This window comes from Xiphophorus maculatus, chromosome 9, assembly GCF_002775205.1.
Source record: "Xiphophorus maculatus strain JP 163 A chromosome 9, X_maculatus-5.0-male, whole genome shotgun sequence".
Taxonomy (NCBI): Eukaryota; Metazoa; Chordata; class Actinopteri; order Cyprinodontiformes; family Poeciliidae; genus Xiphophorus; species Xiphophorus maculatus.
The window spans coordinates 14,274,459-14,405,747 of record NC_036451.1 but is presented as its reverse complement, the minus strand read 5'-3'; the positions used below and the strand labels follow the sequence as shown (position 1 = coordinate 14,405,747).

At 37.8% G+C, this 131,289-nt stretch overlaps 2 protein-coding genes across 2 annotated transcripts; one reads left to right on the top strand and one right to left on the bottom strand.

Moving 5' to 3' along the window:
• Positions 1 to 19,409: 19,409 nt before the first annotated feature.
• LOC102226053 (fibrillin-2-like) lies at positions 19,410 to 93,185 on the top strand. Its single transcript, XM_023339729.1, has 65 exons — positions 19,410 to 19,500; positions 26,785 to 27,098; positions 32,662 to 32,744; positions 32,859 to 32,957; positions 40,402 to 40,497; positions 41,140 to 41,235; positions 50,820 to 51,017; positions 54,886 to 55,011; positions 59,136 to 59,261; positions 65,039 to 65,191; positions 66,184 to 66,429; positions 66,546 to 66,689; positions 66,864 to 66,983; positions 67,079 to 67,204; positions 67,297 to 67,419; positions 68,633 to 68,908; positions 68,995 to 69,048; positions 69,133 to 69,258; positions 70,466 to 70,591; positions 70,747 to 70,866; positions 72,072 to 72,209; positions 74,003 to 74,053; positions 74,216 to 74,341; positions 74,433 to 74,660; positions 74,766 to 74,891; positions 75,000 to 75,128; positions 75,226 to 75,351; positions 75,495 to 75,620; positions 75,750 to 75,872; positions 75,963 to 76,088; positions 76,299 to 76,424; positions 76,964 to 77,086; positions 77,244 to 77,366; positions 77,766 to 77,891; positions 77,978 to 78,100; positions 78,436 to 78,558; positions 79,272 to 79,433; positions 79,523 to 79,591; positions 79,688 to 79,813; positions 79,904 to 80,029; positions 80,121 to 80,270; positions 80,371 to 80,442; positions 80,542 to 80,667; positions 81,503 to 81,628; positions 82,432 to 82,557; positions 82,644 to 82,760; positions 83,071 to 83,199; positions 83,295 to 83,414; positions 83,968 to 84,093; positions 84,180 to 84,332; positions 84,426 to 84,491; positions 84,586 to 84,711; positions 84,968 to 85,087; positions 85,186 to 85,308; positions 85,424 to 85,555; positions 86,085 to 86,210; positions 86,434 to 86,640; positions 87,018 to 87,143; positions 87,290 to 87,412; positions 87,600 to 87,716; positions 87,827 to 87,955; positions 88,163 to 88,282; positions 88,595 to 88,826; positions 88,920 to 89,073; positions 89,694 to 93,185. The coding sequence occupies exons 2-65, from the start codon at positions 26,920 to 26,922 to the stop codon at positions 90,069 to 90,071; spliced, it is 8,667 nt and encodes a 2,888-aa protein (XP_023195497.1). The 5' UTR covers positions 19,410 to 19,500; positions 26,785 to 26,919; the 3' UTR covers positions 90,072 to 93,185.
• A 995-nt stretch (positions 93,186 to 94,180) lies between these two features.
• On the bottom strand, positions 94,181 to 112,821 carry LOC106699673 (cortexin-1). Its single transcript, XM_023339285.1, has 2 exons — positions 112,723 to 112,821; positions 94,181 to 97,155 (listed from the first exon to the last, which is right to left on the bottom strand). Exon 2 carries the CDS (start codon positions 96,229 to 96,231, stop codon positions 95,827 to 95,829), a length of 405 nt encoding a protein of 134 aa, XP_023195053.1. The 5' UTR covers positions 96,232 to 97,155; positions 112,723 to 112,821; the 3' UTR covers positions 94,181 to 95,826.
• Between the last annotated feature and the right edge of the window lie 18,468 nt (positions 112,822 to 131,289).

The following is a 131,289-nucleotide window of genomic DNA, read 5'->3' as shown; positions in this document are numbered from 1 at the left end:
TAACCATCCAAAGATCTGAACACGTCATTACCCTTTGGTAACGATGTGTTCAAATGCCTTAAAGTAAATGCCTGTTGTACAGATGTGGTGACTGAACGATCCTACGTTTTGCTGCAGTTCTCTTAAACTTCAGATTTTTATTTCTTTTCTCTTCTGAAAAAACCTGTCTTCTGTCTCATCATTGCAGTGCTTATAAAATGTTTAATTCCTGCATTGACTGTAGATGTAGGCATTCAAAATGATGTTCAATACTGGAATAGTTTTCCGTCTTTCCCATTTTGAATAGAAAATATATTTATAATTACCTTTCAAATTTGCTGCATAGTGATTTCAAGAGATGGAAAGGTGGAAAGAAATTGCATTTACTTTTGTCTGTCATATAAAACCCCCAATGACCATTAATTTGTGCAGATGTAAGTTTAAAAAATATTTTTTTCAGGGTAAAGAAAAATGTTGCACTTTCTTTTTTAGTACGTTTGGCTTGTATAATCACTACAAAAGAGTTAGTAACATTTTCCTCATGAAATATGTGACTCCGAAATGTGAAAATGTGGCTTGCTGAATTATTTTCAGTGGTTATGGCAGCATTGAGTGAACTACTATCTGGAGTTGAGTCCACAAGGTACCACACGCGGCTTATTGTTATTTAGCTTTTTTCACAGGATTTGTTGACAATAAAGTAAATATAGGATATTGCCAGCCTGAAAAACAGACTGAAAATGTAAAACTCCTCTCCAGTTAAGCAGGAGTTTTGTAATTTTACACACTTTCTCATATACATTAAACTCGCTATTTTAAAAATAGACAAAAACACACACATTTAACCTGTGTAACCGTCCAAAGATCTTCCATTTGTCCCTTTTGGTCTGTCAACAACTGACTTGGCTCCAGACTGTTTGCATAAATGTCTGAAGAAACATTTAAAAGATAACTCCCTTTGATAACCTCCTCTCCGGCCTTTTGAGTCCTTGATCTGACCATCCCCGTCCCCTTGGTTTTGCAGGTCAGGGCGTGCACATCTGTCTCTACTCTCCTTGGCTTCTCATTGTCTTCCCCTGACATCATCGAATTACACCCAGCTTCACATCTTTCATCGTCACTTTGCTAATGATTATCATTATCATACCAACAGCCTGTACAGATGCATCATATTTGGCTGACTTCCTTTCCAGCTCCTCAGCTGGAAAAGCCTACTTTCAGCAGAGGAGCGTGGAACAAAGGATGGGATGGTGTTTGGAGGAACATATTTGGAGTCTGGTGGAAAATCATTGTAATTTTTTGCAGCTAAATGTCCTGAGGAGCAACATTGGTCACCTGGGGACTATGGTCACTTATCGCACTTGACCTTCTCTGGTCACCATTTTGAAAATAAGCCTTATCTGATTACGATTATCAGACGTCTCTATTGCCACAGCACCTATCTCTGTAATGTCTCCTCACCAGATGCTGTATTCATTTCTTTTCCCGCCACCTAACAAAGAATTTTACGTTATCTCGTGTCATTAGTACTGCCTATTGCTCGGGATGGTAATTACTAACCTCTCTGTGTGAGAGGAAAGATCCCTCCAGAGCAAAACTCTTATCAAGCATCAGCAGCAACAGCCAGGAATGTGTTGAAGATTGTAGAAAATGTTTTCACAGCCTGGGGTGGGGTTGCTGTGGCAATCCATACACTACAGGTTGAATGATTTCTAATTTGAGATGCTCAAATCATTATAACATGAATTAGGCTCAGTATAGTTTGGATTTTAGGAGATAAAAACAAGAATAGTGTTTTTATTTGTATTAGCCACATACGTTTTGGATGAACTTTTTTGAGCAAATCAAGTTTTTGTATGACTGAGTGGAATGATCAGAAACTTTTGAAATTAAACTAAACGTCTAAGATTATGACCTGGCTAGCTGAGGAACAAATTGAGGTTTTTGTTAAATATTTATATTTTAACTATTTTAAAAAAAACTATACATAAAGTCACAAATTGTTTTTTCTACTTCTCTCCCATTAAACACACATCTGACAGCTTTTAAAGAAAATACTCCAGTATGGATGACTCATTGTTTGCAGGCTTTTCCCTCTCTTTTCAGTGTTAATTTCCTCTCCTAACCATAACCAATGACACATGTCTTTTATTTTTTTAAGGCTTTTCATTTGTCATGGTTTATAGAAATTACAAGTGTAATTATTTGACTCTTAAAATGCAGCTATGTTGACACTGCTTGTATTTAAAAAAATAAATCCATCTATTACTGGATAGTCAGAGTGTGAAATGGTGCGTTACAAATAAACCTCACTCGCCTTGCCCTCCGTCTCAAAACATTTTCAGGCTTGATAACATTTTTCTTAATTGGCAGCATCTTCCTGGTAACTTTGACCAGTTTCCCATCCCTGTTGGACAGAAGCATCCCTACAGCATGATACTGCCACTACCATGGGGTACTATTGCAGGCCAAACTTTCTTTTATTTATAAAGCTTATTTTTTTAACATGAATAATTTTCCTCATATTCACAATTATTTAGTACTTTGTATTGGTCGAAGGCACAACATCCTATTACAAGTTATACATTTTTCTAGCTGCAGCTCCTAAAATGTGAAAACAATCAAAGCACAAGACAAACACATGTAAATATTCACAGCTGTATGTCTACAACCCCGCAGTCATTTTCTGCATAGCTGGTTGTTCTCTTCAATCTCTGCCGATTTTTTATTAGTTTAAAACTATAAGCCCTCTTAAAACCAAAGATTTGGAGTGGATTCTGGGTCTGTAACATTTTCTAGTTCAGCAGTAGATCAATAGTAGTAGAAGTTAGTCAATTAGTGGTTAAGAAAAGAAATGCAAAAATGCATGAGCAGCAACTCACAGCGAAAGTGAAATTTTACCTTCTGTCAGCTTTAGGGTTTGAAGCTGTAAAGGATCAGGTCTTTTTCCTCATTTATTAAGTTAAACAAAAGCTAAAAAAATTACCTTCATCCTTATAGGTAAAAAAAAAAGTGACCCTGAAGGGTTTTTTATGTGTTTATATATACACACACTGCTTCTGTAATTGGGACTAGAACCTACTAATTTTATCAGGACAGTTTGGCTTCAAAAAGGCAATTAAAAAGCTGGAAATGACTGTGATAGGTGACAAAGCGAATGATATAGGATTGTTTTTTTAATGTTTAATGAGACTTACACAACAGAGAAACTAGACAGCTGTTACAGGCCCAGCCTCTCCCTAGGAGGGGTGGTAGAGAGCAATGAGTAGGAGCACGGAGAAGAAGAAGAGTGAAGCGTGTTAGGTGTTAGAGACTTGAGCGGTGGAGTGGTTGTGGTTGTCCTGTTTTGCCAAGAAGAGAAATAAAGTTCAACAAGTTCTTCATCTGCCTCCTCCTTGTTTTGCCGCCAGCAGAGCAGAGCCTATGAGCTTGTTACCAGCAAACGAGCCGAAATAGACACCAGCCTGTTCTGGACTTACCAAGGTAACACAGCAAAAACTCAACACTGTTGTTTTAGAGAAACAAAAGCAACCAAGTACAAGAACCACTGAGGTTAGAGATTGCAACCATTTCACAAGCTGCCACATAAACAGGTTGTTTACTCATATGGCAAACATGTCAGCTAACAAGTTTATTTACACATCATGCACTGTCATTTGCTCTCAGTTCATTTCAATATTTACTCTTACCATTTTAAGGTCTTGACTACAGAGACATCTGGCTTACTCAATGCTTATTTGCACAAGTGTCTTGCATTTCCTTGGTTTCTCAATATCTCTTAACAGTTAACCTTTCAATATGCAAATGTTGATTACATCTTCAAGAGGTTTGTAAAATTCTTCTATATGTTCATTAATGAATTATTAATTTTCATGAATAATTCATTAAATTAATGAAAATTAATTTTCATTAATTGATAATGTAATATCGTTGTGTCTTTCATGTTTTCCTTTTTCGTTTTCAAAGCTACGTCCTTCCAGTCTTCAATGCTCCCAACCCCTGCTGTGTCCAAAGGTTCACTGATCTCTTTCAGGAATTTGCCCTGCATTCTCAGAGTTGGGACTCCTGGCTGTAAATCACATGTTTAGCATTAAGGTATGGCCATAGTGAACACTAACAGACTGGAGGGACCATACGCAGTCTTAGTTGCATTCCTCCAGTTGTAATTTGTTCCACAAACCCATTGTTTTGCATCGCTGTACCATCCTCTTCACTCTAGTATCAATATTGCTCTTTCCAAGTAAAACTAAGCTGCAATAAGCCTTTGGATTTACCCTCAAAGAGTTTATGAAGTCCCCAGATGCTTAAGAAGATTTTATAGAAAGCCTTAAACATACTTCCTCATTGAAACCACCCACTTCCACTGTCATCTTAGCACCTCTTTTGCAACCAGTTAACATTAGTTAAACACTTAGGGATACGTTTTCTTGCTCTTAAGTATCTGTTTCAAAGGTGTGTCCAACAACTTTGAAGGAGTAAAAGATCGTCCAACCACAAAACCAAAAAACTAACAGCACAGCAGCCTTGGAGGCTCTTTTAAGTGTTCACAGAGTCTGACTGAATGACACTCACAAAGCACCAAATATTGACTCTTCAGTGGCTTAGTGTTGGGCTGAAAGACCAAACAGCTGGACTGCCACAGCTCCATTTTTCATCGTGACAGCCCCTCCCCTCCTGCCCTCCAGGCTCCGTCTGCTTGTGTGCCTACAGAACTGCTTTCTCCATGTGGGGGGCCCTCGACACATCAAAGGAGCCCAACGTTGGAGAGTTGGTGGGGTGACAAGCAGCTACGGCCCAGCTGAGCAGGACCGCACTTGTCTACGCAAGGGAAAACCATGGCAGGGACCGTCGGCGAGGAACAAATTCCTAGGTAGAAAGTCAGTGATTGATGCAAGTGAAAATAAACAGATTCTGGGTATTATCATTCCCGTGGCTAACAATGTTGGAGTTCTTTTAATATTAATGAAAAAAATATATCAAAAAATCATTTAAATAAAAATGTGTCAACTCATCTTGAAAGAAAAATGCAGCTTTTAAAGTAAGTTATAAAATAATCAAGACATGGACTTTAGAGGAATGTATCTTTTTTATAGAAGCAAATAATAAAACCTCCATTATTTTCTGGATTTCCAAATTAATGGGCACCATGGTTTTGTCGTTTCCATTTTAACTTTCCCATTCCATGTTGCGGGAATGGGAAAGTTCATAAAAGGAACAAGGAGAGTGTTAAATGTTCCCAGCAACTTCATCTAAGAGACATTAAATTTGTTTTAAATATATCAGCTATAGCTCTGGTTCCACAGGAATCATTTAGCTAGTTGAACTTCAAAATTAATTATCACAAAATTAGAAAAAGACTGGACAAATGCTTTGTTGGAAGGTGGTATAAAAGCTATTTTTCTTCTAAAAAATATCTTCCTTCCAAACCTAAGTATGAAAATTCTTCCATTCTTTCTGATTAGGCCACATTACATGAAAATCAAACACAAGAATTAGGCAAAACGCCTCATTGCAACTCTCAAGCAGAGCAGTGGAGGAATGTTGACATGCGATTGTTTTGCAGTTACAGGATTTTGGCACATTGCAATCAGTGAAAACTGATGCAATCATTCCTACAGCTGAAACTTGGACAAAATTAGGTCAAGAAACAACACAATGATACAAACCACTACCTCATCAGCAGTTCTGAATCAAACAATGACAGAATAACAGAGGCTGCAGACTTAGTGGAGCAATAGGATATTTGGACAACTGTGCAAACTGTCTTTGTTTTTAATATAAATCTACATCAATGACATTTGCTTTCATAAACAAGTTTGTCTATGTTAAAATAGGATTTAAACAGAAGTAGTTTATACTTTTGTCAGATGAAAGATAAAGTAGAGCTTTTTTGTGAGCAAACAGGATCTTTTTGCATGTGAGATAATAATCTGAAGTGAAAGAACAATATCAAATCTAATATTTAAGCATGAAAACAATGAGTTTTATTCCAAAATAAGAAAAGTTGACTTTTTTTGTATTACAGAAGTAAATGTCCATGCTTCAAAGTTCCAATAACTCATCCAGAACAGTCTGTCCGTGTCTCCAATTCTTGTTCAGAGCTAAGCTTACTAGTTCCAGAACATCTCAATTACAATCATTGCGTGTGGCAAATTTTGAGTATTTGGATAGCTCAAAGAAGAAAAAAAATGGAAGAAAATTGAAAACTGTGGAAAACTAGAAGTGACAAAACTTGGCTTGATTTTGGCACAGGATAAATGTCTAAAGGAAACGAAACAGAAAGCAGAGAACATTGCGGATCACTTGATAGTTTCAAGCCAAACTGTCTTTAGGAAGAAAGAAGATGTCTGTGGCCTCAGCTTTGCATTGAGTTTATGTATGTGCAATCAAACATATGTGATGGAGTCGGCTGTTAACTTGTGTACATAAGCAGCCCAGAGTGTGAAAACTGACTCACCAACTCCTCAGATCTTCCCACTTGTTGCTACACATGTTCAACTCTGTGTTTCTGCTCCAAACCTCTGTCTTATATTGGTCTGCGTAAAACTCCTGGGTGGTCCGTTGATATGCAGCTTTAATAAGGCTCAGAGCGCACATGCAAGTCTTATTGCGAGGGGAGTTTGACTCTAAACAAATGTAGCAGACTGGCAAAGCTTGAGTTTCTCATAATTTGGGTCTTAGCTGAATGATTTTGTTTTAAACTCAGTTTATGTTGTGTTTATACTTATAGAAGCATACATTCTCAACATTTGAAAAGATTTAATTACTTAAAATAAGCATTTCATAGGAGCCTCCTCTTGTTCTTGTAAGTTTTGGTGAACATAGGCAAACGAGATGCCTTCACACATTTTTGCTCAGAGTCTTCTAACAGGGAAAGAGGGCAGTCTGTAGTTAGACTGCTGGTTGGACATCCTGTTCTTTCATTTGCCAATTACAACTGAGATCATGGTTCACACTGCCTGAAGGAAGTACAGCTAAGTTCAGTCTTTTGGATTGGATAAAGCCGGTTTGATGCAGTCATCACTGTATGTTGTGCAGACAGTGTGCAAACACTAAAACTGAAACAGAGAATTTGTCAGCAGCAAATCATAAGCAGTCTATCATAAGCACATTAATTTGCTTGAACCCCTTACTGAATAAATATATGGCACCTTCCTAAAATAATGGCCAGTGATTTTCTGGCAAAAGTGAGTTTAGCAAAAAAAAAAAAAATCCCTTCCTCTTCGTTTTTTCAAAAATATGTTTTAGGCCTAAAAAAAAAGACTTAGGTCATTATTTTAGGAATGTAACAATATTTATAAATGTATGTGTTTTGTAGGTTTTAAATTAAGTACAAATGATTATATTATTAAATTGAGATTGTTCATTTTAATTCAGCACATTTAGGTTGTGTTAGCTACTTTTCAACTTAGCAAAATTGGTTATAGTTTGGCAAAACTCAAACAGCGGCAAAGAACTTCCAAGATCATCTTGAACATGAGTGGTCTATTTTTTAAAGTATTTATAACTCTTGAGTTTTTTTTTTTTGTTTTTACAATTGGCGATGGTACTGATAGCATCATGCTGTGTGGACGCTTCTCTTTGGCAGGCAAGGAGTGTGTCACACCTTGTGTCATTACCGTGCATTATTTTAGGTTAGTCCTCTTGTAAAACACCAACATCTGGAAAAGTGCAAAGGTTATAAATACTTATTAAAAGAAATATGCAATTCCAAAAGCATTACTGGTACTTAATTTCCATGTTGCTAAGATTAAAAAGAAGTTGCTTCAGGTGACCTCAAAATAATGAAGTCTGATTGTTTGAAAGAAAAACATAATGAAATTAGGCTTCATCGAAATTTTTGAAAAGAACCATAGAGCAGCTCAGTTCACCAAAGCTTCTATTGGCACCTTCAAATAACACAGTCCAGTGCAATAAGGCCTCATGACAAAAATCATTTTGACAGCAAGACCATGACTCACTTTTTCTCATATAAAACCTCCTTTCTTGCTAATGTTATCCCCACTCCAGGCTGTTACACAGAGAAAATATTGCCACTAACTGCAAAAGCTCAAACTGTGTTCTGTCATCAGCTTTTTCAGGAAGATGTTGAAAAGGATTATTTGAGGAAGCAAATGAGGCAAAAATTCGAAAGCTTATGGTTCAAATGAGGCAAATTAAGAGAAGCGTTGCACTCCAACTCTTAACAGAGTGCTCGGCCAGTTTTCATGAAGCAGAATGAAATATTTTATTTACATATTTTAAGTATTTTACGGGTAATCTCACTGCAAATTTTAATCTGATTAAACATCAGAAAAGGGTGAATAACAACTTCTCTTCTGTAGCCATAAGAAATTTGTTGTGCAATAACTTGCAAACATATAGAATGGAGATTAAAAAAAAGTTCAAGCATTCTCAGTAAAAAGTAACCAGCCTCCACCCTTGCTATTTTGAAATCTTAAAAACAATATAAGAGACTAAGTTTACAATTAAGCAGTTTGTTAAGCCAACTTTAGCTGAAACAATTTGAACTGATAACCTTCGATTGTATGAGCAGGTAAAGTCTTCAAGTCAGTGGGGTCAAAATGTCTTTTGCATAGCTGGGGAAGTATCCACTCAGTACATCTAGGATAGAGAAAAGAGATCTTGGGTATCTGATCAGGTCTTAAAGGGGTGGTGTTATGTGTTTTCCAGGCACATAGAGTCATTTTAAAGCAAAGTCAAGATACCATATTACCTTCATCTGCAATAAAAATGCTGTACATATCAAATATGACTTAAAGGAAACGTTACTTTGCAATTTAACATCTTTAAATTGGGTATAAAGACATTAAACCCCAATAACACAAAGCTCCAATAAGAAACTTTGTGACAATAGGTGGCACTTTCTGAGAGAAAGCGTTTAGGCACCCCTGAATGGTTGCTACGGGAGATTAAAAGATTTCTCAAATGTGAATGAAAGAATCAAAACTATACTCCAGGTACGTTTATAATGAGGAAACAATATTATAACATGATATAGAGACCAAAAAGATTGAATTTACATAACACTGCTCCTTTAACAAATAAGATGAAAATCAGACAACAGCTCCAATGTTGGTAGGAAATGAACTGAGAATTAGGTGTTTTTATCAATACTAGAGAATAAATCTGTTTCTTCCCTAGCTTTATCTTTACCAGAATCTTGTACAGATTCAAAATGAATGGATGAAGATGGTTGAGAAAATGATAGAAGTAAGATTTTAGCTGTAATTTTTTACATATAACTCTGAATCACTGGTGTAGCAAAGTTTTTTACATGGCCAAGAGGGATTATGCATGTAGAAGTAAAAGAACGGGACCAAAATAACTGCATTTCATGTCTTTATATAACATTTGTGTCATATTAAATGTCTCAAAAAAAGACACTGGATATGTATCCTTTAGGTCATTTTTAATTTTATGCACAATCTTTGACTCCTGCGTTTGCCATAGCCTATAAAAAACAGAAAAACAGTGACATTTGCATTTGTTGTTTGATATGTTTTACATTTTACATTTGTCATTGCTTCATATAGCGAGAAGACGGAGAATCTCAGGCTGGAAAGGAACAACTGTGTTTTCTAAAATGCCAGAATTTTTAGACCAATAACTACGACATTTCAGATATTTTAAGAAGTCATAGATCATCTTTGTGGTTTATACTGTAAATTTTTCCCTGGCGGACCCATGGTGCAGCATGGAGCAGCCGTATGGGAAATTTAGCTAAGAATGTGAAGAAAAGCCGCTGCTCTCCACCCTCTGCTGCTACACCTCCTCCATTGCAGTCAACTTTACAGTTGGAACAAGAAATGACCTCACCTCGTCCAAGTCTCAGCTCCCCCAAGGTTTGAACAGGAAACATTGAGAGCACAGCCCCCGCCCAGCCCCTCGCACCCGCTGCTGCAAGAGAAAACAGGAGCATTACTGAACTTTATGGCGCTCAGACACTTTAAACACAATTTTTGGGAAAACGGAACAGCCACTAGTGTGAAGACAAAACGTATAATTCGTGGTGCATCAGCTAGCATGAGTTAATCATTAGTCTGAGCTGCTGTTGTGAGTTTTCAGCCTATGAATTCCAGCCGTTGTTTGGATTCCTCTCAGAAGGAATGTTTTATGCTCCTTTGAAAATACAAAAGACTTTGCACACATCTGAAAGCCATTAGCCCCTTACACTGTTCGAAAGCAGCCTGAGGATTCTTTCCTTTTCACGTGGAATCGCTCCACATTTACATTTGCTGTCCTTTTCTTGTCATTTCTTTCTTTTGTGTGTGTGTGTGTGTGTGCGTGTGTGTGTGTGTTTGAGTGGGAGCAACCTTTGTCTTTGCTGTTACAAGGGATATGAGATTTCACAAGCATATCCAAAAATTCGACTCCACGGCCCACTGAAACCAAGCTCTTTCAAGAGCTAGCCACAAATCAAACTCAATCCACACCACTCTTCACTGTATGTTTTAACAGTCATTTAACCATTTCCAAGCAGGCTGTGCAGAGTTGCAAACGGCTGCATCACTGGGGACCAACATCACGTGTATGTCTGCCTTCTTCATCACTTGGTTTCCAAAAGAAAAAAAGAAGCTGTGGACATGTGAAGCAAATCTTTCCTCCTCATCATCATCCTCTGCAGGTTAACCTTGCAAACACACCGATGTACTCATGCTTCATGAGATCACATCTTCTCATACCCCCGTGAACACTGACATCCTTTGTTTCTGCCCTTGTTGGACCTACATTCCACTCCCGCTGCATCATTGCGTTAGCACAGCTGCACAGGGCCTGCTTTAAAGAGAAGAAAGAAAAAAAACACTGCTCAAGGAACGGTGAGGCAAGAAATAACCGGCTTGTAATCAAGGAATTAGCGCAGGGAGTGCCTATCTAAGCTATCTAATCAGTTTGTCAGGCTACAAGTGTTTTTTTTCTGTGTCTGGATATGCAGAGCTGACAACATGCTTCCATTCGTGCAGTTAAAATCATCACTGGCCCACAAGATTCCCAGATAAGATCATCCAAAGTCAGTCACACTCCACCCTGACCGTACTGGCCCACACCACAAACCATCGGAGGATGATGACATTCTTAAATCAACTTGAAAACACTGAGCTCCTTCTTACCACAACCCAATTATCTATATGCAGGCCATGCTTCAATGAGGCTAGCCTCTTTAAAACACAATACGAGCCAAAGCAACTGATAGGAAACTCATCTTTCACAATTGGAACCATAAAACTTAATGAGTCACAACCAAACTCCTTGAATTTATTGAATCCCTCCAAAGCTCCACATCCTATTATTGTCTTACTTGATGAAGGGCAAGAAAACTTCAAAAACAATTTGGTTTCCTTTACAAAGACTGAAGCACAGCTTGTTTTTCTCTTACAGAACAAATGCAAAGTCCTGCCGAGTATTTCTAGATATAGGTTGTAATGGAGAGTGTACCAATCCTTTCAATTCTAAGATATCATAGTCTCAGATGATAGCTTAGATTTCAGTCTCTCAAAAATCACACATTTGTTTGTCTGCCTTTCACAGGAAGATTCTGGAAACATTTTTTGATAGGACCAAGACACTCTGTCATTAGTCTTCACTTGTCAGACCAATGAATATTGGGTTTGCCCTTCATTGCTCTTTTTGTCACCGGGAAAGATTAAGACAATGAAAATAAAATACAGAAATATGAAAAGTATCAAAATAAATGAATGGGTGAAATCTGGACAGAGTTTTTAAGCTTAATTACAAATTCTTCATATGGTTTCAATTTGTGAAACCTGAAACAAAATAATTGACACTGAGTGGTTTCTCAAAAATAAAGTCAATGACCCTTTTGACACAAACTCATATTCACACAAGCTGTAGGAGGAGGTTCATAAAAGCAAACCACATTATACATCATAAGTCAGTAAACACTGTTTGGTTGTAGAAGAAACTAAATAAAAAGAAAAAAGAGGGCATTCTCCTTTTTTAATGTTAAAGACAAATGTCTTTATTTTTTTCTTCAAGACCTAATTTTTTGTTGTGGTATGCACAATAATATGAAAAAGTTTAATGACAGTTAAATTTTTACTAGCTCACTTGCATAATTATTCCAGTCTGTTTTTCAGAAGCTGGATTTTGCAGAAACAGTTTTTAAAGCTTCATAATGATCTACTGGTTTCTGCTGATGCTGAGAATTACTCTGTGCTTCTGCTACTTCAGTGTTTGATACTGTAAAATATACTTCCTACCTAGAAGCATTAGATTCCCCACAAGTTAAAGAAATTGTTGCTCCAGTATTGTTTGAATTTTATAAACTTTCCTTTGCAGGTATAATGCAACCTTTTAGTATCATTTCAAACAATTTTTATGCCAGCAATATTCGGATCTACGTATGTTTCTTAAACGACATTGCAAAATGAATTACTAATGAAAATTTGTACAAGGGCGTGAATTCTTTGCATTGCACCAAGACAGAAAACAACATTTTGCACATTTAACATTTTTTAACAAATGCTTAGGATCAGGCTAGAATGACACTTTTGTTCTTGTGGTTAGGGGACTTCAAGATTACATGTATCTGTGATTTTTACAAAAGCTAAAAGGCAATGAGCAATAAAAATAAATGACTTACAAATGTCTGCATATAATGATTAGTTTCAGGCAGAGACCAATGCATGTTAAATGTTACTGCAAATTTAAACAGCTCATAAAAACCAGACATATTTATTGCATTTCTGTCAACCTATATATTATGTAGACAAGTCAAACTTGTGACCCAAGCAAATCTTTATTGGATCATACTTTGGGGAACATTAACATTTGGCTCTTAAATTATGTGGAGTTTTTGTGAATGTACCCAAATAGAAAGGTACTGACTGCTGATTAAAGCTATTTAAATCTCATCTGAGTCAAAACCTAGATATGCACTGATTTATCCTTGTGGGCAGCTTTACATGACCAGTGAATCTCTCTTTGCTGGGAGGTTAGCTGGAGCACTTACAAAGAATTGACTCAAAATCTCTCCTTTTCCATTTTGAGACAAATCAGACATTAATTTAACCCATTAAATTCTCAATAACTAACAAAAAGATTGGTCCCTCTTAATTTGTCAAATGGAACGAAGGACAAATACTTAAATGAATCTTTAGACGGGAAGAATGAGTAAAAATGGTTTTGAAGAATGAAGGACGAAAGAGTGAAGGAGATCACTGGGTTGATGATGATGTCATGAAGTGTAACAGAAGATGAAATAGAAAAGTTGCTTTGAACAATTAATATTGATAAGCCTTGTGAAATTGACAATATGGGTGGAAGCTTCTCAGCTAATTTAATAGTTAAGACGATGTCTTTGTGTTTTGATGAATGTGTTTATCCAGCTTTGTAGAAAAAATTTAAAAATTGATCCATTGGCGGGCAAATTTTTTTTTTATTGAACTTTTGATGGAGCAAAATAGCCTGCAAAAGCAGACCCAGAAGTATCTTACTGATTTTAAAAAAGTTGTTAAAAGGAGCTGTGCTTGAACAAAGCAGTACTTTGACCTAAAGTGCATTTATTGTGACATGTATAAAAACTGATACTCAGCACTGACAGCTCTTACTGATGATTGATTAAGACAAATTGACAGAAAACTTCTGATTGGAGTGGCATTTTTTGAGTTTAATGCGGCTTTTGATATTGATGATCACAAACTTTTACTGAGGACGATTTTTATCATAGAGCATTTCTAAAGTATTCAAAAGAAAAGGCAGTTTGGAAAGCTGAAATACCAAGTAAAATACTACTTGACACACTGTTGGCTCATTATTGCAAAGCAGTCAATCCAGGAGCACTGTTCGTTTTCCTTAGCCTTGCTGATTCGTTGTTTCCCCAAAAACAGAGACGAGGAAGAGTGTTTATATTGGCTCCTGTGACTGTGCCAAGACAGTTTCCACTGTGTGTATTACTGCACTGATTAATAAATCATTAGAACAGGCAGTTATGCTTAAGGAGGTCTGCAACCTCCCATGAATACCAGAATTAATACCAGCCAGAATTAAGCCAGGAAGCTATTAATGGATACACAAAGGATGTGGTGATGCTACTACTCACCAGGTAACATTTGACAAAACATTAGTGGGGATCTATGTGTATGTATAAATTGTTTGCATGTAAAAAAAAGAAAGTAATAGAAAAGAAAACAACTTATTGGCTTAATTGTGAATCCAATTAATAATCAAAAGATAATTTAACTTGTAAGTTGTGTAATTCTTGCACTATCAATAGACAAAAATTGTTAAAAATCCAAAATAAAATACATCTGAGGATGAGTGTATGCAAACGTCTGTCTGGCACTGTGAGTGTGTGCTCATGTGAGGACAATTCAAACCTCATCTGGTTTCTGTTCTGCTGTGAAGTTTTTCACACCATCTGAATGAGACTCCCACATTTATGCTCCTCTTGGACAAGACAAAAAGAAACTAATGTCATTTAGGCGGTGTAAAACAAAAATCTTCATCTTGTCATCATAAGCCCATGAAATCACAATGATGTTATATGCAAGTCTCAGTAGGACTGTTTTTCATGAATAGAATGAGAGACTGATAGTAAACATGACAGTGTCTGGTTTTTAAAGTGCATGCTTGAATCTTTGTGCCATAAATTGTCTTGAACCCATTCTCATTACATCTTCTCTATAAAATTCTTGACTAAAAAAACATCTTAGGCTCCAGACACGTACTGTATGTGTTCACAAACGTATGAACAGAAAATAAGTGAGAAACAGAATACAATGAGAAAAATGTGAAGAGAGGGCTGGTAAAAGTACTTTTTGCCTAAGCTCTGAAAGTAAAATACAGTCCAGATGACTGTCTGGCAAAATGCAAGCTTTGCCAGGCAATCATCGAGCGTCAGTGAAAGCACCTCTGCCTCTAAAGCTTGATGAATGCATGGCGAAATGTGGTTCTGTTTAGAGGGAGGAGGGAGGAACTGCTTGGAAGGATATGGAAGAGAAAAAAAATGAGACACACACACACAATCCTAAAGGATTTTGGATTAAATGGGGTCTACTTCTTTCTTGTTATCCATGCATGGTATCAATGTGAGACTCCACAAGAACTCCTGCAGCTCACCACAAATCATTCTGCATGACTTTGCTTCATGTCACGGTTCCACAGCAGACTGTATGATCCCCGCTACAACAAATTCTGAAATAGGATGATAAAAGTTGCAAGTTATAGAGTGAGGTGGTATGCTCAAATCATTTCAAGGCACAAATCAGCAAAACAAAATTCAAATTTCTAAAATCATGTGAATCATGTTTCCCAAAAAACTAAAGCTTTTTCCATCAAAGAATATCTTGTGAGAATCAAGGCAGAAATTAAGGTAATTTCATCTCAGGGAAACTGAATAATGGATTGATTGGGGTACATTCAGATCAAAGATTAAAAACAAAAGCATCACACATATGGTTGCAATTTCCATCATTTAATGAAAACAAAGTACAGATTTAACAACAGAACTTCTCATTCTCTTAAAAGCTTATGAGTGCACGTCACGGGAAATAAAATAAGAGATATCTATGCAGCTTCCTTCTGATCTACCTAATGCCTGATGGTGTAAAAAAAGTATTTATTACCCTGTCTGTCAGTCCCCGTGTGAAAAGGCAGGAGACGTACCCTTGTATAATGACTCAGATCATCCTCCTCCAAAGAGATTGTGGTGACAAACATGGTCTCCTTGTCCTGAACACCGGTGTTTGTTTACAGGTTCCTTTAGGACTCAGTGAAGCTTGTCACGCATGGCAGAAAAAAAGGGAAAACAAACTCAGTGAAAAGTTCTGCATCAGAGCACTGTTTGCTTTTTACACAGTAAAAATAATTGTATTTTTTACTTATATCCCTTTCTGTAAAGAGAGAGTCATATTTCATAGTTTCTTTCCATGAAGTGCTATCTAACCATAAAATACACAAAAATTGAAACCAAACATCATGGAAAAAATACAACAAACCTTAAAGCAAAAGTAAACTGAGACTAATCTCTAGTGAAGATTTGCAGAAGGACTGCTCAGAGACATAACAATGAAATGGTGTAAGTGAACAAAAGGCATAGAGAAAACAACCACCCATGAAAACACAAAGAAATACAGCCAGCAAAAAAATCACAAACACACCCACACAGACAAACAGTAAGTATAAACACAGAAAAGGAAGACATTCAGACTCAACAAAGACAAGAGCATTCTTCAAGCAAATGCAACATATCAAAAAAGAGACTAGAAGGATAGCAAAAGAAAGCAACACAGCCTCAAGCAATGACCATGTTCTTGGCAAAAGAGACGCCAAGCTTTCCAAAAGACCACACTCAAAGTGATTTATGTTGTAGCTTTAAGAGAACAGAAAACAAACTAACAGAAAACACTCACACCAACTTTTTTCTACCCTGTCAACTCTGTTTAGGTGGCAAATTGCTGCAGGGACTTGGAACAGATGGTAGATTAATAATCCAGGAAAAAACTACATCTTAATGCTCGCCCTAAGACTGAATCAGTCATTTTATTATCTCCTAGGACTTTCCCAAATGGGTTGTTGTTTTCAGAAACACCAGGGACATTTTCTGAAAGGAATCAGAACAGACCAAAAATTTTTTTTCACACCCCCAGATTTCTAAGTGGCACGAATCATGGAGTATGGGGCAAATAAAGCCTCAACGCTGGGTTACAAGTAAAGATGGCAAAAAAAAACAAGAATGGCAAATAGCAAAGCGCAAGTGGAGTGTTATATGCGTATTGACAATTAAGTTGAGCTTCTTCTGTATTTCAGGTATAAACAAGAAGACAAACATGTAATCCACTTCTGTTGCTGTTGTGTTTGATGGGTTTATATTTTTAGGTCAGGTTAGAGGTTGGGATAAAAATGTAGTTGTTTTTACAAAAGAGTCTCTTTTTTTGTCTATATGAATAAATAAGGTTGAAATTTTCACTCTAGAACCGGTTTATTTAAAATAATAATAATAATAATAAAAATAAGAAATTGGGTCCTGAAAAATATTTTTCCTGTGTGGACATGAGGCAAAAATGCCTAATAGGGGGAAATAAACTTTCTCATGAGCCTTAATGGGACTTTTAGGTATACCAGTATTGGCAACTAAACTGAGAAAAAAAACATTACCTTCAGTCTAAACCATTTTTTCACACATTCTACATCTCACTGTGACATTAAATCAGACCAACATGACAAAATAAAGGCACCACATTCATCTCTTCCAATACTTATGCAAAAGTATAAGCAGCATGGAAATGTCTATTCATCTTACAGTTCAAGAAAGAAATGACAAATAATGAAAAACATGTTTTGAAATGCTTGTATCAACTACAAAACAAAAGCAGAAGATACTGGCTGAAGCTGGTAAGGGAGTGAAATTAAAAAGACTTAAATTTTGTAGACTCAGGTTAAATTGTTTGGATATAATTACTGTGATGTGGAGGAAAAGGATGAACATTGTAAGCCTGAGAACACCATCCAAACTGAAGCATGGCGATGAAAGCATCATGTTTTGGACTGACACATTTTCCAAAATAGATAAAAAATATGAGGAAAGAGCATGAAGTGAACATACTGAAGCAGCATCTCATGACATGCCAGAAAGTTAAAGTTTAGACAAATTAGGACATTTACCTTTAGTTACAAAGTGGCTTCAGGACAACCAAGTTAATGTCTTGGATTACATAACAAAGACCTGATCTCTGGAGAATTTGTAGATAGAGCAGGACAGGTGTGTGAGAGTAAGACTGCCCACAAACATGCCAAAGTTACACCAGTTATGGAGTTATGGAATGGGCCATAACTCCAGCAAACTATTGTAAAAAGATTGTGGAAGGAAACTGAAAATGGCTGATCCAGGTCAAAGAGTTTAAAAGGCAATTCTGTCACTGAGGAAATCCAATTTCTGATCCTGAAGAAACTAACACAAAGTAAAAACCAGACAAATCCTCTCATTTTTGTAACATTTAGAAAATATTCATATAATTTTGGTAATCCTTATGGATCTTAAACAAGCAAAGTTTATTCTGATTTAATGTAAAAAAAAACATATGCTAAATCATATTTCTTTGCTTTAAAATCAGCATAATAATCCAAGTAATTAGTGTTCACAATTTGGGTCAATGAGATGGTAAAAGCCTACTAAGATGTGTGATTACGTGTCATCCACCCACAAGAAGTTTCATAGTTATTTTAATTTAATTACAGGTCATAATCTGTTACATTATTTCATTCTGGCCCAATATGGGATCAGAACCATTGCTTACCTATGACAAAGTTTAAACATGCATTAAATCTGTAAATTTTTAGGATTCTTTCAATCATTCATGAAAATACTCAAAGCAAAGATAAGTAAACTGAGTCATTTAAAAACATGGATACTTAAATTGTTGTACAAAAGAGTGCACTCAGACTGGATGGAGAGTGTTTGTAAGCAACAAATATCTCCAAAGGTTCTCAATTGGATTCGTGTGAAAGCCGTTCACACACGCAACTATGCAAAACTATTATACATGATCCAAACCAGTCTAATGGAGCTCTGGTTGTATGTTTGGAACAATGGTTCTGCTGGAAAGCAAGTCTTGTCTCCTATTTCAACCGTTTTGCACTTTTTAGCATTTTACCTTTCTTCAGACCATCTCCATAATGCTGCTCACCTTGTGACGCTGCTACTGCCATGTTTCACTATCATGATAGGGTGTTCAAGGTTAGTTTTCTGACACCTAGCATATTGCAAAGTTTCAGCTTGTTCTAGCTATTTCACATTATTCAGCCCCTATTCTGGAAGGGAGGACACCCAGCAATGAGAGGCGAGATAATTTTTAATCTGGAACTTTCCACTCTTCTAGACTTGCAGCAGGATCTGAGATGTGCCCAGCTGTCTTCTCTCATATACCATCCAGATGGCCACTTTCTCAATGTTAGCTTCCAATCAGCTGTAGAGGCAACAAAGCACAAGGATGTGTCAGTCACACCAATCACTGCAGGGTCCAGGCAGTAAACAGGAGGAATGTTTGAACAAGAGAAAGCACATTTAACTGTGAAATTAGGATTTACACTCCTACCAACTGAACAAAATCAACCATGCTTTAAAAATGAATCTTAATTTCCATGCTTTAGTGGTAATTGATATGACCTGAAGGTTATTTACATTACCACACTGTTATCTCATCGCTCATTTCGCCTGAAGGTGAGTTTTTTTCCCCCCTTACCACCGGCTTGATGATAGTGAAGCCATGTGAGCCACAGTGGGTTTCGCTGCTTGGCCCCTTGTTATAACAACTCCAGGAGTCTTGAGGAATGTGGGTTTGTCCTGCAGTCCTTTACTACCCCCCTCCTCTGCCTCTGTCTCGCTCTGTGTCCCCTCCCCTCGCAGAAACCGGGCAATTCCTTCACTTTTTTTTTTTTTTTTTTTTTTTTTTTTGCCTTTTCCCCTCACAAGCCCCACAGTTCAATATTCCACTCTGGGGCTCATATCCCGTTTCAAATTGCCGGGCTCCTCGACGCTGAGGCACTTCGAACTGTTGCAAGGTATTTGTTTCTTTATTAATCTTACCATTTGGATGTGAAAGTGCTTTGATTGAGACCTTTGTTTCAGGAACCCCGTTGTTTTGTGGCGATTATCCGCTCACGCACGACTGCTTTCAAGATTAGGACCAAAGACCCAGATTAGGATGCGCAGAAGCTGCGGAAAGTTTAATGTTTGACGCCTGCGAGTTATACTTTTTATTGCTTGCTACGGAAAGACGTAGAAAACGCGTTCACATTTCAGCTGCTTAAATATATATATAATTTTTGTTTTTAGTGTCATGGCTATCTTTCAAGGATTTTTTCAGACATTTTCTTCTGTGTGGGAATATCTTGTGTTTTCTTGAGTTGGAGAAGATGTTGCGCTTTTCTTCATTGTCAGATTTTTTTTATTTTACAATATTTTGTCAGCTTTCTGCAGCAGAAACTTTTTCAGACTCATAGTTTTTTTTTGTGTGTGTAACAGATGATAAGCATATCTCTCCCTGATTTTTTGTTTGAGGTTGTCTGCATCTCATACATCCGAACCACTGATCCAACATTAAATGTTGGGAGATGGACAGAGAAAATAGCTTTGCTGCAACAATGCTCATAAAGGACGGATCCTTTCCCTGCCTTAATTTGACAGTAGTTCTCCTCAGTCGGGTCATTGATCATGCATTTCTTTTGTTCGGCTCTGATCCCGCCTCCATATAACGTCCTGACTGCAAGCTGAAGCATTTGTCTCAGATTTGAGGGGATTTAGAGATAACTTTCACTTGTAGAGGAAGGATTAGGAGAGGCAGCACAGACCACCTCAAAGTTTTGATTTCGACTTACATTTATTAAGTATTATTAAATTACTGCAGAAATCTGAATTATAATTATGGTCACTTCTAATTTTTTATGCTTTACTATAAAATGCCGTGCTAATCTAGTCACTGTGCTTTAGTCCAGCCACATATGTGGTATAGGCTCCTGATGGAGGGAGAAAGGGGGGGGGGGGTATGGAGTTTGGATGTGCTGAGGTTGTATATCATCAGGGGCCCACATTGTGCTGCGGGGAGAGGGGAGAAAAAAAACACTTCATGGCTTCCAGTGCAGCTGGACCAATAATGTCTTTCATTTTAATGTAAGATGTTAAAATTTAAGACATAATGCAGTTTAGTTAGGGTTGTAAAACAATACATTTACAGGCTTTAGAGGACAAATAAAAGTCTTCTCTGGCTTGTTTGGGTACAGTCCAACAATTTACTTCGCTGATTTCAACTATTTTCAGTTTGTGAAGGTTTGGATCAAAAATAATGGAACAGACTAAAGATGGCCATATGGCTTTTATAGTCAATAAAGATATGAGCCAGATGAGAACAAAGTGACACTTTTTGACACCCGTGAAAATATTGTGTGTGGTAGAAAACTAACAATCTGAACAAACACCACAATGAAACATGGCGGGGGTGGCATCATGATGTGGGGATGCTTTTATTTAGCTGGAAAAGAGAATTTGGGTTTAGTTGATGGGATGATAAACGGAACTAATATTGGAAGAAAGTCTGCAAAATCTTTGACTGTGGCAGAGGTTCACTTTCCAACATGACGATGACTCTACCTACACCCAGAGCTTCAGGGAGTGGTTTAGAGTAAAACATCTGAATACATTAGAGTGGCCCAATCAAAGTTTAAACCTAAATCCAAATGAGAATCTGTAGCCAGACTTTGAAGCATTTGATCTCAAGCCATTCTGAATGAACTTGAGGTGATTTGAAAAGAATTAGTGTGTAGATTTTCAAAGCTGATGGAAAATGCTCAGATGTTATTATGGCAAAACGTGGTCCTTCAAAGTCTTGACTGAGGGGAACTGAATACAAATGTAAGCAAAAAAGGTTAAATCCCAATCCTGGATTTTCACTCCATGTCACCATTGTTTTCTTCTCTGTGTTGGTCTGTTACATAGACTAGAAATAAATTCAGAAACTGAGGCTTTATGAAGCACATAAACTCTAAATGTAACTCAATAAATTGGTTTCTCAAATATACTTTTCATTGTTGTTGGTTATATATGAATCACCTGGGTGAAATTAATTAAGATAAATGAATTTGGTTTTATTTATATAGTGCCTGATGACAATTGATATATATTTACCCAACACAGGAGAAGCAGCTCCAGTCCATGTAAAATCCAATATGGTTCATGTTCCATTCAGATGCATCCAGTTCACTAGATTCCAGTTAAATTTATCCAAATAAAGTCATATTAATCAAATTATAATATTATACAATTGAATCAATTTAGCCATTTAATGGGTCTTGTTAAAAAGTTATCTATAAAAACTCAGGTGGTTACTTTAAAGCAAACCCTCATCCTAAACAAACGTCGGTGGACAGAAAAAATAATCTTAGTTGTTGACTTTACTGTAAATTGCTTGACATCTTTGCCCCAGTTAATCTTTCTGGCTCTGCATTTAGTTCCCTGCTTTCCATCATTTTCAGTTATATAATAATATAGTAATATTTTTTTCTAACCAAATGACTTTTTTGCTTTATGCAGCCTATTTTGCAGTTTATTTATATAGTATAAATACTTATTTATTTAAGTATAAATAACTAAATAGACTGATTATACCAAAGCTTTGAGGAGGTAATGGGAATAGCATGGCTTGCATAAATGTTTTATTGTTTTATAGATATTAGGGGCCCAAATTTTTAACCATAAAAAATAAAATTTAAGAGAGAAAAGTCTGTTGGATGGATTTAGCAACTTGGCGAATGTCCTGTAATAGATGGTGCAAACTGAACTGTGCTCAGAATCGACTATTTAGTGAGGACAAATGTTATGGCAGCCCATAAAATGTAAAAATAGAATCAAGCAAATTGCATGTAGTTTAATGGAGGTCGGAATCATGTCTTTGCAGTCCGACGTTTCTTGACAGACTAACGATGTATTATTCCAGATAGAGAGGAGATCCAACACTCTGCGGAGACTTGAGGAGACTCTCCTAAATACAAGTTCTGGACCCGTCATTATGCAATTTAAGAATCCTATGTGAAACTTATGTTGAAGTTTTCCATTTTTAGAAAGCTTTTATGCACCTCTTGAATCGTAATTCTGAGAAAAAAATCATCCATACAGAAGCAATGATGGGATGTAATTTTAAATTAAGGATGATGGCAGCTGGTGAAGAACTAGTGTAGAGAATTATTACCTGGTTTGACTGAAGGAAGTGGCTCCAGTGGTTTACTGCTAGAATGTGATACTTATTAAGACATTCCCCTGCTCCCAATCATTTCTGTCTGACCATAAATGAAGATTTGTTTCGGCCTACATTCTAGTTTAAATCCATTTATACTCTTAATATGGTTAGAATAAGGGACTCTTCATTATCTTCAGACTGTTGCAGATTTTAAAACCTTGATTTAATCAATGATCGGAAAGCAGCAGTAGTGTTTTTTGTCTGAGTTTTACACTGCCTAATATTTTTTTCTAACCAAATGACTTCTTTGTTTTTTGCAGCCTAAAGTTGTTTTATTGAAACATATTAAAACAAATTTAAAAATCTTATTGGTTTCAGGGGAAACGCAAACTGGAACACACCACAAAGTTATTTTACTTTTTTACTGTTGGTTACCGTTCTGCTCTCTTGCGCTGTATATTAAGCTCGGCTATTTGTGTTAACATTTGAAAAACAATAAAAAACTGAGGATCAACATGGTGGTGTCATGGTTAGCCCTCTAGTCTCATAGCAAGAATGCTTCGAGCTCAAATATTAGTTCCCCAGGATTTTTTATTTTTATTTTTTTTGACAGATTCTTCTGTTACAATTGTGGCTTTTCTTCTGGTTTGCTGGTTTTTCCCCACAGTCCAAAAATATGCTTGTTATTTGGGAGAACACGAATGGCTCTTTCTCAGCAAAACATCCAAGAACATCTGTTTCATGACTACTTGACCTTTGGCCAATAGTTATTTTTTATTTAATCCTAGAAAACAGGACAAGTTGACGTATATAGACTATATATTCTCCCTGAATTCAGCCCAAATCGAAACTTTTGATTGGACTGGTTTTGTTGGCCCATCGGAGAAACAATTTCCCAATTTATACTCTATGTTCCCATTTCGCCCCTTTCCTCTTCCAATGTGTTCCCTTAGACAAAAATTGTATAACTTCTATGATTATTTTAATCATTGATGTCTAGTCTGGATGAGACGCCATCCATTCATTTAGGCCACTGGAAATAGACACAGAAACAACAAAAAAAATAATGTAAGCTTATAAAATAACCTGGATTTCAGTAAGCTTTGACTGGTGTCAGAATAAACAAAACTCTGATTTTTATTAGTCTCTGAAGTGTTGACTAGTGATCAATCAAAATTCAGTAATGCAAAAAAAAAAAAAGTGGACATTTATTTATTTATTTATTAAGAAATGTTCATATATCCAGCTCTTATATTACCTTTTACTTATCTCTGGAAAAGAAAGTGATTTAAAAGTGAACATTGCTTTACTCAGTAACCAAGATATAATAAAACTGATGTCTTCTAGCTGGTGCTGATCACTTTGGCTGATATAAGATCAGTGAGATGCTTCTTATAGTCAGCTGCCACTCCCAGGATTAACCTGAGATAGACTTGCCCCACTTCCCACTTTTAGCTGTGAGATATTTGAGGGGTTTCTGCCATGGTCAGCTCAGTTCAAGTCACTCCACAACAGGAAGGAACACGTATTCAGGAATCACCCAGGTTTTCTGGCCTAAGATGAGGATTTGGACTCTCTAGGACTTCGCTCTTAGATCTAGTTTTTTCTGGTTGATGCAATTAGCAAAAAAAAGTCACATGCACACGCCAACAAATACACCCCAGTAATCAGTTGATAGAAAATAACTGATAGAAAGTAACTGTTCATTCACTCCATTAAATGAAATGTGTCTTGATGATGGAACTATGCAAAATTTAATTAGATGCCACACAGCATCAACATACAGTGCCTGCAGTCGGCACAGCTACCACATTTTATGGAGAGCATCTCTTTTCTGTCGGTCTTTCTGCCATCTTCTCTGCTTAAGACATTATTAGACTCAGGAAAAAGTTACTAACATTTTCTTATCATAGGATGTCACGTAAGGCCTAAAGTGCTTTGTGAATAGTTGATCTAACTCAGGTAAAAATTGTAGAATTTCCTTGAAATCTAAGAATTTTCCGAAAATGACTTCATAGAATCTTAAGATTCTATGAGAATACGGGCCCAGCTTTTATTCATCATGTTGGCAGCCTTTCTTCTGCTTCTTTACTAGCATATTGTTTAGATAAAGGCCAGTGTTGTCTACTTTTCCTCTTGTAAACAAGACATATGTTTTGAATGGATGTCTCCTGCTTTGATTTTTTAATGGACAATAAAAGAAAAATCAAAAAACTAATTTAATGACTGAATAAATTGCACTTCTGCTCACACTTCTGCTTGAGGTAATTTCATTCTGATAAAAGCATGTAGTTAACAATATTTTAGTCTGTGATGTTTCAAATTCCTGCTTTCATACTTTTCACTTCAGTAAAACAAACTTTATAAGCAACTTCTTAAAAAACTATCAGCTAGACTAATTCTGATAACACCCAACAATAACACTTAAATGTAAGTGCTAAAGTAAAATTAACAAATGTTTTATCAGTCTGAAGTAAATTAAGCCAGAAACAGAATTGGTTGGTAAGTCCCCTGTCAGCTTCATCTGAGAAATGAGAATAAGACTTTAAATCTTTGGTGCAATGTTTGGGCAGATAAAAGTGTCTATTGCTTTGTGTTTTTCTCTTGTTGTGTGGTTTGGCTGGCTCTCATATTATTTTTTTATGTCCCATCAACTTGGGATTACAGATGGAAACCAGCTAAATCTGACACGTATGCTTGTTTTAGGTGTGGGTCAGCTGATCTGCACTTTCCCATTTCAAATAAACTCAAACCAGTCACATAAAAAAAAAAAAAACATAAACTCAAGTTATTAAAACTCTTGGAAACTGCAGTTTCGTTGATAAAAAGAATGGATAAATCATAGGTTAAATAGCTCCACTTCATGATCTAAAAAAAATCAGAAACAGAGAGGCTTAAATACTGAGGAGTTGATTGTTGACGAGATGCAGGTGGTTGATCACTTTTAGGGTGCAGCTGGGAAAAAAGACAAACAATTAATGGCAAGATGGAAAATGATCACAGAAGTGGATTGTTCTTATTGTGGAGGAGTAGAACATGTGTTGATTTATTGTAGAAAATATATAAGAGAGAGGAAAGAAATGGAAAGGGTAAGGGGGATTTCAGTAACTGGATAATTTATTAGGGAAGCAGCAATCAAATGATGTAATTCAAGCACTTATTAAATATTTAAAAGATACAAAATCAGTTGAGAGGATTTAGTATACATGTGTGTGTGAGTGTTAAAGTATGTATATTATGTAGTTATTTTTAAAGTTAGAAGATATATAGAATAAAATGACTTTCTGAATTACATCTCCGTCCAGTTGATGGCGGTAATACATTAAGTATGTAAACTGCCAGATAACACTAAAGAGGAAGAAGAAAAAGAAGACGAAGATCAAAGAAGTGGCTGAGCGGGGACTTAAATGATCGCAAGCCAAAGGGACAAGCTTGATAAATAATCTAAGAGAGATAAAAATACAAATAAAAAACAAGAAACAGAACCCAAGCATAAACTAAAAGCAAAGGAATTATTCGATAAGGCAAGACCATTTGAACAATAATGAGTACATGAAACTCATCTGAATATGGCAAGATCTAAATAACTTTTAGTGAAAACTTCCAATCCAAACAAACCAAAACCCAAACACTCCTGGATCATGACAGTGAAAACAAAAAGGAACAAAAAGCAATGTGTGTTTGCTTTAGGTAGAAGGATTATGTTTAAGCTACTTGTCATTTAGGTATGTGTTAGCTTGGCAATTGAAAAAAGATTAAATAATTAGGTTTTCAGAAAGCAGGAATTTTACCTTTGACATAGTTAACTTTAGCCTAAGTTTTTACCAACTGAGACACTTATACACTTGATGTATCATCACATCTTTACTACCAAAATTATTCCTCAAAGCCTCATTTTACAAATAATTTGCCACCAGAGATAGGTAATGTTATATCTTATCACTTATTTACTGCTATAAACCTGTCTTCAAAAATCTGGTAGGGGATTTTATTTGACAGTGGGGATAAATCTGATCGCTTCAAAAGTTTTGTCTTTAACAAGAGTTGAACTCCTGGACCACAAAGTGTAAGTTTAACACTTCTGACATGTTTCATAATTTTTCCTCTTTCTTTCCAGCCCCTGCCCAGGAGTCAACGCCAGGCCCGTTCTGGATGTAGATTTGGTTCCTGGAGCTACATCATACAGAGAGAGAGCCTTAGCAAAGCAGGGGGCAAAGCAAAGCTCCAGCAGGGGGGATAGCCAGACCGACCAATGGGATCAGGGAAGCTGGCTCAGATGCTGCTGGGATGGGTGGCAGTGTGTCTCAGCGCCATGCAGGTGACCTGTGCTCAAACTGGAAGTGGACCTTACCAAGCTAACCGCTTCACCGGGAGCGTGGACCAGAGGGAAGCACAGCGAGTCCGGCGCCGTGGGCAGGACATCTTGAAAGGGTAAAAATTGTTGTCTTTTTCAAATCTCACATTTCCAATAGTTCACTAAACTAGCAGGAGAGATTTTTTTCCCCCTCTTGACTGTCTGACCATTTTATGGCTGTTTTTCTTCTTGGACTCAAACAGACCTCATCTTACACTCATATTCTGCTCTTGTATGCTGCAAATTACTTCTGGACTATTTTCTCATAAACAATACAACCTTAACAGGCTGCTTTACACACTGAAACCTCCACATATATTCACTGTAAATTAACATTTTCCTGGGGAAAAGGGAGAAAAAAAGAGATTCATATAGGCAGCACACCCTGATGAGTAAAACGTATTCCCCACATTCTTGTGAGTGTATGAAAAGTATTGGGTTGTTTTGGACTGCTGTTTGGAAATATTACAGGATCAGTTGTTTCACATTGATTTGAAAGGCAGACTTGGGGATACATATGAATACATATTTCAAATATTTATTATTTTATGTGTGGAAAATACTTGGTAGAAACAGGGATCACCTCTCACCACATGTGTTCTCCTCCAACCTCTCTGTTTCTTTTCACGTCCAACTCTTTCACTTTGCGCACCGGCCTTAATCAGAGTGGTAGCAGAAAACACGTCAAAGTAGCAAATAGTTCACATTTCCTTGGAAAACAAAGGATGTTTTTTGGAGCCAGTTTTCAGCGTCTCCATCAGTTATTCCAATCAGTATCCCATCTGTACCAGCTCAGGCTTCCCCCAGTGCCAAGCCACAGGAAATGAGGTATTTGTATCACCAGTGAGGGATATGAAAAGGGGCATTTGTTTCACGGCTGTAGGTGACAAAACGCCCTGAAAGTAGAAGAGAGCAGAAACTGTATGAATGAATGCAAGGCAATGGGATCTTAAAACCTAGATGAAAAATCGACACACGTCTCAAAATGTTATGTTTTTGTTCTGACTTCTTATCCTATAAAGGGACATTATTATGTATATTCCAGACACATAGAGCCATTTTATAACACAATTAAGTAACTATGTAACCTTCAGTTGCTCTAAAAATGGTGTGTATATTAAACATAACTTAAAAGAAATTGAAATCTGTCTCTTTAAGAATCCGCTACTCTTTCTGACACTCTGCTTTCAGCAAGTCATCAGGACAACATTCCTCTATTAATGGTTTGAAAACAGTTTTACCGGCGTCTCAGTGAGAAGTAGCTTGTTTAATGAGCTCTGCTCAGTTACCCCAAGTGTTTGTCTATTGCTGCTGCCACTAGTCTGAAGGAGCTGAGTGGGGGAGTTGAAGTTGAAGCGGAGTTCTAAAGTGGAAGCTTGGCTGGGGACTTTAGCTCCAAGCAGGAGGTTCTTTCAAAAGGCAGTGCTTGGTTACACTAGGGGAGATTAAATAATTCTTAATTGATTTAATCACAATTGAGAATTAAATCATTCCAGGATTGTTTCCTGGAATGATGCATGAAACAATCAAAGCAACATTCCAGGCATGTTTTCGGTGAGAAAACAATGTTATAACATGATGTAAAGCTCAAAAAACTTTACATCATGTAAAGTATAAAACTAAATTTTATATACCGCCCCTTTAAGGTGAACTAAGTTAAAGGCTTGACTTTTTGTTGACTGTGCAGGTTTTCATGGGGAATTTTTGTATGTTCACTGAAGTTAAGATGTCTCAAACTCATTTTATAAACCAAAAAGACCATCGGTCAGTATTACATGTAAAGTCTTCTTTCTGGACTTAGACATAAATCAAAAGCAAAACTATTTTTGAAGGTTTTAGGAATAAACTTTTCTATTTAGTTCTTTTTCTGTTTATAACCAAATGACAGAAGTATTACCTGTTAAACTATGCAAACCTCTAAAGAGGGACCAATTTGGTCACAAGTTCAACCTGATTTTGCAATAGCCTAGCCGAAGTCCAGGCCTAAATCTAATCGAGAATCTATAAGGAGGCTTAAAATGGCTGTTTTAGATGCTTTTTATTCAGTCTCCCTGAGCCTGGCTTTCGCTTTTTTTATTGGGAAAAATGGTTAAAAAATGTCAGTTTCTAGATATGAAAAGCTAAAATGTTCTCTTAAAAAAAGCATTTTTTTGTTACTGTGAGTACAATCAATCAGAAATACTTAAAGAGAAGCTCTAAATCTTCTATCATTTTATTATATTTGCTTAATGTTACTCAAATTAACCGGACAGAACCGCCCATGAACTGCTGCTCTGAGCCAAAGCACATAGGACTGAAGTGATAAATTTACTCTCAGTTTCTGTGTGAGTTATTGCCGGAAAATGATCAGCATTTCTTCAGAACTGAGCGAGATTAGTCATCTATACGTGAGCCTGTTTTGTCTGACCAGAAGTCCTGAGAGAGTGGGAATCTCATTTGTAATGAATAAGTGTTTTGGCTGTTTGTTCCGCTTTGTTTAATATAAGCCAAGGTTTTCTTTCCCAGGAGTTGTTGAATTTTTATGTGGCTTGTTCTCCCCAGCTAACCATAACCCCTGCAAACCCATGCTTGTACTTTCATCTGAGGATTGCACACACACGGAGGACTATCAGCAGCTCAGTATGGGTTTCTCAGGTTCTGTGTGTGGGATGTGGAGAGAGGTTGGTTTAATGATGGTCATTATTCTGACCTTGAGCTCAGCTGCAGTGTTTATTTGCTGGCTGAAAGAGCGTATTCCCTGGTGTTTCTCTGGAGCTCTGGGTCTGATACTTACTGACTCTGATTTATTGGCTCTCACAGAAGGCTGCAGGCTGGCATAAGTCCACTCTAGGGTGGTATTTGATCAGACCTCGGGCTGGCTTAATGACTTTCTGGGCTGCTTTAATCCACTAGTGATTGACTGTCTGCTTGTTAGAATGAGCGAGGAAAAGTGTGTGGCATAGGAAACTGTGTTTTTTTTCCCAACTACCTCGTTCTTGTTACTAGTTTCCTGCCAAAACAGAGAGAGAGAAAAAATCCATTGTTTGATAAGATCACTTGAATATTGAGTTAAAAATATGATAAAGTCCTGCTTTTGGTGCAGCTGCCTGTGTTTTTTTTAACTTTGCCCTTCTTGGCACTAATTTGCAAAGAACTGGCAGACAGTCAGCCCCAAAGCAGAAAATTACATTTAGTCACTGCAATCTCTTCCAGGATAATGTCACTATTCTCCTGAAGATTGGAGGAAAACCTGAGTTTACAGTAGGTCTTGTCAAATGTGATGAAGACAAAAAAAAATCCACTTTTCTTTGCTTCCCTTTTTCTGTGTGTGTATGCTTACAGTTAGATTTGGGATGGCTCTGTATGAAAGTCTTATAATCTTGGATGAAAATACTATAATTTCACAAAAATCCATAACTGGTGCAATTTAGTTTACTTAAAACATCAATGAAAAAGCAAAAGCTTTCTGCTTGATAAGCAAAAAGGAAACTCTTTTCCTCCTGCAGAGAAAATATTCTAACATATGCATTCCTATTGTTATAATAATTGTATCATATGGGATTTATTTGATTCCTGAAACCCTTAAAAGGAGAAGCAAGTATAGTTAATGAATGAATTTACTGGTTTTAACTTTGACTTTTTAAAATAGATGTAAGAAAAAATAAAGCAGCCATGAAAAATAGTTTCATTCCACAGAAACCCCTTTTTGTTTTTCTTTAGCAAAGTATAACAGGGTCATATTAATTAGTCAGGCTATGTGCTAAGGTAGTCCACCCTCAGTCTGTTTCTTTAGACATGTTGCTTGTAGCTTTTCAAATGTACTTTTAAACCAACTTTTAACAAGTGAGATGTGAAAGAAAACTTTTTTAGTATCTCTGTAAAATAATAAACTATTGAAAACTGTAACTAATAAAAACTTGAGTGTATCTTGAAACCAACCACTTTTCATTAATGCCATAAATTTCAACAAGTGTAGAAATAAAAAACGTATTTGCAATCGGCTCTGTTTTTAGTCTTTAGTATGAGCAAGTCAGAGATGGATAAAAAATGTGGAGGAATGAGTGATTTCCACTGGATTTGTCTAACGTCTTCATTTAAATGTTGGGTTCAGGTTACATCATTGTGTCGTGTTTGTATTTATTTAGATAACTAAGGGTTGTGGAATAATACTAAAGATGTTACACAAAGCAACATAAGGTTCATCCTTAAAATAAAGTTTATTCTGCTAAGAGGATATCAATGATGATATCATTGATTAGCACAATTCCCCCATACAAACAAAAAGGAAATAAACATATAAAAACAAAGATGTGTTGATTAACCATGTGACAATCAATTGTCTGTTAGGAACCTGTGAAAAAGTATTCATCTTTCATAGATTGCATCTGGGTTATGAAGTCTAAAAGATGGCACAAATTTGACATTCTTGAACATGTAGTTTAAATATTTAGTGTGACTGAAGAAAAACATCAATGATGACTTAATAATCAATCAGTAGATGTTATTACTTTGTTGAATAAAATGTTCAGCAATGTCACAACTTTCTTCAACTTTTGTACAAAAAATGTTCAAACCTGCCTGTGAAAGACAGTCTGAAAGTCATAGAGGATAAATGGGGATCCTTTTAAAAAAAGTTACACTTTAATGTTTTGTTCCACTCTAGATGTGACCAGACATTTATATGCAAAAGTCCAGTGTTAAACTATCTAAAGAAGATACAGATATAATATAATTCACTAGACATTAATTAACCTTTTTACGTTGCCCGTTTCTTTGCTAATTTAATCTCTGAAAAAGTTAAATGTTAAATATTCACAAATTTTATTCTTCCCTCGGGGACATAATTAATTACAATTCTGAGACAGAAACTGTACACACACAATATGTGATCTGACTGGCAAACTACTTTACCATAAGGACCCTAATTTACCATACAGCTGTTCTTCAGTTCTTAGTCAGCAAAGGCAAATGATGAACCACCAAATCAAATGACCACAATTCCCCTTCATTACATGGTTTTAAAGCCACTTAGTGCCACCACATAACTGGACTGCATTCGGTTTGTTAAGCTGCTCTACTAAGCTTGGGTGTTTCGCTCAAGTAACCACAATGTCAAATCCTGCTCATTAAATGTTTGAGAGTAGTACATGATGAGGTTCTTATTCTGCCTCCAAACAAACTGATATATAAATAGTTCTGTGATTATGAATAGATGGCAAAAAAAACAACAACACGATGTTGTAAAACAGCTGCAGAGCTCAAACTGTGTTTGTCAGTGTGTGTGAGCTCAGTCAGTCATCTCTAGATGTGGTTAAGCCATTTCCTCTCAGGGAAACTTTGTGGCTAACCTGCCAGGCCAGTTGAGGGCTCCATATGCTGTGATGACTCCTACATCTGTCGGACTGGTTCAGAGTTAATTACTGTTACTCGACCAGTAACAATCACAACAGTTTTGAATGGATGTGTTGGAATATTTCCAGGAAACAGGGCAGCCAGGCATGGATACTCTTTCCTAGTTTACAAATGAAACAGACTCATTTCTTTTCCTTCCTCTCACTCATTGTGATTTGGTGCTACAATGGTTTATAATAGACAAATAACTCATACTTATATAAGGATGTTCACAAAATATATCTACTCTCACCTTTTCACTCCCAATAGACCCAATGTGTGTGGCTCTCGCTTCCATTCGTACTGCTGCCCAGGCTGGAAGACGCTCTCGGGAGGCAACCAGTGTATTGTTCGTAAGTTCCCTAGAATCCACATTAAATATAATTACAGCTACATGGAAAGTAAAACAACCAGTTTAATTCACTGTCCTTCATTCTCCCTGTTTTGTTTTGTTTTTTCCTCAAAAGCAATTTGCAGGAACTCATGTGGCGATGGGTTCTGCTCCAGACCCAACATGTGCACTTGTTCCAACGGCCAGCTCTCTCCCAGCTGTGGAGGTGGAGGAGGTGAGTAATATCACAAAAACACACACAGTTACTGGAACTTAAACTTTAAACACTATCATACTAGAAAAAGCTGTTAAACTCAAGTTTCTGGTTATTCAAGCACTAATGAGGGGCACACCAGAAAAATACTGATTTATAGCTACACCTTATTGATTATCCGAAGCTACTTCCATTTATTGGTGTAATAAGTTACAGTTAGGTTTTTAAAAAGTTGGAGTGTAATATAAATGTTTAAAATGTTTTCATAAAACCATAAAGTAATGGTACTTATCTCCTGTACAACAAGTGTAGAACCTTCTGATTAAGCAGACATAACTCAAAGACAAGGGCTCTGTGCCTATAAAGCACAGAGACAGACAATTATTTTGCAGCCAACAACATGTTGCTGTAATGGGGTAATGGTGTAAAGTCAGATCTGCATCACAGCATCGAGGTCAGTGGGTTTGTCAGAACTGAAAACCTGGCTGCTTCAGCTCCGTCTTCTGGGTTTAGTTACAGACCACTAAGGACGTCAGCTTCAAGTGCAGCAAAGTATTTTTTTTTATAGAGTGTGGGAAATTGGCTTTAGCTTTATAAGATTACTGCAGTGTTTCCGTGTAAACAGTCATGTACTGGACATGGTGAAGACAATTGCTTGGGGAGCACGCAGATAGTGCGACATGAGGTGTGTTTAGTTTCAGAGCTTTATTCGTCCGATGTCAGCTCATCAGTCACGCCTGAGCCCAGCCAGACCTTTTACTCATGCTCACATTCCAGGAAGCCTGCAAACGCACATACTTTCACTTACTGGGATTTGTTCGCACGGATAGACACACACTTATACACCCAAATTCAAACTGACACTCACAGAAAATCTTTTGGCTGTGACCCCGATGTGTAAAAAAGGATTTTTTCTTTTCCAGCCGTATGGAAGGAGAGCTAGCAAGTGAAGAGCGAAGGGGGTGGGGTGGAAAAGAACTGCTGTGATTTGGCTAAAGCCATGACCTTTGGGGGCATGACTGCCTACAGAAAGTGAAGCAATGCGTTAACTATTTGGCTTCCCACTGCAAGGATTTGTCCATATTTGTTTGCAGATACCAGATAAAGTTTGTTGTTCTGTTATTATAAACTAAGTGAACGCTCATCTGGGTAATAGATGCATTGCAAAAACCTGAACACCAAACACTAACTGGGCTTGAACCTCCTATATGGGTCGGAAAGCACCATGAAAGGCAAACATTATTGTTGTTTTCAGTTTCTAAGGCGTAGTTGTTCCATTGATAGGGAGATAGTTGTTTATCTTGCTGCAACAGTGTTTGTCTACTCTATCTGGCAAAAGACTGGTTAGCAGCTGCTGTTATGTTGTTGGTCAGAAACACTTTGAGAACTGCCCTCTTAGCACAATATCCATTTATATAGTATGGTTAGCTATCATATCTGTAATCTGATCTGCTGTTTATGCATTTCCTAGTGGTTTTCCACACTACATACCTATTTTGTCCAACAGTTGTGCAGTCTTGCCATAATGTCAGCAAAAGTGAGCATGTGTATTGATGCTGATTGACTAGTAGAGATGGGTGAAAGTTTATCACGATATTTTGTGATAGCAAAATAAGTATTTGTAAATATATTGCCATTTTGTTTTTGTTTTGCAATAGGTTATGTGGCTAGGACTGGATTTTGCTGTTTCTCAGGTTTTTTTTTGTTTCTATCACCACATTTTACTATCTGCTCCATGTTCAAGTACCTCATCTGCTTTCCTTTATATATATATATACCTACTCCTAAAACGTGGATTTGTGGTTTCTGGTCCTATGTTACTTATTTTGACATTGATATTTGTTATTTTAAGCAAAAATGTTTGCTTTTTTATTCTTTACAATCAGCTAATCACTTTTATTAAACATGTTTATATTATTAGGACAAATTTGATAGGGCAACAGTGTTGACTGACTCAGATTTAGTAGAAAATGTTAGGTTTAACACCTGCTATCAGAGTAAACACCAACATGATAACAGAAATCATCTCATGTTATCAAAGTGCCAGTCTGACATTTTATTAATGTGAAACCACAGTGCGTGTACCTTTTTGTCCTAATTTATACAAATCAAAATCAAAGCAAGCTACTGAGTTTTAAGCATAGCAATCATAACATTTTGATTTGTTCATCATATAATCTTGTCTTGCAAACAGATTCTGTAATATCAGCAGCCTAATTTATTTGTGTTCTTTTCAGTAACAGTCTGATTGTCATTTAATCAAAAAGTACACTCAGTGTTTCAAGCAAGTTGTTTAATGAAACAACCTGATGATATTGGGCATCAGCAAAGCAACATACAGTGCTTTGATCTAAACATAAATCCATCATGGTTGATAACCGCAGTGGCCTTAAATTAGACGATCTGGTCCAGCTAAGAGGTGATGGTGCAGGCATATGCTGGTAAAGTTGGTGCAAAGTGAAGCTGCAGTGTTGTACTGCGATTGCTGGTACTTGCAGCAGGAGAAACAGAAAGTAGGGGTGGTAACCAAGGACTCCCAGCAGTTTGGTAGGAAAATCCCAACCTTGTGTGTTCGCACCGAAGCTTCTGATGTAGAGCACATCAGATGCCAGCGAGTTTAACGTCCTGTGATTTTTAAAGCCTGTAATTTCACCTCCACTACTTAAATTAAGCTTTGTCTTCATTCAAGTTGTTAGTCTCACTTATTGTAAAATTGTTCAAGCTATTAGAGTGAGAAAAAAGCTCATCACAGACCTGATCTCAGAGCCCTTCAATCACGACCAAAGTAGACACTTTCATTGTAGCTGTTATCCTCTAAAGAAGGTGCCAACTCCAATTTGGAGAAAGTCCCCCATTCAACATGATTAAGTGTAGTTGAAACAAATTGCAACTTTAAGTAGATTTATTTTTCCAAAGTCAAATTTTTCTGCTTTAATTACACAGTCTAATTCTGGCACCGTGGTAAGCAGGTCATTTTGAGAGCATCTTTATGTCTTGCGTCTTGCCTGTGGAATGTAGAGGTTGAAATAAATCACCAGCACATTTCTTTTTATTTTTTCTTGCTCTACATGTTGGTGAGTGTTGCTTTGTCCATAAGTCTATGATGTTTTTTTTCTTTGTTCCTGGATTCTGTGCTGCTGCCAATGAACAATGCAAAACCACTTTTCTGTGGGAGACCTGACAGACTTGAAATAGAAAAGTTCACTCTTTGCCAAGCCAAGACTGCTTTACAAGAACTTGAGTCGCAATTTACGGAAATCTGTGTCACTTCCCAGATGACGAGGGTTCACTCTACAAGTTCCCCCTCTAATAAACGCTTTCAGGACAAAGCAGCTGTGCTCAGGTTTGTGTTAGGTTGTCTTTGTAGCGTCGTCTTCCTGTAACCATAATTACAAAATCTTGACAAGGAATACTGAATGCTTAAAAACAGATGTCTTAAGAGTGACAGGCTTCCACTGGTGATTGACTGGGAGGAGCAGTGAGTCCTGGGAAAAGTAGAGGCAGAGCTTTTTAATTAGGAACCATCCATCTTTAACATAATCTGTCTTCTTGACCACAAAGTAATGCTCAGTCCTTTAGATATGTGGTCCACAAACAGCTTAAGTGAGTACATTACACTCCCATTTACCAGGAAAACTGATGATATCTGTGCAGTTAAGGAATAATACCACAAAAAGGGGGAGTTTTTTTGTTCTTGAATGGAAAAACTTAGCTTTTAAACTTAAGACAGTATCCTATAGTTTGTTCATGTCGAAATTGAGGCAGACTTGTCTCTGTTTCCTGGGATTTATGCAAATTCAGGACCAAACACAGGCTGTAAAAAGCTCCTCGGTTTTCCAGCAGGCGCACATTCTCCCTCACTAGCCGGAGCTTCCTGTGTTTCTCGGCCTGTCGTAAAAAAACAGCCAGATGTCATTAGCTCACCAACAACAACACCAGAACACAGAGGTGCATTGTGTCAAGATAGTGATGGCACAATCCACAGCACCTTGCAAGAGTTTGTATATATCCACTGAACTTTTACACAGTTTGCCATGTTAAAGACACAAATATGATTGTTTTATCAGGATATTATAAAAGACCAACACAAAGTACTTCATTACGGTGAAGTGGAAGGCAAATTTTCAAGGGTGTTTTCACACCTGATTGTCTGATTTGATTACCAACCAAATTTGCAAGATTTGTTACATTTTGAGTTTGTGTGATTTGCTTTTACACTCCACTGTGTCAGACAAACACCCTTTGACACACCTGTTCACCTTCTCTGCTCCACTGCTTTAAGAACTACTGATGAAAACAACACAAAAGCCTCTGAAGAAGACATGAGCACAAATTTCTTCTTCACAAAATGGAGGGACGTCAGATTTTAGTGGTAGGATAATTTTTTTTTACTTTGGTGAAGGACCCCATCTTTCCCAGTAGTGCTTGACTCACGCGTTTGCTTTAGTTGTTCTTACCCAGAATGCCTTGCGCAGTAGTCTGCTTCCTGCTTTTGGAGCGGTTCCCTGCTCACTTGACATTCCCACATGAATATGAGCCACACCAGAGTTCTGAACCAAGAACTAGGTTTTTTCATTTTTTGGAAAAATGAAAAACGTTTGATTGAGCATTCACAACTCCCCAAACACACCGGACTTTGTCGGTAAACGTACCATTGTTCAATTAAAATGAACTGTCTCTTGCCATCAACAGCGTGTAAATGTGCCCTTTGAGATTTCAATTTAATAATAAATAAAACTGATTATTATTAATATTGACTATGCAGGCCTGGTGAATATACCATAAAAGAAGGACAATCTGAAAAGTGTGGTGTGCATTTTTTATTCAACCTCTAGAATTGGTACTTTGTAAAACTGCCTTGCCTTTTGCTACACTTAGTCTGACTGGTTGAATAGTTACTGTGAAAGTCAAAAGCCAGATTTTCAACTGGATAAAGGTCTAGACTTTGACTGAGCCATTCCAACATGGAAATATGACTTGATGCAAAGCATTTCACTGTAGCCCTGGCTACCTATATTTGTCATGTCGACAGATTCTTCCAACTACACTGTGAATCTCTGCAGCATCTCCAGATCATGGGCCTCTTGGCTGCTTTCTCTCATTAGTGCTCTCATTTTCCCACCTGTCAGGTAATATGGAGGTCCTCGTCTTCATAGGTAACTTCTCTGCTGTGTTTCTTGGTCTTCAGGTTGATGTTAAAACCTGTAAGGCCTTCAAATAACAGCTTGATTTATACTGAGATTAAATTAAACACTAGTGGACTCTTTTAATAAATTGGTACTTTTAAAGGCAACTGGTTGCAATGAATTTTAATTTGCATATCAGAACAAAGAGGCGTGCCATCCAAGTGGTGGAAGGAAGAATGTTCTTTGTAAAATATTTAAAACCATATTCTTTTCCTTCTACGTTACTTTTATGCACTACTTGTTGATGGTCCATCATATAAATTTACGTTTGTGCTTGTAACATGTCAAAAAGTATAAAAAATCAAGTTGTATGCAGACTAAGATGCCGTCCTGTTGCTATTCACAGACAACTGTCCAGCCACTTCCTTTGCCTCTTCTATTGTCGCATATCCACCTCCACTTCTGCATTTAGAGAGTTTAGTTTGGACAGAAACAATCTTATTCACTTGGTCAAAGTATTTCTCCATACATCCATGACCTATTTAAAAGTATGATATTTTTTATGAAGGGGAGTTTGCTCAAATTGCCCTTCTGCTTTGGAGAAGTCTTAGCTGCTGCACTTTGGTGCAGTTTTCTTCATAGTTTGTTCCACAACAGGAAAGATTTGCTATCATTCAGTGTAATTATTCTTCATGTTTCACTTTCCAGTCTATATTTCTGGCTATGAGGGAGAAAAGGGAGTCCTATTGCCATTGCCCACATGTTTTATATAAAATAGAGGACGAAACGTGAAAACAAAGCATGCTAAGTCTGGCATTATAGTGGACAAGAAATAGGGTGAGAAAGACATGAGCATGCTGACCTATAAAGTTATGCTTCTCTGGAGTCCCAAAGCACTTGCATTAATTCATCATCACTCACTGCCAGACAGAAGTAGGTCCAGCCAAGTCTGTACACACAGGCTGCCAAGTTTTTCACATGAAAATGTTTCCTGGAACTTCATCTAAATGCTTTAAACTACATGGAACAAATTAAACTGTGACTATTGTTCGGTGTTACAGTTACTCCAACATGTGCAAAATGCACGCTGGATGTGTTTTGACTCATGCAAAAAAGTTGTAACAATTTGAGCTTCCAGGAAGACAGGCACAGGTCGTCAACAGCGAGAAGCGCGCTGAGAGTCTACCCACTCTTTTACTCACGGAAGTGAGTTAAATCAAGTGGCAGATTACAGCGACTGAAATACCTCCTGCTGGCAAGTGTGCAAACTCCAAATATGTTGTTGGGCAAACTCTACTACAGAGGAGGCTTTTCTCTCTGCATGCCAGAAATGTTGAAGAGGAAAAAAGATGAAAGCAGTGCGATGGTTAAAGAGCAGAAAGACGATAGAAAGAGAGGAAATTAATGTTGTTGAGAGTGGAGCATAAAAGGTGTAGAGTACATAAGCAAAAGTGGTGGAAGGAAGAAAAATAAAGGCGCCAGAATGATGAAGAACAAAATAAATCAATGTAAGGCATTGACAACAATAAATACATTTGATGGATTTATCCTAATGGTCAACTCTCTGGGTGACCAGAGTAGATATATGTTATATGAATGCTTGAATGTTAAAATGTTTCCAAAATACTTTAGGAATGATAAAGATTTAATAAAATGTGGGGCTTTAAATTGTACAGGAACAGTTACTCCTGTATGTCTATATTATCACACTAACACTAGAAAAATAATCCCCATCTCAATCAGAACAAATGTCTTTTTTTTCTCTAATTTACATGTTTTCTTTCCTTTTTAAACATTTCTATTGCTCCTAGTTTTTGTCTATTATTCCTTATGGTTTTAAAGTGGCCCAATAGTAGCCTTTTTTGGTACTCTGACAAGTAACAATATTTTAACAAGGAAAATGTAAAACAAATCAGCTGTAACCTGGAGATAAAAGGCCTAAAATGCAAAGAAGATGAGTAATTGAAGCAGATTTGACTTGGCTTAAAAACAGAAATTACTCAAAAGTCAAGTTCACTGGAGCATACTTGAACAGGATTCTTTATACTTTAAGGAGTAAGTAGTAAGTAGATTGTAGCAAGTAGATTCTTGCTTCAAAAAGTCTTAAAAACCAGCTGTGTTTCCAGCTGTTGTGCTGCTTTGAATAATTCATACATTTATATTATTTTAAATCAATCTTTTAAACTACGACTAACTCCTACAGACAACAAGGTTTTATTGTCTGAGGGATCTGCACATCATTTGAAATCCTCTGTATTGCATAAGGTAGAAAAAAAGCATCCTAACCCTCATAAGGGAGCATAAATATTTATGCTTTTGCTTGTATTTTTCTCTTACAGTTCAATCCTGTAATATCAGGTGTATGAATGGAGGCAGCTGCATGGAGGACTCCTGCTCCTGTGCAAAGGGATACACTGGGAACCACTGTGGACAGCGTGAGTATCGCTCTACACTGGCCACATACCTGCACTTATATTTATGGTTAAATTATAGTTTGGCCTGGAAGAAACATACAGATGTCATTTTAAATTCAAAAGAATCAGTTTATTATAAAGGGTTACCAACTGTTAAAATTTTTGTGAGAATCAATTTAAAGATTTAAAGATGAAATAAAAGGAATGAGAAATGAAGAAGACTGTTGCAGCTGTGCTCAAAGGTTGAATTTAAAAGAAAAATTACGTAAAGCTTCATCCAACTTTCAGCCAAAATACTTTGTTTATTCAAAGGATAAAAAACGTTAATTTAGGTGAAATTATACATTCAGATGACTTGTATGCAAAAGGCATGAAACTGGAGTAGAAGGAGCTGACAAGTCAAATGTAGTGTGCCCCACATTTAAAAGCAAATGTTTATTTTAAGTTTTTCTTTTATTTTGTAATAATTTAGGAATTCATGCTACATTTTAGGCCAGAGTGGAAATGTTATTTAAAAAGGAAGACATCTCCTTCCTTGATGCTTGTTTTAGTGTAACTTATTTGATGGGTTGTTTGTCAAAAGCTTTGTCTTTTAGATACAGAGGAAACTAAACCTGGCTGATATGAAACTAATGTTGAATATTTACCCTTCACCTCTGCTAGCTGTGTGTGACAGCGGCTGCCAGAATGGTGGACGCTGCATCGGGCCCAACAGATGTGCCTGCGTCTACGGTTTCACCGGTCCTCAGTGTGAGAGAGGTAAGATATTGTCATTTTAAGTTAGCATTTTAAAATGAGAGCTTCTGAGTAGATGTGGATTGCACCAAAAGAAGATTGAGTGACCCTTTCTTAGGACAACACAGTTCCTACTCACACACTCCTCTTCTTTAAAGAAAGATATCAGTCCAGGAAGGCGCTGATGTTTCCCTCTTCCTATCAGTCCAGAGAGGCGCCTGGTTCAGCTCTTTGACAGAAGTGTTGATGACTTCATAGAGTCTGCTCAGTCAGACAGTGGGTGTTTTTATCTCCTGTGTTTTGAACTGTGTGTGGTAAGAGGTGGTAGCTAAAAATGTTCCCACTGATGATACTGTTTAATTTCTGTTGGTCTCAGAGGAGAGAAAACATTACTGTCGAGAGTCATACCTGTCAGAGCTCGTCACTTTCTTCCCACTTTTACAGTTTTCTGCTTCCGCCTTCACCCTGCTGGTACGCACTTCAAGGACTCTCTCTTATCTCCGGTTTTGTTTTTTCATACATTTCCCATTTCCTCTGTTTATATGTGTATGCCAGTTTATCGGCATAAAAACTGCCTAAAGCCTTTTTAGTTTCACAAACAGAAACCGGCCTTTCTACACTGTCTTTTGCTTTCATCCTTATAAACTTTGCTTTAGCTACCACTTCATAAATTTCTTCTTGCTAGACATGATCACTTTCTAAACTCTTGGGTCTGATTTTCTTGGAAAATACATCATTTTAGGGTGCAAAAGCCTTAAAAATGAATAAATCCCTCCCCGTGCTACCGGCATCCCCACAGGACAGATAAAGTACAGTTTCTTTGTGGACTTGCTGAGGACATTTCCTCAAGAGAAGTGTAACAAGAGACAGAAAGAGAGTCATGAGGAAAAGGGTTAGAAAGAAAATGGATTCCCCAGCTGTGTATACAAAGCCTGAAAGTAGGAACCACAAACACTCCCCATGCTGGAGGAGCAGCGTGACCAAAAAACTGTAAGGTTGCCAAGAGGAGAATGCATAGAAATCTGTTTGTCTTTGACTGTTTCCTGTGTCGAGTATACATAGAAAGAGGGTGATTGGCAAGATTTGCCTTCACCACATCTTTATCAAACAAGCCTCAACATAACCTTATAACCTTCAATAGTGTTTGAGATCACTTTCAACATTTCTCTGGGATAACAGATAATCCATCATTAGAGCAGAAAACATTTTACTGCATCCTTTGGAGTTCTGTCTGTAAATCATTGTTCTAAAGTTTGTGTAATTGAGGCCACGAGTCATTAAATTTACTGAGTGATTCAGTGGGAAGACTTGCTGATGGGATGTGATTATGAAGGCAGTGAAAGTCGACCAGTGAGAGTGAAATGGGTGTGGGTGAATCATGGGAAGCCTTTGCATGTGTGGAAAATGTGTGATTTGTTGTTCCTGCTGACTTAGCAAGAAACATAATCTGACAAAAAGAAAATCCCACGATCTCTGTGGTCCTGATGTCAGAAATCTGACAGCAAACATCAGAAATCTGACAGCAAACATAAGGTTTGTTTTTGGTTTTGGCTAAAATCTAAACAATGTTGGATTCATTGTTGTTAATTTTAAATATACTCTATTATTTCCTTAGATTTAAGTTTTCTGTCCACTACCTTAAAAGTTATTTTTAAAGGGGACCTATTATGCAAAAATCACATTTTATAGGCTTTTGTACTTCCATTGGGGTCTCTATTGCTGATAAAAACAGCCAAGTGCAATGTTTTTTAGTGTCAGAAAAATGAGCCATTTCAAAAACCTCCTGAATGTAACACCACAATCAGCAGACACAGCCCATCACCTAACAACCTAAAATGAACTCAAGGAAATTTGGTTAGCCAAATGTCCTGGAGCCAAGTGTCCAGTGGCTGCTGGAAAAACAAGTGTGTTGTTGACTCACCGTACAGAAACCACTTACTACATCCTTGTTGGTTGTGCAGGAGGCTCTACTTTTGCTTTTCAAAGATGTACGGCTGTATAACTGCACATCTGTTTGCAGCTATTTTCATGTGTGAGTGTAAATGTTGTGTTGGGGTGTGTGGCCAGCTGCAGATTACTTTATTTAAAGTGACAGGGAAACAGCTCATTTTGAAAGAGGCTTAAAATAGGCAGATCTGACCAGATGAAAATCTTATTATCTAGGAACAATTTTATGCAAAGTGTAATAAACATGTTTTGTATAGGTCACCATTATGTTTTTCATTCTATGATTATGAGTTTTCTGTTTGTTTTTTCATCAAATATCAGTAGTAGACTGAAGTGTCATACTTGATGTAAATGCAAAGAGGATTAAAGGTAAGCAGAGTGGAGGCAAATGAAGCTTAATACTGTAATTACATGACTTACTGAGTCAAGGATGAAGTACACAAGGAACTGATCTGTGGGAAAAAACAAGGAAAAACATGGAAAAAGTAAACGGTGAACCAGTAACAAAAGAACGTGGCAAGGAGGGGAAAGAAGAGTCTTTTACCTTCTGGGAGAGTCCATGACAACTAAGTGTAACTAATCAGGGGAATGTGGAGCAGCTTAGAAAGAGGCAGGCCAGGGATGACTGAGGTAAGGTGACTGATGAAAAGCACAGATGGAGCTGTGTTAAAACATCTACTAACCAAAATAAGAGTAAGTGCAAAGACACAAAGAGCATAAATAAAGACAAAGAAACACAAAGAAATTAACCTGTAACCTGAAAAGGCATCAATGACAGCGTATCAATACTTATTAAAAATACCCCATGACACTCAAACCTTTGTGCTGGAGGCAATGATTCATGTTGTGGCTAAAAAAAATAAGAACTTTAAGTTTGGAGCTTTAAATCCTCATCCTAACTACTTCACACTCAATCTGCTCCATTCATTCTCCCATCAAACTGGACGTCTGTGTTACTTTAGTTTCCATCCAGTTGCAACATTAAATGAAAAAATTTATTACCCAACTATTATAACTAATGACCATATCATATGTTTGCACAATGCTTTCTGTGGAATTCAACTGATGTTGTTTAGTTCATTCCAGCTGAAATTAAATAACGGACATTGGGAGTATATGGAGCCGCAGCAATTAGTGTCTTCCCATGTGCTTTGAAATGGTATAAAAGTTGGAGATTGTTGTCTTTTGACTCTGGATAAAAGAGAAAAGCTGGGCAGGACTCCTACACTGTTGAATGGGTAGGAAGGACTCGAGGGCAGGGACAGGTTGTTCTGTGGAAAATATCCTCCAGTGACAATTTAGTTTGAGTCAGCCACTTTGGAGCCTTGTTAAATTTGAAGTACAATAACAGTTTTTTTCTATATTTAACAGTGAGTCCATGTGCAGACCTGTGCACCTAAACTTACAGGGCAATAAGAAAAGAGGATGAAAATTATTAGAAGATCCTTAAGTTTCCCTTTGATTTAATCCATGTTTGATCCAAAGTGTTTTTGGATCATTCATGGTCTTGTACAGTATGTCATAGATACCTCAACATGGTATACAATAATTATAAGTCTTAAATCTTTTAGTGGAGGTCTTGAAATAACTTGATATCTTGTTGATAAATGATGGTAGGATGTAACAGGAGATGGACAGATGGACTGTAGCTTCATCTGCAGTGATATGGATGCAACTCTTGTGTGTTGAACAACCCAAGCAAAGCTCTTGATTTTCCGGTTAATTTATATTCCGACATATTTAGTCATTCACATGGCCTTTCTCCAAAGTGTGGCAGGACTCTTCCCTAAATATAAGATCTGGATGGAAAAGAAAAGCCTCAAACACCTTCAGGTGGCGTACAGGATTGTCTGAGATAAGGTGGCTTTTTCAAGATGCACCAAAAGTTGAACTTGAAGGAAAAAAAGTGTATTGATCGCATTCATTAATGGGTTAATGTTGACTGCCCTCTATGGGTATGCATACATCTCTTTTGGGCAGTAAGCTGGAGCTGCTGCATGAAGTGATGTACTGGAGTTAGTCTGAGTTTCCCTCCTGCAATATTAACCCCAGCTACCTATAGGAAGCAGAAGACAATGCATGGAAAGATGAATGGAGAATTGTCTAAAAACAAGAACTTTTGAGATCTATTTAAGGAAAATCTAATGTTATTAAACCCATTCATCTCTTTTTAGATATTTTTGGTTCTGTACCTCAGAATGAGGATGATGATGTGAGCTTCCAGCTATCTTGGCTCAATAAGTTGCCCATTTTCTCTTGCTTCAGCTGAGAAAGCATAACAAAAACCTCACTCTCCTTTTGCTGGAATATGTAAAACGTCCCCTGAGCGACTGTTATTGATGGAGACTGGAGCCCATTGGCCCCCACTGCCTGGCGGAGTCTGCATCCAGTTAGGTCTGCTGTATTGTTCCACTGCTGGGGAGTGTTGGGTAAAGTTTCCCAAAACAGACTAAAATAACTGTAGATGTCAAGCTAGATTTTATAGCACAATGGATGAGGTACAGAAACAATAAGAGAGGAAGTGGAGCCTTTCAATGTGATGTAGTATCTCCAAGTAGCAACACACACAAGTTTTGTGTGTGAACCATGCAATCTGTTCGGCAGTTTGCTCAACTCTGGGGCCTTCAAATCTGCAATCTTTGCTGGATTTCTCCCACAGTTATTTCCCTCTGTAAGTGTGTGTTTATGTGTTGAGCACATTTAGTCACGTTTGACCGACTGTGTTTGCGGAGAAATAAAGAAGCGGACTCTTTTAGGAGTGATTACAGCCAAAGGAAAAGACTGATCTTAAGCCTGTTGATAATAGCACTGATAGCGCTAAGAGGGGCCGCTACGGTTGGCCAAGATGGAGATAAACATCCAGACACACATGCACACACACACCCACACATAAACAAACAAGCACACATATTTGAATGATCTATGAGCAGAGGGCTCCCAGCAAAAGGCTGCGGTTAGATTTTCTTAAAGACATGATGCCCTCAGAGTAATGAAAGAATTTCCTCACAGGTGAGTAACAGTGTGACATTCAGCCTCAGAGTAAATCCTCCAGCTGTATAAAGTCTGGGAAGGCCATCCGGCTAAAGCCACACCACACATGCACACACACCCCACCACACACACTGAGGACCTTTTACACATAGTATTTCCTCTACTTTCTTCTGACCTGTTGAACTTTGACCACAGAAGAGTATGCACAAACACAAGTAACATTGTTTTTATGTTACAATCTCATATTTAATGTCTCTTATCTTTCCAAACTCCCATCCTTTGGGAATTTATAAGTGCCCTGGCAGTTATTAATGAAAGGAAAATTATTTTTTTCCCTCCTCCTCTTGTGCTATTTCTTTTCCAGTCGTTCCCCTCCCACAGCTCAGGTCAGTGCCCAGTCTCATGAGCTGTGATCCCAAAAGCTGGACATGACTGATGGGAAAAACTTTCAGCTCTGGACAGGATTAAATATTGCCTTCTTTAGTTTTCCTCAGAGCAAAGTGTAATACACTTGTCCATGAAAACTCTGTCATACCTGAGTGAGATTCTTTGGCTCAGTTATTAAGACATGCTCATGTTTTAAAGCTGTAACCCAAAATAAACACATAAAGAGTGGGAAGACTTTCTTCAGTCTAACCACAATGTGAAGGTTAGCAATGCTGCTTATGGACTTACTGGTTGTGAATGAAAATAGAGGTATTCTTAAAAGTCACAGGCCACCACAAGCAGATTTAAGGTAAAAAGAATAATGAAGGGTCACAGGGAACAGCTCTGCAATCTGAACTCCAATTAGACCAAATTGCTTCCAGATGTTGTCAGCTGGACTAAGACAGAATGTATGGTCTCTCTCTTGTCCCAACCTGCCATAGCCTTTGCTTTCAACTGGTCCATTACTTTCACCCACATAGTCCAGGATGCTCTGCCATCTGTGCTAACGTTTTGATTAATATTGATTAATATGGATACTGGAAGATGGGTCTTGTTTAGACTTTCGATTGGGGCTCTTAAGCTTCATTTCACTTGCAGCTCAGTAATGCTCTGAAATATGATTTGTACTATGAGTCTGTAAAAAACTAGATCTATCTATCTATCTATCTATCTATCTATCTATCTATCTGTCTGTCTGTCTGTCTGTCTGTCTGTCTGTCTGTCTGTCTGTCTGTCTGTCTGTCTGTCTGTCTGTCTGTCTGTCTGTCTGTCTGTCTGTCTGTCTGTCTGTCTGTCTGTCTGTCTGTCTGTCTGTCTGTCTGTCTGTCTATCTATCTATCTATCTATCTATCTATCTATCTATCTATCTATCTATCTATCTATCTATCTATCTATCTATCTATCTATCTATCTATCTATCTATCTATCTATCTATCTATCTATCTACATACATATTTGTCTCCACATTAGGCACCAAGGATTAATGTCTGAGGAAGAATGTGAATACATATTTAATTTAGCACAGTTGCATGTACAGCTGACCTTGGATGTCATGTGAGGAATTTGTTTTGCTGTTTAGGATTATTAGAGGAAAGTCTGTTCATTCTCTTATCCCTCGCAATTTTAGCCAGACACTCAGGAGGAGCGTGGCAGTCATGATGGTCGGACAATGGGGAAATGATGAGGGCATCGCATCAACTTGTTAGTTCCCACAACCACACACAAAATAAAAAAACCTTATAAAAGTGTTCGCAGGGTCAGTACCACCCTGTTGAGAACTGCACACAGGGCAAGAAGGGAGGGTTAAAGAGAAATAAACCCTCATAAATAAAGAGCATAAGTAAATCTAACTCTAGAGAGTAAGATTTACTTATGCTCTTTATTTAAATAAATGCACATTTCTTTACACAAATACATCTCTTCTAGCTCATATTGAAAGAAAAATAATTATTCATTTATGTAATTTACTCTCCTTTGTATGAACAATTTAAATTTATTAAGGTAATAGTAAAAAGTGTGTTCCAATTCACTAAAGCATAGTTCAAAAACCCTCCTGTTTAAAATTATCAGGGCCAATAAGGGGCCCATGTTCATTAGGAACTCCTGTCTCTCTAATATTTCATGGGGATTTGTCAATAAATCTTAAATATTATGAAATCTTGTTAACATATTGTTGCTAATTACACATTTCTACTATAAAAATATACTTTAGGTATATCTGTCTTCTATGGAAACAATGAACAAAAGAGTTTCTCCATATTTCCTATAACAGTAATAAAACTATTATTAATGATCATTTTAGTTCACTAATGGTGAATACTTTCACAACTATACAGCTTTCTGCTTTCTGAGTTTTTATATTCTGACAATATGATCTAAACTATTGTTTCTTTTGCTTATAACATTTAATTTAACATAAACATTTAACATTTTTTTATTTTATCTAAGGAATTAAATGTTTAAAGCATTTAGTTAGGATTGGAAAAACAAATTTGGATCAAATGACATTATAAAAATCAAACCATAAAGTTCCATATATGGTTTATTGTAAATCAAAACAAGGGGTTGTTTCATCCTAAATAGTCATTTCAAGCTTTTAGGCTTGTATGTTTTTATTAGAAGTGATAAAAAGTTGTTGCCCATATATACTTGGGTGCATATTATAATGAAGGTATGGTTTGAATAAGTCTCCTTTCCATTGTGCCAAGCAGGTCATATGAGGCTGAAACATCAAAGAGCAGCTGACAGACAGATAAGCAGAGTCAAAATGCAGACAGGAAGACCTAAAGTGGACAGAAATGAAGACAGATGCACGGGAAGGAGAACTGGCTTGTGACTGGTTTCTGCAGGCTCGGTTTGACCTACTTTCTTCTTTAATCCCCTTTACTCTTTTTCCCTTCCTTGCTCTTTGCCCCATCCTCAATGACCTCTTTCATATCCAGAAGGAACTAATGAGGGCAATAAGTCTAGTGAACAATTCCCATCAGACACCATCGCTGACTCTTATCTTTCCATCTCACTCTGCCTATCAGAGCTAAGCAGACTTTTGCAGCTTTGGCTAGCCAACCATGCAGTTTACCTTTCATCTCCACTGTGACAATCTAACAATCCAGTTTTTTTTTTTTAAATGAAGGCTATATTAAGTTTGGCGCCACACTAGAGAATTTAATAAGGCCTTCTCCCACAAGGGGAAGCCATCATTAAGCTGGGTGTGATTTGTAAGGACGAACACCGTAGCAGCTGAAATGGTTTCAGCATGAAGTAGTTATGTCTGACTTGTGAAGTGCATTTCACAAGATTGAGACAATTTCACTCACAAGCAGCACCATTGTAAAAATGAAAGGTGATTGTGAAGTGATATACACTTTGTTCCCTTTGTGTGCTTTCATGCAGAGAAAGAAGCAAATGTGAAAGTTTCACAACATTACATGATGTCAGGACTATATTTCCATTACTGTTATACACCCCTCTGAATGTGTGTTGGATTGAAAAGTACACAAATGCACTCTGTCAAGAGATTTATCTGAAAGATGATGATCATTTCACCCCTTTGACATTTTGTACTTTTCTGGTTTTGGTCATTTCATGACTAAAAATGGCAGCTTTAAAACATGAGAAACACTAAAAGTAACTTCACTGTAATAAATGTGAAGTCATTTAATTTGGAAACAAAAATTTTACAGAGTCCACGTTCCTCTATGCCTTCAATACATATTACCAGCCAGCAGTAGGTCACTTAGACTTATTGTTAGTTTTGATGAAGTGTCATAATTTGTCATATTTTAAAAGTGAGCGAGTTCAAGCAAAATAAATGGAAACAGAAAATACTATGACTGTTTATGATTCATGAAGAAACTTGCAATGGTTCTGGTTCACACTCTTGTCAAAATGTTTGTTTTTGTGACGTATTTGATAAATAGTAACATACACTGGAACATTTCCTGGATAACTCAAATGAATAAGAAAAAAATATAAAAATACTGAATTGTAATTTGTAGCAGCACCTTCTGTCAGTACTTGGTTTCCGTCATAAGGACTGAAAAGAGCGCCCCTGTAAATGCTGACATTAATGCTGTGTTTCATTAACCTCAGAAGACTGAATTTCTTGGAATATCCTCACACATGGCGTGTTTGGTCTTGCTGTCTCTCTCCATAGCATATATGCATATCCGTCTTCCTTTTATACAGTGAATAACCGTGGAAACATGTTCACTGATTAAAATTATACAGCTCTTTGTGCGTGACTGATTTAATAGGAAACAGTCCAACAGCAGTGCAAATAATCTGTGTATTTCTGAAGCTATCAACACTGTTATAGTACATGGTGACCATATTTGATTTTGAGGCCAGAGCTGGTGAGATTCTGACTTTCTAAGTTCTTGTTTATTTTGGATTTAGTTCTTAGTTAAAATCAAACATATCCTAAGTAACAACTTACTACAGAGATATTCCAACCCTATCGTTGCATTATAATCTGATTTTCAGTTTAATCTGACCAAAGTTTATAGGGTAAGATCTGAAATCAAATTTTAGACATTCCCTGCAATGCAGTTACCAACTCTTACAACTCTTACAGTCCTTGTCAAAGAAAGAAAGAATATCCTATTTTTAACTCAATCTGGTTTTGTTTAAAGAAATACCAGATGTGAACAAGGAAATGAATCAGTGGTTTTTCATGAAATTAACTGGATGCTACCCCAACAGTTGACTAATGCTGATTTCATGTCCGTCTTTGACCACAGACTACAGGACAGGACCATGTTTCACCCAGGTGAGCAACCAGATGTGCCAGGGTCAGCTCAGTGGAATCGTCTGCACCAAAACTCTTTGCTGCGCCACAATTGGCCGAGCATGGGGCCACCCCTGTGAGCAGTGCCCCGCCCAGCCGCACCCCTGCAGACGAGGCTTCATCCCCAACATCCGCACCGGGGCCTGCCAAGGTCTGACCTTCATGATTACACGCCTGACAAATCTTTATTTTTGACTTCGTGTCAACAACATGGGGAAAAGCACAAACATGACTGCACACTGCCACAAGGATAAACAATCCAGCTATTACTTTATCCATCATCGCTTTAGCAGAAATTCCTGCTGTATAACATCCTTCAACTCGTGTCAACAATGCTGATGGGACATGTAAACAGCCAACCTGTGATTTCCTGTTTAGATCATGTAATGTACAAACTGTTAACAGGCTGCAGGAATATGTGTTCCTGAGTTACAGTACATGCCAAAAATCACTCAGCTGGATTTTTAAAGTCAGGAATTTTTCATTCATTTAGTAAATCAAATACAGTACATAATCAATAGGTGGTATATATTAACATATACTGACACATATAATCAGAAACAGAAACAGGTATTAGTCGCTCAGAGGCACCTACCTTTTTCTCACAGCTGAGATTTCTTTTTAGTAGACCACTGAAAGTCATAGTTAGACAACAAACATGGTTTTGTAAAGTAAAAGTGACGTCACCTCATTCCTTTATGTTTGTTTGGGCTTGGAGACACAAAATTTAAACAGAAAACCACAATTACAGAGTAAAGATGGCGTATAGACGACAGGACCTTTAAATATGTGGCTCCCAGAGCAGGACACTATAGACAATGTGTTTAGAGCTTGAACCTCCTGGGGGAATCTCCCTTTGATTTCACTTTTCTAACTCAGTAGACCTGCAAAACAGCTTTGTATACACATTTCTTTTGTTATGCTTTCATGATCTGAGGAATTTGGAGTTTATTATTGGTAATTTCAGCCTGTATGTGGCTTCTTATATTTCAGTGGTTTACTTGTGTTACTCTTTTCACTCAGCTTCCTATTCTCTCACATCTGTTCCTCATCTTTGCTCACCTGTGTAACATTAGGTAATCACATTCCACAGGATAAAAATCCTTTGTTTCAGTTACTTATTGTCTGATCTTCTGTCGTCCTCAACCTGAAGACTGTTCCTGTCTTCTGAATTATTGTTAAAGTCATTTAATTGCCATGCTCCTGCTGTCCCCATCTTTGTATTTCAGTACAAAACAACACCAATATTCTACCAAATACATTGACAGGAAAAACAAATCTGCAGACCAGAGACTTGGTATGTCTCTCCAATAAACCATGGCCCAGACCAAGCTAAGATATTAGATTAAATTAATATATGACACATGTGGAGGTCAAGTCTCAGGTTAAATTAACCCAGCTTGCCCTTTTGTTGCCTCCATCCAACCAAGAACCACAGGTATTTATTTCCTTTTTATTAAACAGTATTTGCTATGAATTTGTGGTATGTAAATTAAGTGAATTAAATTTAATCTTTAAGTGGGGGTAAAAACTTTAAATTATGGTAATAAGAAAAATCGAATGTGTTTTTCTGGGTTTTTTTTAGGTTTTACGTCCAGAGATTTAATGGTGGAACCCTTTTAAATTATTGTTCATAATACTTCAACAACACTTTTGCTCAAGTAAGTGTGGCTTTAGCCTTTAATTTGAAGTTACAAGAAAAAAAATATGCAAATGTCCCACTGCAAAAAGGCAAAAATATTTGAAGAGGACACTCCATGTTGACTTCTTAGATGGATATTAGAACTGCATATTTGTATAGTCTTTTAAATAAGGTCTGCCCTGATATGTTAGAATTCAACAAAATATAAATTACAGTGATTGTCAAGGCAACAAAGTCATTTGAATTGAGGAAATATTCATTTTAGAAATTTTTTAAATAAAGATACTAAACCCAGTATCTTTATTTACCTTTATTCATTAAAATACATTAAACTAAACGTTTTGTTTGTTGTTGCTGAGAAGTGGAAGGCAAGACAATGTATACAAGTGTTGTTTTCATTTTGTAAAGGCCAAATAATGCTTACTATTACAAAAGGACTGGAAAGACCGTACTGACAAGAACCTGTAAAATGTATTGGTAGGACTATAATGTTTGATTAATTAAAGGCTAATCTCTGTGTTTATTTGGCCATTTCTTAGTTTTTGGTATTTGAGTAGCAATCACTGGTGCGTCATGATTGTCATTAAACTGACAGCTGGAGGTTGTCCTAGCTTCATTTACATTGTATATACGTATCATTGGATGTAGTATTTGAGACTATTTCGGGTTTGCTCTAATCCATACTGGGTCAAAATTTTACATACAGACTCATATTTGCAAAATATTTGGCTGAATGTTCCTTAGCACTTTGCATATCAACTACAGTATGTTGTTCTTGTAGCCATCGGTTAGCATCAAATAGCATCTGGCTTAATTCTCTCTTGGCAGTGTCAATATGAATGGGTTTGCTTCCCAGCACAAACACCTCTTCAAAACGTAGTTGATAAACTTACCATGGGTTAGTTTTATTTGCGAAGCCAATTTTAGAAGCTTGCCATGCCAAGAAACATTTTAATGTGTTCTTGGTATCATTATCCTTTTGCAACACCAACCGCAGTTCCAACCAGCTGACTCATACTGTCACCCACAAATGAAAGAAAATTGATTAGGGAGTTCAGAAAAGTTCAGGAACCACCACTAACCACCTAGAAACCACCAAGGCTTTTGCTCTTAACTGGCGTCTCTCACGACAGTGAAGCAACTTTTTCATCATTGGAGGGGGTTGATCAAGAAACTCTTGCTCCAAAACCGACACCTTTAAGTTCAACTCATATTTGTCCTCATGGACAAATATGTTCTGGAGAAAAGATTTACACACAGAGGAGACAAAGGTAGAGGTACTTGGCCACAATAATGAGAAATATGTTTAGAAGAGTAAAAGTGTGAGGCTTTATAATCAGAGAACACTGACATACCAAGTGTCAAAGATGGTAGTGGTAGTATCATGTTGTATACCTTACTAGATTTCAGTAAGCTAAGTAAAATGTCCTGTCTGAATAAATCACCATAAGCCTAAATATAACAGGGAGCTGAGGCCAGACTGTGTATAAATTGTAATTTATTACATAGATCATCAAACTCTCCTTTTGTTGGTGCTGCCAGGAATCTCATATGCGACACGTATGCCAGTTCATGTGACACACCCATAACTTCAGACTTTATTTTTCACAACCTGTTCTTCTGTTTCTGAATAGAAGCGTCCTTTTTTTTTCCTTTTTTGAGCACTTCTCCTCACATGCTTCCATACACAGGCACACACTAAAGACACCTAATCACCAGAGAGCCAAGAGCAACGTCTCTCTGGCAGCAGTACAAAGCACACATGACCATGAGTCCAAATGTACGGATTCCAGTCTGGGCTCCACATCAGGATGTTAGCCAGAAGTCACTTTCTTTTTTTTTTCTTTCTTTCTCTCTCTTTTAGACTTTTTTGCACATAAAACCTCTTAAACACTAGACATTGCTTAAAACTGTTATAATTAATGGTGAATTCATGGTTTAGACAAATAGAAACAGGCTGTTGAAATTTTGTTTGCATGCGTACAAAATTCGTTCAAACAGCTTTTGATTGGATGGGTGAAAGCTCAGAAAGCTTAAATGCTGATCGTTAACTGATGCTGAGTTGTATGTTTCTTTGTGTGTTTCACCTTTGACGTAATCGGTAGTATCCACAGTTTAACAAGAACTTTCCCACTGGCAAATTCCTAATTCCTAATTCACAATAAAACTTTGGGGGAAAACACACCATTAAAATGTCATTTCCTGTTTAAACAATGGCTGAACTAAGTATTTTATGGATAGAGTCTAAAACCATACAGCTGGTGCCGTGGTAAAATCTTAATATTTTTGTTTGGTTTGAGTTATTTCAACATTCAAAGCTTTTTCTCCTATCTGCCATTGCCTTTTTTTCACCAATATTTGCCTCTGATTCTTTCAGATGTGGACGAGTGCCAGGCAGTGCCAGGTCTGTGTTCTGGAGGCAACTGTATCAACACTGTCGGATCATACGAATGTAAATGCCCCGCTGGTCACCGTCAAAGTGAAACCAGTCACAAATGTGAAGGTGAGTGTCAACCCAACGTTTATACATCACTCTCTATTGGGGTAAATGATGCACAAAGACACAGAACCAGAAGAAAATAGCACTCTGATCACTGAGCAGGAAATTTCATTTTCAGAGGGTTGGTTCACTAAAAAAAATTAATAAAAATAATATAAAAAGATTGGTGTAAATATTTTTTGATGTTTTACTAATCATCCAAGCGTTTAAATTTTACTACTTTAGTAGTAAGGTAGATCCTGATTTTCCTTGGATCAGCCTAACAAACCTCCATAGGGGCTTAAAATTTGATGATGTGTAAGGAGGTGAAGCAGTCCCGACGCGTGCACGCACAAACACAGGGAAGTGTCTGCACTCAGCACAGAGGGTTTCCACTGCAGCGTGTTGATTGACTGGAATTTGAACAATGCACAAGCTAAACAACCTGATAGTTTTCCAGGCAGGGGTCTCGTCTCTTGGACTGAGACTGATATGGTCTTGGTCTTCTGGGAGGATTACTGAGAGCTCCTAAACTGTTTCAGCCTTGTGATAGTTAGGCTGCTGGAAAAAGTGCAGGCCTGTACTGTATCCATGTATTAGTAATGACTTATTATCTCAATGAGACTTTTATTGGCATGCAGTACGGCTGTTCATGTTTGCTGTGAAATGATGTTTCCACCTTTAGATTCATGGGAAGCAATTAATGTGACACACTGAGTTGATTTATGTCTCTGGATAAAGGAGGAAATTGGGAGGATGACTTCTTTAAATTTGCCAGACTTTTGGTTTCAGTTGTGGCTTTGGTTTGGAGGACAGTTTCCAGAGACACTGAGCTTTTGCTCAGTGAGATTTGGGTTTGGATGTGGTGATAAAATAACAACCCAAGCCTAAAACTAGTTAACAACACAAAGGAGGATAAGAAACTCCCATCTTTCCTCATGAAACCAAAACATTTATGCTTCACTAGGGGATCACTAATGACTCCAAGGGTCATTAGGGCAAAGAATCAGCTGCATGGAAACAAAACAACTTCAAATGGAAATTCAGAGGCTCAGGGTCAAATGATTGCCATTACCATTTTATTCCACCCCTCTTACATTTCATACCCATAAATAAAGTCTTTGCTATCTATTAAGTCAAATTTGCATTTTTTAGTATCTTTTTCTCACCTGTTAGATATTTTTCATAAATTTTAGGGGTACTGTTGAAAGTAAATATAAAAAAATCCATGTAAAATCTATATATAATTTTTTTTTGTCAAATGAAACTTTTGATGTTTTTGATCAGTCATAATTACCTAAATTATTTATTGTTGCTATTTGCTAGAGAAGTGAAAGGGATTGTTTTTCTTAATTTCTTTAAAGTCAGAAGTTTACATGAAAACAATTAAAACAATTTGGGAAAACCCAGATGATTATGTCATGGCGTTGTATGCTTTGAGTTATTTCACAACATACAGGCTAATTGGAGGCACACCTTCGGATGTGATTTAAGGCAACACATCAACATACTGATTCCTCGTGACATCATGGAGAAATCAAAAGAAATTAATCAAGAAATCAAGAAGAGAATTGTGTGCAACTATAAACACCGCTGGAGAAGGAGACCTGTTCTTTGTGACAGGAATATATGTGTTATGGTGAGAAATTTGTGAATCACAAGTGTAAACTTTTTTTTGGAAGTGCTGAAAAACGTAATTGCAGCACTCAAGAATACCATGATTGTTATTAAAGACTGAGTTCAATCATAGGCGTCCAAGTGTTCCACTGACTGAGTAGCCAGCAAAGAACTCAAATATGACTGAAAATTGGCATAGCCTTGATTTTTACCGAACTCAGATCCTCCTGAGGAACTCTGGGGGCTTCTCAAATGTCATATTTACAGTAAAGAGAAAATAAATCAACTCTTTGAACAAAATTTGAAAGCAGTTTCTTCATGCTTTAGTGGAAGCTGATCTTGAACAAATCATAATGGGCAGACAGACTCTGGATAAAGTGCTGTTAAAAAAAAAACTCTACTATTTGTCACAATACATCTAAAAGCCTCAACATGATATGTAGTTTTCAGAAAAATATAAAACATTCAAGTTCAAAACCTGTCTGGGATCGGTGACCGGAGCATTTGTTTCTCAAAGCGTTTATTCCCGACTGTAAAAGCATTTAGATTTATTGACTTTCTGGTGGGCATTGAATCATGATGCATAAAACATCCCGTGGAAGACGGCACCATTTTGTACATGACAGTAGTCATATGAAAATTAAAATAGCAAAGGTACAAAATGGCAAAGAGGAGGAAATGACCAGCAACCACAGTGGCAGCAAGAACAGCCTTGAACAAGCAGACAGAAAACAAAAAGAAAAAGCAATCTTCAAGTTTTTTCAATTAAGTCAAATTCGTTGATTGGTTTTATTAAAAAACATAGTGATTCAGATTTTTGTACTTGATCAAAGAGTCATAATTCTGAGGATAAAATCAGCCGCAAAATAGAATAAAAACGTATATTTTCCCAACTTAAACAGCTTAGACTACAATGTAAGAATGACCCAAGTCTAGAATTATACCAAATTTCTGTTCTGTAGGGAACTAATCCAATTATTTTGATTTCAAAATGTTTTAATCTTTATTTATATTCAGAAAGCATAACTAACACAGTGATTATTTTTCTTTTGTTAATTCAACTAGTAAACATGAGAGCAGAAAGACTTCAGAGTCTTGAAAAGTTGCTAAAACAAAAGCACGGTTGTGAGATGTTTCTATGGTCGTGTTTGTGCAGGAAACCCATATTTAATGAACTTTCACTAATGATCAGACCTTCAGTCCTTTGAGGGTAAGCCTTTACAAAAATGGCTGTATTCTGCAGCCAACACACAAGGAACCTTACTTAGAGCGACTAGTGTGAAATTAGCAAGGAGTTACGATAAAGTGCGGTTAAGATGTCAATGTTGTTTGAACAACAACAGGCCACCTGTGATTTCATGGCTAAACTGCTTTTTTGCTCTGTTTGTTTCTGCTTATTCTACATTTTTCTCCAGTTTTCCATGTACACATAATGACTGAAAAGCAGCTGTTGACTAAGAAACACTTACCGCCTCAGTGAGGCCGTTACGCACACAGAGCTTCTTGTTACGTGGATACTCGCAGATTCTCAAGTACGAACTTTATACATACCAACTGATGACTTCATTTAGTTTTAAACTGTATTCATTTCAGACAGAAAAGCGAAAACAATGTAATGTTTAATAGTCTTTTAATTACTAATGTTTTCTGTGCACACACCTTTACGAGCACTTGGCCATATTTATAACTCCCATTGACATTTATGCAGCTGACACATTTCCCCATGTGCAGACTGACAGTCCCTCAGCACAACATTCGTCCAAAGTAACGTCTGGTGCACCGTTGCTGCTTTTTGACTGTGCTCTGCCTAGCTTTACGAGAAGGGCTTTACTGCACATTAAGAAGCCGATCCATACCGGCTTCACAGATAATCATGTGCCTCTTACTTTAAGTAAGAGAGACAATTAAGTGCCTTTCTCGTTTTCAAGCTAAACACACGAGGCACGCTCTCAGTCTGTATTACCTCGGCATCAGTACTATAATTGTGCTCAGAGTGGCTCAGTAGCTACACAGGACACATTGTAAAAAGCCTGGAAACTTGAAACATCACTGAGCAACGAAGACCCCCTCTCAGAATAATATAAGCCAATGCCGTCATAAAGCCCACCACAGAGATGGGGCCCCTGCCAAGCACTGTGCAAACACTCACAGACTTTCCAAATGTTAGACTGTGGTATAGTTGTTTCAATAGAACAGATGTAAAAGTATTACATATTTTTATACTTTTTGTCTGGAAATTGTTGAATCCAAATTGGTTTATTCTCCTGCAGTATGTGTGTTAATGGTTCTTTGTGACCTGAATGAAGAACATCAGTAAATGTTCTGAAATTTCTGGCTCAGAGATGTCTTGTGGTTATTTTGCAGCCAACACTCCTAACTCCTAACTGCTTTCACAATGCTTGCGATACTTACCTGTTTTTGACTTAAAAATGTTTCAATACATTTTCATTGCTGCTCTTCCTTTCAAAGTACATGAGCATTTACCCTGATGAGATGAGTGAAAGTGCTAACGATGGGACTCTGTGTTTTAGATATTGATGAGTGCAGCACCATTCCTGGAGTGTGTGATGGAGGAGAGTGCACCAACACTGCTGGTAGCTACGTCTGCACCTGTCCACGAGGCTACATCTCCAGCACAGATGGCTCCAGATGTGTGGGTGAGTCACCCGCTAAATGACGTGAGCCACACATGTGGCTGGGAACTCATCTTCACCGTTTCCTGAGAACAGTTTTGATGAGCAAACCTATGATCACCATGTGCAAACACACTTGCATTCACTGTTTGGCCTTGACTTCATTAATCTACCATTATGTTAGTGCTCTTCTGACTCACACACAGCACATACTTCACTGACATCAGCAATGAAACTCCACTAGGTGCTAATGTATTCCTGCAGTTCTCCTCCATCATGGCAGCTACACTGAAACAGAGCCGGTTATTTTACAAAGCTGCTTCAAAATGGATGCTGGATATAAAATCTCATACACATCTTGTACATTTTCATCCTGAGTTCTAAACTCAATAAGCATCTTCACCTCTATCAAGAGTTTTACCAGTGTCTCCTAAGCCTGTGGAAACAGATTCTTGCAGGCTAATTTTGTCTGCAATTTCGTTAATCTAAAAGGGGGAAAGAAAAAAAAAACCAGAATAAAATAAAACATGTTTCACTTGGTCAGATTATTGTTTACTTTTATACTTTTATAAAACAAAAATAAAAAAAAAACATGTTGTGTTTTTTGTTATGCAGTTCTACCATCTCTGTCTGTCTCAGCTGCAGGGATAGTAAGCTTTTCTGCTCCAAAAGTGTTTCTGTCTAGCACAGACTCAGCTCTGGCCCAGGTTTTGGATGTTTGGTTATTCATCACTTTGAATCACTCCCTTAAAGAAAAGTACTGAGTGACCCTGAGAACAGGTTCAAGGAGAATGGAAAAACAAACCTAAATCTCTTAGGAACTCCACACAGAAATTGGCAAATGTAGCACAGTGACCAATGCACTGTAAGAACAAAAGAAAACATTGCAACTAAATCTTCTTTAAGAGACACCAGGCTTTGTTCTGACTTGGCTGGGTAAAACCTTTTTGATGGATTTTAAGTTTTTGGTCTGAGTCTCAGAGGTCTCCTTCTTCAAAGGGTGATGTCAGAATAGAGTGGTCAACCAATCAGAGGCAGAAGAAAGGTAATACGAGAGCTATGTCATTTTAGACAGCCAATACAACAACAGATTCTACCTCAAACAATTGATTTTGGCTAAGAGGTAGAGAGCATAGAGAGCAACCTGCCACTATAAAAATATTAACTTCTGACTTTTGCTGTCTCAATACCACTATCTCAACCATTGTGTCAGAGACAATATTTTTCATTCAAGGTCTTGTGACATTAACAATCGATATTTTGAAGATATTGCAAACTGAAATTTTCAGAATTTCAGAATCTCTAAAATGAAGTAAAATGAAGTTATTTGTACCCTGAAACCTTTGTTTTTGATTTACCAGGCTCTATACAATTTGTCTCTCACTTAAGGTAAAAAAGATGAATCATGACAGAAAGGACTGAGACCCCGAAATGAACCAGTGTAATGTTAGGAGCTCCATCATCTGGGGAAAGTTCGTAGTACAGCCAATGATTCAGCTGAGTTGGTTCTGAATTTTCAGGATGCTCACTTGGAACCTCTCGTTGGGGTTGTCTGGGCAAATCCCTCTTGGACAATATATCAGTACAAACCCATGATATAGTGAGTGTACTATAGCTCTCTTCTGGCCAGAGGATGTCCAGGAGTTTCCTGGAATGGGCTGGACAGTGTTGAGATTGCTCGGTTTTTCTTCTGGACATGTTGCCACCAAGAAAGCAGAATGAAACATTTGGCATATATTCAGGCATTTAGACAAATGCTTATGAGCAAACAATTGAGGAAGTCAATTGTTGCACATATTGTGAAGATCTCATGAGGGCTTTTGCGTCAAGTAAGAGGTTATTTTGACACCTTGAAGTGATCTGAAGATCAGCAGATTTTGTCAACAGAGACATCTGATACCATATCCTTAACTATAACTAGGCATTCAGTATTTTAGTTTGAAAACTCCAGTTTCACTTGTACTTTCTCAGCGGAAATTTATCTGGGTAAAATATTTTTCCATCAAAAGCGTGCAAAAAAGCGAAGCTCTCGATTTACCGGTCGATCTACGTTCCCACCCTCATCTATGGTCATGAGCTTTGGGTCATGACCGAAAGAACGAGATCGCGGATACAAGCGGCCGAAATGGGTTTTCTCCGTAGGGTGGCTGGGCTCTCCCTTAGAGATAGGGTGAGAAGCTCAGTCATCCGGGAGGGACTCAGAGTAGAGCCGCTGCTCCTTCACATCGAGAGGAGCCAGTTGAGGTGGCTCGGGCATCTGGTCAGGATGCCTCCTGGACGCCTCCCTGGTGAGGTGTTCCGGGCACATCCCACCGGGAGGAGGCCCCGGGGAAGACCCAGGACACGCTGGAGGGACTATGTCTCTCAGCTGGCCTGGGAACGCCTCGGGATTCCCCCGGAGGAGCTAGAAGAAGTGGCTGGGGAGAGGGAAGTCTGGGCCTCCCTTCTGAAGCTGCTACCCCCGCGACCCGACCTCGGATAAGCGGAAGAAGATGGATGGATGGATGGATGGATGGAAGCGTGCATCAATAAAACTAGCTATTCTCGCCAAACAAATAAATAAAAAAAACACGTTAGCTGATTGGTTATCAACCGTTTTAATGCTGGATCTTGAACTGGTTGTGTCAACAAGTTCAAAATGTATTACAAGAAACAAGGCTTATAGCTGGCAGCTGGATTTTAGCATTTTTGGCAGTCTGATGAGAGAGTTTCCTTAACACAAGACAAAGCTCAAAATGTTTGTTAACTGAAGTTTTTTTTTCACGTGAATGTTTTATGAGAAGAGAAAAATCAGTCAACTTTGACATAAACAGTGGAGGAGTATTTGTGATATTTTTTTTAAAAAGCAGGAAGAAAAATTGTTGCACATTCACAGAACTTCCCAATGAAATGAGAGCTGAAATCAAACAAAATACAGCATCTTTTCTGTATCTGATTAAGGCCTTTCATTTCTTTTTTCTTGTTTCTTTTCTTTTCCCTTAGTGGATGTATTTCTGTCACTTTGTTTCCGTCTTACTGGTCCAATCTTTCTTATTTTTAAAGCAATAAAATATTCCCTTGGTGAACATCTCAAAAGATTTACAGTAAAGTGTTGCTGTTTTAGTGGATATGAGCCCATTTCCATCTCCTTTAAGTTCTTTGTGTTGCACTTAGTCTCCAAAACTGAGATATTCTCACACTCTCCCACTGAGTTAAAGTTTTGTGCCTGTTCTTTATGTTCTCTGCTTCCTCCTCATACTCACTCTGTCCTCCATCTTCTTTCTTTCATGGATAACTGTAAAACAACCAATAGAACACAAAAAAACTAAATGCATAAGCAAATGACACGGGTATCTTTCGTTATTTTTCTGTTCAAATTGACAAACAAGGTACAAATCTGTAAATGCAATTACAAACTAGATCTTTTCATTGTTCCAAACCAGCAACCCACAACAAGAGCTACAAACCACTGCAAAAGTTTTCCTACCCACTGAACTTAATCCTACAAATTACAAATGTTGTTATGATCGAAGTGTTGCATGATTAGTTGGAAGGAAGATTATGTATTATTTTCAAACATCTTTAACAAGAAAAAATCTATAAATTGTGTTGGTCATACCCAAAATAAGGTGCAATATACAGATGAGATCAAAATGTTTCATTTTTTGCTTGCATTTGTCGCCTAAACTTGCAAAAGACTTGAAGCTATAACTGCAGTGAAAACCTATAAAACCTTTCTTTGAAAATCATGTGTGATTTTCCTCCCACAGTTGTGCTCCAGTTTGTGTTAAAATCCCAATAGAGTGCATTGAAGTTGTTTGGCTGTAACTTGCAGACATGTAAAAAAAAAATCCTCGTCTTTCTTTTTTTTTTAAATCCTAACATAAAGAGAATAAATGAGACTGATTGATAGCTTTCTGTGTCTCTTGATCTTGAAAGAGGAAGTTTGTCCTGGCTAGGAAACCTTACTGTGTGTTTTGTGTATTCAGGGATGTTCTGCTCTCTGGTGAAGTAGGCCAGTGGGAGCCATTTCACTTTAAAGGCTGGGGAAGAGTTAGCAATGGGCACCGACAGTAATCAGAGCCTTATATCCTGTCGCATGGTAAAGGCATGAATAAAGAAGATTTGTCCAGTCAGTCAGTCTGTTTAAACACCCCATCAAACGAAAGTATATACTTCTGTGATGGAGCAACAGAAGTGAGTAAAACGTAGTCTGGATCTGATTTAAGTCATCATCATCTTCATGAGAAAACCCCACACACCACAACTTCACTCACTCTGTTCCCTCTTTCCTCTGCCTTGCCTACAGCTCCGTCATTCTGTGGTTTGTGTACAAGCTGGTGTATACATATGGGGGAATGCATACCTATACGTCAGTGTGCCTCTACATGCGTACGTGCGCTGCTCTATATAAGCTCCCAGACACAGCACAGCCCCTCATGTTCAATCTAATTGGCAGGAATTGCTCCATATGGAACTGATTAATTCCAGACTGCTGGCTCATTAGTGGGTTAATCGACTTGAGACCCTCCCTCCTGTCCTCATTCACTCCTCTTTTTATTTTTTCTTCTCCACTTTAGCATTTCTTTCAGCTTCCAAGTTAATACTCACATGTTCACTGCTACTCTCTCCTTTTATTTTATATGGTCATTATATTTATTGCCCAGCTGTACCAGATCACCCTCTCCATGTATGCAGGTTCACTCTCCTGTCCCACTGACCTTGACCTGGAAAGCCGTTACAAATGCAACCCCTTTTTCGGAGGCCCTTTAGATGTTGGCATTTAGGCGAGGCCCCAAGCAACCATTCCTGCTGTGAGCGTATAAAAAGTCTTCCTCCTTGGGGACCATCGAGAGGGCAAGCCAGTCAAAGGACTTTTATAGTTCCAGTGGGTCTTGCTTTAGGTGTTTGAATGAATGTAACTCAATGTTCACAACATCACAGTATGCTGCAACCTCATTCATACATCTTGAACTTTTCACACTTTGTCATGTTACAGCTACTTTCTACAGTGGTATCTAGAGAAACTACTTATTACCTTGCTCCACATTAACAAGAATACAGAGAAACCCCTACTAGTTTATAAATCACAGACTACTTATTCTTTAACATGGGGTTATATTTTTTAAATTTTTTCTTCTTTTGCTCTTTCCTTTGGTTTATTGTTTTGTTGTATTTCCTCCTAATTCATGTAAAGCACTTTGAATTGCCTTGTTGCTGAAAGTGCGCTATATAAATAAAATTACTTTACCTTAGTAGCTTCACTGTAGTTTATGTGATAGGCCAACAAATTAGCACGTGATAGTGGGAAATGATACATGGTTTAAACGTTTTCTCTACAGAAAAAGTGACTGTGCATCAGTATTCAGGATTGGATTTACGTCAGTACTTTGAGTGGTCCATTCTAATACATGATTCCTAAATAAAATACATCAGCCTTTTTAATGCTATAGGACAAACTGAAAAGTTTAAAGGGGTATCAATATTTTTATAACGCACATTAAATCATGCAAAAAATAAAAACATTTTTAAACACAGCTTTTGGGTTCACAGATTCTCCACCTAAAACATGTACAGTCACTGTTTATACAGTTTATTATTAGATTTTTTAAAACCTGGAAATAGACAAATACCTTAGCAGTTACAGTCAATAATCTAAATAAAACCCAAAATTGAAGCTACCTCATACACATTCAAAAAGGTTCCTTCTTTTAAATTAATGTTGTTTGTGTAGCTTTGAAATTTTTTAGATTTTCTTTGTCAAATTATGTTGTTGTCTGATTTGTAATTTTGCTGTTTAATCTTTTTCCTTTTGCTCCCAGATCAGCGTGTGGGCACCTGTTTCTCTGCTCTTGCTAATGGTCGCTGTGCTGCTGAGCTGAATGGCCAGTACACGAAAATGCAATGCTGCTGTGAAACAGGACGCTGCTGGGCTTTGGGCCAGATCCCAGAGATGTGTCCTGTCAGAGGGTCCGGTGAGTATGAACCTTTCACAGAACAGAAAACATGAATTATGCTAAGGTAATTCCAAGCAAAGGCTAGGTAACGGACAGTCCAGACTCTCTTGGACTTTCTCTATATTAGCGTTCTATGATTGGATGTTGCTACAACTGTTATCTAAAACCAAAACAGCGCTAACGTCAGCCAAATGAGAAAAGACAGTTGCAGGTTTTTTCGATCCGGAGCAAAGATTCAATCTGAAATGATGTCATGAAAGTCCAAACAAAGAAAGATGGAAAGTATTCAGTCACCCAAAATTTCATCATTTAAACAATAATTTGAAAGTATCATTGTGCATCAGTCTTTTACTCTCTGCTGATCAGTTACAGGAGTGTCTGTTTCACCCGTAAACTAAAATGTGTTTTCAATTATTTTAGATAAAAGATATCCTCAACTTATTTTACTTGTAAATGGCATAAACCTGTAGAAATAATATAGAATATATGGTTTATCTGTTAACAGATCAGACCATTTATTTTTCTCACAGGTAGAAAATCTCATGCCTGTTAACTCAGAACTGTTTCACAGACACTGGACAGCGCTTCAGCTTTATACAGCCAAATTTCCTCCACAGCAATGGTTTGTTGATTAGACATAGAAAAAACAACATTGCCATTTGTCTGAACAATTGAAAATTGTTGTTGAAGAGTGAAAGGCTAAATGATGTTCACAGATATCCACTGATGTGTAAATCAATTTAAAAGTTGGTTGGAGTCGGTGAAATGGGGTAGTCTAATGTGACGTTCAAAGGGGTTGGTTGTTTAAAGTAAATTTTGATGTGACCTATTGACTAAAAAGTCACATTGTTAAAAATGTTTTCCTAGTGATTGCCTTAAAGCAAGCTGGTTTGAATAATTGAGTACTTTGAGAATTTACATGAGCCATTTTGTTTCATGCATGAATCGAGTGAAGCAAACTGATCTCAGCAAAACTCTAAATTATTGTTTGCCATCTCTTTTTCTACAAGATGAGTTCAGGCGTCTGTGTATTGTGGGTGTCCCACAAGGACTCCCTCACACCTTCCCCAATGGATACTTCCCCAGCAACAACGGAAACTACGGATTCAAGCTCCCCAGTATACCAAACGGTAACGGGAATGGAAGGCCACATACCAATGGCGGAGGGGACAGCTTTGGAGAGAATGGAGGGACTTTTGGGGGCAATGGAGGGACATTTGGAGGGAATGGAGGAGGCCTGAATCACCTGAACATAGGTGAGTCCCTTCAGTAGATCTGAATGATTATGTTTACTGAAAGAAAACAGAGAGTGTGGTACCTACACAATCTTTTTTGAACGTTTATTCTTTTTTTGTGTCCGCTGTTTTCTAAGGCACCGTTTCTGTAAATGAAAGCCTTGACTTTTGCCAACATTTTACCCACCTGTGTTTAAATGGACGATGCATCCCAACACGTGGGAGCTATCGCTGCGAGTGTAACATGGGATACAAGCAGGATGTCCGCGGGGAGTGCATTGGTAAGAAACATGGCCATGCAGTTTGCACTGGAGCATAGAACCACATGTGATGCAGTGAAAGTTACAACTTTATTTCAGGCTCTACACTGCCATCTCCTGTAAGATTAAGGAACTTAATTATTGTCCTGGTTGATTATTTGTGATTTTTGCTCTGTTTTTATTATGTACTTGTAGATGTGGATGAGTGTTTGAATAACCCATGTATCAATGGCGATTGTGTCAACACACCTGGGGCGTACCACTGCAAATGTCACGAAGGATACCAGGGGACCCCTACCAAACAGGCCTGCATTGGTACATCTGAAAATGCCTTTAACATGCACAAATTCATCATAGCAGAGTCAAATGTTTCATAAACACAATTAACAGATAGTCTTACCTCTTTATAGATATTGATGAGTGTATCGTGAATGGAGTGATGTGTCGTAACGGCCGCTGCGTCAACACAGAGGGCAGCTTCCAGTGTATCTGCAATGCTGGCTTTGAGCTTACTCCGGATGGGAAGAACTGCATTGGTGAGAAAGAAGCAAATGCAGAAACATGGCTGAACTTCATATGGAAGAGGTCATCATCATGAAAATCATCAAACTTTTATTGGTTTTGCCAGATCACGATGAGTGCGCCACTACCAACATGTGTCTCAATGGCATGTGCATCAACGAGGACGGCAGCTTTAAATGCATCTGCAAGCCAGGCTTCACTTTAGCACCCAGTGGCCGGTATTGCATCGGTATGATTTAGCATGTGTAAATTTGGTGAAATCTTAATGATCATTTATTTTTTAAAGAGATTTTGTGTCATTTTTTTAACTTCCTCACAAGTTTCTAATTACCACTGTCCAAAAATAACTATACAGACAAGAAAATTAACAATTCTTTTAGGAATATGTTATGGAATTTTTCCAACTTGTTACCAGTTCATTGCATTTGTAACAAAACATGTATTTAAGAGCTTTGTTTATAAATGGATCCCAAGTTTCTTGACCAATAAAATAAATAACATGATATAAGTAAAACATAATAACAGGATATGATCCTACAATTACATTTTCTCTTAAGAAGTTTTCACAAGACATAAATATTCATTTTTACAATTTTTCCTTTTTCAGTGTTAAGACTCTCAACAGTTATGTTCACATTCACATCCAAAATAAAGAATTGTGTAAAAAGAAAATGAGCACAAGCTGAAAACAAATTAAAATTTGCTGAAGAACAAATGCCAATCTGGCGCATAACACAATGGCGCTGTTCAGGATTAAAAAAGGGATAGAGTCTGCAACACAACTTGATTTCACAATGTGAAGGTTTGTACTGTGATGTATTCAGAGAGGAGAAAAAAGATTGAAGGCCTAATAAACTGACACCTAATGAAGGAATTAAATGCTCTGCAATAACCTGATATATCGGTAAATAACTTTTACTTGGGAAAAAAAAAACTACAATTCTCATTGCATTTTTGTAGACGTTGCATTTCTACTGCAGTTCTAGCCACCATAGTAACTTTTATGCCAACAAGTGACAGTATTGGATTTCAAATAAGACCGGTTCACCAAAAACATTTTTCATTACACAGTATTAGGTAATTCAGCGATTGTGAATGGCATGACTTCACAGATATTTAATCTTTCACCTAACAGGTTTTATCACTTCTGGAAAGAGTCAAAAGATCCTCATGAAACAAGAGAAGATGTCCGATTGCCTTTTACTTAAGCACTTAAGATCACATACCCAGCCTGTATTTTCCTTTTGAGTTTTTAACTACACTACCAGTAGCTGCCTGCTGGCTAAGTATATTGGAAGACAATCATAATAAAATTCTGATCTAAAAGTAGGTTGGGATAAAATTGTCATGACAGGTTATGAAATTAATTTATTGGCATACATCTTTAAATACTTGGTATTTACTTCATGATGTCCTTCTGTTGCACCCTCTCTTTCCATCAGACACCGATGAGTGTCTCACACCTGGCATCTGCATGAACGGCCGCTGCATCAACAGCGAGGGCTCCTTCCGCTGCGAGTGTCCACCGGGTCTGGCCGTTGATGTTGATGGAAGAGTGTGTGTAGACACACACATGAGGACCACCTGTTACGGCACCATAAAAATGGGAACGTGCTCACGTCCGTTTCCAGGAGCAGTGACCAAGTCTGAATGCTGCTGTGCTAACCCTGAGCATGGCTTTGGAGAGCCCTGCCAACCCTGCCCATCCAGAAACTCAGGTAGTATCTTTGTGTCAAAGTTGAAAGTAAAAAAAAAAGAAAATCTGCTTATTTAAACTGTTTGCTGTTCAATGTTTCCCATTCAGCTGAGTTCCAGGCTGTATGCAGCGGTGGTATTGGTATCACAACTGATGGAAGAGGTAAGCCTTTTACATTTAGAAAAATCATTGCTTCATTCATTTTTATCCCCAACATCGTCTGAGTTACATTTGATGGTTTCTTAGACATCAATGAGTGTGCCTTGGACCCAGAAATCTGCCAGAATGGCATGTGTGAGAACCTCAGAGGAAGTTACCGCTGCATTTGCAACATTGGCTACGAGTCTGACACGAGTGGAAAGAACTGCGCCGGTGAGTCTGCGTTTGTTTTCAGAGCTTAACTTTATGGGAAGTTTATAATATTTCTTCCTGTAAAGAAAGGATTCACAGATGTTTCAGGGCTGCTGTGATCATAAGTGTGCTACAAATGCTAGTAAAAGTCAAGTAGCTGTGTCTATGACTTGTATGTTTGGACATCTGCAGTGCCAGGAAAAACTATTCAAATCCCCTGAATTGTTTCTCATTTTCTGTATTTTACTGGCATTATATCTGAGAAACCAAAAGAAAAAATGCCTAACTTTAAAGTGGAAAGAAAAATTATGCATGTTTTTCATTGTGTCAACATAAAAGCTGCAAGCAATTCTTTGAAGTCTGTAGTTATAATGTAACTAAATATGTTTACCTGTGTGTGCACTAACATAATATAAATGCAACAATTTTGCTCTCCTGCCAAAAGCATTTCAGGGGCTCCGTCCTTTTCCTTTTATGGTCTGTGGTGCACCAAAGACTAGATCCAAAACATTAAAGACTTCTACTTTGGTACAGTGTTGTAGACTGGAGAAACAGTATCATGTACCATCAATAGTGAAACTTTGACTGTCTTGTGAAACTTGTAGAAATCATGTTCTAAACAATTACTGAAATAAGTAAGTTCAATAAGTAATCATTGATTATGATTCAGCACTTTCTAGAGATGCTTAAAGGGCTTTCAAAAAAGCTTTAATTGCTTCAAAATATAAACATTTTGCTGCAACTTAAGTGAAAGAAACAGTGAACTTTGAATTTTTCTTTTAGAGCTCTTACCATCCATCTCAGAAGCTGTGAGTCCTTCCCCAACCATATTTGTCTCTATCCTTTCATTTTAGATTTTTTAATTAATTATCTCAGTTCATAAACAGACACATTCAGTAGAAAAGTTACTTCCTTAGAGCCACCTCCTGCTTAACTAGAATGTAACATTTACTAAAGTCACTTTTTTTAGCCAAAAAAATGTAAGACTTAAAAATTAAAATAAGCAATGGAAAATGCTTAAGATTTATTTTGTGGTACCTAAAAATCATGAAAAGTGTGTGAAAATATACCATGTCAACAAATATGCATTTGCTTTGCGTCTTAATACACCTTTTTACAAGGAGTGTTAACAGGTTTCTAGTGATGAGCCTGAGCGATAATGATAAGTAAACAATGCAAATAAAACGTAATGATGTTGAAAAGAGTTTTCTCTCTGACCTACTGGCAGATATCAACGAATGTCTGGTGAACCGACTGCTCTGTGACAATGGACTGTGCAGAAACACCCCGGGCTCCTACACATGCTCCTGTCCCAAAGGGTTCGTCTTCAAACCCGACTCTGAAACATGCGAGGGTGAGTTATCTCTCCGCTAAAATCATGTTTGTTTGTTTTTCTATTGTTTGTTTCTAACTATAGATATCATCTGCAGGTGGTGTTACTGCCAGATGTGCTAACTTACTGAAAGTTACTTTTCCCTGATTTCAAATGTGTGTCTTTGCCTGTCGCAGATATCAATGAGTGTGATTCCAGCCCATGCATCAACGGACTCTGTCGCAATGTGGCCGGTTCCTTTAACTGCGAGTGCGCCCATGGCAGCAAGTTGGACTCCACGAATACCATCTGCGTTGGTAAGACAGTCATTTAATGTGAATTATGGCAGCAACATGGCAAATAAGAGATTCTGGTGATTGATTTTTTTACCTTTTCTTTTGTAATTTGTTAATTTTCCATTTTAGTCTATTCCGATTTCTCCTTAAGAAATAAGCAGACCAGATTGATCTGTACAAATAAAACCCAACTTAAAAGAATGACAGTATATCAGCCTTCTCAGACTATAGCTTTCTAACATTTTCTCCTCAACATTTAGAAATTTGCCATGTTACAAGATTATACGTAAGGTTTCTGCTTTACATGACTCACAGGAAAATATAAGTTTATATGTGTCATCAAACACTTAAAATTGTGTGGGTGTTTCTACATGCCTCTGCCAAAACAGGTGTGGACACAAATTACTAGTAATTTAAATGAAAACTGGGCCAGGTGCACACACACTGTTATTTAGAAAATATACCAAAATTAGCTTTGGTTCAAAAAGAGATTATAATCATTGAGACAGATTAGAAATAATAAGGTGAAATGAAAGATTATGTAGTAAAATAAAAAAATATTTCTTTCAGTTTTCAAAGCCATATGCTTTGAACAAAAATTTTGATATCTACTACTATATTAATCACAAAGTTCACACATTGCACAGGCTGTTTCTTTCAGAGGTCTACTGATTCCTCTAGCTTTTTTGTTTCCTGCTCTATATTTCCCAGTGGGAAGAGATTAGGGAAGTAAAGCGTGCTTTTGTGTTTGGGTGGTCGTCTGGATTTGGTGGGGAAATCTTTGCTCTCTAAATTTGTAAGGAATGCAGGGGTGTGGGATTAGAAAATAACAAAAATGCACATATTTATGGTATTTACCTAGCTTAACCTTTAGCCTCAGACAGAAATGATTATTATTTAAGAGTAAAATATAGAAAGCTAAATATTATTAGAGTTCAACATGATGTTACTCAAGTTTATGTGATAATATTAATGTGCTGAGGTCATCTCTGATCAGCTTTGCTGCTTGGTTTATATTTTGTGTCCCACAAACATGAGTTTAATAGGGAAAAACTGGCTTGGCAAATGTTTTATTTGGATTAGAAATGTGCTCACCACATTTCTTAGCCTGTTGTTTAGGTTTTTTGGCTGGGAAATCCTGAGTGTTAACAGAACTGTTTGTTTCACCTAAAAACACCACAGAGTTCTTTAAATCAAGTCTTCTCTGCTCTGTTGTGGCTCCACAGACAGCATGAAGAGCACTTGCTGGCTCACGATACAAGACAACCGCTGTGAGGTGAACATCAACGGAGCCACGCTGAAGTCTGAGTGCTGCTCCACGCTGGGAGCCGCCTGGGGCAGCCCCTGCGAACCCTGCGAGATCGGTTAGTTCATTTATCCCAAAACACAACTTCATGAATGTTTGTTAGTTTGTGTGTAAAGTTGACATTCACTGGTTATTCATTAAAGCTACATAATCTGATGGAAATATTTTTATTGCGATTATGTTGCTGGAAATCTTTTGCACACTTGACTTTGTTTCAATTACACAATGTCCCACCACTCTGCATGACCTCTAGCATCTCTAACCTGTAAAGAAATGCTCTTGTGGGCATTAAGCCACACTGGAGTTCATTTAACTTGCTCGATATAATATAGTTATGAGCATAAATACATGACATAAAATATCCTACCTGACCAATTATAACAATATATAAAACAATTGTGATTCAATATATTGCAAAACTTCTTGATTGTAGTTATGAATACCTTTAATGAAATTGTTGTAAAAAATATTTTACAGCAAATAATTTCATATTCTGACTTATGCTGTGATACAAAGGCATTTTTGTTTTATTGGTTATGGCTCCCATGTTTGAAGACAGTAATCAAAGTCATTTACTGCTGATTTCTGAAGTATTAGTTTGATACTACATAGTGGTTGAAGCCTTACAAAGTGGAAAAGTTCAAGTGACTCAATGGAAATCTGAAATGGAAGATCTGTCTATTTACAAAACAGAAATATTTCTTGAAGATCTTTGTGTACAACAGGAAGCATCAACATTATAAATTCAAATAATTTAAGTCATTCAAGTTATTTATGATGAAGTATGTGTTAATTTATGGCTAAGGCAATGCCACATTTTCTGAAACTTCCAGGGATGAATGGCAATAAATCACAGCAAAATTAAACCAAACATCTAGTGAGCTTTTAGTTCCTGTTGCATATGAGAGATAATTCTGGTACCGAGGAATCAGTCTAAGCTTCACAGTGGAAGGTGAAGAACCATTAATACCTTCACCAGCAGCATGAGAGAATGCAGATGACTGGGTCTTCTGTGCAGAGTGCAGCATATTCATAGTAAATACTATACCAATGATCACTTGGTTTAAAAGCAACAAGCATATGCACAATTTTTTTTTACCAGCTGAGAGTCACATTCCATTGGAAGCTGGGCACATACCAATCTCTCTGTACAAAACACCTGATCGTAGTAGCATCGCACATATTCGAAGTTAGACTGTGGATTTTTTATTTCAGCTGCTGCTGAAATTTCAGCTGTAGCCAGAGCCGTGGTGGGATTCAAGGCACCCCACTGACATGTTGCCAAGACTAATATAACAGATTACCTGGAGTTCTACCAAGAATGGACCCTTGGCACACAGCACGTTTGTTTGTATCTTTAATTGTTTAAAACTCTGCTGTGGCAAACCAAGCAGTTAATTTTGTCTGAATGTTTTTTAAGTGAATCAGAGTCTGAGGTAACACGTTCCATTTTCTCAGAATAATGAGGGTAGCAGCACAAAAAAGTCTCTCTCAGCGTGTTTCTCCATTAGTGGTTCAGTCTTAATTCTCCAGATGCAAAAAAAGTTACCCAACCCATTAACTTATCTTTGACGCAGCAAAGAGTTTGGTAACAAACAGCAGATATTCTGGCCGCAGTGCTCGTCTGTTCCCTGCGGCATTCACAGTTTTCCAATCAATAAACTATCATTTAGTGGCCTAATGAGATCACTCAGACGTTAAAGATATGTGTATGTGCCACGAAATTCATACTTGCACTTTACATAACATTGTAAAATGTTATAAATCTACGCTGGTGTAATCATTAACAAAAGAAAACTGTATATATTATTCATTAAGAAATTAGGATTACAACTTTATTTGTTTTCTTAGACACGGCTTGCTCTCGAGGATTTGCTCGCATGAAGGGCCTCGTCTGTGAAGGTAAGTGTATTTTATATCAACGTGTGTGTGATGACTCTGTGTGGCCCCTTTAGTTGCCACTGATGATCCTGTGTTTTGTACATTGCAATTATATCTCAGCCTTATGATTTTTCTTTAATTTTTAATGTTTTTTGCCCGTGTTAAATTCTTCTCTCCCTGCAGACATCAATGAGTGTGAAGTGTTCCCTGGAGTGTGTACCAATGGGCGGTGTGTGAACACCCAGGGATCGTTCCGCTGCGAATGCGCTGCAGGCCTGACTTTGGACAGCAGTGGTCGCACATGTGTGGGTAAGAACAACTTAGATGATAAAACCCCCACATCTTCAAGTCTAAATGCAGAAATCATTTAGACTCATTTGGTTTTGTGAACTTTCTCCAGACATGCGCAGTGAGCAGTGCTATAAGAAATGGCACGAGGATGAGTGCGGTGAGCCTCTTCCGGGAAGGTACCGTGTGGACATGTGCTGCTGCTCTGTGGGTGCTGCTTGGGGGATTGATTGTGAGGAGTGTCCTAAAGAAGGAACGTCTGAGTTCAATACCATCTGTCCCAGAGGTCGCGGCTTTGCAAACAGAGGAGATATTCTCACTGGCAGGTCCTTCTATAAAGGTACTTAAGTTTGACTGCGGATGGGGAGCCAGTTTGTGGTAGAACCGCACTGAATTCACTGTGTGAGTTGGTTGTTAATCACTTTTTAAACGTGTTTCTTTACAGATGTGAATGAATGTAAGGTCTTCCAGGGTCTGTGTACTTATGGAACCTGCAGAAACACAATCGGCAGTTTCAAATGTCGGTGCAACAGCGGTTTTGCTCTCACAGCCGAGGAGAGAAACTGCACAGGTTCGAACTGGGTGACAGAGGCTCTAAATTTAAGATAATAAAACTGATAAAATGTCCCCATAAAATAAAACAAACTGTTTCCTTTTCTTCTGTGTGCATTTATTTCAGATATTGATGAGTGCCGAATCTCCCCTGACCTCTGTGGCCACGGTACGTGTGTCAACACACCCGGCAGCTTTGAGTGTGAATGCTTCGAAGGCTACGAAAGTGGCTTCATGATGATGAAAAACTGCATGGGTAAGTCTGAACTACAGAAAAATGTTGTATGAGCTCATTTTTTAACACTCGTTGAGTAACTTTTTAAATTATGTTATGGTTTTCTAATTAATGACAGACATTGATGAATGTGAGAGAAACCCCTTGCTGTGCCATGGAGGAACCTGCCTGAACACAGAGGGAAGTTTTGAGTGTGAATGTCCTGCAGGATATGTGCTCAGCAACGATGCATCTGTCTGCGAAGGTAGGGGGTTACAAACACAAAATATAAAGATGCAGTAACAACCAACAGTTGCATCTATGAAAGTCAAATGAGTTTATTGCAAAATAATCAATACATTCTTGAATTTCAGAAGGTATTATGTCATTATTTTTACCTTGGTTTAGATATGAATGAATGCCAGCTGAGTGACAACTTGTGCAGAAACGGACAGTGTGTCAACATGCCTGGGACCTACCAGTGCTCCTGTAACACCGGGTACCAGGCCACACCTGACAGACAGGGCTGCGTCGGTACGTGGAAAATTTGTTCTGATATTGAATAACGTTTTGATAGAAGTTGAAATCCATTGAACTTTAGGTTTTCTGTTTTCACTGAGACTGTGCATGTCCAATGTTTAATGATGATGACCTCTTCTCCAGATATTGACGAGTGCACCATCATGAACGGAGGTTGTGAGACTCACTGTACCAACTCTGAGGGCAGCTATGAGTGTAGCTGTAGTGAGGGCTATGCTCTGATGCCTGACCTCAGGACTTGTTCAGGTAATTAAACGCTGGATATGCTTTACTGAACACTAGGAAATTTGTGTTTGCTTTTAAAAAAAATTAAAAACTATTCCTGCTGTTTGATAGATATTGATGAGTGTGAAGAGACTCCAGAGGTCTGTGATGGAGGCCAGTGCACCAATATTCCTGGGGAATATCGTTGTCTGTGTTTTGATGGATTTATGGCTTCCATGGACATGAGGACCTGTATCGGTAAGAGGAGAATTCTTCAAAATTCATCATTTTATTTTTGGCTGACGCATTATTTATTTTCTCCCTGACCTGTGCTTAAGTTCAGACATGTTATAACTCTGTTTTGTTTTCTGTGGGACTTTCTCTGTCAGTCTCACTTTAAATCACTCTGAGCTCCGTCGAGAAAACTCTACTTGTGTAACCGGTCTCTATCCATCCCTGTCTGCCCAGATGTGAATGAATGTGATTTGAACCCAAACATCTGTCTCCACGGTGACTGTGAGAACACCAAAGGCTCGTTCATCTGCCACTGTCAGCTGGGATACTTTGTCAAGAAGGGATCCACAGGCTGCACAGGTACACGCACACAAACACACACACCAACAGGGGGAAAAAAAAACATCAGTGGTTGTCTGAGTCAAGTGTTTAAATAGGCCAACCATTTATTCAAATTTTTCAGTTCTACATTTTTATGAAATTATATTTGTAGCTCTAGAATGCAATCAAGAAATAAGTAACAGGTTGTGGTAGATGGTGAGGAAAATTTCCTTTTTAATAATGTATTGTTATCAAACGGACAGAAATAAGTTTTAAGATACCGTTCTGCTGCCAAGGTTCCTTATTGCCATAGAAAATTGTTCTATTCTCTTCATATGTGCTGCTTTTTTAAAAATGAAAATTCAAAACTGTTCAATTTATTAGAATCTAACAAAGTATATTCTCCCCTTTCCCGGTTAACGATGCACTGCATTTGTGTTGGGGTTTTTTTCTGGATGCTTTCAACAAATTCAAAACCACTTTGTACTTATGAGAGTTTGTGTGGTAGTTATTTTTTTAAGTTCACATAACATAAACAGTATAACTGTTGGGTATTTCTGCTGTTTATTTCTTTTCAGATATTGATGAGTGTGAGATTGGAGCTCACAACTGTGACATCCACTCTGCTTGCATTAATGTGCCGGGGAGCTTTAAGTGTCGCTGTAGAGATGGCTGGGTGGGAGATGGCATCAAGTGTGTGGGTGAGTCGATGCTCAGATTGTCTCTGTAAATATTGAAGTTGTGGATTATTATTTCCCAATATTTAAATCGATTTAAATTCAATATAATTACCTAATTTTGTCTAGAGCTGTATTTTATTGCCAAGATTATGATGACATGATAATCTTTTATTTCCAGATTATGATGAATGTGCCTCAGAGGACCACAGTTGCCACCTCAATGCAGATTGCGTCAACACACCAGGGTCACATAGGTGTACATGCAAAGAAGGCTTTAATGGAGACGGCTTTTCATGCTCAGGTAAGAAAACTACTCTGATGTTAGATGCTCACTTGAGAACAGGTTTGGTGAAATAGTCTGTGATTGAAATGAAAGTTTGACTTTTAATAAAGAGAATGCAAATTTTTTAGAAAAAGACCGATAAACATGGTTTAATAATGTGAATAGTACACCTACCACTTTTCAGACCTTGCTAGCGAAGAAATATTTAGGCATTTTGCAAATAAGAAAAAAAATAAAATGTCTTGAGCCAAAAATAACACTACAAATATTTTGAATGTAAGAACCAAAGGCATCAATTGTTGATGAAAAGTAAAGGTTGTCTTTTCTAAATTATTCCTTTTGTTTAAGTGTTAAACTTTATTTCATTCAAGTCTAGTTTGGCATTGTTTAATAACTCATTTATTTGCTTTATTGCAGACATGGATGAATGCGCAGACAACGTCAACCTGTGTGAGAACGGGCAGTGTCTGAACGCTCCTGGAGGCTACCGCTGCGAGTGCGAGATGGGCTTCACGCCCACTGAGGACAGCAAGGCCTGTAAAGGTGCAGCACTAATTCTGGCAGTCTGCATTATTTTTCCATTCAAGTAGGGTAGCATAATAACCTTGTCTTTGGTATGTTCCCTGCAGATATTGATGAGTGTAATTTCCAGAACATCTGTGTGTTTGGAACCTGTGAGAACCTTCCAGGCATGTTCCGCTGTGTTTGTGACGATGGCTACGAACTGGACCGCAGTGGAGGAAACTGCACTGGTAACTGTCACACTAAAGTTTAAATAAATAAAACAAGGCTTTATGTTCTATTTTTTTTTCAAATTGACCTCATGGTGTTTAACCGAGTCCAATAAAATAAGTGATAAACAATAAAGAAACAAGCTACCATCTTACTTAGTAAACTTGATAAGTTGCTGATTTCATTATTACAAAGTGCTGTGAAGAACAAAATTCTCTTTTATCCTGAATTATTAGTTTGTGTGGCAAGATTTTTTATAAAGACAATTGCCAAAAATATAAAAGTGTTATACTTCCCGTGCATACAATTAAGTTGGCATTTGTTCAAAAATGAGTGTTCTTTGTGTGTCTTCCAGATATCAACGAATGTGCTGTCCATGTGAACTGTCTCAACGGACTCTGTGTGAACATACCAGGGAGCTACATGTGTAACTGTCCACCTGATTTTACACTCAACCCCACTGGCGTGGGCTGCGTGGGTGAGTCACATTCAGAAGATTTCAAGACAGTTCTCCAACTGTAATCTTGGATATTATGAAATAGGTGAATGAACTTCATACCAGCACAGAAATTGTGCCAAATTCATCAAAAGCTCCAAATTATGTTTACTCAAAAAAAAGTGTTTTAATAAATAAGAACAATTTAAGTAGCACTCCAATATTTAAATTAATTAACCAACTAAAGGTTTTTCACATTGCACACATCATCAAATCAGGTGTGGTCACAGGCAAACCTGATGCAACAAGTTAATAGATTTATTAGTTGCTTAATATCGGACACATTTAAATACCTAAACTGTTGATGGTGACATTTCATTGCATATTGAGATTTTCTTGCATGTAACAAGTTTAAAGCATGCCACCTAGTGGCAGAAAGAGCAAGCTCTCAGCAGCTGCCATGAAATGACAACAATTATTTCCATGTCTTTAATTTTTCTAAAGGGAGCAGTTGTAGATTTTAGTTAAAATCAGTGGTGCAAAAACATAATATTTCCTTACTTTTAAATCTGGGGGAGGAGTCTGCTACTTGCTCCATAGTCTAAGTGAAAATATTGCTTTCCACTGCACGCACAAAATACCCTGTCTCATAACTACATATGATAAAACCTGAAGAAATTCAGAAACTGTACTGCTTGCTGTTTAAATATTTCTATGATTTATTTAGACTTAACATCGCTGTTTACTCCTGTCAGATACCCGTGTTGGTAACTGTTTCTTGGACATCCTTCCTCGGGGTGACGGAGGAATCTCCTGCAGTGTGGAGATCGGTGTGGGTGTTACACGAGCTTCCTGCTGCTGCTCCGATGGAAGAGCTTGGGGAAACCCTTGTGAACTTTGCCCAACATCCAACTCCTGTATGCACCTCAGAACCAAAATCCACTCATTTACCCTGTAATATTTTGTTTTAAATCACAGTGGTTCACTGTTTTTTTTTTCCCTGTAGCCGAATACAAGACTCTCTGTCCAGGAGGGGAGGGCTTCAGACCGAATCCCATTACTGTTCTTCTGGAAGGTAGAACACACCGCTTTCTCCTTTTTGGGTGATAAATATTAACAGAAAAGAAATAATGTGACAAACACTCATTTCTCTATTTGCTTAATCTTTAAGACATTGATGAGTGCATGGAGTTACCGGGTCTCTGCCAGGGTGGGAACTGCATTAACACATTTGGTAGCTTCCAGTGTGAGTGTCCGCCAGGCTACTACCTGAATGAAGAGACTCGCATCTGTGAAGGTATGTGCTCTTCCTTTAACGGTGAAGACATTGCAAAATGAATCCAGTTGAATGAATTTAATTTATTTAGATTTTTTTTTATTGTTCCAGATATTGATGAATGCACTGCTCATATTGGGATCTGTGGGCCTGGAACTTGCTACAATACACTGGGCAACTACACTTGTGTGTGCCCTCCTGAATACATGCAGGTCAATGGAGGAAACAACTGCATGGGTGAGTGGTAGAGGTTCCCTCAAATAAACAGATTTACTGCAAACAGCTTTGTAGTATATTGGAAAGTTCTCATTTGTGCCTTGTAATGCAGACATGAGGAAAAGTGTTTGCTACCGCAACTTCAATGACACGTGTGAGAATGAGCTGTCGTTCAACATGACCAAGAAGATGTGCTGCTGCGCCTACAATGTGGGCAAAGCCTGGAACAAGCCGTGCGAGCCGTGTCCTACTCCTGCTACCAGTGAGCCACTACAAAACCCAGAACAATGCATTAAATAGACTGATTGAACACAACATGTTTCATTACTGTCACTGAGTCTCCTCTGTGCTGATTCGTCCAGATGCGTACCGGGCACTATGCGGTAACCTGGCTCCTGGCTTCATCATTGACATCCACACCGGCAAACCAGTTGGTAGGTCATGGTGAATCCAGCAGCGGTTGTTAATCAGTTTCAAATTATCACTTTCAAAGCTTGTCGATGCTATCTTCTAATTGTGCTTTATTGTCGCAGATATTGATGAGTGCAGAGAAATCCCGGGTATTTGTGCTAACGGAGTGTGCATCAACCAGATTGGAAGCTTCCGCTGTGAATGTCCAATGGGCTTCAGCTACAACAACATACTCCTGATTTGTGAAGGTTAGTCTCAGCTCAAATATTCTTTGTTCTTCTATCTGCTGCATTATGAATTTTCCTGGGGATGACATGCAAGTAACCATACAATTCCTTTACAAGCATTCTAAAACTAAAAGTTTCATCCCTTTAGAAGCTTTTGTAATGGAAACTATGGTTAGTGTAACTTGTCATTTTTGGCTAAGTCCTTTTAAAAAGGAAACCAAAACATACCATTTAATGTTAAAGTGATGTTCATTAATAAAAAATGAACTCAGAATGAATTCAGAATAATTAATTTGCTTTAATAATTCCATTCACTAAGTGATGCATATTATATTGATTAGTTGCACACAGACAGCCCAAAAAACAGTTTTCATTTTATATCAAAGATGATTGTTTTGCAAATTGCTGTCAAAACTATATTGGCCTTGCATGCATTCTCACACCACCCATACCGTTTTTCCAATTTTGACAGAACAGACACATGCTGCATGCACCAATTCATTTCGTATCACAAAGAACTTACGACTAGAAGTGCTGGTTAAATAAATCAATAACAAATGAAGTCGTACCAGGACATGCATGCTCAGTTAAAGCATGCACATCTCTTACTCACTGGCAGTGAGATATGTTTACAAGCCTCCCAGTTAATTTCTGCTTCATTTATCTTGAATTATGTTCTTGTAAGGGCAGCTGTGTCCAGCAAAGCCACCAATCAGAACCTGGGAGTAGCTTCCTGAACTCTACAACTCCATAATGACTTTTTTGTCCTGTTGTACACAGTCTCAGAGCCAAATATGATGAGTTACAGAGCTGGTGATCGATGTCTAAAGCTTGTTATTTTCTCTCCCCATCACAGATATTGATGAGTGCAACAGTGGTGACAACCTGTGCCAGCGCAACGCAAACTGCATCAACATCCCAGGCAGCTACCGCTGCGAGTGCTCCCAGGGCTTCAAACTGTCCCCCAGCGGGGCCTGTCTGGGTGAGCTCATGTTTACCTTCACAGATTACCTGCAGGGACTAGCTGTTATTAAATTTGCTTTGTATGATAACCTAGCTGTAAAAACACTGTATTTACTCAAAAAAAATTTTACTAAATAAATTACATGATGTAACTGTTTTTATTTTTAAAAGCAACAAATTTGTACAAATACTTCTAAATTTAGTATTTTCAAAATGTAAAATATTCTTTTTTCACAGAAACATGTTCTTATTTTATTTTGTGGACCATTATGAATATAACTGGATATACTCCTTTAGTTCTTGGATGTGTTTTTTTTACCTCTTTCTGACCAAGATAAAAAGTAACATGTTTTTAGCCACCTGACATGCAATGCAGAGTGACAAGCTAGGGTGGAGTAGTGCTACATCACCCCAAAAACCTGGAAAAAATCTAGACCACTTAAACATTTAAAGACCAGATGTTAAAGAAATGTCTGAGGTTTCTGCTACATCACTGAATATGTAAGAACCTCCTCAGGAATGTGGATGCACAGTTTCAGATTACATGATTATGCAAAAACATTAGATATTTTATTATGACGTCAAGAGAAGGCTGGCAGGTAATTCAGACCAATAATGAATCAACACATAAGGTAATTATAATGGTATAATACATATGACTGCAAGTTAATATTAAATGCTTCTCTTTTCTCAATGTATTTCATTAGTTTTTGTGCTTGAGTTCATTTTGACAATAATATTTTTTAAATTAAAACTTTCAGCCCTAGATGGTAAGTTCATGATTGAATATGGATAACAAAAATCAAATATATTTATTTGCAGATCGCAATGAGTGCCAGGAGATTCCTAACGCGTGCAGCCATGGACAGTGTATCGACACACAGGGCAGTTATCGCTGCCTCTGCCACAATGGCTTCAAGGCCACTGCTGATCAAACCATGTGCATGGGTAAGAGTACAATCTCAAACTTTCTGATACATAAAAATGCTGTATGTTAGCTTCTCACAAATAAAATCATGTTTTTTTATTTTCAGACATTGATGAATGTGAAAGGCAGCCGTGCGGCAATGGTACCTGTAAAAACACGGTGGGATCGTACAACTGCCTCTGCTTTCCTGGATTTGAGCTCACACATAACAATGACTGCATGGGTAGGAACTGTTCACTGTTCTGCTTCAAAAATGCCAACAGCAAGCTGTGTACTTTAAAAGTCAAAGTGTTTCAGGGATTCAGCTACTGTTATATTGATTACATTTATATGTCTATATTTTAATAAAATAAACTGCGTCAGCATAACATTTAGCCACACATAAAGTTATACTTGAATATGCAGCTTTCTTTCTATTTTTTGTGTGTGTGGTATAGCCACGAGAAAACTAATTTAGCTTAGCTTAGTCATTCAATTATTCTTGTCAAGATTTTTCACCGTTTTTCCTAATCACTGTAACATTTTCTTTACAGACGTAGATGAGTGCTTTGCTCTGCAGGGCCAAGTGTGCAGGAATGGACAATGCATCAATGGGCTTGGTTCCTTTCAATGTCTATGCTATGAGGGTTACGAAAACAGCCCTGATGGAAAGAATTGCATTGGTAAGTCACAAGTTCTAATAGATGTGTGAGATAAATGTAAACCATTAAAAGTCACACTGAATGTAAAATTATGCTTTTAAAATTATTTCCCACAGATATCAATGAGTGTACTAGTCTGCCTGGAACATGCTCTCCGGGAACCTGCCAGAACCTGGATGGATCTTTCAGATGTATTTGCGCTGCAGGTTACCAGGTGCAAAATGACCAGTGTTTAGGTAACAGGAAAAATCTTCAATACATCATGATTGTTGACACACACCGTGATATATTCAGTAAAAACAAACTGAGGTATCTGCAGGTTTCACTTTTTAACAACGCAATCAGTGTATGTTTTACTTATGTGGATATACAAAACTGTGTTACAGCAGTGAAGATGTCAAAAGTTTATTCTGGGGATTATGTCTGTCCCACTACTCTGCAGTTCTGCTTTTACACAACAGTGTCTTTTTGGTGTAACCACCAACCCACCTCACATTTATTTATAAAATTTCTAATAGTAAGATCTTTTTTGGCAACCTCGCCCTCCTCACCCCAAAAAACTATCAGTTTCTGTAAGAAAAAAAATAACACTTACAGTTTATTGATACGTCAGCCATATCTGGTAGTCCATTTGTGCATTTGAAAATTCCTGTGGCCGAGACACTGCATGGTTTCTTTTTGTCAGTAAAGTGCAGCTTTAAATTATGTGCTATTATGTCATTACTTAAATGGCTGAAATCTTGACTAATATCTTTTTCTATTTTTTTCTTTTGCACACCATCTTACTAGATATTAATGAATGTGAAGTAGAGCCCAACCTCTGCCAGTTCGGCACCTGCACCAACACCCCAGGCAGCTTCCAGTGCTCTTGCCAGCCGGGCTTCGTACTCTCTGACAACAAACGGCGTTGCTACGGTAAGAGTTATCACAATCCTGAAGATCAAATTGTAGCAATATTTACCGTTGTGCTTCCTGTTGAAACCACTTATGTTTTATGGTAGACACCAGAGAGAGCTTCTGTTTCACCAAGTTTGAGGCGGGCAAATGCTCAGTCCCTAAAGCATTCAACACCACTAAGGCCAAGTGCTGCTGCAGCAAGATGCCTGGAGAGGGCTGGGGAATTCCCTGTGAGCTGTGCCCACGAGAAACTGATGGTGTGTAACACACACACATACTCACCCCTTCACACATACATCTGTACATAATGTCAACCATAAAACATCGGCATTTTGTTGACACTTCAACAGCTGCTTTCAACACTCTGTGCCCCTACGGCCTTGGAGCTCTGCCTGGACTGGGTGACACTCGAGAGGGTGAGTGCTGCAACTGTGATCTGATGTCCTGAATATAAAGAAAGAAAAATGACAGATTTGTTGAAATGAGCTAGCTTTTTCTGACTGTGTGCAGATATGAACGAGTGTCTGGATAATCCTGGAATTTGCCAGAATGGAATATGCATCAACACAGATGGCTCTTTCCGATGCGAATGCCCCTTTGGATACAACCTGGATTACACTGGAGTCAACTGTGTTGGTGAGATGACTTCTAGATAGATGTTCAGTTTACAGAACAAGACAAAGACAGAGTTATGGTGTTAAAGGTTTCTAGCTAACAAATTTAATCTCTAAAATCACTATTATCACTGAATTTTGCTTGATTTAGACTGTGGATTTACCTGCATGTAGGGGTGATCGATGTAGGGTTTTGGGGTGCTTTTTACTGGTCATAAAATCAACTTTTTTAAATGTATTTATCTTGTGTGTTTGCTCCTGTGATTCGGTTTCTTCAGACACGGATGAATGCTCCATTGGGAACCCTTGTGGAAATGGAACCTGCACCAATGTAGTGGGAGGCTTTGAGTGTTCGTGCCAGGAGGGCTTTGAACCGGGACCCATGATGACTTGTGAAGGTTAGTGGATCACTTCCAAGAAATTGGAATTCCAAGAATACTTATTATATGGACATTACCCCTTAGTAATGACTCTCTGTCCCTTTTCTTGGCTCAAGACATTAACGAGTGCTCCCAGAATCCCCTTCTTTGTGCTTTCCGTTGTGTCAACACATTTGGGTCCTACGAGTGCATGTGTCCTGCCGGCTATGTGCTGCGAGATGACCAGCGCATGTGCAGAGGTGAGATGGTAGATCAGAAATAACACTCTCACTTTTCCTTCTTCTTCTCTGTTCTGGTTTTTGTATAAATATGAGTAATAGTAACACCAGTTGCCATTTTTTTAACCCTAAACAGATCAGGATGAGTGTTCAGAGGGACTAGATGACTGCGACTCTAAAGGCATGACCTGCAAGAACCTGATTGGAACCTTCATGTGTATCTGCCCTCCTGGCATGCAGCGGCGACCAGATGGAGAGGGATGCATGGGTCAGTAGAAATGTGCCAGGTTATAGTTTACAGGATTCCTGCAGTCTGGAAAATTATGAGACTTTATTTAAGTATTTTCGAAATCAGGATCGGGATGGAAAATGAGAATATTTAATTTACTAAAAGTAAGTAGCTCCTATTTAGGCTCTTTTTATGTAAGTATAAAAAATACTCACAGCTTGTTTCTGCTTGTCTACATGAAGACTTGAGGTCATTAGTTAGCCTTTTCAGGCAACATTTTTGTTAATCACTGACTGAAAAACAAAATATATATGCATACTCTATAGGTGTTCTCAATTAAATATGACTCAGATGAACAGATATCTATCGTCATTTATGTCCATCTGGCTACTTTTCCATCTATCCATGCCTCTGTCCATCCACCCAGCCATTCATCCATCTGTTTTCATCCCTCCATATTCTGCATGTTATAATTTATTCATCCTGCCATACTGCAGCAACTTTGTTGCAACAGAATTCTCCCTTTTCTTCAGACTTTTCATTCCTTCACCTGTTTGTTCTGCTGCAGACTTGAACGAGTGTCGTGCCAAACCTGGAATCTGCAAGAACGGTCGCTGCATCAACACGGTGGGAAGCTACCGCTGCGAGTGTAACGACGGATTTGAGCCGAGCTCAACTGGAACTGAATGCATTGGTAAGACCTATGCTGCCGGCTGGCCCGCGATTGACACTAATTAGTCTTTCTTTGCGTATTTTATGATATTTATGTCAACGTAGCCTCCTTTTTGAGTCAGTTTTTAATAAAATAAAATTTTTGTTTTTTCTATATGACCTCAATAATGTTTCAAACTACCCCACAGTTTCCTAAATCCAAGAATGCATTCACAAATAAAAACACTTCTTTTCTTTTCCATTAGACAACAGAAAGGGCTTCTGTTTCACAGAGGTCCTGCAGACTATGTGCCAGCAATCGTCAACCAACAGGAACACTGTGACTAAGTCTGAGTGCTGCTGCAATGCGGGTCGAGGCTGGGGGTCACAGTGCGAGTTGTGCCCTCTACCTGGCACTGTGCAATACAAGAAGATGTGCCCTCTTGGACCTGGATACACCACAGATGGTAGAGGTGAGTAACAAACTATAATCTGCACCCGCAGTGTGTTACTTTGAAACAGGAAAATTAAAACAAAGATTGTAATAATATTTTAATTTTCATCTGATTTGTGAATGTATTCACACAGCAATTAACTTCAAAGTATTTTATGTGTTCTATGTGAATTTTATAAGACAGTTCCAGACAGTTTGGGAGTGGAAGGAATATTGCACATCTTTTTAAAAATTTTTCAAACTAAACATTTGAAAAGTGTTGTGTGTATTTGTACATTGGAGAACCAACTGGATCTGGACTTGAGAGTTGACTTTGACTTAAAAAACTGACTTGTGAAAATCTGTTGCAATAGCAGTCTGTGCAGATTAATATAAAGTAGAACTTTATTGTTACAGATATCAATGAATGCCAGGTGTTGCCAGATCTGTGCAAGAACGGTCAGTGCATCAACTCTATAGGATCCTTCCGCTGCCACTGTAATGTAGGATACAAAGCTGACTTCACCAGCACTTCCTGTGTCGGTAAGGCTGATCTTTGCTTTATTTCCATCCAATTTTTTCTCACTTTGAAAACATTAAAATCTTTCACTGGTTTTGACTGTGAAGATTTGTGTTGGCATCCTGACTCACCTTTCTTCTACTTCATGTAACTTTGCTGCATATTGCAGATGTGGATGAATGCTCCTTGTCTCCAAAACCCTGTAACTTCCTGTGTAAAAACACTGAAGGCAGCTACCTGTGCTCCTGCCCCAGAGGATACAGCCTACAACCAGATGGAAAGACCTGCAAAGGTGACAGAACTCTGTAGTTGTGCTTAAGCCAGCGTAGCCTTTGCAGATACATGATGATTAATATTTACTTTTGGACTAATATGTAATTTGCAAATATATTCACACAGCAACTAGCTTCAAAGTTACGTATTACTTGTTTATGTTTTAAGCTAAATTAGTTTGCATGCCTTGCTTTTTTTGCATTAAGATCTGGATGAGTGCTCAACAAAGCAGCACAACTGCCAGTTCCTCTGTGTTAATACCATCGGAGGCTTCAACTGCAAGTGTCCAAATGGCTTCACTCAGCATCAGACCGCCTGCATTGGTGAGTTCAGTTTCAAGTAGTCGAACCTCAGGCTCTGTGGCTCATTTGCTAATTATTTGCCACTGAAGCAAATAAAAATCATGTGGTTTTTTTTGTTTGTTTCTTTGCAGACAACAATGAGTGCACAGGCCAAAACAGCGTCTGTGGTTCTCGAGCTTCCTGTGTAAACACTCCTGGTAGCTTCAACTGTGAATGCTCTAAAGGTTTCTCCCTGGATAGCACTGGCATAGAGTGTGAAGGTGAGCAAGCAGGATATGTTCACATATTCAGGTCCTGTTGGGTTCCATATATTATTTCTTTGGGTTAAGCTTTTTAAAATTTAAGGATTTGTAATGAATCGTTCCTACAGTCTTCCGTCCATCTTTGATAGCTGTCCTTATGTTGACATTACTGCTGATATTTGTAAAGTAAGTTATCAAAAGAAATGTATTTTCCCCTTTCCTTAGATGTGGATGAGTGTAACAATAACCATCGCTGTCAGCATGGCTGTCAGAACATGCTGGGAGGTTACCGCTGTGGCTGTCCTCAGGGATACGTGCAGCACTACCAGTGGAACCAGTGTGTGGGTGAGTCAGTGTGTCTTCAGATCTGTCTGTTCATTTGGCCTGATTGAGAGTCATCACCCACTAGGACCATTTCAGAAGGGAGACATTTTTTGAAATACTTCAGAAATCTCTTGCAATCCACTGATAATCGTATGATAACTGGAAGCCATTATGAAATCTTAGGGATTTTATTAAACTGCTGTCATGTTTAGCTTGGTGGAGAAGTTCCGAAAAATGTATTACTTAAAGTACAAAGACATTTTTGATGTCTGGGATCACTGCATGTGTTGTATGTGCATCATCATCAGAATGAATAGGTTTCTCTTTCTGCAGATGAAAACGAGTGTCAGAGCGGGACTGTTTGTGGCTCCGCTTCCTGCTACAACACCCTGGGCAGCTTCAAGTGCGTCTGTCCTTCTGGTTTTGACTTTGAGCAGAATGCTGGTGGCTGCCAGGATGTGAATGAATGTAGCACAGGCACAAGCCCCTGCATCTACGGCTGCTCCAACACTGATGGAGGCTACTTGTGTGGCTGTCCTGGAGGTTTCTTCAGAGCTGGACAGGGGTGAGGAATTACATCATCATCAAATAAGTGAACCATGTTTGGTATTTGATGTAATGATTATTAAAATGATTTTCTCTTTTTGTCTCCTCACAGTCACTGTGTTTCAGGCTCAGGCTTCCCAGGCCAACTCGTGGATGGTGATGAGGATGACAGTCTGTCTCCTGAAGCTTGCTATGAGTGCAAGATCAATGGAGGAGGAAAGAATGGACGACACAGGCGCAGTACCGATGAAAATGAACTGAATCAGGTACGCACAGTGACACAAAGATTTCTAAGGATCTTTTCACTCTTGATAGTTACATTTTCAGCTGGTGCAGTTCACTTCGACACTGCACCATGTCAAACAATTCAAACCCTTTGAGAAGCCTCTTCACCCCCTTGCCTGTGGTGGCGCTGCAGCACAAATAACAGCGGGGAACGACACAAAAACCGCAGAGGAAGATGAACGCAAATTCTTTCTTCACAGAACGAAAAATGGAGTAGCGTCTTAGCAGTTCTATGAATTCATTTTTGTCTGTAAAAGACCATGAGACATTTTTCTTAATAGCATTAGACTCTTGTGTTTGTTTTGATTGTATTTACCCAGAATGTCCTATGGTATAGTCGGCTTCCTGCATTTCATCAGCTTGGCTTTCACATATGCAATTAATTGAACCACACCAGTGTTCACTTCAACCAAATCGAGACTTCGATTTGTATTCAGACCAGAGTTCACTTTTTTGGCCAACATCATATAATGTGTATACAGTACATTACAGAAGCATTTATGTACCTGAACGATATTACATTTTGTTGTTCTGCAACAAAAAACTTCAATTAGTTTTATTTAGATTTTGCGTCATCATTTTCTTCTTTTCCTTTCTGTAGGAACCAGTTGTGAGCATGGCCAGTGTGGACACGCAGGCCTCCATCCCCATGAACCTCTCACTGACCTCACTGCTCAATAAGGAGCCTCTGCTTGAGCTCCTCCCCGCCCTGGAGCCACTGGAGCATCATGTACGTTACATCATAACCCATGGCAACACTGACGAACACTTCCGCCTTGTGGAGCGCCGGGACGGAAAGAGCGTGCTCCGGCTTGGGAAGAGACCGCCTCAGCCTGGGTCCTACCGGCTGGAGATCACCAGCCTGCCTCTGTTTGGACCCCGCAGACTACATCAGCTGGAGGAGCAGCACGATTATGACTACCTACAGGGGGAGATAGGGGATGCTCTGCGGATCAAGCTCCACATTCACCTGCACTGAGCTCAGTGTATGTGTGTGCAATCCTTCTCTGGACTTATTTGTTAACCATCGAATTACTCCCCCGCCTGAAAGGACCATCAGACTAACAGAGGGAGAATTACGGGCTATGAAAAACTGAGTCAATAAGCCCACCTCTACCACCACTTTGTTACTCTGCAAGTTATATGTTGATGTTTTTTCCTTTATTTGTTCCATAACTATAATTCTACCTGACCCAGCACTCATTTCTCTGCTGAGAGGCAGCGGAGAAGAAGGCAAAGAGATGCTTTTGTGCTTGGGCCTCTCCAACTCCATCCAGAAAACTTAGCAGGTCTGTTTAGGCTAGACGGGGGTTTTATTCAGTGTCTCAATGTTCCAAGGGCTGAGCTAAAATGTTTTGGGGGTTTTCTTAGTCGTGTGAAAGTACCTGATCTCGGGATTCTTTCCCAACACTTGAGGATAAAGGTTTGCCACATTTTGTCCCTCTCAGTATTCAAGTGTGCCATTTAATGTATTTGTGCTTTTTGAAAGATTATCACCACGAAGGACTGCAACATTTACACAGCATTTCAGGTTCTTACGTCCAAAGCACTCTGTTCTTTGCAGCTCGGCAATGACCGGTCCTCAGATCCAGACACGAAGAAGCTGCGTTCTGCTCTAATGCGACTGATTGTTGCTCGTGCCCGCAGGCGGAGAGCTAAGCAGGGATTGGCGTGTTTGCGTGCGTGTGTGCTGTCATGTTTGCTTACCTCAGTATGTCTTGCATAGTGTGGACGCCATGCTGTGATGCTGACTTTGAAACAAAAGAGGGTGCTAGCGTCCCTCAGCATCCATCACAAGCAGGGAAACACCATTTAGGAGCTTCTAGGCTTTTAAAGAAGATAGATCATGTTGAATTTGTTTTTATCTTCACTTCAGGTGTACTGATTCTCATCCTGAGAGCCAGCTTTGTCGTTGAGCAGGAAGTCTTCTGAAATGCTTCAGGAACTGTAGCTGAAATTAAGCTTACTTTATCTGACTTCTTTGACAACTGAAGGCTGAGCCTAGTTTACAACGTAACAGGAGCCATCTCAAAGGTACATGACAGCTATAACATTTATTGCTGTGGAAACGTTTTTGTCCCCTTACAAAATGTATTCTGCTTTTGTCAGTTAAATGATTCAGATGATCAAGTTGATATTTTTTTCTGAGCCATTTAGAGGGAAAATTTATGGTTCCATCATTTACAGCAACTCCTTCTGGTCCTGAAGCAATAAAACTGTTCCAGGCCATCACTAATGGTGTGATTTATTTTTCTGAAATCTAATTCTAAATTCACATCATGATACTATGATGCACTCAAAAATGTCTTTATGACTTTAGTCCTGTCAGTCCATATATTATTTTTCTCACCTTCTCTAAAATATTAAAGGGGACCTATTATACAGAATTAAAATTTTTGACATTTGGGCTTCCATTTGGGTCTCAACTGTTTCTAAATATTGTCTTTAAGAAAATACCCAGCAGTTTTTTGGCAATAAGTTGGTGTGTTTTTTTGGTGTCTGGAAAAGGAGCCTTTTCAAAAACCTCCCAATGTTGAGTCACATTCAATGGACACTGCATCATTACCTAGCAACCCCAGCTGAGCTCCACCATGTTTGGTCAGCTGGTTTTACCACTATATGCACTGTACAACAGCTGGTAAGTGTTTTGTTGTTGACTTATTATTCAGAAACTACTTTCTGTATTCTTGTTGATTGCGCAGGAGGCTCCACTTTTGCTTTTCAAAGATGCATGGTTGTATAATTGTGTTCTGTCAGCACCAATTTTCACATGCAAATTTGAAGTGACAAAACACTATAAAACAGCTCGTTCTGAAAGGAGCTCAAAATAGGCAGAACTGAACAGACTAAAATCTCATTATGATTTTGTTCCAAAATTTGTATCTAGTGTCTTTCTTGTGGTTAAATCATGACAGCTGACCTTTTATGAAGAAAAGATGGATGAGTCATTAACGTGCTCTTGGAATAAATTTGATCCATGTTTTCTCCAGCTTGTCTTTGATTATCTGAATCATTTAAGTGTCACAAAAAAGCAAAAACAAGAAATCTGCAAGAGGGGAAAAACATTTTCACGACACTGTAAATTAGTGACAGAAAGGAGGGAGGGCACACACGGCGAACACAAAACCTCACAAAAAATATCTGTCAGGTCATACTTATTTTGTCTCTGAAAGAGAAAAAGGTGCTACATTACGCCATCTATGTTGCTGTACAAAGTAAGCGCAGTCTTGAATCTGCTAACTTTTTTTCCCTACGTTTTGTTGTAGTGTATGTCTGCCTTTTGAAATGTCTGACAAACATCAAACATGCTTGTTGAAATTAAATTGTATATTTCAAATGAAAAGTTTTTTTTTTTTTGTTTTTTTTTGTTACTGTCAAGTCAACAATATAAACAAAACAGGAAGATTGAAGTGAGTGTGACATTCTGTATCAGGACAGCCCAAGAAAAAAAAGCAAGGTAAAAATATATATCTGTCGATCACTGCTCATATCAGTGATCAACAAAAAGGTAATAAAACTATATGCTTATCTGTAATCTCACACACAGGGAAACATACACTGTCTGTAGGATGCCAAAGATGATGAGGCATATTTGCAAACAATGCTGGGATCTACTTGGTGCTACAATAATCCTTCTCTTTGAACATTCAGGGTTACTGCACTTCTCCACAGCTAACAGTAGACCAATGTTTATAGCACATAACCATTTTCTAATCTGAAAAAGTTTGTATACTTTGTATCTTTTACTGTCAATCTGTAATTTTTTTCTCTTTGCTAAAAAGGCTGTAACCCACCTTCAGCGTCAAACTTGAATACTGCCTTTGTTATCCTTTTTGCAGGTTTTTAGTAAAGAAATTGAGTAGCAGGAAGGGGAGAGGGGGCGCGGAGGGTTTAACTCAAAGCTGATGACAATCACTCTGTTGCACCTACAACAACTTTCATTCCTGTTGGAGGATTTTTAGTATCCTAAATGATTGTGTGAAGATGGAAACCAAAGATTTTTACAGCCAGTGTGGAAAAATGTAAATGACTCGCATTGTACAATTTTGTCCGGTGACGATTATGGCAATAAAATGTTGTTGTTGTATTTTTACTTACTTATTTATTTTTTTAGGTTTTATGATGGCACATCAAACCAAAAACCTCAGCAGAATGATTTGAGTTTATTTAAAGGTTTGGTGCACGTCTCAAATCATCCCTGACATTTGCAAAAGAGTACAGAAAATGCATTTCTCAAAACTATTTTGTACAAACAGCATGGATTACCAGCAAGAGCTCAAATTCCTTAGTTCATCTCTCAAAGATAAATATCTGTATCAGTGTTGTGTGCAGGTAAAACATTTAGTAGTGTATTCTGGAGGGATGTTCTGATGCAAACTATGACTAAAGTTTTGATGACAAATGTTGTAGGAGATCAATGGCAAGAGACTTTACAAGATTCCTAAGATTAAAAAAAATCCAGTCAATCTATGGCAAGATTTGAAAACTGACAGATGTACATCAAATCTATTTGAGTTTGAGCTATTTTGCACAGAGAAATCTAGAAAAATGTCATTATCCCCAGGTAGCACTGTTGCCTTGCAGCAAGAAGGTCCTGGGTTTAATTCCCGGCCCGGGGTCTTTCTACATGGAGTTTGCATGTTCTCCCTGTGCATAAGCGGGTTCTCTCTGGGTATGTCGGCTAGGGACGAGGGTGTACAGAAAATGGATGGATAGATGTCATCCACATACACAAAAGATAAGAAGCATCATAAAATCTTGCAGCTGTAAGCACAGACAGGCAAACAGAATTTGACTCTGAGGGTCTGAATACAAAGCTAATCTACTCTTGGAGGTTTTTTGTGGGTTTGTCACATAAAATCCCATTGCAACACATTTAATAGTTGGAAGATAGTGTGAAACATTTGAAAAGACAATCTACATTTGTTATATGCTGTAAATCATTTAAGTAAAAATTTTGCTTTTTCTTTTAAATTTATATTTATTAAATACACTATGCATTAAAAGTATGGGAGCACCACTGCGAAATAGGAACAAAAGAAAAAGCAGCACAAAGAACTTGAATGTATTAAGTAGAATTTATTTTTATTTAATTTCCCACACGGATTGTGAACTTACTACCTCAGATAAGCACATATGAATTCTGCAAGAAATAGTTCTTATCTCACCGATTTAACCCAGCACTAAAAAAGAAAGCCAGCTGTCAGAAAACACACTCACAAAAAGCAAAGCTGTTTGTTTTGCCTCCTGTTAAAACAAGGCTGCATGATGGCCTTGAAAGTTTCTGTCTAAAAGTTGGTATGTTAGGTTAGGAGGAAGAGACAAAAAGATAGAAAAAAGGAGACTCCAAAACTTGAGTCGAGATTAGAAAAATAATTTTTGTCCTAAATGATGCATTTTGCTTCATTGCCAAAAACAGGAACATAACCCTTCAACATAACCCTCTGCATGCAGTAACAAACTAGTTTTTTGTGTGTTGTTTTTAATATGGCTTCTCAGTGTGGACACAACACATTAAGCATAGACTGTCAGGGTTTTATGGAAACTATTTGCATGGATTTTTGAAAACATGTGAAGCCACAACAATGTTCAAAAATTCAGAATCAGCGAGTAAAATGAGCTCCTGGATTAGAAGTGAAAACTTAGACACTCTACCGGATCTAGTTAAAGGGGCATCTGCTTAAGAATAACTTTTTTCTGAGTCCATCCAACACCTGAGTTCTTTTAACTGTCTGCATTAAGCACAGAGTGAATTAAAAAAGCAGCATGAGTTTGTGAAGTAAAGTAATATTGTTTACAACCAAGAATCTCTGAGCTTAGATAAAAATAGTGATGCTGTGGTTGGATGGTGAAAGACTGTTACAGTAGGTCAGGTTAAGGCAGTTGTTGTCTGTCTTTTAAAGGTCCAGTTTCTACAGTACTGTGGGGGAAAAACCCTTACAGATTTGTTTTTGTTTTTGCTTCTTCACTGTCACAATAAAATAATGTTTTAATTTTTTATTTAATTTTTTTAAAGGTGAACTCATTTTCAGTCACCTCAGAATCGTGATTCCTCTCAGACCTGTTGAATCAATAAATCACCAAATAATTCAACATGAAGTAGGATAAAATATCTCTAAAAACGTCACATCAGGCCCTAATCTAAAGACATTCAAGATCAGATCAGAGAGGTTTTCAAGTTGATCAATTTGAAAAAGGCTACAAGGCTTTTCCTAATGCTTGGGTATTTTACACTACAAACTATCCATGCTTAAAAACTGTACAGTATGGCTGAATGAAAATAATTCTGCAACAAAGAAAGATACATCATCTGTTATTGCAAATGCTCACCTAGACATATTGCTGCCAAAGCTATTTAGATTTAAGAGGTTTTTTTCTCTAAACAAATTAAATCTTTTGTAAGTTTTTTCAAGTTATCTAGGTTTGATATTAAATGTTTTAAATTATGAAACTGATTTTAAAATGTGACAAGAAAACAAAAAGCAAAAACAGGATAAATCTGCAAGTGGGTACATACTTTTTCACAGCACTGGGGGGGTTTGCCTGTCAAGGTGAATCCTGTGTTGAACAACACTTGATGTAAATAAATAGTCCTGCAGCATTAATTTATACCAGCAAAAAGTCTACCCATCTGCTAGTGCATTTACAACAATACAGCATGTATCATCACTTTCTGAGGAAAACTAAAAAAAAATAGTAATAATCTGTGTGCAAACAAACGTGTAATCTGTAGCCTACACCAGTGCATAATCAAACTGACCCCTCTCTAGGCCCTCCTTGTGGTCAGTCCAGGATGATGCAGGCATGCGACTGTATGGGTCCAGCAGGATCCTGAAGCATCTGACGAGCAGGAAGACCAAGAAAAGCAGGAGGAGGCCTACGAAGGCCAAGGCGGTACGCTGCTCTGTGTCCACCGCAACCAAGGCGAGGGGAGGGCTGCTGCCGCCATTGCCTGGACTGCTGGGCAGCGAGGAGCTGGCCGGGGACATCAGCGACTCGTAGTCCAGGGTGGGTACATCGTTCATTCTCCACGGGGCCCGGAGACAGGGCTTACACACCGACTGGATGGTGGGTGTGTTGGGTTGAAGTGTGGAGAAGAAGGGGAAGGCGTTCATGAGAGGTGATGAAGAAGTCAGCATGCAACTTTTATATTTGACAGACAGGCAGACTGATGTGATGTATTCGTCTAAGATGTTGGTATTTTTGCTGTGTCACACATTTTTTTCTGGTGGCCACTTGATGCTGTCAAAGCTAAGTAAGTCAAAGTGACATGACCTACAAAAGGTCTGGCTTTAATTTGCTCTGACAACGCGTCAGACAGACGCACGTGTGCACTTCACAATTAGCACAAGCTATGTTTGTGTGTCACTTATTTAAGGATGCAACTCTAAAAGTCTGATGATGATCAGCCACCTTCTTATTTGAGCATCCGTGCCTCTGGCAGTAATTCTTCCTCCCTGCTTATCAGGTGTCTTTGACACTCTCAATCATAGCGCACAGGGCGTGACACCATCTTCCGCTAATGCAAACAAACACAAACAAACATCTCTATTCTCCGCCAAGGTCAGTGTTGTCCGAGAGAGACGATACAATGCAGGAGGACATCTAACACCTGACTTGGTTTGGCGGTTTCAGAGCTTGTCTGCGTCCTGTTACAAACAGACTACCTCAGCAGCCAGATGCAACTGTTTGTGTACGTGTGTGGCAGCTAATTAGAACTGGAGGTCGCTTGATTAATGGCCCTGCATGTTAAACGGCCCATAACCTTCTCTGATGCCGCCTGCTAAATGCAAAGTTTCCTCTTCACCCAGCTAGCTGGAGCATGAAAAGTGGGTCAGTACAGTCATATATTGAATACGTTTCTTTTGCCGTCTTCCCCTCTGGATGGTTTCCTCAGAAAAAAAAAAGCCTTTCTTTTTAAGTTGAGAAGCAACAAAAAGCACAAAATATTTGGAGAAACAGAATCCACTTAAATGCTTGTTCCAGGTGTCCTCAGCAGTTCTCAGCAGAGCGTTATCGGACTTATCAGATGTTCCAGGTGAAGCTGAGCCAGGTTTCTACACCTAAAAACAATAGAAGCTCCTGGTTACAATCTGTGCAAAACCGCACAAATAAAACATTACAATTACACACAAAAAAACACTACTCTTAACGCCAAATGTTGGTTAACACCAATTTGAAAGAGGTTGTGTAGTTTTGACCAAGCATTGGGTCAAAACATGCTACCTATAGGTCTGAATTAGAGAAGATAAAACAGTCTAAACACTGGACATTCAAGAAAATCAGGACTATTTAAACTCAGTCCTTGTCTTTATTTAGCACAGAGAAAATACAGTGATGTGAAAAAATTACCTTTACAAATAATTTCAAAATCATATTTGGTGACGCGTCCTACATTTTAAAGGAGAACCAAACAAATTTATTAAAGGAAAATAATGTGTATTTATGGCCTGACTATTATTGAAATGCTTTTTGAAGAACCTTTAAAAGATTACATTTTAGTATTCAGTCGTCTTGGCCTTACTTGTGCCATAGTTACAGTAAATCTGATTAAACTGAAAAGTTTTGCTGTCTGAGGACTCCATCCTTCAGGCAAAGCCATAGTTTACATAGCAAGATTTATAAGAATCTAACTTTACAAATGTATCTCAGGAGAAGCCAACAAAAAGCTTCACAGCTTAGCCCAAGAGTAAGAAAAATTATACATTATTTCTTTCTTGCAGTAGGGCTTTCTCTCAATGTACTTGGCTTGTAATGATGGAAAATATGCTCATTCCCATTTAAATTTTGACAAATTTGTAAGGAAAATGCAGTAGGGTTTGATTTGTGGCCTAAATCTCCATGTAAAACTCTCCAAATTTCCAAGCCAATGCCAAACAGCTTTTGTAGGACGAAAACATATTTGAAACATTGAAAATAAAAAGCTCTTAAATCAGGAGACTTATTTAGAAGAGTATTATTTCCCTGTCTATCGTGATGCATCTCTTGCATTAAAACCTGGTTCTGATTGGTCGATCACCTCCTTGTGAAGTCTCCTGCCCTGGGGCTACAATTCAGAAGACAGAAAACGAACCAGGACCAGGCGGATTCTGGAGTAATCTAGATTAAATTAATTAGTATTGACTGATACTGAAAAAGTCATAATCCGAGAAATATGCAGGCACCTGCCATCTCCTCAGAACCTATTAAAAATCTTTTGATAGTTTGTGAGAGTGATTTTGTTTACAAGCATTGATATACAGTATTTTACTCTAGCTTATCAATACTACAGATTTTAAAGATCAGAATTACTCCTTTTTATTACAGATAATGGGATATCTCTTCAACTCACTCTGTGGAGACCTTAATGTTGAAATATTAGTCACTTTAACTCCTTTTTGAATTGAAAAATAATCCTAGTATTCTTTGTGAACCCAAGGCTTGATCCCCCACCCCGAGTTGTGTTCGGCCCAGCAGTTTTTAAAATGTACAGTTAGCCCAATGAAAATTCACAATTAAATCAGCTTCATACATCTGTCTGATTGGATTTAATGAGATCCATAAGCAGAAGATGAAGTCTTTCCTCCATTATTTCATCATACTGTGGGGTTATGGTGATTCTTTGCTATTTAAGTAACAGTGACATTAACCATCTGCATGGAGAGCACAGCATCAGCACTCCCCATAATGACACTCAATTAGGAAGCTGATTATGGAGTCATTACGGCCACATTAGCGGTAATGAAAGCATGGTTATAAACAAAGCTGCATTACCTCACTCTCATTTGTCATTGCATTGTTAAAAAGGAGCACTGGGTCCTTAACTGACCCTCTTTTTGTAAATTTGGCAACATTATGGATGGAAAGACAAAGTGTTGTGGAGGGTTATAAATAATGTATAATCACATCACCTGCAGCGGACCAGGTTTCGAATCATTGAAGGAATGTGATACGCAAACCATTTACACCTGCTCACCGGTCCGAACAGAATGACAGAGCCATTTGTTCAGACAAATGTAATGCAACACAGGTAGCGCTCTGTGTGTGTGTGTGTGTGTGTGTGTGTGTGTGTGTGTGTGTGTGTGTGTGTGTGTGTGTGTGTGTGTGAGGGGGGGGGGGGTTATGCAAAATGCATTTTATGACGTACAAAGAACCTGCAGAAGGAAAGTGGAGGAGGATGGATGTTAAAAGATTGGCAGACGAGCTAAAGATGCATGAGGAGAAGCTCCTGTGGAGAATGGGCAGCAGTTCAGAGGAAAGAGGAAAAGTTCACTGGCACAGTCTGGACTGACTCTCCTCTGTGTGACCATGGCAAAATGCCCTCTCCACAAACTCCCTGCCTCTGTGTCGTGTTCAGTTCAAAGGTTTCCTGTCTGCTACTTCATCAGCTGGAGTCTCCAGGGTCCGCTCTGCACCAGGCTGGCTGGCAGCAGGATGACACACCTGGGAGCAGACACTCACCGTGTGAATGAATGTGCACCTTTGCATTTGAGCAAAAAATAGATCTGCTGCGTTTGTGCAGCCAGTTCCAGATTTACGCTGACTTTTAGCCCTGCGAGATAAATTCTTTATAATAGAAATGACAAAGAATTAAACTATGGGAAAATACCTGCAGCTGTGCATGCAGAAGACTCAGTTATTGAAAGAATAAACCTTGAACTCAATTTTCAGATTTAGAGGCAATATTTCTGCATAGTGACAGTCAGAAATGTGCTGATTTTTGTCATTTTTCCACCTGCCAAAGTTGAAACTTAAAACAAATAGCCCTGCAGTCCTAGTGTCAAATATGCATCACTACAAAAAAAACATATACTGGTACAAAATTCAATTTCTGATTCACTTCACAACCTCTTGAATTTGTGGACGGTTGGTAAAAAATGTACATTTGTGCTGCACAAAATTGCAATACTACTGAAAATTGCATTGAAAATATCCATTTGGAGTAACACCCCATTTACAATCTCTCCAATATATTATCAAAATCCAGTAAGTGAAAGCCTGACAATTGAAGTCATAATCTTACCAAATATTACATTTAAGAAGTTCTTTGCAATTGCAATATACTTAGCAAAAACATTGAAAGAAAAGGAAATATTAGGAAAAAAATGCTAAGGTGTTTTTGTTCCCCAAGATACTGATGTTACAGCGTTCAGTCTGTTTAGGGAAAGAAAGAAGCAATGTCAGCCATGTGGCCACTTTGATCATGTGTTGAAAAGCGACGGGGAAGTTTCTATATATCAAATCAAACCCATCTATCTAGAGAGAGAGAGCGATTTACTTATTCATAGCTTTGAGAGTAGAAACCTATTTTTATAACACGAAAAATGCAATTTCACAATTGCATTTTTTCTGCCTTGCAACAAGCCCACACACAGTTAGTGACCCAGTAGTTATGATATGTGTGTCGGCATATGAAATTGGGTAGTGGAAGGAGGGGAAACATAGATTGCTCAGCTTATTTTCCTCCTCGTTAAGCCATACCTATACCATCTCACTCTGTCAGTCCTAACACCCATGCAGCCACGCACACACACACGCACGCACATCCACCTTATTGTGCATTAGTTTGCACCCATTGCATCTCTCCTCCATGACACTTCCTCAGAGCACCAATGAGACCCTTGTAATGAAGAGCAGTGAAGCAGACACTTGTCAGTCTTCATTGAAAGGTCCTCAAATTGACATCTATTTCACACATGCATACACACCCACGCCAGCAGGCAAATACAGGATCAGGCTGAGCACGGGGACTCAGCCTGATCCAACAGCTCATGTCCTTCATGGACAAAATTGTTTTGTTCCTACAAGGTAAGATGTCTTTAACAATTACTCCTGTTTTTTTGGCTCTCATAGAAAGTACTCCTGGTTAACCTGTTGTCCAATTCCACAGAAAGTATTCCTGGCTCAGTGCTTCTGTGTTTTGCAAAGTTTTTCTTTTCCCCTGGATAAAGCCAGTAGTGCAACTATTGCTACTAATTACGCTCTGTACTTCCCATAAAATACTTCTGGACCGGTGCCTGTGTGTTTTTCTTGCCTGATTCTGGTGTTGGTTTCTTCCTGTTAAATTACAGTTCTTCCCCTCCACTGTGACCATACTTGCTCAGGTTGAGTGATTACTACAAAGTCAAAACCTTTATTCAATCAGCTAAGATAGATACCTTTCCTGATATATAAATAACTATAAGGTATTACTACGATTGAACTGGAAAGTTATATGACCTGAATCTGAATGATTAAATCCATTATATAAAAATTAAATGGATTGGATTTACACATAAACCTGTTTGTCTAATGCACGATTTTGGTGGCAATTATTGTGAATTGCTTCTAGTGAAATTAATCGTTGATGCATTTTACTTTATTCCTCAAAGGTAAGATAAATATTTGTTACCTTGAAGGAACACCAAGTGCAAGAAGAAAAAGTGGAGACCTATCACGACACAATAAGCAAGGTGGAGGTGTTTGACTTGAATGTGAATGTGGCCTTTTCACTTAAATCCAGAAACAAAAATACTTTACTAAGAATCAAACAGATCTGACATGTGAGCCCAGCAGTATCTTGTTATTGGACATTAGTGAAATGATACTTTAAGCATGCAAAGAGCCAGCCAAGCCAGTCTCCATGTTGCTCTGAGCAGATAGTCATGATCTGTTGTTATGTATAGGCTGAGTAAAGCCACTTTCTAAAAGTAATTATACTTTAGCAACAAAGAGGCAGGGAGGAAAAGAACATCAGCGAACAAGTGGAGAGAGGAAGAGACAGAAATGGTAAATGTTCGTCTCAGCTTCAGCCAGCAGGGAATTGAATTAACCCTTTCCAATTTGTTGTTTATAAAGATAAAGTGGACTTGGAGAAAAGGCTGAGGGGAGCTCCATGTGATCCACAAGCTCAGCCGGGTATCCCCATCACATCCACACAAAAGTAATCGAGCTCACAAGACAAATATGGAGCATTCAGAGGACATGGCAGAACAAGAACTGCACAGAGAAAGAGGGGAAACCCTAATGGAAACGTATGGCAACATGTCATAAGGCTTATTGATGTTAGATGTGTTTTTCTCTCTTCTGGATACATGTGATTCATTTGCCACCTCAGGGAGTTGGTCCCTGCTGTTTTCCCAAATCTAATGAGGACAACAAGGACCAGGTCACCTTGAGCTGTGCAAAACAACAAATTTATTTATTTATTTATTTTTTTCATACATTAATCACAATTCTTTTTTTAAAACAGTAATTACAGGAGAATTTAGAGAGATTTAAGAACCTATATTAAAACAGCATGACTCTATTGTTGCTGATTCTGGTTTTATATTGTGTGCAGCTAAGTGTGTCTTACTTGATTACTCTGTTTGCTTATAAGTCGATGAAAATGGCCTGTGTGTCATGTGTTCAGTCAGTGAGTAAATTTCTCCTATTGGGACAATAAAGTATTTATTCTATTCTACACCATGCCAGGTGTGTCTTACAGCTGTGAAGACAGACTCTTAGATCATTCCTTGTTCCACTTCGCATGCATCCTGGCTCACCACCAACCCATTCCTCAGATGGTCCTGGTCATAATTAGGACGTCAGACAGTCGACAGCTACTGTAGGGGTAATAAAGTCTGGCAGTTAAATGTCCTGCATTTTTCACATACAGCCAGCCAGTCGGCCCCGACTATGCATGCAACACTGAACAAAAAAGTGTGTTTGTGTATGAGACATTCAGTGAGCATGCATGCAAATGAGTAGCAGCGCTGCAGGAAGAAAGCAGTGTACACTACCAACCTCTGAAAACAAAAAAAGTCCAGCAAGTTACCAGCCATGCAGTATGTGTCTGTTTTACATAACAACTGCTACTTTTCTACACCTAACATTTTTCTTTGGTGGCTATTTGCTTTAGTTGAGTAAATAAAATCTTGGGCTGTGGCAAAGCCAAGCTATTTTTAGTTAAGTTAAGTCATAGAGGATATATGTAAGAAGCTTTTCTAAAAGGAAGTCGCAGTTCTTACTAAGTGTGGGGTAATGTGTAAAAATACAAGATGGTATAAATCTTGTGACAGACTAAAACTAACAGCTTCAAGCAGCTATAAATCTGACAATCTAATTCTTAACATTCAGCTGAAACACTGAATGCCTTTAAATCTAAAACCCCACCTCTTTAGAGTTGTATTTGAAACGTAATCAACTACAAATTTAATGATGGCATTTGGCTTAATGTAATGTTTTGATTGTTGATTCTATGTTGCATGACTGTGTTTTTGTGTTTGTTATGATGTAAAGCACTTCAAAATGCCTTGCTGCTGAAATGTGCTATACAAATAAGATTTGATTGATTGATTAATTTCTCTTAAGTATATTTTAATTAACTGAATTCATGAAATATGAAGACTACACAATCCAGATTTTGGACTGAAACGGATCTTTCCCAAAGCTGATGGTTTCATTATTCTTCAAAATGGTCAACCAGAGAGCAGTGAGACCATGAGTATCCCTGGAGCTTTTCTAGCAAATGTTGCAGAGACTTTCAGTCACACTGCAGCTGCCACACCAAGACGTGATGCAGATTGTCAGGATGCCCACAGGTGCCCCTACGTAACGCTGGTGAGGAGGAGTGAGAGCGCTGCCTTTAGTCTTTTCACCTGAGAAGCTCTGCTGTCAAGCTTTGAAAAACTAAAAAAAGAAAAACTATTCGGGTCTTAATTTTCAAGCTTCTCAAACTGCTTTATCTTTTCGCTTCCATAATGATTCCTTTGAGCAGCCATAAATCTGATGATTTGATTATGCTTTCATTTTTCATCTCATAATTGCCACTAACAATCTAAGATCAAGAATCAGGTTGTACATACAAGATTGAAAAAGAGATTACCCTCTTCATTAAAAATAAATTACATGCATTTCTTTAATAGTTTATCTTTACTGCTGGAATTTTGCTTGAGGTGGCCAAACGTTTGCATTCCCTGTTGAGGTGGACAAATGGAGCAGAGTACAGATGAAAGAGCAAAGGGGAAGAAAAAAAAACAAGCCCCTTGAGATTTTCAGCAGCACCAATGCAGCTGAGTAATTCCATCTTCGGGGCGCCTACAATCTATCATTTTAACAGGTGAACCCAGATGAATATCTTTTGTCTTTATCAGCATATTTAGAGATTTACTTGAATGCCCCTCAGCACCAACTGGGAGAGAACTCAGCATTTCAGATAAAGATGATTTTTGGACAAAACAACTTTCCATTTTACCTAAACACAAAGAAAATTGTTTTGTGATCGAAATACTCCCATCATAAGATCACCAGCTGTGTCCTAAATAGCACATTTCCTCAAAAGACAGACTGCTGAGAGACTGCTACGATTATATATATATATAAATATATATATATACAGTATATATATGCTTGTTTGATTGTTTACGGCTATTCCTATCACTGCTAATCTCAAATGATGCATTCATTAGTCATTTATAATATTCTTCTATCCATCCAATTGATGAATTTCATCTTATATTGAGCTAGTTCTCAAGAATGGAGGGCAAATTAATTTGAAATTGGTTTGCCATTTTTCTATCATTTTAGACCATTGGCAGCACATTACTTGTGCATTTGACTATTCTAAAGTGTTCAGGGATGGAAAGTTGTAGAGATCAATACTTAATACTTACCAATCCAATAGTACATAAATAGGCTACTTGTTATTTCTGAAAGTTAAAGACCTGATCTGCTGTCAATAGCACATTAATCCTTTTCAGAAGCAATATTTCCCCTCCATTTGTAAATCATAGTCAAATAATAAGAGGGGTAAAGAGCTTTAGTGTAAATTACTAGTGAAAAAAGCAAGCTTACATGATTTTCAGAGGCCTCTGCAGCTGAGGCTACTTTCTCTAAGATGCCATTAAAATGCTTTTAATCTGTAGACAGAGTTTCAAAACAAGATTGTGCTATTATGAAACTAACTTTATCGCAGTAACTAGTCTATCCCTTGTGGGGGAAAACATGTAGATGGCAGTAAAAAAGAGAGAGAAAGTCCATTATGCCAATAAGTCTCAATTGTCCTTTCCCCAGGATATTGTACCAATCTATTTGGCAAAAGTGAGCACTCTGATGAAAGAAATACTTTATGCTTGTGAGGAAAAAAGACACAAAAAAGGACGAGAACCTAAAAAGGTCTTCATGTGTAAGAAAAAATTAAATATTTCTTCTACATTTGAGAACGGTAACCATAAAACACAAAGGGTTTTTTTTTTCTACAGAGAAAGATGCTTCAATTCACATCATTCTGTAAGTATTTATAGAAAGAAAAGCATCACCAAGTCCTAAATCAAGTCCCTTTTCAGTCAATAAATGTCACCAGAGAACATTTACGTGTAATTTAAACATATTATCATTGCCAGATGTCTTTAAAATAAAATAATTTCCAACAACAGGTAAAGCTCATACCACTGTTACCTTTTTGTGACTTCTTTATATATATATTTTAAATTCATTTAAGGGGCTCTCCTATGGTGATTATCTAATTTGAGCTAAGTTGACATTTCTAATTTTGAAAATGTGTTGCAGTGGCTGATGGTGGGATGTATTTAGGGCTACCAACAAAAATATCCAAAAAGCCAGACCGATAAATCCACGAACACTTAAATGAAACAAATTGTGATTAAAGGACTAAATTTCTGCACATCCTCTAGTTTCAGGTATTTTGAGAGGTATGTTTGGCATCCACATGGTTTCCGGCCATTCCAACAGATAAATGTCAAGAAAAATATTCATAATAGGAAAAATGAAAAATTTATTAAACTAACTAAACCCACAGACTACAAACATGATTTTAGTCTGTTCAACTATTATGCTGCAAGCATTAAACTCAAAGACTCTGAGACATTTGTCACCTGCAGGCTTCTACCTTGAAGACTGAACCCACCTTTGTGATCACCACTTTAATCAGCTCTAAAAATCCCTCTGTCCCACCAGTCAGTGTGAATAAATGTCAAGCCAATCATATCCGCCCTATATTTAATTCACAAATCACATACATGAAATATTCACACCAGGATGAAGATGAGTGGAGACTGGTTCACAAATGTTCGCAGGTCAGCAGTGAGTGGGCAAAATCTATTTGTGGACAGAAGATGAGATCAAGAGCAAACACCTGAGAAAACCGACCTGATGCACCAGTCAGAGTTTTGTGGTCGATCTCTAATATCTGATTTTTGTAAAGTTTTTACCCACTGATCTGCATGTGACAAATAAGTTTAGCTGTTCTGATTTCCCTTTCAGCTTTATAATATAGGTAGACATAAGATCTGCTGTTATCAATCCCACCTGCTATGAGAGTTTATTAATTATAATAGAAAGCAGATGGCGTCATAGTGTATGAGACCGCATCAAGTTATATTCAACTAAAGACTAAGTGTTGTAGGATTTTAAACGTGCCTTTGCATCTGGTCTGCTTGGCCAGTCCCAAAGAAGGAAACCTAACCTCAGCTCTGAGAGGTCCCAAAGGCAGGAAACATATAAACAAAAACATGCTTAATAAATAAAGCAAGTTACATGACAGATAAAGGTTGAAGTTTGAGTCATTTTGCTGTAAGAAACTAAGTCTTTCTATTATGTATTGAAGTTCTTGCTCTCAGTTTCTCTCTTGGAGCCTGAATGAACTGCAGACATTGTTGACATACCATGGAAAATACATTTTTTAAAGAATTTTTCTTTACGTTTCTGTGTTGTCGTCTATTTCACCTTACACTCCGTACTGACACTGAAAATAGCAAACTTTGAATGTAATTTCTTTGGTAGCAACAGCATCAACACTGAAGAGTGTTGTTGGCACAACCTGCGACTCTGGCTGTTTTGTAAAAGCAAAATGGACGATGCAAAGAGAGAGTAGTTCCATTTATGCATGGATTATTATATAGAATTTAATAAATATGAAAAACACTTTACTATCTCCAATTGTCCTTCTGTCTTGCAAAGCAGAATGATTTTGCAAGGCAGAGTCATTGCAAAGCATTTGCCTTGGAAGAGATGCTTGTACAAAGCACATGATCCTTGCACAACTATAGCATGTTAACAGAAATTATAATAAATAATTGTTTTGAATCAATTTCAAATCGAACCATAGCTCCAAAACTTGCAATCAACTCAAATCAAATAGTGAAATAGCAAAAGATTTTAATCGTTGTTGCTCTCTTAACAGCTTGTCAGTATCTTCACAGGTTTTTTGTTTTTTTTTACTTTTGTTCTCGTGTTTTTACACAAACACACCTAACCAGACCACATCTGTCTCTGGAACGCAGAGCCAGTCTCATTCCTGAATAATATAGTTGTGCATTCCTATGGTGTTTGCTCTCTCATATAATTGTTTGAATAGATAAATGTGGCACCTTCAGGTATCTGGACTGGTGAAGGTACACAATTTCTTCTTGATTGCTTTTGATGTCAAACAAGGAAATCGTGTGTTTGAGATTTTGCGACATCCATATAGCTACAGCCTGAAACCCAAATGTTTCGAATTAACCCAAAGCTTACAAAAGATGACAGTCGTCTTCATTTTCCAAATTATTTAGCCCCGAATCTAATCCAAGTCTATGTAAACTTCTGAATTTTAACAAATAATACACATTCCTCACCTTATTATTGTTGCATTTAGCAAACGTAAAGAAAGTTGGCACTTTTAAATGAACTAAAACACTAAACATCTAGTCTGATTTAATGCAGTTTTAGCCATATTACCAAGTGAAACCAAGCTGAAAGAGAAGGGAGACAGGACTGATGAAATAATAAGTGGCAAGATATGGTGAAAAGTTACAGAGCTATAGCAGGAGACATTACAGGAAGATCGGTAGCTTGCAGAATGTTAAGAACCCATGATTCATGCCTGCAGTCAGATAGACCTGAACTCTGTAGCTACTTGGTGAGAACGAAGGGTCAGAAAGGATAAATCAGGTGAACGTGAATGTAAGAAGATGGAAAAAGTATTCAGGGAGGTGAAATCACAAAAAGACACTATGAAGAAATAAAGAGTGTATGTGTGTGTATGTGAAGGCCAACATGGAGATGACAGAAGTACTTTCCTTCCATCAGGCAGCCGTTCTGTCAAGTCCACCGAGACAGAACGGAGCCAACCAACTCGCCCGCTATGAAGGCCATATATATTACATGCTCTGCCCACACAACACTTGCTCAAAACCAAGGTGGAAGAGAGCCCAGAGTCAGCATTAAAAAGTCAAAAACTTTCCTGCAGCCAGCAAACGAAGCGAGCTGAAACATCAGAGCAGCCTTAAGCCAGGAAGTGAAGCAATGCCTTTCAGTCAGCGAGGCTAAAATAAAACAAAAAAAAAAACCCACCACACCCAGGAGTGACAGAATAGAGTATTAGGGTCCAATGTCTGAAAAATACAGTCTACAAACTATTAATACCAAAAAGTGAAAGCACTGACTCAAGCACAGAGTGTGAAATAATTTTGCTGACTGCTCCATTCCCAAGAGGCTAAAGAATCTACCAGTTAGAGACCTGACCATGCATTAAACACAGATGAAAATTCATGCCCTAAACTCAAACACATCACCTTGTGGAAGTAAAGGTTGCCTGTTCAGTATGTTTGATTACCAGACTTCCCTCTGGGTAAAGTAGGCGTTTCTACAGCTCACGTCAGACCAAACTAAAACCATCTAAGGCAGAAGAAAGGATGTATTTTCTGTTTTCTTCCCTCCCCATTCCTTCAGCAGATTTATTTCCAGTAATCCAACTGGAATCAGCACATTTTTTAGCACTTCTAAAAAGGTTAATAGACATATGTTTGATAGGCTGCTGTGGTGTCTCTGCCTTCAAAGCCGAGAAGGGACAATAAATCCCAGACCCTGAGTCACCAACCAAAGACTGATAGATGAACAGTTGATAAATATTTGATGGCTGATCTTGAACAAGAAATGAAAACCACTTACTGGACCAACTCGTCAAGGTTGAAAGCCCTCAACAACTTTCTTACATCCCCTCTGTACTGACATGAAGTCATATTGGCAGGAGCCGTCCTCCCCTTCCTCCCTGGTGGATTTGCAGGAGGTGGCTCTTCAGGACACCAACAAGAATGTTTATTACTTGTGTGGTACCTAATAAAATCGTCTAAACTGTACTAAACTAAATGTAACACTGCTAATAACTTAGGGATAAAAACACAGGTGATGCTGTCAAATGCATGAAGTCATTTGAGAATCGCGCAGCGTGACATTCGAATTAAACATGTCAGAGTGATGCAGCAAAGACACATTAGTGGCTTCACCTCCTCACTTGACTGCTTTTAAATGACAGCTGAACAATGAAATAAAACATCCACCTTGGCGAGTAGCAGAGAGTGAATGATATCCGATATCAGGGCTAATAACAGAGACTGGCGGTGACATAGAGAGATAGCTATGTGGCAGAGAACCTGATTCTCTAATGTGCTCCTTGTAATGGTCTGTCTGCTGACAGGGAAGGAGGTCAGGAGCTCTATTTTTTCTTATTTGTCTCCATCTCTCCTCTCATTACAGAACATTACATGATGACTGTCAGCTTTCTGCCAATCAGCATCAACCCTAACCCTTTCATTTATTAAATTAAAACTGGCAGGCTGGTAGGTGGTAATATTCTTAAACCTTTAGACATAAATGTTTCCCCATTTCCAGTTCCTTTGATTGTGTTTGTAAATGTCAAATATGAGTTAAATGTCAAGTTTGAGTGGGTTTGTCTCCAAATGGCCATAATTACAAAATTAAAGATCCATAATCTAGCACGAATAAAAACTATTACACTTCAAGTTTGAGTTTTTATTTTCTAATGAAGCTTCTAAATTAGGTTGTGCAAACATTTTGTCCTTAAACCAAGTGACATTCACCAAGCATTTCTCCTCTCATATATAACAGCTGATGCATCATTTAGAGTAAACTTTTCTCATTCAGGTCCAGAGTGTTCATAAATATAAGCAGCTTGAGTCTTGTCAACAAGCATACCATATTTGCTCTATTCCAGTTAAAGTTCCACTCAGAGCTATACAGCTTTAAGTGCAGTCAGAAGAGAAGCTGAAAAGAAAGAACAAAGTCACAACAATCTGGTGGATGTATGCAAAGAGTCCCAGCAGACCAAATGGGAAAGAACATGATGAAATTTATGTTGAGCAGGCTTTGCTGTCGAGTGGGCGGGAAATGTAGTGAGAAATTTTTCATTAATATGACTCTGCAAGCACAGAGGCTATTCTTACCAAAACAACCACATAATACCGTAGCATAAAAATACTCAATTTTTGAGTCTTATGTAGAGAGGACAATTTAGAAATAAAATGTAAGACAAATAATAAAAAATAAGCAAGAAAAAGAAACAATAAAAACAAAAACTAATAGAAATAAATAATTAAATAAACAAGGTTTTGCAGGTAGGGTTGTAGGACTGAGGAAACTAAAAGGGAAATAAAAGTACAAATTCACTCAATGCAGGGTAAAATTCAATGGTACTAAATTATCAAAGAAGGGCAACTAAAAGCCAGGCAAAAAAAGATATCCTTTTTGGAAACCATGGACAGTCTCTACTGGCCTCAGGTTTGTACAAAGTTGAGAGCTGTAATAAAAAAAATAACTCCTCACGTAAAAACCTCACAATTGCACTCCTCATTTTTGTTCATTTTCCAGGTTACCTGATGAATTTGAAATAATTTCTACAACCAAAGCAACTCTGACAAAAATTGTCAATGGTTAAATATCATCAATTGATTAAAAAACAAACATTGAAAGCATCATTAAAATAAATTCTAAAATACAAAAGTAGCAAATGCAGAGACTCTGAGAACCACATACAAGCATATATATGAGCATCGGCTTTGCACATCACCACGTAGTGATGTGCAATTTCTGAAAACGTGTCCAAACCAATCGGGTGTAGTCTGGCTCAGCTTCAGAATGAATGCTGGTGAGTTCACCTGTACTCTAATCTGTATTTTTGCAGATATGGTAATTTCATGCACAACTTTTTGACTCCAGGAAATGATGCCCATAAGACAGACTTCACTTAGTGGAATATTAGATTTGTTCCAGGGTCCTTACAGCTCAATGGCCCAATCAGGACATAAATAAAGGAGAGCAGAAAACGCAAGACTCATTTACTTTATTTGTGAGGTTTAAGCTCTCTTAATGACAGTTTCTATAAATAAAAATTTTACAACAATAAAAAAATAAAAGTAGAGATTGCCAAAGGGCTGAAGGAGCCAAAGTGTGAAGATTAAAGAGATGAAAATGTAACAGAATCAGTAGGAAAGCATGGCAATACTGAAACGTTGCCATAAAAAGCAAAGCTGATATGGGTTCAAAAAAGGTTTTCATTTTTTCCTGGTTGTAGGAGAAAATCCTAGAAGCTACAGACAAAATATGATCTGGACTTTGCAGTTTCAACAAGTTGCATTTTAGGCTTGTTTCAAAATCTGGTGTGGTTCTCTGTTGTGCACGTGCTCAACCTCTCCACCAAGTTTTCATAAATTCAGTCCTTATTAAAAAATGAGAAACAAACAAAACAAACAGCAATACAAATATCTGAGTGCTTTATCTCAGTGGAAGAATGACACAGTATGGGCTGTCCTGCAAAAAACAGTTATCTCTAGTACCAGCAAGGTAAAAGAATTCAGTTCTACAGCACACACCGGGTGACAAAACTTAATTGGTCGTCCTGCATAACACACAAATCAATTTGCATTTCTTACTGAAATGAGACATCAAAAAAATGACTGGAATCAAGAAAGCTATTTTCTGGGCTCCACAATGTCTGGGACTGGTTTCAGAATGGTTTGTACATTGCACATCTTATTAAACAGAAACTAAATCAAAATAAGAAACTGGTGTTTATGATGAACTAAGTAATGGTTCAGCAACTAAGTCCTGAAAAAGCTTATCAAATGTGGAAAACATTACAAAGAAAAATTTTAATGCTAGCTGACAGTTTTACATTAGTCAACTTCTCTTTCTATATAGATATAGGGTGATCTATATGGGACCCTTTCTAAGGGTCCCATATAGATCACAGAGAACCTGTTTTTCCTGACTGGTCCACATGGGAGGTCAGGAAGGATAATATTCACCTGAGCAGGACAACGGGATCCATATTTCCTGAAGGTGACTTGCTCAGGATTGAGGCTGGAAACACATCTAACCACAGTCCACGTAATTCCAGTGTACACAGACCCAGTTGCTTTATGTAAGGAACAGGTTTTATTTTGATTGAGTAGTTTAATGTAAATTTAGGAAAACATGAATACATAAAGGATAATTAAGAACACAGTAGACTATAAGTCTGATATAACGTAACATTTCATTTAAACACCAGTGTGTGAAATTATTCCGTCATTTTACGTTTTGCTTAATCTGTATAGTGACTTTGAGTTTTCCTTTGCAGCTCTTGATTTTTTTAAATCCTTTATTTTTATTCCCAAAGGAACTTCTTTATGTGCTTCATCTGAAGAATCACCTCACAGTACTGAGTTTTAATTTCCAAAGTTCGATGCAAATTCACTGATTAATGGAAACAACACCCGAACTTTAAAACTCTGCAGCACTGCATTTTAAATGGACATGAAGAGGCAGTTTCGCCTTTGGCACATATTTTTGCCTTAATTTTGAAGCCGTATTTTAAAGCCGGCTTTATAAGTTTCAGGTTTATATTTACCAACCTGGTTCCGGAGTTCAGCAGGGATGAGTTTCCGCTCTGTCCGGACCGCTGTGGCATCAAACTTTAAAATCTGCTCCTCCTGCTCAGCCGCTGCTGCTGTGCGCCGCGTTTTACTCTGAGAAACAACACTGAAGGCAGGCGGAGAGTCTTTAAAGCTCCCCGCCCACCCCTGCTGACCGCACAGCCAATCACAGAGGCAGACCCTCCCCAATATGTGTCCTCATAGTTATAGTAATACTAATATGATTGAGCATTAGTAGCTTTTAAATCTTGAAGCTTTTGTATCAAAGGTGACCCTTAACCATACTGCATGATTTCCTGTCTTTACAGGAAGCTTGTTTCTACTGCTTATTTACCTTAATTTAAAAAGTACTACATTTTAAACAGTACGTCACTTTCTTTGAGGACTCAGTGGTTCTCAAAGGTGGGGGTGAGGCCTCACTTTGGGTCAACAAATAACAAATATGAGATCCTGAGATAATTCCCAGAAATTAAAAGTTAAACATTATTCAATGAACATTTTTCATCCATCAACACTGCATGGTGGAGCAGTTATTACATCACAGCAAGAGAGGCCAGGGTTTGAATCCCAGATCCCATTTTCTCCAAGTTATGGGATCTGACCATATTAAAACATCAGTGGCATAAAAAAGCTACAATAGCCCCATTTGTGTCATCATTGTATTTACTTGGGTTATTGCCACTGATTGTCTCTTACATAAAAAGGGTACTGTTATACTCTGGGCATGCTTTTCTTTAGTAAGAACTGGAAGCTAGGGAGATTGGAGGAGACTATGTATGATGATTAATTCTCAAACTCATGTTCTTTGACAACGATGAAACTTTAACTGCCTATAGTCGTAATGCTTTGAAAGTTTCTGAAGTATATTTGAATAAGGATACAGTATTAGTCAACAAAGGACCTGGCTGAATTTAGGGTTGATTTTAAGTGGGAAATTTGTAAAATTCATCCAGTGGCTTAAATGTATAAACATTGCAAGCGTGTTTCATAAAATCAAGAGTCATAAAATAACGTTAGCATCCTCACATCTCATTAACATCTGTAGCACAGTTCATCCCACTCTGTTCCAGGTTTGTGCCTGAAACTCTTCACCCTCCATTTCACAGCAGGTTCAATCTGACCAGCCAGCTCAGGTGTCCTCCTACCATTATAGTTTGAGTTTTCCCATGAAGGAAAGAATGGCTGGCATCTGTGCAAACTGTGCCATCTGTGCCATCCTCCTCTTCAGCACCTCCCACCATTCTCCTCAGCAGAGTGGGTCAGGGTTTATGTGCCACTCCAGCTGGGAAATGTACTCATGATATAGATATCTAGTCTAAGAAATATTTTTTCAAAATATTTTTCCTCCAGCATGTAGGAGATTAATGGATGTTTTTTTTTTTTTAACATATTGACAACATTATTACTGAGTAAAATCTTAATTTGGAAAGGAATGAAGAAGCTGGATCATTTCTAAAACTTTTACATATATTCTAGTAAGAAAAGTGAAATTTTTTAACCTGCCGCTCTGTAAGGTGCTCCCAGCAAATTGCAGAAAAATGTCAGCCACTCGCACCTGGTTCAGCTCATGATGGTGAAAATGTGTGGGCCAAACTGGAGGAGTGTTCAAACCATCAACAACTCAGCTGGACTATTATCTCTGTTTTGAAATAAAAATACATTTCTCTTGGAACAAAATGGCAGCTTTACGTCAGGGACTCAAATAATGTCAGTGAGTTTGTGAGAGAGTCCGCCTTTTCATACCCAGTGGAGTGGCTGTGTGGGCAAGAGAAAGTGCATTACGGATGTTGAGAGAGCCATTTTCCCAGGTGAGTTTGTCCAAATGTGTCAATAGTGAGTAGGAGGTTTGTACTGACAGGACGAATACAGGCTGACAGCAGTTTCCTGTCAGAAGACTGGGCAGATGTTAGTCTGTTGTTCCTTAGCACTCCCCTGTATGCAAATTGTAATGTGTTTTATCTACTTCTATCTGCATATGTGATTGTGTATCTCTGTGTGTATATGGGTGGAGGAGTAGGTGGCCATGACCAATCAATAATCCTGATAATTAGATCTGAGGAGTGTCGTTACAGGGGCCCCTCGGGCGAGCGACGTCTCGTCTTTCGTAAAGAGCATTGTTGTCTCCTTTCCTCTGAGCTAGCATGCACCTCATTAACCTTTAGGACAAATCCAAATCCAACTGGATGCCAGAAGCATTTCTTGAAGATGTTCTTGATTATAAAAGATACATTTTTATTTACCGCTACCATTTACATTATTGACTACATTGATTTGAGTTGAATGTGTGAGGATTATGAGGAATACAATTAGTAACAATTTGAATAAAAAAATTAATAAACATCAAAATAAAAATTATTTTATATTTACATTTTACAAATTATACCATCATTAACCCAAAATAAAAAGGCTTACACATTTTCTTTAAATGGTAAGTTTTTTAAATAAACTTTTCATTTTGCTTCTCATTTTACTAAAATGGAAATACTTGTATTTTAGATTACTTCCCACTTCATGTGTAGTAAAGCTACTCCACATTCTGAAGTTACATTTTACTTCTCTAAGCACAAAGGGAACTATTGCAGACACTTAAAAAAATGTAATTCTTAACTTCAAGATGTATTTCTCATTCTTTAATTACACAGTGTTTGTATATTGTAAAGTACAGAATTATTAAATAAATGATTCAGTAACAAACTTTGGGGTTTTTCTTTTCTGAAGCTTAACTATCGAGTCTATGAACACAGTGCTCTGATATCTCCAGAGAACTTTTTACATGAAGGAAAAGCTGAACAACTTTTTTTCAATGTGCTTTTTTTTTATTGGACAATGATCAAAAGCATATCAGCAATTCTAGCTCTGAATTAAAAAAAGGTTATGGAGTAGCATGGTGAACGTATGGACATACATTTATTGAGGATGCTGTAGTATTATCTTAAACAGGCAGTTAATGTGTAAAAGAATCGCACAGTATGGCTGAATTAAAACATTACTGCAAAGAAAAGTGGGCGTTCATATTAATGTACAATTGATGAGTAATTTTTAGGAACACTTGATGAAAGTTGTATATTTGCATGGCACTGCCAATAATCAGGGGCAAATACTTTTCAACAAAAGGTTGATTTAGTTAAACAGTTTGAAAACTGCATTTTGAATGTCCTCAAATCATTCTTCAATGATACAAAAATCTGAATTATATAGGTGTGACAAAAACAGCAGAAATCTATAAGGGGACAAATCCTGTCTCACTGCATTTTGCACTGGATGTTGGACAATTTAATACCATAGTTAAAAATGTCCTCCTCCTGCTCCTCAAGGCCTAATGTCCCTCGTGGCAGTAATCCCTCCTGCGCTGCACAGCAGCACAAGGATCATCACAATAATTTACTGGAATAAAAAGAAAAGTGAACATGGTCTCTCAAAGTCATTAAAACTGCAGGGAATCAAAGCTTCTTTGTAGCTATTTGACCTCCAGAGAGCCCTGAGACACTGTGGGCTGTGCTACGCTGCGTGTGCATGTCTGGTTTTACAATATGGATTTTGGCTACATACTGTAAATGTTATTAACTGAAAATGCTGCTTTGCTTTTAAATTAAGCTACAATAGGGGTTTACCTACTTTTCGCTTGAACATAATTTTATGAATATAAACTAAATTCAGAAAAAATGCTTCAATGGCTAAAGCAAAAATTATTTTTCAGCACATTTCACACTAAGTCATGAACATGAATTACAAACTTGGAAGGGAGTGGGCATCTGCCGATCAACATGGAATTTCAACAAGTTTTGCATCCTTCATCATCTGTAGCATCATTTTACAATGTTTTCATTTGGGTTGTAAATATATAGGTAAAGAAAACTGTTACAAAGCATGTATGTGAAAATAACCAGCATGTGTGCATCTGTGTGTGTCCTCTGCTGTCAGGGCTGCTGAGAGCCAAGCTTGTGTTTCCCTGGTTGTTTCCTTCAGGCTCCACAGGAGGCGATTGGTGGACATGGTTTAATCGTTCCCCTTCAGCCCTTGTTATGGAGCGACATTCATCATGCAGCTTCACAACTTCACCCTGGATTGTCCCAGAGCCAACAATGTGGAGTCGGACACACACAAACGCACATGCATAAACAGCACCACCACAAGCTCCTCCTCGCTGATCCACTCTTCATGGACCGTTTGATATTCTGTTCCTGTTTAATCACTCTAAAGCATCTGACAAGGTAGAGTCAAGGTTTCTCTCTCTCTTTTCTCTTTGTGTGTGTCCACGGTGCTTGACACATTAACTAGTGGGAATGATCCGGTGTGACATTCTCCCAGTATGACATTGTTGAGTGGAAATACCACAGTATCACAGTAATAAAAGAAAAATGTTCAACACAAGTTAGTCGCTTTTTATTTAAAGCAGAAAATCAACCATTATTCTAATTGGTCCCAAAATAAAACATATAAAAATTGTAATGGTATTAAAACATTCCTTTCTTTTTATTATTTTGAAAATCAGTTTTGCATGTAGAAAAAACAACCTGCTAAATTATTGTTTACAAGTCGTTACCCTACAGCAGGGGTGTCAAACTCCAGTCCTCGAGGGCCACTGTCCTGCAACTTTTAGATGTGCCTCTGCTGCACCACACCTGAATAGAATAATTAGGTCATTAGCAAGGCTGGGAGAACTGATCTACACAAGGAGGAGGTAATTAAGACATTTCATTTCAGTGTTTTGTAGCTGTGGCACATCTAAAAACTGCAGGACTGCGGCCCTCGAGGCCTGGAGTTTGACACCTGTGCCCTACAGAATATACTGTTAAACCGTTTAGTTGACTCATCTTTACATGGATTTATCAGGTTGACCATAGTTGGTTAATAAAACACCTTTGGACTAGTAACCATCCTGTGTTGTAATAACCAAGCAGCTCAGATATAGTAAATAGTTTCATTTTACATTCGTTCATCCTCTTGATATAAATTCTTAACTTCAGTTCATTAACAAAGTCATGAAGATGCATAAAGAGTAGGTTGCAGGATCACATTAATTGCAATTTAACCTTTTAATACATATTAGAACTACTGTATTTACTGGAAAACAATCCCCCCAACCCCCAATCCAGAGCACCTGGAGAGAACCCAAATCTGCAGATGGAGAACAAACTCCAAGCCAGGATTTGATTCCCTGACCTTCCTGTTGCAAGGCAACAGCATTTTCCTTTTTGTTTTGGGCATTTTTGTAGACATTTTTAAAAAATGTGATAATGTTGAAAATTCAAAACAAGACTGTGTGCAGCATTACTCCTAAAATAGGAACAGGAATAGTAAACATACAATAATCAGACTGAGTTCCCCTTGAAGCTGCCTGTTGCTTTCAATTCATTCCTGAAAGCACATTTGGAAAATTGGCTTTTAATGGCCCATTCTCTCAAATACCGACCTTGGTAAAAAAAAAAAAAAAAAAAAAACATTTGGAAGATTAGATTCCGTATTCATAAGAGTTTTAATTATGTATAAAGCAATAAACAACTGGCACAGAGAGTGAGAAAGTGTGCTTTTGCTAAAGGTCTCTTGAAAAGCTTATATCTGTCATGAATTGTGGTGGTGAGGCAGACGCAGATGGACCCAGGTAGATGTATAATGGTGATTTAATGGACAAAATCCAAACAGTCCAAAAACACAGGCAGCATGACTGGACACACGAAGGACTGAGTGCACATTAGACAAGGACCCGACAAAGACGCAGACACACAGGTGGCATTAAATACACAGAGGGTAATCACAGAACGAGACACACCTGGGAACAATCAAGGGGGAGACAGGACAACATGGAGACTCAGAGACACAGAAAACTCTAAATAAACACAGAAAAACACAGATCCTGACAATATCTGAGCTTTCAGGCCAGTATTCCTCCCAAACTTAAAGCAGCGACAATTTCATGCATTGAAAATTAAAGCTTTAATCACACTCATGATATAGACTGCGAAAATAATCTTGTCCTGCAACACATGGGATGATTTTACTTCTCTGATAACAAGAGGAAAGAACTGGGAGGGTGGGAGAGAAGGACTGAATTAAATTAAAGCAAGGGGACACTTAGCACATTGTATGGCTAACTGCTGATCCCCAAACTCTGTCTGACTGTTTTTAGAGGTTAGAAAACTTCCCCAAACAAAGAACTTGAGAACAGGATTTCTGGAAAACATTGACCCAAACTGCATTAACTGCTCACTGCTCAGTGTTTAAGATGCTGGGAACCTGAATGCATCATCAATGCAGTAAAATCTCAGATTAATTGACTGAGGTTGACAGGCAGTTAATGGGAAGGGAAATTTCTATGAAAGGGGATTAACAATTAATAATATCTAACCACATTTTGTCTGAGGTAATTATGAAATCCATAATTTATGCATGTGTTCTTTATTTCATAAATCTATCAGCATTTGACTTAATATTTGTGACCATTGTTCCTTAAGAGCCTAAAGTCTACGTTAGATTGGTTCATTTGTACTGGAGTCATTTTAGGACGAAGCCTTTGAGGTTCAATAGTGACTCACCAGGAAGGGGGCAGAAATGTTCATATTCAGGGGAAAAATCATGATCCCTGAAGTTATCACAGCAAAACAGTGACTAATCATTTGGAAGTCTGAATCAGACTTCCTCCAATACATTTTTTAACTTATTGGTTGTTTTATTAAACAAGACGTTCTCACACAGAATAAGGAAATTCACTGGAAGTTGAGAATTGAACAGCCAATATTCTAACAGAGGATGTGAACCTCAGCTGCCCTGTCTTAATATATACAGGCTGAATCCATTCAGCCTGTATATGGTTGTCCAAAGGAAATTAGATTCATAGTTTTTATTCATGTTTATTAGAACAGAAACTACAAATAAAAATTAAATCTATTTTGAACTTTATTTGAAAACACAAAGTCAAATGCTGCACTTTTATAAGCTCTATTTTAAATGTGTTTCATATGTGTTTATAACATTTTTTGCACAAATAAGCATCGTTGGTTGTCAATGATAATAAAAAGTACAAGTTTCTACCCCTGGCTATATTGGAACAGAATATAGCCAGGATAGAGTACACATTTCTGCAGTTTGTGTTAAACATTATAAAAGATTCTTGTAGGAATGAAAATATATGTCAAAATGCTCCGTTGTTTAGACATTTTTAAACCTAAATATTAATCAGTCATGCTTGGAGATGCACAATATGGCCATACAGCTGAGAAATTGTTCTGCTTAGTCGAAATCACCCCAGTTCACTAAAATTACCCAAATATGCAAACAAGAGCATTAAAGTGAAAGCATAATTAATGAAAACATGAAAACAGAACATGGATCATGTGCAAGTGTGATGCATATACATTTTCTGCACAAGTTAAAGTTGGCTTTGGAAAATAATTTAGTGGAGGACTGGAGGCCTGCCCCCTGCAGCAAACTGAGATTGCTTAGCTTATCTAGCAGATATAGAGATTGGTTGTTTAATAATCTTCACACCTGAATGTGCTTGGTGGAGAATTTTACCTCTGATTTAATTTCCTATCTCCAAGGCCACACAACCTCGCAGCCACGAGAGTTACATTTCATCCTGATGACTCTCTGTGTGGGCAATATTAATCATTACGAAAGTAAGAGGACGGAAGTGACTTATTCTACTCTGTAGAAAAGAAATAATGAAACTAACCACCAGGAAGTCAACCTTCAATAAATAACCTTGGTTTAAGGTTTCCTTTTTTTCTAAAGAAATGCTATAATAAGCCTATCTGAGTGCAGAGCAATGAGTAGAATAGAATAGAATAGAATAGAATAGATTAGAAATCTACTTCATTGTGCCACAATGGGGAACAATAAACAGCAACAGCAACTAAGTGACAGGCAGTCAAAGCAAGCAGATTCACACCAATTTGTACTTAACTGTACATTTTGTTTATATATATATATATATATATATATATATATATATAATATATATATATATATATATATATATATATATATATATATATATATATATATATATATATATATATATATATAGTATATTTGCTACACAGAATATTTTTCCTGTGTAGCAGATGTAGCTGGTACTGAAAATGCATCTTCAGCTGACAACAGTGGAGTTTAAAAAGAAGGTATATGAGAAAAACACAAGTTTTTTCATAAAGTCATCAGGGATAAAGAAATCAACATAATAAACACCCTTTACTTCAAGGTTCTGTATGTACTTGAGTTTTTAGGATTTCTAAAATTGTTCTATGTAGATTTCTACATAGAACATAGAACAATACTGACAATTGTAATTACTGTTATTAATACTACATCTATTATTATTATTATTATTATTATTATTATTATTATTATTATTATTATTATTATTGGTGTTTAGTTTAATGCTGTTGTGGTTAGTTTTAAATAGTTTTTAAACTCGATGAAAAGTCGGAACATAAGAAATGAAACAAGATGTAGTTACTACTTACTAAGTTAGATTTGTATTTCCTGGTTCTCCAAGCAAATAACTTAAGACACTTAAACACAAGTGGCGTACATTTCTGTGTTCTGCTAATAGCTTGAACCTGCTTAGAGTTTCCAGTAGAGTTTTCAGAGCAAACACAGCCTGTGTTATGACAGATTGTCACTCAGGGATGGACGGATCATAGCAAAAAGTGAAGGCTGCCTTTGGGAGAACACCTGAGCTGGGTGAAGTGAAGCAAATGCACAGGAACCTTTCTGCCCAGACTACAGGCCACACAAAGACCAGACGATAAATTGAGGGCCAAAGGGGATTCATTAAAAATTCAGAAGTGCCTCTGCTCTTTTCATCAGTCACCTGAAAATGGGGGATGTAGAGAAGCAAGAAGGGGAGCGGCTTTGATATTTTTGTCTTGGATTTAATTTCCTCTCTTTTCCATATTTTATCATAAGCTCACTCTCCTACTTCCTGAACTTCCGTCCTCCTGCCTCCATCTTTTCCTTCCCTCCAGTCCTCCGCCTGGTATTCATCATGTGATCTGACTTTAATATGGTTTATGGAGGAATATAAGCCGTTCATCACACTGTGGCTGCGCCCAGGAAGCTGCCGTACTGCACAGCTCACAGACCAGTAAGCCTCGGCAGCAGCGTGGGCCAGTCGTAGAGCTGCTAATGCCTCTATTTATTCCGCCAGGTCGGGTGGGACGATCCGTCACTCCAAAGTGAACACCAACTCTGTGGCACGCCATTTAGGGAGCCACAGGCTGCTCCTGCATCGTTCAGGCCACATGACTGGCCTTTTGTGGAGATAGATGGCTGCTATGATGGAAACAGATAGAATGGAAAAATGTCCAGTGAGGAGATTGAAAAATGGGGAAAAATGTCTAAACAGGTGATTTAAATGAGGAGGTTGTAGGAAAAACAGACTGCATTAAGCATTTTTGGCTGGATTGTTAAGCATTTTTGTTGAGAGGCCAAATTCACATAATTTATCTTATATATACTGTAGTTTCTTCTCTAGATTTATTTTTAGACCATCAATTTTTTTTATCACCAATAAAATAATACTGAGTCTAAAACTAACCTCAAAAGGTTTAATACTCACAAGAGGACACAATGGAAGCTATGTATCTTGTATATAAAGACACAGTTTTACACACCATCTGACTTGCAATTATTTTACATATTTTCTGTGTAAAGACATTTAGAATCGTTACTTTTTTTAAATTCATAATTTATACAAACATAATTCCTTGGGAAAGTCTTGGCTGATTATGGCATTTGATTTAAGTTAATTGGAGCCGCACTCGTGTGTGTATTTTAAGGCAACACATGAAAACAATGACTATAAAACATGTGCAATATCACAGAAAATTAAACAAGACGCCTGAAAGAGTACTGTGGACCTCAACGAACAACATGTAACACTGAAAAAGTCCCACCTCTTCATATTAGAAAAAACTTGCCATTTTATAGTAGTGTGAGCACATTATGGGAGCAGCTGTAACTCTGAATAAAGTATAACAACATTTGGTGACTTTGAGATCAAATCACTGCTTTGGTGAATTTCTCGGTCTTTTGAACATTTTGGCTTATAGGCCATTCTGACATAACCTTCAGCTGCTGAATAAGAAAACACGGGTTTCCTTGTAAAGGAAACTCATAAAGAAATGGTTCTTATCCGTAAGTGGTGTGAACATTCATAAGCAATAAGCAGACTTTAGTCCTTGCCTCCGGTCTCAAGGATGTGGATCGCTGGGAAATAGCGGACTGCTGGGACAATGATAATCAAACACCATTCACGCATTACTTTTAAATGACTGCAATTATTCTTTGATGCATGATTAGCCTGTGGCAGATTCTCATGAGAATAGTGTGGTGGATTAAATATGTCAGCCTGACACTGGTGTTATTTGTCACGGAAGGCTGGGGGAGAATGCTTCAGACTTGGGAACATAAACGTATATTAGTGTGACTTATGTTGTGAAGTTGAGTGAGATGATCGTAAAAGTTTAATCAATGGACTGTGTAATTAAAGTTAATTTCAAAATCCCATTTTGAAAAAGAGCGGGCTTGGACTAATTAGCAGTGCTGAACCTTGTCTTATCGCAGGTCATCCATTTCCTAAATCCACACATAAGTGAGCAATAATCCTTAATGAGCAGACATTTGCTGTTTGGTGATTGCTGTTTCTGCAAGTCGAATACGCTGAACTGCTCCGACCAGCAGACTTAAAATTATCCAAACTTTTGATATCTTTCTCTTTTTATTAACCTTGAAGTGATATGCAGACCTTAAAATTTCTATTGTAGCAATAAAAGATGACTGAACATCAACATTTAACCTGGTAGATTGGTGATGATGTCAAAACCTTTAATCTGAACACCAAAAAATTAAGCATAAGTCAAAATCCATGAGGAATAGAAACAAGTCCTACTGGTGGAAATTATAACTGCAGGAATGCATAAAAATGCATAAAATATCACTAAGTAAAGAAAGCAATGCCTTGAATGATCAAAGAACTGAAAGAATCAAAGTGATCATCAAATACTTTGGTGCATTTTATTAGGATTTTATGTGAAAGAGCCACAAAAAGCAATGCATGTTGTGAAGAAATAGAAAAATTAATAAGTGGTATTCAAAATGTTTTCCAAATGAAATTTTAAAAAAATGTGGCATACATGTGTACAGTATTCAGATCCCTTTATTCTGACACCCATAAATATATATTCTTGACAAATTCAAACATCACCTAAATAGTGCAGTGTCTGCCTGTTTGTGATTATTTATTCAGAACCTCATTCAGGGAATAAAGTAAAAGTTATACCCCTTTATCCAGACTCAGACTGACTTTGGATGCCAGTAAGTGCAGACAGGGCAGCGCCTGTAGCTCTGCCCTGCTATCCTTTAACCTCTGACCCTGATCTGAATCAGTCATCTGCAGATTGAAGTGATGCAATCTGACACTGCCCACTGGCCAACATTAAGGGTATAAAGTAAAAGACATGACTCAGTGTGTGCTGTACTAAAAATGAGTTACTTTGTTTTGCTGAGCTCTTCTAGGCTTCCCATTATGTGTTGATGTATCCCCTGCCAACACGCTCTTTAGTTATGATATACTCTGGCTTTGCCCTCAAAGGTCCAACACACAGGCTACTCACGCTGATTCCTTGAAGTGATACATTTCTTCAGACTTTTGGGTTGTCTGCACTGTGTAAGTATGACACTAATGGCCCTGCTTGATGCTTTTCCAGACAACCTTTGAACTTCCAACGTACCTTTTCAGAGGAGCCGCCTGCATTTAAGGTCCCATTTTCCTGCCCTGTTATAAAATTTATACTTTTTTTCCCTTCAGAGGTTGATATGAGCACCCAAGCCTCTAAATCTTAAGAAACCTCACATTTCTGAACAGAAACACTCAACACGGCCGGCTGGAGGGAAGGATGGAGGACAGAGACGCTGGCTGATCAATAGAAATAGCATTTGCAGCCATTGTTTTTCCTCCTCTCAGCAGAATCTCTAAAGAATCTGCTCCTTGCAATTAGAGTGGACTTGCTGATGATGTCCTGGGCGGACAGAGGATTCGATTTAGAAAGAAGCTGAGAGGAGGAAAGGGGTGGATTGTAGGGAGGTGATAATAGAATTGAAACTGAAACTAGCTAATGGATGGAGATTTTTCAAAATGGAAAACTGTAAAAAAGAAGAATTAAAGAATAATATTAAATGTTTTTCTTTATCATTTTGTCTGCCTCTTTTTAGTCAGATGCTGTTTTAGAAAATCAGGATAACATAGGGTAACAATTTACAAATATAAATAAAACACTAAGAAAAATAATGACAGTGAAATTAAAAGTCCATTTTAAAATTTTACAAGTGGATTACTAAATACAAGTGCATGAACTTGAATCAGATAAAAAAAAATACTTCTATTACTAGTGATTTGGAACTAAAGGCAATCAATGAAACTAGTTTATCTGCTGCTTGTTGCATGTAAAAGGAGCAAAATGGACAAAACCCCTTTTACCAATTGTGACATGAGTATACAGAACTAAAACCTGTAAATAATCCAACAAAGTAACTCTTTGTACTCTCAGGAATAAAAACATCCTAAAAATATAGATTAAAAAGATGTTACTTGAGAAATGTGGTTTTGAATTTCATTCTTACCTTAGTGTCACAGAACTCCCAAATCCCAACAAACTCAATAGTTTGTCTACAATGTTTGTCTCAATAGGCAAACTCAAGAGACAGATTAAGACAGAAAGATTTTCACCTGTCATATAGACTGCCAGCTTGGTCCAATTTCTCAGAAAAAGGCTCATATTTGCATTTTACTTACAATGCAGTCCTGTTGGTATGAAGGGTGTGGGATGAAATTCACTGGTTCAGGAACGACTCCAGTCTACCGTTGCGAAAAAGAGCATAGCCAAAGAAAAGGAAATAAAAAATCAAATTTTTCTGATTATCGACATTTCAACCTTCTTATGCTCAAAAGATGTTATACATGACTGAACTAATGAGATACTGACTGCTGCTCCTTTGTATCAAAAGGACTCAGTTGAATCATTTCAGGCTTCTTATCATGGCGCCTTCTTATTACCTTCCTTCTCAGGGATTCGGGAAATATGGATCCAGAATAAGGTGGATGAACAATTGATCTCTTTTAGTCTGTGAATGACTTGGGATACCCCTGAATGAAATGGAGAGAGTCCCAGGGAGAAGGACGGACAGGCTGACAGATAAATGAATCTGTTTTACTTACAACACATACAAAAATGAAAATGATTTTTTTGCATCCTGTAGTAACTAAAACCACACATTACCTAATCTAAGACAACTAGAAGACAAAAAGGGAAATAACTTCTCAGAATAATGCTTTGTATTAGAAATTATTTCAGGTTGCAGTGGTGAAGATCTTTTACTCAAAGATTTGGTCAGCCATTATGAGAAGAGTCTGGTTCACCTAATGCCAGTACATTTAAAATAACATTTAAAAACAGATAAACTATTGTCTCATTTACTGTCAAGAAACAAACTTCTTAATTGAATAAAAATCATTTTAAATCAAAAACTGGAGACTGAATAATTTTGGCCTTAACTGTGGGTTACAAACCAGCAACAGAACAATAAAATGAGTTTTCCCTGAGAGTTATGTTTTCTTTCCAAAAGACAATTTCATTTAGATCAATTTTGAAGTGACAGTGGCAAAATAGAAAGCAATTCCATCTGCAATATAAAAATGTATACTGTTAATACCATTTTCATAAAGGAAATAGTTTTGAACAATAAACGTTGTTACTTCTCTAAGGCTGCAAGCAGCAGAACAATAAACTAAAACTCACAAAATAAGGGGAAAACAAAATGAAGCAAGAATTGCACTGCACATCACATCAAATGAAAAGCATGTGTAATAAAATTTTTCTGCTTGATGACCTCAGCAGCCCAGCAGAGAGTGTGATTCTGCCTGAAAGCATTTATTAGTGATACTGCATGCAGGAACACAAAGCTGTGCCTGCTGCGTTGACTCGGTGAGAGTCATCTTCCCACATTTACGCTGTAATGTTGGTTGTGGGAGTTCTGGCACGTCTGCTGCACCCAGCAGGTCCGAGGAGCCGATTCTGTGCTGAACATCAGAGCTCACCCAGTCCTAAATAAATTGAATCATCTTGCTTTCACATTCATTACCAATACTAAACAAATATTGCCTGTCTACCTGTCAGTCCAACTTCTCTTTTGCTTTGTCGCTTTGTCTCACTCTTTCACACTGAACACATGCTCAATAAAGCTGAAGTATTTTCACAACACAAGTCCAAAATTTGATACCATTGTTTCATCTCAGGGGTCCAGAGCAATATATGAAAATATGATAAGAACATATTGACTGCTAACTTTCACGAAGGGTCTGTGACCTGATATTAGACCCCAAACACTGCTAGAATTGCAATAACAAGACCAGCTTTATGAAAAGATGAAAAGATAACCTTTCAAAGGTGAATTGTAATTTTAGTTTGAGGCAATATACCCAAACAAAAGCTTTGAAGATCTTCCACTGAACTGTCCTAAACTGATGCTACTCGAGATACTGTAATAATATGTCCTGCAGGCGTAGCTGAGGAGGGACAAATTAGCTGAAACATCTGGAGACGTACCGTCCACAACTAATCACAATAATTAGGTGTGGACAGTCAAGTCAGCAATGAAGTGCACAAACTTCTCCACAGCACACAGTAAACAAACGGAAGTTCAGATTTTTTTTGAGTTTAGAAAGAATCGTAAAAACGTTTTTGACAGATGTTTAGGATTACACAGTAAACAGTCAGTACTATGTAGTAAGAAAATAAAAAATACATAGTTAACAGATAAGATGCAACAAATAAGTTTCAGTAACAATGGACAAACTCTTGATGTATTTTGGTATGAATTAGGTTCTAGCAAAAAAAAAAAAGTAAAGTAACAGCAAGGAATGAAAACAAAATACACACTGTGCACTTCCAAATATTGATCATCATTTTACAAATCAGGTTCCCTTTCTGGAATCCAAATTAGTGGAACTGAATGGTTCCTCTATCTGAGCTCATTGTTGTTCATATCCCAACTAATAAAACAGCAGTAGCTATCCAATTATTTTAAATAAACTCTTTATTCTTATTTTGAATATGAATACTTTCATTAAAGTGTCCTTTGATCAAATAATGTTGCAGCAGCCTCATCTGGACATCCTCCTGACCTTTCCTCTTTACTGAAGCCTGACTGGCTGCACTTATGTGCATGTTTGCAGTTCCTTCTGTACCTCTGAACTGGCGTGTCGGCACCATGTCCCAGTGCAACAGTGAATCTGGGTCAGATTCATCACCTCGTACATAAACCCTTATCTGGGCTCTTTTTAAAATCAAACACATCAGAGATGTGAGTGTTGCTGCACTCACTTCTACTATCAAGCGAGAACAATGTCACATTGCATTAAATTCACGTAAATTCATCAAACCATCAAACTTTTTTTCTTTTTCCTGACACAGAAGAATTAACTGCTTGCAGTTGTAGCTGTTATGTTGCTGTGGGATGCGTAAATGATCAGAGAGAATAAAAATGATGCAATACATGTAACCTGCGTAGTTTGATCTCAGCAGAAAATCTATTAAAACAGATAATTGGATGGAGCAGGGATTAGAGAAAAGAACAATGCTGGTTAAATCGCCCTAAAGGAGAACTGGTGTCAGGGGAGCTCAAGGACAGCATAGTTAATGGGGCATCAGACAGATGACAGAGAATGAGGGAAGTGGAGCGGATGCTGGAAAAAGGGATGGCAGGCAGGTGAAAAACACTCAACATCTTGGAAAATGTTATCCTTGCAGCACATACAGCTTAAACTGAGAATACTGGAGAAATTACCACCAAAGTGAGGTAATGTATCTGTGTACTAGATTTTTGGGGTTTTTTAAGATGTCACTTCTAATTTCTCAAAGAAATAGAGAAGAATTTGCATTTCTAAATAGCATTTTGATGTCTCACTCAGTTAGTAAGTTTCATTGGGGCTACTAAGCTAAGAAGCCACAGTGGAATGTCAACACTCACATATCAAGGCAGTGAGTGTTTGTGACACTTCTGTCCTAGTTGTTTGACTTCTTTGACCCAGCACCACTTTCTCAAGTTTCTGTTTACTTCAGAGAAAGACATGGTAGAGTGCTCTTTGTCCAAGACTGTGTCCAACATTTCCATTGACTTCGTGTTACAATACTGCAACACACTCCTGAATCCTCATGCATCCAAAGCCTTGCAAAATGTCCACAACTCGTGAACCGTTTTGCTTTTTGTCATGTTGATTGTATGTGACACATCAAAGCAAAGCAGTAGATCATCATCATTATGAAGTAGCAAGAAAACTAATCTTTTACTAGTCATCTAACGCCAACTAAATAAAATCCAGTGACCTAAGAGGTCATTTAATTACTAAATACTGTCCAGCTATGTGTAATTTATAAATCTCAGTTCAGATGTAATTTTCTTTAATGTTTACATACTTGGTTATCATTATGTCATAAGATTATAATGTGAAAAGATCAAGCCCCTTCTAGTCCTCCAAGTGGTACTATTTCCTTTTGTAGAAACGCACCGCTCCCAGTCAAAAACAACCTATCAGAGCCAGACCCTCATGTACATACCACTCACACCTATGCCCTTCCTCTCTGCTGCATTACAGCTAGTTCGCCACAACAAAGGACACTATAAATGCTCAATGTAGTTAGCACAGTCACCGATGACAGAGGCTAAATGGATTTCTTGGAAAGGTAAGTTGTTTCTCTGTCATTAGCACATTTAGCAGTACATACATGCTCCTCCTGGAGGTTACAACAGGGATGAGGGAGAAGTTGTTGTTGTCAAATGAAACCAAAACTGAATTGAATTTCAAAATATTATAGGTAAGTATTATATGTAATGTACACAACCCTGAACACATCATTCCAACCAAGAATTATGCACTACTGATGTACTAAACTATAGCATAAAGTTTAGTACATCATAGTACTGATAAAATGAAAAGAAATACGTGCAAGAATCAAACTTTGTCTTGTCTTGGTCAGTATGTTACCCACCAGTTTAAAGGTCTGAACTGTGCAGAGCAGGCCTTGCTAAATGCCCGTTTAAATAGCAGAAGGAATGTGAGCGTGCATCAAGATTGGACGATGAGCGATGAGTGCTTCAGCTGGAAGCTGCAGCCTCAGCACAGCCCTGCAGGAGTCAGTATTCATCATCCAGGACAGCACTGGAAACATGGAGGTGCTGGTCTACATGAACAAATGCAGGTACACAGCAGAACTGCAGCCATTTGCTTTTGAACCACCCATCACCTTCAACCTCAAGGTGTATAATCAATTTGTCTGTCCAGAAAAAAACACACATGTCCAAGTTAATGATTAAATGTCAGTCTAGTTCTGCCAAGGTGTCATCATGAGAACATTTACACATTTATCAAAAATGTTAATTAGGAAAACTGCAGTTAAACTCGTTTCAGTTCATTTGATCTGTCACCTACAATCAAAATAACCTTTAAAATCTTATTTTGAAGAAGTGGGATTCTTAATGGTGAAAACTATGCAATTTGTGAATCGAAATTCCCCTAAAATAACACAAGATATCATTCTTTGTTTTACACGTTATTCCAAAAGTATATTTAGTCCAGTGAGAGCTAAAGCACCCTGAAGAAATCCAGTTATCTTCTAGTCAAACAATAAGGACAGGCAAGTCATACATGGCTGAGATGGTTCACCCGCTTGTGAAAAAAAGTACAAAATGTTGTACAGTCTTGAAAATGCATTAATACCCCTAAAACTTGTTTATATAACAGTTACAAATTGGGATTTCATATGATAGACCATAAAAAGTACAAAGGTTTCAGGGTTTTCAACATTTTTTCAACTAAAAATTTAAAAAGTGCCACATGCATTTTTATTTGTGAATGAACTTTGGCTACAATGACAGCCACAAGTCTTGTCCATTTATTAGTTTTATTTAGACTGTTACTGGGTTATAATAACCAAAATTTTGCACTTTTAGAGTCTTGTTGGTGATTGTCGACCTCCTGAAAAACAATCCTTCTCTAGCAGGTTTTCTTTAAGTATTGCCTTGTATCTGACTCGGTTTCTCTGTCCTTTAAGAGGAAGATCCTCCGCACACCATGACACTCCCACCATGTTTCAGCCCGAGCTGTGGATTTATGAAGCTACTTAAGTTACCTTGGACCTCTAGGCTACTACTGTGATTAATGTTCTCATTACCTTGACTGCCATTTAAAAAAGCATATTTGTGCTTTTTTAAATGGCAAGTCATGTTTATAATGACTTTTCTTCAAGCTGAAACGGTATTTTTCATATTGTTATATATATATATATATATATATATATATATATATATATATATATATATATATATTTATATATACTTATATATATATATATTTATATATACTTATATATATATATATTTATATTTATATATACAGCACAGACCAAAAGTTTGGACACTTTCTAATTCAATGGGTTTTCTTTATTTTCATGACTATTTATAAGGCAAGAAATCCCACTTATTAGCCTG

What these genes read in the sequence shown, in the direction of transcription:
- LOC102226053 (XM_023339729.1), top strand. Translation starts at nt 26,920, where the DNA reads ATGGGATCAGGGAAGCTGGCTCAGATGCTGCTGGGATGGGTGGCAGTG. An exon ending in AGAGACTCGCATCTGTGAAG is followed by an intron (nt 79,814 to 79,903) that starts GTATGTGCTCTT and finishes TTATTGTTCCAG; the next exon opens with ATATTGATGAATGCACTGCT. An exon ending in AGATGGAGAGGGATGCATGG is followed by an intron (nt 85,556 to 86,084) that starts GTCAGTAGAAAT and finishes GTTCTGCTGCAG; the next exon opens with ACTTGAACGAGTGTCGTGCC.
- LOC106699673 (XM_023339285.1), bottom strand. Translation starts at nt 96,231, where the DNA reads ATGCTGACTTCTTCATCACCTCTCATGAACGCCTTCCCCTTCTTCTCC.